This window comes from Oncorhynchus mykiss, chromosome 15 (assembly GCF_057628025.1).
Source record: "Oncorhynchus mykiss isolate SJ-2025 chromosome 15, ASM5762802v1, whole genome shotgun sequence".
Lineage (NCBI taxonomy): Eukaryota > Metazoa > Chordata > Actinopteri > Salmoniformes > Salmonidae > Oncorhynchus > Oncorhynchus mykiss.
In genome coordinates, this window is record NC_143036.1 from 55614388 (window position 1) to 55740663 (window position 126276).

Below are 126276 nucleotides of genomic sequence, written 5' to 3' on the forward strand. Positions count from 1 at the left end.
TTATGGGGAGAATTTAAGTTGGTGGTTAGGTGAACTAATGATAAAGGTTAGGATCATTTATGTGAAAGGTTAGGGGAACTAAAATGACAAAGGTTGGGCAAGTTACGTTGCAGGTTAGGTGAATTGGGTTAAGTTAAGAATAAGGGTTAGGGGAATGATTAGCTAAAATCCTACAGTTGTCTCTGAGTTAACTCGAATGTGCAACCTTTGGAATGCTAGATGGTTGCGGATTACTCTCCCCCATCCTCCTTGAACAACTTCTCTACTTTTATTTCTGTCTCAAGTAACTAGACCATTAGTAGGTATCATACGTCTTGGAGGTGCTAAAAAATGCGTAAGTATGTTTTGTATGGCTCTGAGGCCAGGCTGTTTAGGTAGATGACCAAAGACTCGTAGTACTCATAGTACTCGTAGTACTCTCTTTAGTGTGACCAGCGAGGTCTATGGCAGAGTTTTCCAACCCGGTTCCTGGAGAGCTACCGTCCTGTAGGTTTTCACTTCAAACCTAATCTAGATGGCTTATTCATCACAAAACCATTTGATGTTGGCAATTATTTTAATGAATACTTCATTGGCAAAGTGGGCAAACTTCAGCAAGAAATGCCAACAACGAACAGAGAAACATCATATTCATGCTTCAAATATTGAAAGAAAAGCATTGTAAATTTGAATTTTGTAAAGTTAGTGTGGGAATGGTGGAAAAATTGATATCGATCAATAATGACAAACCTGGCATTGACAACTTAGATGGAAAGCTACTGAGGATGGTAGCTGACTCTATGGCCACACCTATCTGTAATACATTTCATTTGAGTCTAGAGGAAGGTGTTTGTCCTCAGGCCTGGAGGGAAGCCAAGGTCATTCCGCTACCCAAGAGTGGTAGAGCGGCTTTTACTGGTTCTAACAGCAGACCTATCAGCTTGATGCCAGCTCTTAGCAAACAGTTGGAAAAAATTGTGTTTGACCAAATACAATGCTATTTCTCTGTAAACAAATTGACAACAGACTTTCAGCATGCTTATAGAGAAGGACATTCAAAATGTATGGATGGCACTGACACAAATGACTGATGATTGGTTGAAAGAAATTGTGGGAACTGTACTGTTAGATTTCAGTGAAGCCTTTGATATTATTGACCATAACCTGTTGTTGACAAAACTTATGCTTTATGGCTTTTCAACCTCTGCCGTATAATTTATTCAGAGCTATCTATCTAATAGAACTCAGAGGGTTTTCTTCAATGGCAGTCTTTCTAATGTCAAACATGTAGGGTGTGGTGTACCACAGGGCAACTCTCTAGGCCCTCTATTATTTTCTATTTTTACCAATGACCTGCCACTGGCATTAAATAAAGCCTGTGTGTCCATGTATGCTGATGATTCAACCATATACACTACCGTTCAAAAGTTTGGGGTCACTTAGAAATGTCCTTGTTTTGAATGAAAACATACATGAAATTAGTTGCAAAATGAATAGGAAATATAGTCAAGACGTTGACGAGGTTATAAATAATGATTTTTAATTGAAGTAATAATTGTGTCCTTCAAACTTTGCTTTCGTCAAAGAATCCTCCATTTGCAGCAATTACAGCCCTGCAGACATTTGGCATTTTAGTTGTCAATTTATTGAGGTACTCTGAAGAGATTTCACCCCATGCTTCCTGAAACACCTAGTTAGATTGGCTTGATGGGCACTTCTTACGTACCATACGGTCAAGCTGCTCCCACAACAGCTCAATAGGGTTGAGATCCGGTGACTGTGCTCCAATTAAGCTCTGTCCACAGGGTATGGAATGGCATTGCAAAATGGAGTGATAGCCTTCCTTCTTCAAGATCCCTTTTACCCTGTACAAATCTCCCACTTTACCACCACCAAAGCACCCCCAGACCATCACATTACCTCCACCACGCTTGACAGATGGCGACAAGTACTCTTCCGGCATCTTTTCATTTTCTCTGCATCTCACGAATGTTCTTCTTTGTGATCCGAACACCACAAACTTGGATTCGTCTGTCCATAACACTTTTTCTAATCTTCCTCTGCCAGTCTGAGATATGTATTTTTCTTTGCAACTTTGCGTAGAAGGCCATCATTCCAGTATCGCCTCTTCACTGTTGATGTTGAGACTGGTGTTTTGCAGGTACTATTTAATGAAGCTGCCAGTTGATGACTTGTGAGGCATCTGTTTCTCAAACTAGACACTCTAATGTACTTGTCCTCTTGCTCAGTTGTGCACCGGGGCCTCTCACTGCTCTTTCTATTCTGGTTAGAGTCAGTTTGCGCTGTTCTGTGAAGGGAGTACTACACAGCATTGTACGAGATCTTCAGTTTCTTGGCAATTTCTCACATGGAATAGCCTTAATTTCTCAGAACAAGAATAGACTGACAAGTTTCAGAAGAAAGCTCTTTGTTTCTGGCCATTTTGAGCCTGTAATTGAACCCACAAATGCTGATGCTCCAGATATTCAACTAGTCTAAAGAAGGCCAGTTTTTTTGCTTCTTTAATCAGCACAACAGTTTTCAGCTGTGCTAACATAATTGCAAAATTATTTTCTAGTGGTCAATTAGCCTTTTAAAATGATAAACTTGGATTAGCTAACACAACGTGCCATTGGAACACAGGAGGGACGGTTTCTGATAATGGGCCTCTGTACGTCTATGTAGATATTCCAATAAAAATCAGCAGTTTCCAGCTACAATAGTCATTTACAACATTAACAATGTCTACACTGTATTTCTGATCAATTTTATTTTAATGGACAAAAAAATAGCTTTTCTTTCAAAAACAAGGACATTTCTAAGTGACCCCAAACTTTAGAACGGTAGTGTACGTGTCAGCAACCACAGCTAATAAAGTCACTTAAACCTTTAACAAAGAGTTGCAGTCAGTTTTGTTATGGGTGGCCAGTAATAAACTGGTCCTGAACATCTCTAAAACTAAGAGCATTGTATTAGGCACAAATCATTCCCTAAACTCTAGACATCAGCTGAATCTGGTAATGAATTGTGTGGCTGTTGAACAAGTTGAGGAGACTAAATTACTTGGTGTTACCTTAAATTGTACACTGGCATGGTCAAAACATGTAGATTCAATGGTTGTAACGACGGGGAGAGGTCTGGCATTAATAAAGTGATGCTCTGCTTTTTTGACACCATATTCCAAAAAGCTAGTCCTGCAGAGTCAAGTTTTGTCTTCTCTTGATTATTGTCCAGTCATGTGGTCAAGTGCTGCAAAATACCTAGTTAATAAGCTGTATTTGGCCCTGAACAGAGCGGCACATCTTGCTCTTCATTTTGCTCTTCATCAGAGGGATAATATAAATAGTATGTATGCCAGTCTCTCTTGGCTAAGAGTTGAGGAGAGACTGACTGCATCACTTGTTTTTATAAGAAACATTGTTGAAAATTCCAAGTTGTTTGCGTAGTCAACTTACACACAGCTCTGACACACACACTTACCCCAACAGACATGCCACCAGGGGTCTTTTCACAGTCCCCAAATCCAGAACAAATTCAAGAAAGCGTACAGTATTATAGGGAACCATTATTGCACTGAACTGCTTTCCATCTCATATTGCTCAAATGAACAGCAAACCTGGTTTCAAAAAACAGATAAAGCAACACCTCACGGCACAACGCCTCTCCCCTATTTGACCTAGATATTTTGTGTGTATGTATTGATGTGTAGGCTACAGTATGTTTGCCATTTTTAAAATGCATGTAGTTCTGACCTTGAGCTGTTTATTAATGTTATGTCATGTTTCATGTTTTGTGTAGACCCCAGGAGGAGTAGCTGCTGCTTTCACAACAGCTATTGGGGATCCTAATAAAATAACAAATAGAAAATCTAGCTCACATGATTCTAATAATCAGCTGGTGAATCAGGTTAGATAAAATGGGGATTAGAGCAAAATCCTTCAGGAAGTTAGCTTTAGATAAAACAGGGATTAGAGCAAGAGCCTCCAGGAAGTTAGCTTTAGATAAAACAGGGATTAGAGCAAAATCCTCCAGGAAGTTAGCTTTAGATAAAACAGGGATTAGAGCAAAATCCTCCAGGAAGTCAGCTTTGATAAAACAGGGATTAGAGCAAAATCCTCCAGGAAATTAGCTTTAGATAAAACAGGGATTAGAGCAAAAGCCTCCAGGAAGTTAGCTTTAGATAAAACAGGGATTAGAGCAAAATCATCCAGGAAGTTAGCTTTAGATAAAACAGGGATTAGAGCAAAAGCCTCCAGGAAGTTAGCTTTAGATAAAACAGGGATTAGAGCAAAAGCCTCCAGGACGTTAGCTTTAGATAAAACAGGGATTAGAGCAAAAGCCTCCAGGAAGTTAGCTTTAGATAAAACAGGGATTAGAGCAAAATCCTCTAGGAAGTTAGCTTTAGATAAAACAGGGATTAGAGCAAAATCCTCCAGGAAGTTATCTTTAGATAAAACAGGGATTAGAGCAAAAGCCGCCAGGAAGTTAGCTCTCCAGGAATAGGGTTGGAGAGCCCTGGTCTATGGTATGACTAGTGGGTAGGAATACAGTGTCCACTCCACTGTGTCTCGATGAGCGGTAGGCTGGTGTTGACAGGACAGGAATGCTGCTGTTCAGATAACAACAACAGTCTGGCAACGATAGAACTCTCTCAACATAATTCTACATTGGACCATGCTACTCTAGTCTACCCTCTGCTAGCTGTGCCTTCACAACAGCAAAACCCACGTTTGGTTCAGTCAGTTAACTGGGGTGTTCTTCAGTTTAAACATTTCATGATATGATCTGAATACAGCAATTGTTGTTCCACTACTGTAAAGGCCCAAGGCTTGGTTGGAGTGGAGGATAACAGGCACTACACAGTGCATAGGACTATAGTTGTATGCTTGGATGCCGATTGTAACATTGCCACCCAATGGTGTTTTAGGGTTACACAACTATGCTTTGGGAAAATGGCTGAAATCCTAACATGTATTTGGGGAATGTTACGAGATTTGCCTCATAAACTCTCTGTGTTCCAGGAAGAGTTGAGCTGAGGGTTGTACTACAAAGCAGGATCATTGAGTTAGCCAGCTAACTCCTAAATATTCTGAAATAACTTATTTTTTAAATTTCTTAAAAAAAAAAAAAAGCTTGAAATAAGCTTGAAAATTAATAGTTATTTGTGGTTGTTTATCAAAGTTAGCTGGCTAACTCATTGATTCTGGTTTGTTGTACACCCAACAGGTCTCAGTAACCTGCTGCAAACATGCATCCTGTCCTGATCTTGTCAACAGTCACATTTTCAGACATTCTTTCAAAATAATGTGTTTTTATTTATTTTAAGACTCATATTGATGCCATAAGTCAATGCTCCAACTTGTCAAGGATGTTTGAGTGCTGGATAATGATGATTTAACTGGTTTCACTGTCCAGATCTGTCTACACTTGCAAGCCTGACTACCTCCGGAGGTTGTCAGGGAAATCAGATCACAATCAGATCACAATGCGTCTTTTAATCTTCTACACCTGTCTAAAAATGTGGTCACAATCAGAATGTGGACAAGATCAGGACAAAGAATGCATGTTAGCACCAGTCACGGGGCTAGTGACAACACAACTAGCTCCCAGAACTTTGAGGGTATAATATGGATGAGCTGGTCTTATGAGTCAGGTAGGTGTCAGGGTCACTGTAAAAGTCAACAGTCCATTGCAGCAGAGTCATTCAGACCAGACCGTGAGTGTTTAGCCCTACTTAAAAACTGAATGAGCTCTCAGAGTTATTTTTTCGACCTGACCTGCTCTTCCCATGGGGAGATCTTGAAGAGTACATCACACTACATGCACTGTACCATGCTGCACAGCTGTGCTGTCTAATGTATGAAGTCTAGTAGAAGTAGAAGTACTATGATAAGGACAATTGACACTATTCAGAGAACATGAATCAGTGTGAAAAGAATTGTAGTTATTACAAACATTACATCACAAGAACACTTGCCATACTTCATATAAGCATAAGTATATGAGCTGATGCATTATTCACGAGAAAGAGCGTAATGTGATTGATCAGTTATGCACAGAACAGGATCACTTTTTGTTCTTCTAAATATGTTTTCATTGATATAGTCCAGTTATGAGTGTGAGGCTTCCAACCCACCATACTCGTCGTACTCCCTGTAGGTGAGGTAGTGTTTGAGTGTCGGGGGAAACGGGACGGTAGCCATGACCTGTGGGTCATTCAGTCTTCTAGGGGTCATCTGTCTCCTAATGACCAAACGACATTGGTGCTGCAGGGACCGAGGGTTGTCTGGGGATACACACACATGGACGGGCACACACACACACACACACACAAAAAGTCAGATTATTCTGTTCATGATGATGGAAAGTTGATCTGTAAGATATTTCAGTCTTTGCATTCCCACTGTTTTCTGTCCACTACTATTGTTTATTAGCAATGATGCTGCCTTACCCAGAATGTCACAGATGTCTGGCCACTCTTTCTGTTTCTCCAGCACCCGTAGGAGGTTGGGGCAGATACGTGGGTGTCTGACGTAGTCCAGAAGCATCCGTACCACACTCCCCGCCAGGTTGACCACCGCCGACAGGGAGATGATTTCACAGAACTGGAGCAGAGAGCGAACAGGACAGCGAGACTAACATCAGAAGGACACGCAGTGGAACTGGACAAGGTATTAGCTACACTTGCTGTTATCTTCTAATTTAGACCAACACATTCTACATCAGTGTCGGCCAACCCTGGTCATAGAGGACCACAGTGTGTGCAGGCTTTAGTTCCAGCCCAGAACAAAAACACAGAACCTGTCTTCCTCCAGAACCAGGACTTGCCTACTTCCTGTATTCTAAATCAAAGATTGGGGGCCTACTCCTGTTGTACTGGAATAGGCCAGGAATAAGTCTACATGACTTACCGAGGCTCTGTAGTCCTGGTTATAAAATAAAGTTCTTCTATGGTTATGTTGGTAGTCGACCCTGGAGTCGCAGTCCATATCCTGTCCGTTGCCGTGGTTGCACAGGAAGCACTTCTCTATGTCGTAGCCGTTGTTGAGCAGCAGGCGCAGAATCATGTGATCTCTGAGACAGTACTGCAACGCGGTGGGAAACAGTGTGTCACTGATCATTCTGAAGTAGCAGTTGACTTCGGCACCCCTGGACAATAGCAGACGCACCAGCTCATACCTGGGGTGGGATGGGATAGGGTTAGACAGGTGATGTCATAGAAGAGACCAGGAAGTAGGAAATATATGGGAGCTGGGTTGAAGATAAAAGGTTAAGACAACGTCATAATTACAAAAAGGAAGCTTAAAAAAATAAACAAATTCATCGGACCTAGCATGGGAGCCAACAAACTGTTCCAATATATAGAAGTTGGTGATGTCACTGCTGTGTTCCATTCAGTTTCATTTATACAGTGCATCTGAAAAGTATTCAGACTCCTTGACTTTTTCCACATTTTGTTACGTTACAGCCTTATTCTGAAATGTATTAAAATGTCCCCCCCCCCTCATCAACCAACACACAATACCCCATAATGACAAAGCAGAAACACTGTAAAATACTTTATTTACATACTGTAAGTATTCAGACCCTTTGTTATGAGACTCGAAATTGAGCTCAGGTGCAACCTGTTTCCAATGATCATCCTTGAGATGTTTCTACAACTTGATTGGAGTCCACCTGTGGTAAATTCAATTGATTGGACATGATTTGGAGAGGCAAACACCTGTCTATATAAGTCCCACAGTTGACAGTGCATGTCAGAGCAAAAATCAAGCCATGAGGTCGAAGGAAGTGTTCATAGAGCTCTGAGACAGGATTGTGTCAACACACAGAGGAAGTGGTACCAAAATATTTCTGCAGTATTGAAGGTCCCCAAGAACACAGTGGCCTCCATCGTTCTTAAATGGAAGAAGTTTGGAACCACCAAGACTCTTCCTAGAGCTGGCCGCCCAGCCAAACTGAGCAATCGGGGGAGAAGGGCCTTGGAGAGGTGACCATGAACCCAATGGTCACTCTGACTGAGCTCTAGAGTTCCTCTGTGGGGATGGGAGAACCTTCCAGAAGGAAAACCATCTCTGCAGCACTCCACCAATCAGGTCTTTATGGTAGAGTGACCAGACAGAAGCCACTTCTCAGTAAAAGGCACCTGACATCCCGCTTGGAATTTGCAAAAAGGCACTTAAGACTCTCAGACCATGAGAAACAAGATTATCTGGTCTGATGAAACCAAGATGGACCTCTATGGCCTGAATGCCAAGCATCATGTCTGGAGAAAACCTGACACCATCCCTATGGTGAAGCATGGTGGTGGCAGCATCATGCTGCAGGGATGTTTTTCAGCGGAAGGGACTGGGAGACTAGTCACGGTTGGCGGAAATCTGAACAGAGCCAAGTATAGAGAGATACTTGATGAAAACCTGCTCCAGAGCGCTAAGGACCTCAGACTAGGGCAAAGGTTCACCTTCCAAGGGGACAACGACCCTAAACACTCAGCCAAGTCAACGCAGGAGTGGCTTCAGGACATGTCTCTGAATTTCCTTGAGTGGCCCTGCCAGAGCCTGGGCTTGAACCCGATCGAACATCTCTGGAGAGACCTGAAAATAGCTGTACAGCGACACTCCCCATCTAACCTGACAGAGCTTGAGGGGATATGCAGAGAAGAATGGGAGAAACTCCCCAAATACAGGTGTGCCAAGTTTGTAGCGTCATACCCAATAACACTTATGGCTATAATCGCACCAAAGGTGCTTCAACAAAATACTAAGTAAAGGGTCTGAATACTTTTGTAAATTTGACATTTCAGTTTTTTTAATTTTAATACATTTGCAAAAATGTCTAAAAAAAGTGTTTGTGCTTTGTCATTATGGGGTATTGTGTGTAGATTAAGGGGCGGGGGGCAATTTAATCAATTTTAGAATAAGGCTGTAACGTAACAAAATGTGGAAAAAGTCAAGGGATCTGAATATTTTCCGAATACACTGTAGCTATTGCAGAGGTAGTTGGTAAAATACGGACTACTCTCAAGTGAGGAAAACCTTCCCCGACGGAAACATTAAGAATTGCGTTATCCCAAAGCTAACACCTACTGTCGGCTTAGTTCAGTGGTCTAACACGGTCTTGAGTTACCATACAGATACAGTCTCATACCTCCCAGCGCGTACAGCTACAAGGAAGCAGCGTAGCGGGTCCAGGTCAGTTTTTGCCCCGGCGGCTAGCAGCATCTCTGTGCAGGTGATATCACTGTTGGATACGGTGAAGTAGAGTGGACTCCGCCTCATGTCCCCGTAGCTCTCTGGTAACACAGTAATAACAACATGCTCAATTATCCAAAACATCCTAGGAACTCAGTCAGGGTTGAGAGTTAGAATAGTAGAATACACAATATGCCATTTTGAAATGTTGAAATGCCTTGATCTCCATTGGCCCACACAGGAATCAACCTCACAACTCTGAAGTTCCAAGCACCTTCCTCTTGAGCAGGGCTCCCTTATGAAATAGATTATGTGTCCATGTGTTTGCCCAATTGTACTACCTGGGTTGTGTGTGTCCATGGATTGTACCTGAGATGTGTACGTCCAGCTGAGCGTTGACATCGAAACCTTTCTCTATGAGCAGCTCCAGACAGTCAACATGGCCGCCATCTGCTGCAGAGTGGACTGGGCTCTGGCCTGACAGACGGATGGCCCTCTTAGTGGTGATGGGGATGAAGGTCCTCAGAGCACTGGGACAAACACAGCATCATAGATCAGATTGTTGATTATACCAGCACTATTGATTATGTTGTTGAAACAGGATCTAGACTATGACCTGAACAACTGCTTCTAGACCCAGGGATGGATAATTCCTCAGGGGTAACACTTTCCAAGAACTGGATCATCAGATAACTCTCTAGCCGATGTCTTGATCAATTGACTTCCACAAAGACCAGCATGCTTTCCAGTAGTTGTTCTTGGCATCCCTGTTCTAGACTGTTAGTAATATATGCCATTTAGCAGACGCTTTCACACAAAGCAAGTCATTATGTGCATACATTTTACATATGGGATCATCTATGTCCTGGGAATCGAAACACAGTTCTGGCGTTGCAAGCGCCATGCTCTACCAGCTGAGCTACAGAGGACCGCGTAGTAAGAGTCAGCCACTCACAGGATGTGTCCCTCATAGGCGGCTCTGTGTATGGGCAGCTGGCATGCCAGACTGGCTATGTTAGGGTTGGCTCCAGCTTGCAGGAGGAGGTATATGCAGTCCAGGTTCCCTGAGCCGGCTGCATCGTACAGGACACTGTCTCCGTTATACGCCTGGGCGTTCACGTCGCCACCTGGTGGGAAAGAAGGACGATTAACCCTACTGTAGTCCTGTAGACTTGTGTTCAAGCCAAACATTTATGTAAACTGATATGAACAATCAGTTGATATCAACTATTTTTCAGTTCCTTGTAAATTTATTTTTGGCTGTTCTTCGAGAATGTTTATTTGCCTTTTGGTATGACAATACGTTTAAAATGTTTACATTATTCATCAAGGACAATCTAAGGCCTCTGATTGGCTCGTACCGTTCTTTATGAGTATATCCAGGACCTCGGCATGGGCGTACTCTGCTGCGATGCCCAGCGGGGTGACATTGTGCCCATCTACAGCTGTCACCTTGGCCCCATGCCTCAGCAGAAGCACCAGGATGGCACTGCAGCCCACCTGGCAAGATAACACACACACTTTTTAAGGAGAAGGGAATTACAATAAAACATTGTTCTTTATGACATGTTTTGGCATTCCTGGGCCTTGATGATATGGTATACGGCTGAAGAAGAAATATAAACAAGACTACAGGTGTAACTCAAACTCACCTTGGCTGCCTCGTGAATGGCCATCCACTTCTTCAGACACACCTGTTCCACGAAGGCCCCACAATTGATCAGAATGGACACCATGTCATATGATCCCTGTCTCACCGCTAACACACATCAACACAGGACGACACATAACAAAACAGAACTTGCATGCTTGATTGACGACATAGAACAGTGCTTGAATACAGTATTGTGTGTGTGTGTGTGTGTGTGTGTGTGTGTGTGTGTGTGTGTGTGTGTGTGTGTGTGTGTGTGTGTGTGTGTGTGTGTGTGTGTGTGTGTGTGTGTGTGTGTGTGTGTGTGTGTGTGTGTGTGTGTGTGTGTGTGTGTGTGTGTGTGTGTGTATCTATATATATATATATATATGACTGCGTGTACCAAGCAGCAGTGGGGACTCATTCAGGCTGTTGGTTTTGTGTGGAGATGCTCCATGCCGCAGTAGAGTCCTGACATTCTCCAGCAGACCCTCCTGAGCAGCCAGAATCAACGCTGTGTCCCCGCCTGCAGTCACATCATCCACAGTCCCATCACAGGAAGCTGCAGGATCACACACACAAAAGTAATGGGAATTAAACACATGTGTTATAGAAGCAGTACTGTAAGTGGCTACGGGTATTTCAGGTACTAGTTGTGAGGTACTGCTGGTGGTATGTGGGCCTCTCACCCAGCAGGACCTGATCCAAGACCTGTTCCTGGGACTGCACGGCGGCTCTGTGTAGGGGAAGCCACCCTCTGCTGTCCCTCTCTGTGAAAGCCTGCAACCCAGACAGCTCATGCAGGGTATACACATCACCTAGGGAGAGACACCACACAGAACCCTACGTTAGGATTATGGCTAGCGTTATGGCTAGGGTTAGGGTTGAACCCTGATTTGGACATAAAGCTAGGGTTAGGGTTGAACCCTGATGTGGACATAAAGCTAGGGTTAGGGTTGAACCCTGATGTGGACATAAAGCTAGGGTTAGGGTTGAACCCTGATGTGGACATAAAGCTAGGGTTAGGGTTGAACCCTGATGTGGACATAAAGCTAGGGTTAGGGTTGAACCCTGATGTGGACATAAAGCTAGGGTTAGGGTTGAACCCTGATGTGGACATAAAGATAGGGTTAGGGTTGAACCCTGATGTGGACATGAAGCTAGGGTTAGGGTTGAACCCTGATGTGGACATAAATATAGGGTTAGGGTTGAACCCTGATGTGGACATAAAGCTAGGGTTAGGGTTGAACCCTGATGTGGACATAAAGCTAGGGTTAGGGTTAATAGCTTTAGGGCAAGGGTTGGGCTAGGCAGTTTGAAAGGCACGGTCGGTGAGGGGTAGTCCTACCTTGCTCAATGGCAGTCACTATCCTCAGATAGTCACCGCTGGCTGTTGGCATGCTGTTGAGATATGGGTAAACAAAGTCAGGGAGCGGTGACAAACGTACTGCGGGATGTGCGAATAATACATGAACGTAATCCTCTCCATTTTCTGAATACCTGTCTATTGATAAGTCTCGAATACTCTCTCGAATGGCATACTCAATAAGCTCCTCCTCACATCTATCAACGTCCTCCATTCCTACAGAGAAATCAAAAAGAGGAACCAAAAGGTTACCATGACCCTCAATACTATTTTATTGATTTTAACTAGGCAAGTCAGTTAAGAACAAATTCTTATTTCCAATGTCAGCCTACCGGGGAACAGTGGGTTAACTGCCTTGTTCAGAGGTAGAACGACAGAGTTTTACCTTCAGCTCGGGGATTCGATCTAGCAACCTACCCACTAGGCTACCTGCTGCCCCCTCGATCTAGCAACCTTTGGGTTAACTGGCCCAACGCTCTAACCACTAGGCTACCAGTCTCCCCCAAATGACTCATGTCACTGCAGTCTGCATAGATCAACAGACACATCCTAAACTATAGGCATGCAGTCAGGAATGTCATTGCAATGACAAATTGAAAGGTTTTAAAGCACCTTCGTCGCTATCAAATATCTGAATGAACGGGCAACTCCAGTCTTACCTGTAAAATCTCCAGTGAAAGTCCCAGTCTTCGAAGGTTTGTTGGCTGCAAACTAACTTTTATGTTGGTGTTTGCATGAGTAATGGGATATTTTTAGACTTGACATGCCTATAATATCAGCCCCACACACTCTGAGAATGCCTGTCACACTGTCACATGCAGTGTTTCGCTATCACACTAAACACAGTTTATCATAATGAGATTTAATTGACTATAGGAGCCATACAGTATAGACAGGCTGTCCGGCTTACAGCACACAAGTCCTACATTATTTTGATATTGCTAGTATGTGTAGTGTACCCACTTCGAATTATTTTAAATTACCATTTGTAATACTTATTTTTCCAATCTAATCATTGAACATGTATTGTAGGATCCATTAATAAATAACATGTATTTAGGTTACTGAATAAGAGGACTCATGTCTACAGTCGTGGCCAAAAGTTTTGAGAATGACACAAATATTAATTTTCACAAAGTCTGCTCCCTCAGTTTGTATGATGGCAATTTGCATATACTCCAGAATGTTATGAAGAGTGATCAGATGAATTGCAATTAATTGCAAAGTCCCTCTTTGCCATGCAAATGAACTGAATCCCCCAAAAACATTTCCACTGCATTTCAGTCCTGCCACAAAAGGACCAGCTGACATCATGTCAGTGATTCTCTCGTTAACACAGGTGTGAGTGTTGATGAGGACAAGGCTGGAGATCACTCTGTCATGCTGATTGAGTTCGAATAACAGACTGGAAGGAGGGTGGTGCTTGGAATCATTGTTCTTCCTCTGTCAATCATGGTTACCTGCAAGGAAACACGTGCCGTCGTCATTGCTTTGCACAAAAGGGCATCACAGGCAAGAATATTGCTGCCAGTAAGATTGCACCTAAATCAACCATTTATCAGATCATCAAGAATTTCAAGGACAGCGGTTCAATTGTTGTGAAGAATGCTTCAGGGCGCCCAAGAAAGTCCAGCAAGCGCCAGGACCATCTCCTAAAGTTGATTCAGCTGCGGGATTGGGGCACCACCAGTACAGAGCTTGCTCAGGAATGGCAGCAGGCAGGTGTGAGTGCATCTGCACGCACAGTGAGGCGAAGACGTTTGGAGGATGGCCTGGTGTCAAGAAGGGCAGCAAAGAAGCAAATTCTCTCCAGGAAAAACATCAGTGACAGACTGATATTCTGCAAAAGGTACAGGGATTGGACTGCTGAGGACTGGGGTAACGTCATTTTCTCTGATGAATCCCCTTTCCGATTGTTTGGGGCATCTGGAAAAAAGCTTGTCCCAAGAAGACAAGATGAGCGCTACCATCAGTCCTGTGTCATGCCAACAGTAAAGCATCCTGAGACCATTCATGTGTGGGGTTGCTTCTCAGCCAAGGGAGTGGGATCACTCATAATTTTTCCTAAGAACACAGCCATGAATAAAGAATGGTACCAACACATCCTCCGAGAGCAACTCCTCCCAACCATCCAGGAACAGTTTGGTGACGAACAATGCCTTTTCCAGCGTGATGGAGCTCCTTGCCATAAGGCATAAGTGGCTCCGGGAACAAAACATCGATATTTTGGGTCCATGGCCAGGAAGCTCCACAGACCTTAATCCCATTGAGAACTTGTGGTCAATCCTCAAGAGGCGGGTGGACAAACAAAAACTCACAAATTCTAACAAACTTCAAGCATTGATTATGCAAGAATGGGCTGCCATCATGGGATGTGGCCCAGAAGTTAATTGACAACATGTCTGGGCAGATTGCAGAGGTCTTGAAAAAGAAGGGTCAACACTGCAAATATTGACACTTTGCATCAACTTCATGTAATTGTCAATAAAAGCCTTTGACACGTATGAAATACTTGTAATTATACTTCAGTATTCCATACTAACATCTGACAAAAATATCTAAAGACACGGAAGCAGCAATATTTGTGTCATTCTCAAAATGTTTGACCATTACTGTACTTACTACACAATCAGACATGCTGAGCTTTTATTTTGAAAAAACGAGGACGTGTTGACGTCATTTTTATTCGACAGAAGTGACCCAGAATCCGTAGCGCCCATAATCATGGCTGGCGTTCTGAAAAAGGTACGAGTCGAGGTCATATTATGATGATGCTTTTGTGAAAATGTAATGTGCTTTTGTTTATTCAGTTAGATTACTGTCACTTTACAATCGATATGAGCTTTTGTCGCTTCCTATTGACAAGCATGCGTGTCAGATAGCTGCTAGGCTGGCTCGTCTACTAGCTAGCTTGCTCATTTGCTGGAGGGTTCGTGGATATATACTTTGATCTGCTATGTCAGGGTTAGTTACCTAGGCCAAGGGCTTGTCCGTTGTAAATATAGCCAATTTAGATGGCTGACACGATACGAACCCAAATGTACATGACGTTTTATCCATATGTTCTGTAATGTTCCACCTTCCTTCTGAATGCCGTATGGCTATTTTACCCAGGAGATTACTAACGTTAACTATGTAGTCTCGCGTGCCAGCTAGCTATTATGCTCATTGTGTCATATTTCCCCCAGACAACAGGCTTGGTGGGACTGGCCGTGTCCCACAACCCTCATGAGGTGAGTCTCCAGTAATGGCCATAAACCGCAGTAGTGGACCACGCCTACTTTGGTATGATAATGTAACGGTCTGTGCGTGTGTCCCCTCAGCGCCTGAGGATCTTGTACAGTAAGATCCTGGCGTCTCTCCAGGTCATCCCTCAGGACGCAGCCTACAGAAAGTACACAGAACAGTTTGTCAATGACCGTTTTGACCTTATCAAAGCCGTAAGTTTACACTCCAACCATCCTCACATCTAGGGTCAGGTGAAGTTTAACAGAGGAGAACTCGTCCTACCAGCTCCCCCTTGTTGACTTTTATATTTATGATGTCATGTTACGAGACATTGTTTGGAATGGCATCTGTGTTTCAATCCATATAGATCATTTCATTGTCTTTCTTCATTTCAATTGAAAGGAGCCTGATGTGGAGAAACTAGAGAAGAAAATCAACTGTGGTCAGATCGAGGAGGTCATTCACCAGGTACAGAGAGGAGCCTCACACTCTTTTCATTGCATCTTCCTCCTAAAGTTGCTTTCTCTAGCCACGTTTACACCTGGTTTCTACATGCGTCCGTTGGCCTGATCATGTCCAAATTCTGGTTGTGCCCACATAAGTTGACCGGTGTAGACACATTGTGATCTGATTGTGATTATATCTTCCTGACCACCTCCGGAGGTAGTTGAAGACGCATCTTGTGCGGATATCCTTGAAGTGTAAACAAATCCGGATAACAAAAGCGTATAAATTTGGCCAACGTTATGGTTGTCCCGCCCTCTCAAAAAATAGCAAACAGTTGAATTAAGATCATGGTCTTTAGAAACCAAATGCCAACTGGCACTGTGGTCGGATATGCCACAGTCCAATACCGCGTCCAGCTCTGCTTAAAATTGGCATATAGAAAAATATGTTTAAGAGATATTGTCCCGAATGAGAGAAAAACGGTTCTCACATCTAATGCCAGGCCAAAATAAAATATTTGAAAACATCATAGGCTACAGAAAGGCCAAGGACTGTAATAGCAGAATTGAAACGTGTTGGGGATGCATGCAGGGATGGACTATGATGGAGCAGAAGAGAGCAGTGTATAGATAGGCCTAATGTTCCCCCTGTACCTAACCAGGTAGGCAGGTGGTGAATAGTCCATTTCAGTTGCTGTATCAGATATGAACATAATACAGTGATGTTATAATGCAGTCCTTTTCGGATGTTAATAAAGTGCAGAAGATTTCCAAACTGATGCGTCGAGGCGCATAGCTTTCTGTAGCCTAAGCGTGAGCGAGGCTACTGTCCAATAGGCTAGTGTAGGCTTCAATTACGAAGGACTCTTCAGGCTACTTTTAGATTGACTCTGTTCCTTTTATCCATGCATTTTCATAATTTGACCACACGTCTTGCTATAGGTTATCATTTTGAGGTACCGTTAGCGAATTATCAATGATTTGGAGGAAACTGAACCACGGTCATTCTCCCAGCATGTTGCTTTTTTATTCCTTTAATACTGTTTAGGCCTATACTAAAGGTTATTTACAATATGTATGTAAACATCGATGCGTAATGAACAACCCTATCCTGACTTATTTGGATAATGCGTTGTGCCATTCAGAGATGCACTTTGTAGCCTACTCTAACTTACTGTGCAATAATAGTATTTTGTACACACATCCAGATATTCAAATCGTTTGTGTGGTGACGTTTTTAGGGATTGGAGAGATTCTCGAAACAGTAGTCTGTTACGCCCAGTCTTAAATCATTGGATAACAAAAGTAGGCTGTAATGATGAGTATAAAACTATTGACTATAAAAGCGTGCTGTTTTCTGTCATAACGGTAGGTCGAATTAATTTGCCACCAGGGAGGGACCAGGGAATCTGGTCACAATACGAAGTGGGCAGATAAGAATCCCATTTTATTACCGCGTGTAGACACAACAAATCTCGATCGGATGACGACAGCCATGTTAATGGAAGTTGTAACCACGGCTACAAAAACCTCCCACATACTATCTCCCTCCTCTTCCTCATTTATCATATATCTCTTGCCTTATCTGACCCACTCATTTCCTCTTCCCTCCAGGCGGAGTGCGAGTTGGCTCTATCCAGGAAGATGGCAGAGTGGAAACCATGGGAACCACTGATTGAAGAGCCTCCTGTCAACCAATGGAAGTGGCCCGTTTAAAGACTACTTGCTGTATTTGTCTGTTTGTGTCAGTGTAATTACTTCATTCCCAATGAAGCATGTACAAATAAAGCTGTGGAAATATTTTCCCTATCCTTGTAAAACTAATCTTGTACCTTTTTGCCTTGTGGGTACTGAGTGATGACAGTTCCATAAAAACACTCAGCCAAACCAAGGAGAATGAATGGATGTTAAATAGCAAGAGTTTGTGCTCATTTGTTGCAAACGGTTTGCATTAATGAATACACCATGTGTAAACCTTGAACAGATCAAGAAAAACACATTTAATTAATGCAAGGTGTAACCTATCCTAGTGCACCTCACATATTTAAAGATCACTTAAATGTAAGAGTGGACAAAAGTCTGAACTGGCACCCATGTGGGTTGCAACATGCATATAATACCCACCTGTAAGGCTGTTATTTTATACTGGACTTCTTCTGGAGGTCAGGAAGATCAGTCATTTTAATCATCAAAACATGCATATTACCAAGTATAAACAGGGCTCAAGATACAAGCCTTCACCTCAGGCACAACTTGATTAACTTCTTGTTTTATTATAACCACAACCTTAGAGCTTTACATCGACAGGACCTCATATGAACAGTTCTATAGACCAGACAGGGGAAAGAGCTGAATCAGCTATGTGTAATAGAGTAAGGGCTTTATTCAACCCAGATAGCACACTCTGAACCGACATCGTTTACCGTGAATGCAGCCTCCACTAACACGGCAGGAACATTTCCTTTAAATTAAAATTACACTTTGATAGAGCCCTACCATCAATCATTCCTTATAATAAGTATTGTTCACCATGAAGCATTTAATAGTACAAAATTAGGTTAACCATAACTAGCTAGCGTGTATTTCCCATTCACTGTGGCATAGCCATAGAATTAGCAGAACAGACTTTTTCATACAATATTGTGGGTAGTTTTCCGTTTGAATTGCTGCTCATCACATCCATAGAAACGAGCAACACTGAAGTCATTTCAATAATGGAAACTCCTGTTGGGTGGCCCATAAAAAAAGCCAAAGGATTTTCATAGCCATGTCCGTTCTACTAATTCTATAGTCATAACATTCATAATATTGGGATGTGTTCTTCACTGAGCCGTTCTCCATGCCCATGTGAAGTGCAGACAGTTGCATCATGGGAGCTGTAGTTCCCTCAGGTCCTGGAGTCTTGGGCTCCGCTGGTGGCCCTCTGCAGCAGCTGGACCATGATGGGGTAGACAGGGGCGAACTCCTTCCCCTGACGAGCCCTCACACTCTGCATGTAGGCCTCCAGAGCACCCCTTGCACACACAGAAGAAGAAGGAGATAGAATTACTAAAGACACTCTACCCAATAGAACTGATAGGAATTTCATAATTTTACCACAAGAGGGTGCTTACTCACTCTTCTGAGTGATACCAAACAACCCAACAAAGCTGTCTCAAAGGCTGTAAGACTTTTGTCGTTCTCCTGCAGTAACCTAATGAGTGTAAGGCGGTCTCTCTCTGAAGGGTGGTCATCCAGCCACTGGGAGTAGCGAGCGATGGACCACTCTGCTCTCTGTAGAAGAGGAAGAATTAATACAAAGTTAAGATAATGATGGTTGGAAGCAGAATAGATAAGTGTGTATAGGAGTGTGTGTAGGTACACTACATGACCAAAAGTATGTGGACACCTGCTCGTCGAACATCTCATTCCAAAATCATGGGCATTAATATGGAGTTGGTCCCCCTTTTGCTGCTATAACAGCCTCCACTCTTCTGGAAAGGCTTTTCACTAGATGTTGGAACATTTCTGTAGGGACCTGCTTCCATTCAGCCACAAGAGAATTAGTGTGGCCAGGCACTGAAGTTGGGCGATGCAGTCAGCATTCCAATTCATCCCGAAGATGTTCATTGGGGTTGAGGTCAGGGCTCTGTGCAGGCCAGTAAAGTTCTTCAACACCGATCTCGACAAACCATTTCTGTATGGACCTCGTTTTGTGTACAGGGGCATTGCAATGCTGAAACAGCAAAGAGCCTACCCCAAACTGTTGCCATAAATTTGGAAGCACAGAATCGTCTAGAATGTAATTGTATGCTGTAGCGTTGATTTCTCTTCACTGGAGCTAAATGGCCTACCCCGAATCATGAAAAACAGCCCCAGACCATTATTCCTCCTCCGCCAAACTTTCTCCTGGCATCCGCCAAACCCAGATTAGTTTGTCAGACTGCCAGATGGTGAACCGTGATTCATCACTCCAGAGAACGTGTTTCCACTGCTCCAGAATCCAATGGCGGCGAGCTTTACACCACTCCAGCCGGCGCTTGGCATTGCGCATGGTGATCTTAGGCTTGTGTGGTGCTGGTCGGCCATGGAAGCCCATTTCATGAAGCTTCCAACGAACAGGTCTTGTGCCGACCTTTCTTCCAGAGGCAGTTTGGAACTCGGTAGTCAGTGTTGCAACCGAGGACAGAAGATTTTTACGCGCTATGCACTTCATCACTCGGCAGTCCCATTCTGTGAGCTTGTGTGGCCTACCACTTTGCGGCTGAGCCATTGCCACTCCTAGACGTTTCCACTTCACAATAACAGCACTTACAGTTGACCGGGGCAGCTCTAGCAGGGCAGAAATTTGACGAACTGACTTGTGGGAACGGTGGCATCCTATGACGGTGCCACATTGAAAGTCACTGAGCTCTTCAGTAAGGCCATTCTACTGCCAATGTTTGTCTATGGAGATTGTAAGGCTGTGTGCTCGATTTTATACACCGGTCAGCAACAGGTGTGGCTGAAATGGCTGAATCCACTCATTTTAAAGGGGTGTCCACATACTTTTGTATATATAGTGTGTGTCGGTGTGTGTACCTGGTGAGGTGATCTGAGCTCAGATGAAAAGGAAGTGTAGCAGGGTGCTGTATGGAATCAGATCCCCCACGGCTGGACTGCTGGCTATCAGCTCACTGTTCTGGAACAGCGGGTCCCTAACAACACACACACAAAATGTCTTGTCTACATTGAGGTGTCTAGCCGAAATAACATGTTCATTCTGTTACACCATTAGCCTTTACCTATTATCTTTAAACCATTCTCCTAGCGTCGAAGTAGAGACAGAGTCAGACGGCGGGGAGAATTACAGCCCTCTAACCCTCCAATAATGACTAACATCTTCATTAAGATCCACTCTGGAAACGACCGCTGCTGTTGAGGTGTTCCCCATCTCATCAAAGGTGTAACAGGAGTAGGTGTGACATAATAACAGATGTAATAACATACCGGAACGATCTCAGCAGGCGGTAGGGTTTCCCCCAGCTCAGACACTCTCCTACAGAGAGGAGCGACAGGCCAGGTCCATCTAAAAACACAGAGAAGAAATAGCACCGCGAGAACACGAATAGAGAGCTACTGGGTGAACTTCAAGATGCACAGAACACCCAAGAGACTGGCAAACAGCGAGGGAGAGCCGGAGGCAGACACGGAGAGAGACACTGATAACACCCTCACATTCAGCCCTTCTCCTCACCTGAGCGAAGTCAGCCTGCCAGTCTCATCTTGCCTCCCTCCCCTAGGGGGGGGCGCAGCAGGCTGGCGTGGAGGATGAACAGTGTGATGCAGCGCCGGGCGATGCTCTCCGTGTTGTCGTATGTGAAGTCGACACACTGGAAGTGGCGGAAGTCGTCCGCCATCGTGCGGCCCACGAAGCCCTGTAGGTCTCGCATGTACAGGGAGCAGGGCACGTCCGTCTTCCCCGGAGGAGGACATAGACCTGGACACAGAGACATATATAGAACACACACACACCCTATGGTTAGTATAGGTCACAGACTAAGGGCCTGACTCATAACCTTGAACCTCAGGCCATTGACCCACAATGCTTGAGTGACTACACACTAGACCTATGCGTGTTACTGAATGTGTTTGTTTATGCAAATGTGTGTATGTGTGTGCTGCGAGTCGGCTAAGTCCCAGCAGGGCCTTGTCTGTGCAAGATCAGAGAGCGCAGAGCAGGCTAGTTTGTATTCAGAGCGCTGAATGTCAATCTGAGCTCTCGGTCTCTGTATGTATGGCCGTGACAGAATACCCAGCGTGTGCCAGGGGCCGATAACATTTAGCCAGCGGCAGGAGGCTACAGTACTGACGCAGGGACCCTTTGTGTGGCTCTGTCTAACGGGACCCTGCTAGCTGTGTGTGTGTGTGTGTCTGTGTCTGTGTCGTGACTGCAAAGCCCCAAGACTAACGGAGTCTACAGGTCCATTGGGAGCCTCTCTATTGTACAGAGACGAGTCTGGCTAATATGAATGGAGGGAGAATATCTGAATGCAACTGTAGAGGGTCTAAACCAAGGGTTTCTAAACTTTTTTACTCAGGCCCCCCTTCCAGCTTTGGAACCCCCCCCCCCCCATCCCCCCCTTCCAGCTTTGGACCCCCCCCCCCCCCCCCCAGGCCACGTCTATTTCTATTGGCACAAGCACTGTTCACACCCCTCTTGTTAGCAGGGAGAACATTTAGCAGGTTTAAAAGATTATTTCCTGCAATTCTATACATTTTGCCATGTCTAATGTGTACTCGTGATATTTGAGTGTCTCGAACATTACAACAAATTTAAGTCTATGGGCTAAAAAGACTCAGCTGGAAAACGCTATCCGACATGGGCTTGTAACGAGCTCTCTGAGGTATGTAATGACTGACACGACAAGAGGAACTGATGATGCACTAACCAATTTAGACATGTCACCTTGTGCATTCTACTATTACAACTTTCAGGAGTAGGTAGAAAGCCGGACCCCGCCACCCCACCTAGAGGGCGCGCCCCACAGTTTGGGAACCGCTGGTCTAGACCATAGACATCGTATTAAATTCATTGCTAATTCTATAGTCTAGACTGGTTCTACTTGTGTGTACACACACATACAAGTGAGCTGCTGGTCTCACAGCTAGGTTTCACTGGGCTATTGCCTTGCCTGGCATTGTATGGATGCTTGGTGATTCAGACTTGACCTTTTTACAAAATTAAACCCCTCAGTCTTTTTTTAACACGTCAATATCGCCGCGGTTACTAAAATCCTGCAACAGCTACTCTGCTAGAGGGTGTCCCTACGCTTTATATCTGGGAAACGGTCAATGGATCAGAGAGACTGGGATGGTGGCGAGACCAAGAGTTCACTCAGAGGACGGGTGTGTGTGTGTGTGCGCAAGTGTATTTGTTGGGGAGAAAGGGGGCAGGGGTGAGTTCATCCACTTAGCCATATTGTGTTTATCTGACCATGAAAGGCCATTTGGACAGGGGGCTGAAGAGACAACACACACACACACACACACACACACACACACACACACACACACAGGATAATATACAAAAGCAGAGCGGTGTGTGTAGAACAGTAGATAGATAGTCTGAGGATGTGTGTATGAGTGTGTAAATGTCATTATTGTCTTACAACACAAGCTCAGGGGAAAGAGAGAAACACTGTAAATGTAAATTAGCAACAGATGCTGTTTAGAGCCAGGTGGAACACAGACAATCAGATAATAGCTTCACAGATAACTTATTGTCACACATAAAGCTCTGTAGCAGTATGTCACCAAGCCCACCTGTAAACATGACCCTTTATAACAACTTAAACCCCAACCTTACTCCTAGAAACCCCAACCTTACTCCTAGAAACCCCAACCTTACTCCTAGAAACCCCAACCGTACTCCTAGAAACCCCAACCTTACTCCTAGAAACCCCAACCTTACTCCTAGAAACCCCAACCGTACTCCTAGAAACCCCAACCTTACTCCTAGAAACCCCAATCTTACTCCTAGAAACCCCAACCTTACTCCTAGAAACCCCAATCTTACTCCTAGAAACCCCAACCTTACTCCTAGAAACCCCAACCTTACTCCTAGAAACCCCAACCTTACTCCTAGAAACCCCAACCTTACTCCTAGAAACCCCAACCTTACTCCTAGAAACCCCAACCGTACTCCTAGAAACCCCAACCATACTCCTAGAAACCCCAACCGTAGAAAGGGGGCGACTAGCTTGAGGTGTCTTAAAGTGTGTGTGTATACTGACCCAGAGAAGTCTTCCTGATGCATAGTGATGTTGATGAAGTCACTGACCGACAGCAGGAGAGGCTGTACTGCACTGGTCATCAGAGCCTGTGCTCCCTAAATGCACACAAGGCAGTGCATCATTTAATAAGGCGTTCAAAAGGGTTGTGTCATAACTTTGAAACAACTCAGTCAGACAATGACATCTCAAATATCAGTGGACACATGAACTGAACAAACATTACCATAACTGCTTGCATCTGCAGGCCAGGTGTGTTGCTGAAGGACACCGTCTCCACAGGGACACACCTGACTGGCTTAAGTCTGCCATTGCCAAGCAACCCAAACAGACAGGTGGGCTGCTGGTCGTCTTGGCTGAATGTGATTTGCTGATACGCGGACATTTGCAGTGTACTCTAGAAGTGTGTGTGAGACTGGTTGTGTGTTTGGGCATGTGTGTGTGTGTCGGTCGTGGGGTTCGGAGTGGTGCCGCCAGTTTATCGTCCATCTTTAGATCAATCTAAACTCAATAGACCTGACCCAGTGTGTGTGTGTTTGTTTGTGTGTGTTTGTGTGCTAGTCAGCTAAGCCCCTGCCAACAATAGATAACCAGATCTCGGTTCAGATCTCCTCTCTAAAGTTAACAATGTCCCCTCCGTTGTGTGCGTGTGGGATTGGCGGAAAGCAGAGAGAAACAAGCCTCCGACCGTTTTCCCAGTTACCACAAAATAACTTTGTGAGAAAAAGCGAGTGATAGCCAAAGAAGAGTGGACACACTCCACTCAGTGTTTACCCTTTCACCTCCCAGAGGGAGGTGCAGCAGTAATGCCAATAGTTTCCATAACTCAGTTCCAAAAGTGCCCAATCATAATCCACAACCATCTGCACATCAGATAGAATGGAGAAAGAAGATGAAGTTCTTTTTTTGAATTCAAAAGATGTACGGTGTCCACAACGGAAGACGTTTTCACGTCTTTTTAACCTTATTTTCCTTTTTCGATTCCACAATTCTGACTTTTCCCCCTCCTTTTGGGGGACGAAGGGGGGTGAAAGTCGCGTGTACAATATACTCCTTGTACACGCGAAGGGTAGAGATGAGAGGAGGAGGAGTAGAGAGGGGAAAAGAGAAGATCAGTATGGGAGGAGACGAGCGTGTCTTACCTCTAGGGAAGCAGTGAGAGCATGTTCAGCAGCCGGAGGACATGACCCCAATCCCAATATCACCTGAGAACACGCACGCATGCACGCACGCACACACACACACAGGTCAGCTTACAGTGAAACCTGACAAACCATAATAGGCTCTTTCCTCACATATCCCTCCCGTATTCCTCTAAGGGTTATTACAGCATTTATCCTCCCTCCTTCCTCTCCTATCCTCAACGTCCCTCCTTCCATCCCATCCTTCTTTTCTCCCCCTCCCTCCCTCCCTCCCTCTTAAAATAACCAGGCGTTCTTGCTGAAACGGCCTCACTCTGCTTTCAAATTGTACAATTTTGACAATCTCCCAGGCCACTAAATATTTGATGGCAGAGTAATCTATTTTTATGCCACTATTAATCACGCAGGCCTCAGCACTAGGACACATCATACATCTTTAATGGGCCATATTAAGGAATACGTTTCCCCATCTCTCCCTCTATCTCTCTTTCTCTGCCACTCTCTCGCTCTCTCTCTACATCTGACTCCGTCCCTTCCTTCGTCATCCTTCTCGCCTCTCCTCTCCCCCTCTCGCCACCGCTTCTCTGCCTCTCGCGCCGCTTCTCTGCCTCTCGCGCAGCTTCTCTGCCTCTCGCGCAGCTTCTCTGCCTCTCGCGCAGCTTCTCTGCCTCTCGCGCAGCTTCTCTGCCTCTCGCGCAGCTTCTCTGCCTCTCGCGCAGCTTCTCTGCCTCTCGCGCCGCTTCTCTGCCTCTCGCGCCGCTTCTCTGCCTCTCGCGCCGCTTCTCTGCCTCTCGCGCCGCTTCTCTCCCTCTCTCCCTGCTTCTCTCCTCTCTCCCTGCTTCTCTCCTCTCTCCCTGCTTCTCTCCCTATCTCCCTGCTTCTCTCCCTCTCTCCCTGCTTCTCTCCCTCTCCCCTGCTTCTCTCCTTCTCTCCCTGCTTCTCTCCTCTCTCCCTGCTTCTCTCTCTCTCTCCCTGCTTCTCTCCCTCTCCCCCTGCTTCTCTCCTCTCTCCCTGCTTCTCTCATCTCTCCCTGCTTCTCTCCTCTCTCCCTGCTTCTCTCCCCTCTCCCTGCTTCTCTCCTCTCTCCCTGCTTCTCTCCTCTCTCCCTGCTTCTCTCCCTCTCTCCCTGCTTCTCTCCCTGCTTCTCTCCTCTCTCCCTTCTTCTCTCCTCTCTCCCTGCTTCTCTCCCTCTCGCCCTGCTTCTCTCCTCTCCCCCTGCTTCTCTCCCTGCTTCTCTCCCTCTCTTCCTGCTTCTCTCCTCTCTCCCTGCTTCTCTCCTCTCTCCCTGCTTCTCTCTTCTCTCCTCTCTCCGCTTCTCTCCTCTCTCCCTGGTTCTCTCCTCTCCCCCTCTCCTCTCCCCTCTCACAGCATCTCTCTCCCTCTCGCGCCGCTTCTCTCCCTCTCTCCCTGCTTCTCTCCTCTCTCCCTGCTTCTCTCCTCTCTCCCTGCTTCTCTCCTCTCTCCCTGCTTCTCTCCTCTCTCCCTGCTTCTCTCCCTCTCCTTGCTTCTCTCCCTCTCCTTGCTTCTCTCCCTCTCCTTGCTTCTCTCCCTCTCCTTGCTTCTCTCCCTCTCGCGCCCCATCTCTCCCTCTCGCCGCATCCCTACCTCGCGCCCCATCCGTCCCTCTTGCGCCCCATCTCTCCCTCTCGCGCCCCATCTCTCCCTCTCGCGCCCCATCTCTCCCTCTCGCGCCCCATCTCTCCCTCTCGCCTCCATCTCTCCCTCTCGCGCCCCATCTCTCCCTCTCGCACCCCATCTCTCCCTCTCGCACCCCATCTCTCCCTCTCGCACCCCATCTCTCCCTCTCGCACCCCATCTCTCCCTCTCTCGCCGCATCTCTCCCTCTCTCCTTGCATCTCTCCCTCTCGCCCTGCTTCTCTCCGTGCTTCTCTCCCTCTCTCTGTGCTTCTCTCCCTCTCGCCGCATCTCTCCCTCGCTCCTTGCTTCTCTCCCTCTCGCACTGCATCTCTCCCTCTCGCTGCTTCTCTCCCTCCCCATCTCCCCGCTTCTCTCCCACTATTCCCGCTTCCCTCCCACTCTCGCCGCTTCTCCCTCTCCCCATCTCCCCGCTTCTCTCCCACTCTTCCCGCTTCCCTCCCACTCTCGCCGCTTCTCCCTCTCCCCATCTCCCCGCTTCTCTCCCACTCGCCGCTTCTCCCTCTCCCACTCTCCCCGCTTCTCTCCCACTCTCCCGCTTCTCTCCCACTCTCGCCGCTTCTCCCTCTCCCCATCTCCCCGCTTCTCTCCCACTCGCCGCTTCTCCCTCTCCCACTCTCCCCGCTTCTCTCCCACTCTCGCCGCTTCTCCCTCTCCCCTCTCCCTCTCCCCATCTCCCCGCTTCTCTCCCACTCTCGCCGCTTCTCCCTCTCCCACTCTCCCCGCTTCTCTCCCACTCTCGCCGCTTCTCCCTCTCACCCTCTCGCCGCTTCTCCCTCTCCCCATCTCGCTGCTTCTCCCTCTCCCCATCTCGCCGCTTCTCCCTCTCCCCATCTCGCCGCTTCTCCCTCTCCCCCTCTCGCCGCTTTTCCCTCTCCACATCTCGCCGCTTCTCCCTCTCCCCATCTCGCGCTTCTCCCTCTCCCCATCTCGCGCTTCTCCCTCTCCCCCTCTCGCCGCTTTTCCCTCTCCCCATCTCGCCGCTTCTCCCTCTCCCCATCTCGCGCTTCTCCCTCTCCCACTCTCCCCGCTTCTCTCCCACTCTCGCCGCTTCTCCCTCTCACCCTCTCGCCGCTTCTCCCTCTCCCCATCTCGCTGCTTCTCCCTCTCCCCATCTCGCCGCTTCTCCCTCTCCCCATCTCGCCGCTTCTCCCTCTCCCCCTCTCGCCGCTTTTCCCTCTCCACATCTCGCCGCTTCTCCCTCTCCCGATCTCGCGCTTCTCCCTCTCCCCCTCTCGCCGCTTTTCCCTCTCCCCATCTCGCCGCTTCTCCCTCTCCCCATCTCGCGCTTCTCCCTCTCCCCATCTCGCCGCTTCTCCCTCAACCCCTCTCGCCGCTTCTCCCACTCCCCATCTCACCGCTTCTCCCTCTCCCCATCTCGCCGCTTCTCCCTCTCCCCATCTCGCCGCTTCTCCCTCTCCCCATCTCGCCGCTTCTCCCTCTCCCCATCTCGCCGCTTCTCCAACTCCCCATCTCACCGCTTCTCCCTCTCCCCATCTCACCGCTTCTCCCTCTCCCCATCTCACCGCTTCTCCCTCTCCCCCTCTCGCCGCTTCTCTCCCTCTCGCTGCTTCTCTCTCTATCCCCCCCTCTCGCTGCTTTTCTCTCTCTCCCTCTCGCGCCCCATCTCTCCCTCTCGCGCCCCATCTCTCCCTCTCGCGCCCCATCTCTCCCTCTCGCGCCCCATCTCTCCCTCTCGCGCCCCATCTCTCCCTCTCGCGCTCCATCTCTCCCTCTCGCGCCCCATCTCTCCCTCTCTCCTTGCATCTCTCCCTCTCGCCCTGCTTCTCTCCGTGCTTCTCTCCCTCTCGCCGCATCTCTCCCTCTCGAGCTGCATCTCTTCCTCTCGCCCTGCTTCTCTCCGTGCTTCTCTCCCTCTCGCTGCTTCTCTCCCTCCCCCCTCTCGCTGCTTATTTCCCACTCTCGCCGCTTCTCTCCCTCTCTCGCCGCTTCTCCCTCTCCCCATCTCCCCGCTTCTCTCCCACTCTCGCCGCTTCTCCCTCTCCCCATCTCCCCGCTTCTCTCCCACTCTCGCCGCTTCTCCCTCTCCCCATCTCCCCGCTTCTCTCCCACTCGCCGCTTCTCCCTCTCCCACTCTCCCCGCTTTCTCCCACTCTTGCCGCTTCTCCCTCTCCCCATCTCCCCGCTTCTCTCCCACTCTCGCCGCTTCTCCCTCTCCCACTCTCCCCGCTTCTCTCCCACTCTCGCCGCTTCTCCCTCTCCCCCTCTCGCCGCTTCTCCCTCTCCCCCTCTCGCCGCTTCTCCCTCTCTCCCTCTCCCTGCTTCTCTCGCTCTCTCCCTCTCGCTGCTTCTCTCTCTCTCCCTCTCGCTGCTTCTCTCTCCCTCTCGCCGCTTCTCCCTCTCTCCCTCTCCCTGCTTCTCTCTCTCTCCCCCTCTCGCCGCTTCTCCCTCTCTCCCTCTCCCTGCTTCTCTCTCTCTCCCTCTCCTGCTTCTCTCTCTCTCCCCCTCTCGCCGCTTCTCCCTCTCCCCCTCTCGCCGCTTCTCCCTCTCTCCCTCTCCCTGCTTCTCTCTCTCTCTCCCTCTCGCTGCTTCTCTCTCTCTCCCTCTCGCTGCTTCTCTCTCTCTCCCTCTCTCTGCTTCTCCCTCTCTCCCTCTCCCTGCTTCTCTCGCTCTCTCCCTCTCGCTGCTTCTCTCTCTCTCCCTCTCCCTGCTTCTCTCTCTCTCTCCCTCTCGCTGCTTCTCTCTCTCTCCCTCTCGCTGCTTCTCTCTCTCTCCCTCTCTCTGCTTCTCCCTCTCTCCCTCTCCCTGCTTCTCTCGCTCTCTCCCTCTCGCTGCTTCTCTCTCTCTCCCTCTCGCTGCTTCTCTCTCTCTCCCTCTCTCTGCTTCTCTCTCTCTCCCTCTCGCTGCTTCTCTCTCTCTCCCTCTCGCTGCTTCTCTCTCTCCCCCTCTCGCTGTTTCTCAATTTAATTCAAGGGGCTTTATTGACATGGGAAACACATGTTAACATCGCCAAAGCAAGTGAGTAGATAATAACCCAAAGAGAAATAAACAATAAAAATGAACAGTAAACATTACACTCACAGAAGTTCCAAAAGAATAAAGGCATTACAAATGTCATGTTATGTATATACAGTGTTTTAACAATGTACAAATGGTGTAAAGTACAAAAGGGAAAATAAATAAACATAAATATGGGTTGTATTTACAATGGTGTTTGTCTTTACTGGTTGCCCTTTTCTTGTGGCAACAGGTCATAAATCTTGCTGCTGTGATGGAACACCGTGGTATTTCACCCAGTAGATATGGGAGTTTATCAAAATCGGAAGTGTTTTCAAATTCTTTGTGGATCTGTGTAATCTGAGGGAAATGTGTCTCTAATATGGGCATACATTGGGCAGGAGGTTAGGAAGTGCAGCTCAGTTTCCACCTCATTTTGTGGGCAGTGTGCACATAGCCTGTCTTCTCTTGAGAGCCAGGTCTGCCTACGGCGGCCTTTCTCAATAGCAAGGCTATGCTCACTGAGTCTGTACATAGTCAAAGCTTTCCTTAAGTTTGGGTCAGTCATAGTGGTCAGCTATTCTGCCACTGTGTACTCTCTGTTTAGGGCCAAATAGCATTCTAGTTTGCTCTGTTTTTTTGTTAATTCTTTCCAATGTGTCAAGTAATTAATCTTTTTGTTTTCTCATGATTTGGTTGGATCTAATTGTGTAGCTGTCCTGGGGCTCTGTGGGGTGTGTTTGTGTTTATGAACAGAGCCCCAGGACCAGCTTGCTTAGGGGACTTTTCTCCAGGTTCATCTCTCTGTAGGTGATGGCTTTGTTATGGAAGGTTTGGGAATCGCTTCCTTTTAGGTGGTTGTAGAATTTTAAAATGTCTCTTTTCTGGATTTTCCTTCTGACATAGAAGGTCCTTCTTGCCTTGTCTCTCAGATTGTTCACAGCTTTGTGGAAGTTACCTGTGGCGCTGATGTTTAGGCCAAGTTATGTATAGTTTTCTGTGTGCTCTAGGGCAACGGTGTCTAGATGGAATTTGTATTTGTGGTCCTTGCGACAGGACCTTTATTGGAACACCATTATTTTGGTCTTACTGAGATTTACTGTCAGGGCCCCGGTCTGTGCAGAATCTGTGCAGAATCTGTGCAGAAGATCTAGGTGCTGCTGTAGGCCCTCCTTGGTTGGTGACAGAAGCACCAGATCATCAGCAAACAGTAGACATTTGACTTCAGATTCTAGTAGGGTGAGGCCGGGTGCTGCAGACTGTTCTAGTGCCCTCACCAAATCGTTGATATATATATATATATATATATATATATATATATATATATATATATATATATATATATATATATATATATATATATATATATATATATATATATATTGAAGAGGGTGGGGCTTAAGCTGCATCCCTGTCTGGCTGCTCCTCCCCCCTCCCGCTGCTCCTCTCCCCCCCCTACCGCAGATCCTCTCCACCCCTCCCACTGCTCCTCTCCACCCCTCCCACTGCTCCTCTCCCCCCCACCGCAGATCCTCTTCACCCCTCCCAGTGCTCCTCTCCACCCCTCCCACTGCTCCTCTCCCCCCCCTACTGCAGATCCTCTCCACCCTTCCCACTGCTCCTCTCCACCCCTCCCACTGCTCCTCTCTCCCCCTCTCCATGCTCCTCTCCCTCCCTCCCTCTCACTGCTTCTCCCCCTCTTGCTCTCCCTCTCGCTGCATATCTCGCTCTCCCTCTCGCTGCATCTCTCGTAAAATACAATGTTGACGTTGTGAGGGATCAGCCGGATCAAGTGGCCCGACAGCGCGCTCTCCTGGAGGTGGCCCGCAGTACAGCCACTACTGATGAGCTCACCTGAGGCCAATTGACTGTGCTCTCTTTATGTTTGTGCTCTCTTTAGGACCTGACTAAAGGGGCAGAGTGATTATGAGCTGGAGACTATGGCGAATTCCAGCACAATACGATTCCCTGTTATAGGTTCGGCTCAAGCTGTTGGATTCGCGTTTTGTACCACTTTTTTTGTACGGCCCCGGGGAGAGTTGAAACTCCCAAAACAGTTTCCCAATACAGTCATGTCTCTGCGTCTCATTTCGTGCTGTCCCGCCTAGGATTTCGTCAGTGAATAGGTACGGCCTTTCACAATGTGTAAAACATAATACGGACGTGTAAAACACAAGGTGGACGTGAAAAACACAAGGTGGACGTGTAAAACATAATGTAAAACATAATGTAAAACACAAGGTGGATGTGTAAAACAATGTAAAACATAATGTAAAACATAATGTAAAACATAATGCAGACGTGTAAAACATAATGTAAAACATAATGCAGATGTGTAAAACATAATGCAGACGTGTAAAACATAATGTAAAACATAATGCGGACGTGTAAAACATTATGCAGACGTGTAAAACATAATGCGGACGTGTAAAACATAATGCGGACGTGTAAAACATAATGTAAAACATAATGCGGACGTGTAAAACATAATGTAGACGTTTAAAACATAATGCAGACGTGTAAAACATAATGCAGACGTGTAAAACATAATGTAAAACATAATGCAGACGTGTAAAACATAATGTAAAACATAATGCGGACGTGTAAAACATTATGCAGACGTGTAAAACATAATGTAAAACACAATGCAGACGTGTAAAACATAATGTAAAACATAATGCAGACGTGTAAAACATAATGTAAAACATAATGCAGACGTGTAAAACATAATGTAAAACATAATGCAGACGTGTAAAACATAATGTAAAACACAATGCAGACGTGTAAAACATAATGTAAAACATAATGCAGACGTGTAAAACATAATGTAAAACATAATGCAGACGTGTAAAACATAATGTAAAACATAATGCAGACGTGTAAAACATAATGTAAAACATAATGCAGACGTGTAAAACATAATGTAAAACATAATGCGGACGTGTAAAACATTATGCAGACGTGTAAAACATAATGTAAAACATAATGCAGACGTGTAAAACATAATGCAGATGTGTAAAACATAATGTAAAACATAATGCAGACGTGTAAAACATAATGCGGACGTGTAAAACATAATGCGGACGTGTAAAACATTATGCAGACGTGTAAAACATAATGTAAAACATAATGCAGACGTGTAAAACATAATGTAAAACATAATGTAAAACATAATGCAGACGTGTAAAACATAATGTAAAACATAATGCGGACGTGTAAAACATTATGCAGACGTGTAAAACATAATGTAAAACATAATGCAGACGTGTAAAACATAATGCAGACGTGTAAAACATAATGTAAAACATAATGCAGACGTGTAAAACATAATGCGGACGTGTAAAACATAATGTAAAACATAATGCAGACGTGTAAAACATAATGTAAAACATAATGTAGACGTGTAAAACAATGTAAAACATAATGCAGACGTGTAAAACATAATGTAAAACATAATACAGACGTGTAAAACATAATGTAAAACATAATGCAGACGTGTAAAACATTATGCAGAGGTGTAAAACATAATGTAAAACATAATGCAGAGGTGTAAAACATTATGCAGAGGTGTAAAACATAATGTAAAACATAATGCAGACGTGTAAAACATTATGCAGAGGTGTAAAACATAATGCAGACGTGTAAAACATTATGCAGACGTGTAAAACATAATGTAAAACATAATGCAGACGTGTAAAACATAATGTAAAACATAATGCAGACGTGTAAAACATTATGCAGACGTGTAAAACATAATGCGGACGTGTAAAACATAATGCAGACGTGTAAAACATAATGTAGATGTGTAAAACATTATGCAGATGTGTAAAACATAATGTAAAACACAATGCAGACGTGTAAAACATAATGTAAAACATAATGCAGACGTGTAAAACATAATGCAGACGTGTAAAACATAATGTAAAACACAATGCAGACGTGTAAAACATAATGTAAAACACAATGCAGACGTGTAAAACATAATGCAGACGTGTAAAACATAATGCAGACGTGTAAAACATAATGTAGATGTGTAAAACATTATGCAGATGTGTAAAACATAATGCAGACGTGTAAAACATAATGTAAAACATAATGCAGACGTGTAAAACATTATGCAGACGTGTAAAACATAATGTAAAACATAATGCAGACGTGTAAAACATAATGTAAAACACAATGCAGACGTGTAAAACATAATGCAGATGTGTAAAACATAATGCAGACGTGTAAAACATAATGCAGACGTGTAAAACATAATGCAGATGTGTAAAACATAATGCAGACGTGTAAAACATAATGTAAAACATAATGTAGACGTGTAAAACATAATGCAGACGTGTAAAACATAATGCGGACGTGTAAAATATAATGCAGACGTGTAAAACATAATGCAGACTTTTAAAACATAATGTAAAACATAATGCAGACGTGTAAAACATAATGTAAAACATAATGCAGACGTGTAAAACATAATGCAGACGTGTAAAACATAATGCAGACGTGTAAAACATAATGCAGACGTGTAAAACATAATGCAGACGTGTAAAACATAATGTAAAACATAATGCAGACGTGTAAAACATAATGCGGACGTGTAAAACATAACGCAGACGTGTAAAACATAATGCAGACGTGTAAAACATAATGCAGACGTGTAAAACATAATGTAAAACATAATGCAGACGTGTAAAACATAATGTAAAACATAATGCAGACGTGTAAAACATAATGCAGACGTGTAAAACATAATGCAGACGTGTAAAACATAATGCAGACGTGTAAAACATAATGCAGACGTGTAAAACATAATGCAGATGTGTAAAACATAATGTAAAACATAATGCAGACGTGTAAAACATAATGCGGACGTGTAAAACATAACGCAGACGTGTAAAACATAATGCAGACGTGTAAAACATAATGCAGACGTGTAAAACATAATGCAGACGTGTAAAACATAATGCGGACGTGTAAAATATAATGCAGACGTGTAAAACATAATGCAGACTTTTAAAACATAATGTAAAACATAATGCAGACGTGTAAAACATAATGTAAAACATAATGCAGACGTGTAAAACATAATGCAGACGTGTAAAACATAATGCAGACGTGTAAAACATAATGCAGACGTGTAAAACATAATGCAGACGTGTAAAACATAATGCAGATGTGTAAAACATAATGTAAAACATAATGCAGACGTGTAAAACATAATGCGGACGTGTAAAACATAACGCAGACGTGTAAAACATAATGCAGACGTGTAAAACATAATGCAGACGTGTAAAACATAATGCAGACGTGTAAAACATAATGCAGATGTGTAAAACATAATGCAGACGTGTAAAACATAATGTAAAACATAATGTAGACGTGTAAAACATAATGCAGATGAGTAAAACATTATGCAGATGTGTAAAACATAATGCAGACGTGTAAAACATAATGTAAAACATAATGCAGACGTGTAAAACATAATGTAAAACATAATGCAGACGTGTAAAACATAATGCAGACGTGTAAAACATAATGCAGACGTGTAAAACATAATGCAGACGTGTAAAACATAATGCAGACGTGTAAAACATAATGCAGATGTGTAAAACATAATGTAAAACATAATGCAGACGTGTAAAACATAATGCGGACGTGTAAAACATAACGCAGACGTGTAAAACATAATGCAGACGTGTAAAACATAATGCAGACGTGTAAAACATAATGCAGACGTGTAAAACATAATGCGGACGTGTAAAATATAATGCAGACGTGTAAAACATAATGCAGACTTTTAAAACATAATGTAAAACATAATGTAAAACATAATGCAGACGTGTAAAACATAATGTAAAACATAATGCAGACGTGTAAAACATAATGTAAAACATAATGTAGACGTGTAAAACATAATGCAGACGTGTAAAACATTATGCAGATGTGTAAAACATAATGCAGACGTGTAAAACATAATGTAAAACATAATGCAGACGTGTAAAACATAATGTAAAACATAATGCAGACGTGTAAAACATTATGCAGATGTGTAAAACATAATGCAGACGTGTAAAACATAATGTAAAACATAATGCAGACGTGTAAAACATAATGTAAAACATAATGCAGACGTGTAAAACAATGTAAAACATAATGCAGACGTGTAAAACATAATGCAGACGTGTAAAACATAATGTAAAACATAATGCAGACGTGTAAAACATAATGCAGACGTGTAAAACATAATGCAGACGTGTAAAACATAATGCAGATGTGTAAAACATAATGTAAAACATAATGCAGACGTGTAAAACATAATGCGGACGTGTAAAACATAATGCAGACGTGTAAAACATAATGCAGACGTGTAAAACATAATGCAGACGTGTAAAACATAATGCAGACGTGTAAAACATAATGCAGACGTGTAAAACATAATGCAGACTTTTAAAACATAATGCGGACGTGTAAAACATAATGCAGACTTGTAAAACATAATGCAGACGTGTAAAACATAATGCAGACTTTTAAAACATAATGTAAAACATAATGCAGACGTGTAAAACATAATGTAAAACATAATGCAGACGTGTAAAACATAATGCAGACATGTAAAACATAATGTAAAACATAATGCAGACGTGTAAAACATAATGCAGACGTGTAAAACATAATGCAGACGTGTAAAACATAATGCAGACGTGTAAAACATAATGCGGACGTGTAAAACATAATGCGGACGTGTAAAACATAATGCGGACGTGTAAAACATAATGTAAAACATAATGCAGACGTGTAAAACATAATGTAAAACATAATGCAGACGTGTAAAACATAATGCAGACGTGTAAAACATTATGCAGACGTGTAAAACATAATGTAAAACATAATGCAGACGTGTAAAACATTATGCAGACGTGTAAAACATAATGTAAAACATAATGCAGACGTGTAAAACATAATGTAAAACATAATGCAGACGTGTAAAACATTATGCAGATGTGTAAAACATAATGTGGACGTGTAAAACAATGTAAAACATAATGCAGACGTGTAAAACAATGTAAAACACAATGCAGACGTGTAAAACATAATGCAGACGTGTAAAGCATAATGTAGATGTGTAAAACATGCAGATGTGTAAAACATAATGCAGACGTGTAAAACATAATGTAAAACATAATGCAGACGTGTAAAACATAATGCAGACGTGTAAAACATAATGTAAAACACAATGCAGACGTGTAAAACATAATGCAGACGTGTAAAACATAATGCAGACGTGTAAAACATAATGTAAAACATAATGTAGATGTGTAAAACATTATGCGGACGTGTAAAACATAATGCAGACGTGTAAAACATAATGCAGACGTGTAAAACATAATGCAGATGTGTAAAACATAATGCAGACGTGTAAAACATAATGCAGACGTGTAAAACATTATGCAGATGTGTAAAACATAATGCAAAACATAATGCAGACGTGTAAAACATAATGTAAAACATAATGCAGACGTGTAAAACATAATGTAAAACATAATGCAGACGTGTAAAACATAATGTAAAACACAATGCAGACGTGTAAAACATAATGTAAAACATAATGCAGACGTGTAAAACATAATGTAAAACATAATGCAGACGTGTAAAACATAATGTAAAACACAATGCAGACGTGTAAAACATAATGTAAAACATAATGCAGACGTGTAAAACATAATGTAAAACATAATGCAGACGTGTAAAACATAATGTAAAACATAATGCAGACGTGTAAAACATAATGTAAAACATAATGCAGACGTGTAAAACATAATGTAAAACATAATGCGGACGTGTAAAACATTATGCAGACGTGTAAAACATAATGTAAAACATAATGCAGACGTGTAAAACATAATGCAGATGTGTAAAACATAATGTAAAACATAATGCAGACGTGTAAAACATAATGCGGACGTGTAAAACATAATGCGGACGTGTAAAACATTATGCAGACGTGTAAAACATAATGTAAAACATAATGCAGACGTGTAAAACATAATGTAAAACATAATGTAAAACATAATGCAGACGTGTAAAACATAATGTAAAACATAATGCGGACGTGTAAAACATTATGCAGACGTGTAAAACATAATGTAAAACATAATGCAGACGTGTAAAACATAATGCAGACGTGTAAAACATAATGTAAAACATAATGCAGACGTGTAAAACATAATGCGGACGTGTAAAACATAATGTAAAACATAATGCAGACGTGTAAAACATAATGTAAAACATAATGTAGACGTGTAAAACAATGTAAAACATAATGCAGACGTGTAAAACATAATGTAAAACATAATACAGACGTGTAAAACATAATGTAAAACATAATGCAGACGTGTAAAACATTATGCAGAGGTGTAAAACATAATGTAAAACATAATGCAGACGTGTAAAACATTATGCAGATGTGTAAAACATAATGCAGACGTGTAAAACATAATGTAAAACATAATGCAGACGTGTAAAACATAATGTAAAACATAATGCAGACGTGTAAAACATAATGCAGACGTGTAAAACATAATGCAGACGTGTAAAACATAATGCAGACGTGTAAAATATAATGCAGACGTGTAAAACATAATGCAGACTTTTAAAACATAATGTAAAACATAATGTAAAACATAATGCAGACGTGTAAAACATAATGTAAAACATAATGCAGACGTGTAAAACATAATGTAAAACATAATGTAGACGTGTAAAACATAATGCAGACGTGTAAAACATTATGCAGATGTGTAAAACATAATGCAGACGTGTAAAACATAATGTAAAACATAATGTAGACGTGTAAAACATAATGCAGACGTGTAAAACATTATGCAGATGTGTAAAACATAATGCAGACGTGTAAAACATAATGTAAAACATAATGCAGACGTGTAAAACATAATGTAAAACATAATGCAGACGTGTAAAACATTATGCAGATGTGTAAAACATAATGCAGACGTGTAAAACATAATGTAAAACATAATGCAGACGTGTAAAACATAATGTAAAACATAATGCAGACGTGTAAAACAATGTAAAACATAATGCAGACGTGTAAAACATAATGCAGACGTGTAAAACATAATGTAAAACATAATGCAGACGTGTAAAACATAATGCAGACGTGTAAAACATAATGCAGACGTGTAAAACATAATGCAGATGTGTAAAACATAATGTAAAACATAATGCAGACGTGTAAAACATAATGCGGACGTGTAAAACATAATGCAGACGTGTAAAACATAATGCAGACGTGTAAAACATAATGCAGACGTGTAAAACATAATGCAGACGTGTAAAACATAATGCAGACGTGTAAAACATAATGCAGACTTTTAAAACATAATGCGGACGTGTAAAACATAATGCAGACTTGTAAAACATAATGCAGACGTGTAAAACATAATGCAGACTTTTAAAACATAATGTAAAACATAATGCAGACGTGTAAAACATAATGTAAAACATAATGCAGACGTGTAAAACATAATGCAGACATGTAAAACATAATGTAAAACATAATGCAGACGTGTAAAACATAATGCAGACGTGTAAAACATAATGCAGACGTGTAAAACATAATGCAGACGTGTAAAACATAATGCGGACGTGTAAAACATAATGCGGACGTGTAAAACATAATGCGGACGTGTAAAACATAATGTAAAACATAATGCAGACGTGTAAAACATAATGTAAAACATAATGCAGACGTGTAAAACATAATGCAGACGTGTAAAACATTATGCAGACGTGTAAAACATAATGTAAAACATAATGCAGACGTGTAAAACATTATGCAGACGTGTAAAACATAATGTAAAACATAATGCAGACGTGTAAAACATAATGTAAAACATAATGCAGACGTGTAAAACATTATGCAGATGTGTAAAACATAATGCGGACGTGTAAAACAATGTAAAACATAATGCAGACGTGTAAAACAATGTAAAACACAATGCAGACGTGTAAAACATAATGCAGACGTGTAAAGCATAATGTAGATGTGTAAAACATGCAGATGTGTAAAACATAATGCAGACGTGTAAAACATAATGTAAAACATAATGCAGACGTGTAAAACATAATGCAGACGTGTAAAACATAATGTAAAACACAATGCAGACGTGTAAAACATAATGCAGACGTGTAAAACATAATGCAGACGTGTAAAACATAATGTAAAACATAATGTAGATGTGTAAAACATTATGCGGACGTGTAAAACATAATGCAGACGTGTAAAACATAATGCAGACGTGTAAAACATAATGCAGATGTGTAAAACATAATGCAGACGTGTAAAACATAATGCAGACGTGTAAAACATTATGCAGATGTGTAAAACATAATGCAAAACATAATGCAGACGTGTAAAACATAATGTAAAACATAATGCAGACGTGTAAAACATAATGTAAAACATAATGCAGACGTGTAAAACATAATGTAAAACACAATGCAGACGTGTAAAACATAATGTAAAACATAATGCAGACGTGTAAAACATAATGTAAAACATAATGCAGACGTGTAAAACATAATGTAAAACACAATGCAGACGTGTAAAACATAATGTAAAACATAATGCAGACGTGTAAAACATAATGTAAAACATAATGCAGACGTGTAAAACATAATGTAAAACATAATGCAGACGTGTAAAACATAATGTAAAACATAATGCAGACGTGTAAAACATAATGTAAAACATAATGCGGACGTGTAAAACATTATGCAGACGTGTAAAACATAATGTAAAACATAATGCAGACGTGTAAAACATAATGCAGATGTGTAAAACATAATGTAAAACATAATGCAGACGTGTAAAACATAATGCGGACGTGTAAAACATAATGCGGACGTGTAAAACATTATGCAGACGTGTAAAACATAATGTAAAACATAATGCAGACGTGTAAAACATAATGTAAAACATAATGTAAAACATAATGCAGACGTGTAAAACATAATGTAAAACATAATGCGGACGTGTAAAACATTATGCAGACGTGTAAAACATAATGTAAAACATAATGCAGACGTGTAAAACATAATGCAGACGTGTAAAACATAATGTAAAACATAATGCAGACGTGTAAAACATAATGCGGACGTGTAAAACATAATGTAAAACATAATGCAGACGTGTAAAACATAATGTAAAACATAATGTAGACGTGTAAAACAATGTAAAACATAATGCAGACGTGTAAAACATAATGTAAAACATAATACAGACGTGTAAAACATAATGTAAAACATAATGCAGACGTGTAAAACATTATGCAGAGGTGTAAAACATAATGTAAAACATAATGCAGACGTGTAAAACATTATGCAGATGTGTAAAACATAATGCAGACGTGTAAAACATAATGTAAAACATAATGCAGACGTGTAAAACATAATGTAAAACATAATGCAGACGTGTAAAACAATGTAAAACATAATGCAGACGTGTAAAACATAATGCAGACGTGTAAAACATAATGTAAAACATAATGCAGACGTGTAAAACATAATGCAGACGTGTAAAACATAATGCAGACGTGTAAAACATAATGCAGATGTGTAAAACATAATGTAAAACATAATGCAGACGTGTAAAACATAATGCGGACGTGTAAAACATAATGCAGACGTGTAAAACATAATGCAGACGTGTAAAACATAATGCAGACGTGTAAAACATAATGCAGACGTGTAAAACATAATGCAGACGTGTAAAACATAATGCAGACTTTTAAAACATAATGCGGACGTGTAAAACATAATGCAGACTTGTAAAACATAATGCAGACGTGTAAAACATAATGCAGACTTTTAAAACATAATGTAAAACATAATGCAGACGTGTAAAACATAATGTAAAACATAATGCAGACGTGTAAAACATAATGCAGACATGTAAAACATAATGTAAAACATAATGCAGACGTGTAAAACATAATGCAGACGTGTAAAACATAATGCAGACGTGTAAAACATAATGCAGACGTGTAAAACATAATGCGGACGTGTAAAACATAATGCGGACGTGTAAAACATAATGCGGACGTGTAAAACATAATGTAAAACATAATGCAGACGTGTAAAACATAATGTAAAACATAATGCAGACGTGTAAAACATAATGCAGACGTGTAAAACATTATGCAGACGTGTAAAACATAATGTAAAACATAATGCAGACGTGTAAAACATTATGCAGACGTGTAAAACATAATGTAAAACATAATGCAGACGTGTAAAACATAATGTAAAACATAATGCAGACGTGTAAAACATTATGCAGATGTGTAAAACATAATGCGGACGTGTAAAACAATGTAAAACATAATGCAGACGTGTAAAACAATGTAAAACACAATGCAGACGTGTAAAACATAATGCAGACGTGTAAAGCATAATGTAGATGTGTAAAACATGCAGATGTGTAAAACATAATGCAGACGTGTAAAACATAATGTAAAACATAATGCAGACGTGTAAAACATAATGCAGACGTGTAAAACATAATGTAAAACACAATGCAGACGTGTAAAACATAATGCAGACGTGTAAAACATAATGCAGACGTGTAAAACATAATGTAAAACATAATGTAGATGTGTAAAACATTATGCGGACGTGTAAAACATAATGCAGACGTGTAAAACATAATGCAGACGTGTAAAACATAATGCAGATGTGTAAAACATAATGCAGACGTGTAAAACATAATGCAGACGTGTAAAACATTATGCAGATGTGTAAAACATAATGCAAAACATAATGCAGACGTGTAAAACATAATGTAAAACATAATGCAGACGTGTAAAACATAATGTAAAACATAATGCAGACGTGTAAAACATAATGTAAAACACAATGCAGACGTGTAAAACATAATGTAAAACATAATGCAGACGTGTAAAACATAATGTAAAACATAATGCAGACGTGTAAAACATAATGTAAAACACAATGCAGACGTGTAAAACATAATGTAAAACACAATGCAGACGTGTAAAACATAATGTAAAACATAATGCAGACGTGTAAAACATAATGTAAAACATAATGCAGACGTGTAAAACATAATGTAAAACATAATGCAGACGTGTAAAACATAATGTAAAACATAATGCAGACGTGTAAAACATAATGTAAAACATAATGCGGACGTGTAAAACATAATGCAGACGTGTAAAACATAATGCAGATGTGTAAAACATAATGCAGACGTGTAAAACATAATGCAGACGTGTAAAACATTATGCAGACGTGTAAAACATAATGTAAAACATAATGCGGACGTGTAAAACATAATGCAGACGTGTAAAACATTATGCAGATGTGTAAAACATAATGCAGACGTGTAAAACATAATGTAAAACATAATGCAGACGTGTAAAACATAATGTAAAACATAATGTAAAACATAATGCAGATGTGTAAAACATAATGTAAAACATAATGCAGATGTGTAAAACATAATGTAAAACATAATGCAGACGTGTAAAACATAATGTAAAACATAATGTAAAACATAATGCAGACGTGTAAAACATAATGTAAAACATAATGTTAAACATAATGCAGACGTGTAAAACATCATGTAAAACATAATGCAGACGTGTAAAACATAATGTAAAACATAATGTAAAACATAATGCAGATGTGTAAAACATAATGTAAAACATAATGCAGACGTGTAAAACATAATGTAAAACATAATGTAAAACATAATGCAGATGTGTAAAACATAATGTAAAACATAATGTAAAACATAATGCAGATGTGTAAAACATAATGTAAAACATAATGCAGATGTGTAAAACATAATGTAAAACATAATGCAGATGTGTAAAACATAATGTAAAACATAATGTAAAACATAATGCAGATGTGTAAAACATAATGTAAAACATAATGTAAAACATAATGTAAAACATAATGCAGATGTGTAAAACATAATGTAAAACATAATGCAGATGTGTAAAACATAATGTAAAACATAATGTAAAACATAATGCAGATGTGTAAAACATAATGTAAAACATAATGTAAAACATAATGTAAAACATAATGCAGATGTGTAAAACATAATGTAAAACATAATGCAGATGTGTAAAACATAATGTAAAACATAATGTAAAACATAATGCAGATGTGTAAAACATAATGTAAAACATAATGTAAAACATAATGTAAAACATAATGCAGATGTGTAAAACATAATGTAAAACATAATGCAGACGTGTAAATCAAGGCAGACATGTAAAACATAATGTGAACGTGTAAATCAAGGTAGACATGTAAAACATAATGTGAATGTGTAAATCAAGGCAGACATGTAAAACATAATGCAGACGTGTAAATCAAGGCAGACATGTAAAACATAATGTGAACGTGTAAATCAAGGCAGACATGTAAAACATAATGCGAACGTGTAAAACAAGGTAGACGTGTAAAAAGAGCACAGTGCAAGCTAAGCGTAATATGTGTGATGGTGTGTGTGTATACGTGTGTGTGAGCGTATTGGTGTGTTACCTTAGCAACATCTTGGTGTCGTCTGTAGAGGGAGTTGACCACCGCCATGTTCCTCCTCTGGCCTTCTGTGAGAGGCCCCATCACCTGACTGGCATCCCCCTGGGTAGACAGCCGGAGAGAAAAGAGAGAGAAGAATGGAAGGATGGAGGAAGAGAAATAGAGGAAGAGAGAGAGCGGAAGAGCGAGAGAGACAGAGAAAGGGAGAGGAGGGAGAAAGAGAAATAGGTGGAGGGAAGAGAGAGAGAAAAGTCAGGACACCTGTAGTACTCAGCAGACACACAGCATCAGTGAGAGCAAGGGCCCACAGGAGCCAGACGCCAGCTCCCACTGCTATAGCAGAGCGAGGAGGGGCCACACAGAAATGGGGCAGGAACCAGGATCCAGCTGTAGTAGCAGTTTGTGCTGCTGTCTTCAGGCCATGTTCCACAGGCGGATGGGGACACCTCACCACCACTCATCTCAGAGGTGATGACAAGCAGGTCACACACACAATCTAATCCTCATCATACCTACTAGACTTAATCAAATGATTGGAGAGGAGAAAATAGGAGGGAAAAGTCATAGACAAGCTCTGAAAATAACATTGGGAGTGGAATGATCTGGAAGCAATCTGAACCTTCACACCGTAGACATAGTGCTGATTGGATAACAGAAATAACAGAAGACAGAGAGAGCGGAATTGGGGCCATCTCAGGAAGACAGAAAGAGAGGAATTGAGGCCATCTCAGGAAGACAGAGAGAGAGGAATTGAGGCCATCTCAGGAAGACAGAGAGAGAGGAATTGGGGCCATTTCAAGAAGACAGAGAGAGGAATTAGGGCCATCTCAGGAAGACAGAGAGAGAGGAATTGGGGCCATCTCAGGAAGACAGAGAGAGAGGAATTGGGGCTCTCTCAAGAAGACAGAGACAGGAATTAGGGCCATCTCAGGAAGACAGAGACAGGAATTAGGGCCATTTCAAGAAGACAGAGACAGGAATTAGGGCCATCTCAGGAAGACAGAGAGAGAGAAAAAGCGAGAGTTCAGACAACATGTGCAAAGTGGTGCCATAGCAACGGTCTAAAAAGGGCACAGCAACAGTTAACTATTGCCTCAGAGTGTAGTTGTGTGGATGGCAGACACGCACACACTGGCATTCATGACATGCACGTGCCCACACACACACACACAGAAAGGTGTCAGGGTACCAGCCCTGAAGACGCTTCCTGTTCACACCTGAGTATGTCTGCGTTTGTCAAATCAAATCGTATTTGTCACATGCACCGAATACAACAGGTGTAGGTAGACCTTACAGTGAAATGCTTACTGACAAGAGCTTAACCAACAATGCTTTAAGAAGTTAAGAATAAAAAAAGAAATAAGTGTTAAGTAAAAGATAAAAAATAAAAGTAACAAATAATTAAACAGCAGCAGTAAAATAACAAGCAAGGCTATATAGAGGGGGTACCGGTACAGAGTCAATGTGCAGGGGCACCGTTTAGTTGAGGTAACTGAGGCAATATGTATACTACCGGTCAAAAGTTTTAGAACACCTACTCATTCAAGGGTTTTCTTTATTTGTACTAATTTCTACACTGTAGAATAATAGTGAAGACATCAAAACTATGAAATAACACACATATCAAATCATGTAGTAACCAAAAAAGTGTTAAACAAATGGGGCCTATTTGAGATTCTTCAAATAGGCCCCATTTGGCTTGATGACAGCTTGCACACTCTTGGCATTCTCTCAACCAGCTTCACCTGGAATGCTTTTCCAACAGCCTTGAAGGCGTTCCCACATGTGCTGAGCACTTGTTGGCTGCTTTTCTTTCACTCTGGGGTCCGACTCATCCCAAACCATCTCAAGTTGGTTGAGGTCAGGGGATTGTGGAGGCCAGGTCATCTGATGTCGCACTCCATCACTCTCCTTCTTGGTCAAATAGCCCTTACATAGCCTGGAGGTATGTTGGGTCATTGTCCAGTTGAAAAAGAAATGATTGTCCCACTAAGCACAAACCAGATGGGATGGCGTATAGCTGCAGAATGCTGTGGTAGCCATGCTGGTTAAGTGTGCATTGAATTCAAAATAAATCACTGACAGTGTCAACAGCAAAGCACCCCCACACCATAACACCTCCATGCTTTACGATGGGAAACAAACATGCAGAGATCATCCATTGACCCACACCACTTCTCACAAAGACACAGTGATAGGAACAAAAAATCTCAAATTTGGACTTTAGACAAAGGACAGATTTACACACCAGTCTAATGTCCATTGCTCGTGTTTCTTGGCCCAAGCAAGTCACTTATTATTATTGGTGTCCTTTAGTAGTGGTTTCTTTGCAGCAATTCGACCATGAAGACCTGACTCACACAGTCTCCTCTGAACAGTTGATGTTGAGATGTGTCTGTTACTTGAACTCTGTGAAGCATTTATTTGGGCTGCAATTTCTGAGGCTGCTAACTCTAATGAACTTATCCTCTGCAGCAGAGGTAACTCTGGGTCTTCCTTTCCTGTGGCGGTCCTCATGAGAGCCAGTTTCATCATAGCGCTTGATGATTTTTGCGACTGCACTTGAAGAAACTTTTAAAGTTCTTGAAATTTTCCGTATTGACTGACCTTCATGTTTTAAAGTAATGATGGACTGTCGTTTCTCTTTACTTATTTGAGCTGTTCTTGCCATAATATGGACTTGGTCTTTTACCAAATAGGGCCATCTTCTGTATACCACCCCTACTTTGTCACAACACAACTGATTGGCTCAAACACTTTAAGGAAAGAAATTCCACAAATTCACTTTTAACAAGGCAAACCTGTTAATTGAAATGAATTCCAGGCTGACTACTGAAGAATCTCAAATCTCAAATACTGTGCCTTGAAACAGCTTGGAAAATTCCAGAAAATTATATCATGGCTTTAGAAGCTTCTGCTAGGCAAACTGACATAATTTGAGTCAATTGGAGGTGTACCTGTGGATGTATTTCAAGGCCTACTTTTAAACTCAGTGCCTCTTTGCTTGACATTATGGGAAAATCAAAAGAAATCAGACCTCAGATAAACAATTGTAGACCTCCACAAGTCTGGTTCTTCTTTGGGAGCAATTTCCAAATGCCTGAAGGTACCACGTTCATTTGTACAAACAATAGTACGAATGTATAAACACCATGGAACCACACAGCCGTCATACCGCTCAGGAAGGAGACGCATTCCGTCTCCTAGAGATTAACGTACTTTGGTGTGAAAAGTGCAAATCAATCCCAGAACAACAGCAAAGGACCTTGTGAAGATGCCGGATGAAACAGGTACAAAAGTATCTATATCCACAGTAAAATGAGTCCTATATCAACATAACCTGAAAGGCCGCTCAGCAAGGAAGAAGCCACTGCTCCAAAACGCCATAAAAAAGCCAGACAACAGTTTGCAACTGTACATCCAAAAAGCGTACTTTTTGGAGAAATGTCCTCTGGTCTGATGAAACAAAAATATAACTGTTTGTCCATAATGACCATTGTTATGTTTGGAGGAAAAAGGGTGAGGCTTGCAAGCCGAAGAACAGGCAGCATCATGTTGGCAGCATCATGTTGTGGGGGTGCTTTGCTGCAGGAGGGACTGGTGCACTTCACAAACAGATGGCATCATGAGGATGGAAAGTTATGTGGATATATTGAAGCAACATCTCAAGATATCAGTCAGGAAGTTAAAGCTTGGTCGCAAATGGGTCTTCAAATGAATTAATGACCCCAAGGACACTTCCAAAGTTGTGGCAAAATGGCTTAAGGACAACAAAGTCAAAGGTATTGGAGTGGCCATCACAAAGCCCTGACCTCAATTCTATTGAAAATTTGTGGGCAGAACTGAAAAAGCGTGTGCGAGCAAGGAGGCCTACAAACCTGACTCAGTTACACCAGCTCTGTCTGGAGGAATGGGCCAAAATTCACCCAACTTATTGTGGGAAGCTTATGGAAGGCTACCCAAAATGTTTGACCCAAGTTAAACAATTTAAAGGCAATGCTACCAAATAATAATTGGGTGTATATAAACTTCGAACCCACTGGGAATGTGATGAAAAAAATAAAAGCTGAAATAAATCATTCTCTCTACTAATATTCTGACATTTCACATTCTTAAAATAAAGTGGTGATCCTAACTGACCTCTGACAGGGAAGTTTTACTAGGATTAAATGTCAGGAATTGTGAAAAACTGTGTTTAAATGTATTCGGCTAAGGTGTATGTAAACTTCTGACTTCAACTGTATATATATATATCAAGTCAGAAGTTTACATACACCTTAGCCAAATACATTTAAACACAGTTTTTCACAATTCCTGACATTTAATCCTAGTAAAAAGTCAGTGTCAGAGGTCAGTTAGGATCACCACTTTATTTTAAGAATGTGAAATGTAAGAATAATAGTAGAGAGAATTATTTATTTATATATATATATATATATTGCTTGAGCACGATGAGCCAAGTAAAGCCCCCTGGCCAAACCCTCCTCTAACCCAGACGACGCTGGGCCAAACCCTCCCCTAACCCGGACGACGCTGGGCCAAACCCTCCCCTAACCCAGACGACGCTGGGCCAAACCCTCCCCTAACCCGGACGACGCTGGGCCAAACCCTCCCCTAACCCAGACGACGCTGGTCCAAACCCTCCCCTAACCCGGACGACGCTGGGCCAAACCCTCCCCTAACCCAGACGACGCTGGTCCAAACCCTCCCCTTACCCGGACGACGCTGGGCCAAACCCTCCCCTAACCCGGACGACGCTGGGCCAAACCCTCCCCTAACCCGGACGACGCTGGGCCAAACCCTCCCCTAACCCAGATGACGCTGGGCCAAACCCTCCCCTAATCCAGACGACGCTGGGCCAAACCCTCCCCTAACCCAGACGACGCTGGTCCAAACCCTCCTCTAACCCAGACGACGCTGGGCCAAACCCTCCACTAACCCAGACGACGCTGGGCCAAACCCTCCCCTAACCCAGACGACGCTGGTCCAATTGTGCACCGCCCTATGGGACTACCAGTCATGGCCGGTTGTGACACAGCTTGGGATTGAAACTGGGTCTGTAGTGACGCCTCAAGCACTGCCATGCAGTGCCTTAGACCGCTGCACCACTTGGGAGGCCCCTCACAAGGTGTATTTTTATCTGTTTTTTAAATCTAATTCTACTGCTTGCATCAGTTACCTGATGTGGAATAGAGTTCCATGTAGACATGGCTATATGTAGTAATGTGCGCCTCCCATAGTCTGTTCTGGACTTGGGGACTGGGAAGAAACCTCTTGTGGCATGTCTTGTGGGGTATGCATGTGGCGTATGTCTTGTGGGGTACGCATTCAACATGTAAATACCTCTCACAAATACAAGTAATGATCGCTCCTCCACTTTGAGCCAGGAGAAATTGACATGCATATTATTAATGTTAGCTCTCTGTGTACATTCAAGGGCCAGCCGAGCTGCCCTGTTCTGAGCCAATTGCAATTTTATTATGTCACTTTTTGTGGCACCTGACCACACGACTGAAGAGTACGTCAGGTGCCACAAAACTAGGGCCTGTAGGACCTGACCTGTTGATAGTGCTGTTAAGAATGTAGACCTGCGCTTTATTATGGACAGACTTCTCCCAATCTTAGCTACTGTTGTATCAATATGTTTTGACAGTTTACAATTCAGGGTTACTCCAAGCAGTTTAGTCAACTCAACTTGCTTATTTTCCACATTGTAATAAATACAAGATTTTGGTGGGGTTTGAGGGTTTAGTGAATGATTTGTCCCAAATACAAAGCTTTTAGTAAAAATATATTATTCCTTGCCACCCACTCTGCAGCTCTTTGTTAAGTGTTGCAGTCATTTCAGTCGTTGTTGTCGCTGACGTGCATAGTGTTGAGTCATGCGCATACATATAGACACACTGGCTTTACTCAAAGTCGTTAGTAAAGATTGAAAAATCAGCAGCAGACTATGATCGACAATGTCAAAAGCTGCACTGAAGTCTAACAAAACAACCCCCCAAATCTTTTTATCATCAATTTCTCTCAGTCAATCATCAGTCATTTGTGTAAGTGCTGTGCTTGTTGAATGTCCTTCCCTATAAGTGTCCTGAATATCTGTTGTCAATTTGTTTACTGTAAAATAGCATTGTATCTGGTCAAACCCCATTTTTTCCAAAAGTTTACTAAGGGTTGGTAACAGACTGTTTGAGCCAGTAAAGGGGGCTTTATTATTCTTAGGTAGCGGAATGACTTCAGCTTCCCTCCAGGCCTGAGGGCACACACTTTCTAGTATGCTTAAAAAACATGGCAAATAGGTGTGGCAATATCATCCACAATTATCCTCAGTAATTTTCCATCCAAGTTGTCAGACCCCGGTGGCTTGTCATTGTTGATTGACAACAATACTTTTTTCACCTCTTCCACGCTTGTCTTTCATCATTTGGTCAGATATAATTGGATGTGTAGTGTCCGCGTTTGTTGCTGGCATGTCATGCCTAAGTTTGCTAATCTTGCCAATGAAAAAAATCATTAAAGTAGTTGGCAAAATCAATATTTTGTGATGAATGAGCCAACTGATTCAATGAATAATGGAGCTGAGTTGCCCAAAAATGTAATTTAAGGTGCTCCAAAGTTTTTTTACTATCATTCTTTATGTCATTTATCTTTGTTTCATAGTGTAGTTCCTTCTTTTTATTCAGTTTAGTAACATGATTTCTCAATTTGCAATACGTTTGCCAATCGGTTGGGCAGCCAGACATTCTGGTCACTGGTCGCCATAGCAACACCCACCCGAGCACACACTCCAGCAGGTATATTTCGCTGGTCATCCCCAAAGCCAATTCCTTATTTGGCCGCCTTTCCTTCCAGTTCTCTGCTGCCAATGACTGGAACTAATTGCAAAAATCACTGAAGCTGGAGACTCATATCGCCCTCTCTAACTTTAAGCACCAGCTGTCAGAGCAGCTCACAGATCACTGCACCTGTACATAGCCTATCTGTAAATAGCCCACCCAACTACCTCATCCCCATATTGTAATAATTATTTTTTTCTCCTTTGCACCCCAGTATCTCTACTTGCACATCATCTTCTGCACATCTATCACTCCAGTGTTAATGCTAAATTGTAATTATTTCACCACTATGGCCTATTTATTGCCCAGTATATAGATTTTTCTATTGTTATTGACTGTACGTTTGTTTATCCCATGTGTAACTCTGTGTTGTTTGTGTCACACTACTTTGCCTTATCTTGGCCAGGTCGCAGTTGTGAATGAGAACTTGTTCTCAACTGGCCTACCTGGTTGAGAACTAGTTGAGAACTGGTTGAGAACTAAAATAAAACAAATTAAAATAAAATTCCTTTCGCCTCATCCCTCTCAACCACACAATTTTTCAAATCCTCAACAATCAACAGGGATTAAATTTTTTACAGTCATTTTCTTAATGGTTGCATGCTTATTAGTGACTGAAATAAGCAATTTCATAAATGTGTCAAAGTGCAGCGTTTGTTTGCTCCTCATTACACACCAGAGACCAACAAATATTCTGTACATCAATAACATAGGAATCACTACAAAACTTATTGTATGACCTCTTATACAGTCCCAGCCTTAAGAACTTTGGTCTTCCTAGATATGGCTATTATATTGTGATCACTACATCCTATGGATCTGGATACTGCTCTCAAGCTAATTTCTGCAGCATTAGTAAAGATGTGATCAATACATGTTGATGATTTCATTCCTGTGCTGTTTGTAACTACCCTGGTAGGTTGACCTACCCTGGTAGATGCCTGCACTGGTTACAGTTTGAAGCATTTTCCTGAGTGGGCAGCTTGATGAAAGCCAGTCAATATTTGAAATCACACAGAAAATATACCTCTGTTGATATCACATACATTATCAAGCATTTCACACATGTCATCCAGATACCGACTGTTAGCACTTGGTGGTCCATAGCAGCTTCCCACTAGAATGTGCTTTAGGTGAGGCAGATGAACCTGTAGCCATGTTACGTCAACAGTATTTAACATGAGATCCTCTCTAAGCTTTACAGGAATGTGTTTCTGAATATAAACAGCAACACCTCCACCATTAGCATTTTATGTATTTTCTGTAGGTGTTATAACCGTGTATTGCTACCACGGTATCAAAGGAATTATCGAAGTGCGCTTCAGAGATAGTCAAAATATGAATGTCATCTGCTACTAGCAAAGTATTGATTTCAGGAACTTGTTTCTTAAATTACATACGTTAACGTGGGCAATTTTGAGCACTTTTCGTCTGGGATGCTTAATTTATCTTCATTGCTTTAATGGGAAGCTTAGCAGCAGCAGATGTGCTCATGTTATTTATGTTAGTGCAGGGTGAGCTGCTCACAGTGGACTTCCTGCTAGGACACACCACCTCAGTGTTAATAGTATAAATCTGGTTCATAGGCCCATGATTACTGCATACAATAGCTGCAGGATCAGCAGAGGCATTCAGGGCAGTTAGAGGGACATAAATCAGGTTATTTACATTGTGTCTACCAACGCTGGGATAATGTACATTTGCTGAAGCATTATGACAACTCAGTCACAATGGTAGGGATTAACTGAGCTGCGCTTGGGTCACTGATAAGTCATTGTCTCAACCCAGCCTTATAACGCCGTGAAAGGATCATGAAACCCAAATGACTTGGGTGGATCCCATCCTCCTTATAAAATGTGTCTTGTTTTCAAAAAAGGTATAGAAATTGTCAACAAAAGTTACACCCATTCAGCTGCAATAATCACGTAGCCAGAAGAGAAAGAATCCTGCTAAAGTGTTCAATGCCACGATTCAGAGAGGGCACAGGGCCAGATATGATTGTCTAGCAGAGAGTCAATCAGCTCTTTAAAATCCAGTTTCAATCCTTCCGAGCTGCCCTTCATAATGTCATTAAAACCCACATGGACGACGATACAATCGATTTCCATGTCCTGACTTAGTACATTCGGGAGCAGCTTAGTAATGTAATTTACTAGAGCTCCGGGACAGGACATTGTTTTTGCACCAGGTACGCTCAAAGTTCTTACCATAGAGCTGCCCAAAATCACAGCAGGCGAGAAGGACAAGGAAATCAACCCAATTCCACGGGTCACAGGATTTGGAGAACCCTTTATGGATGGCCGAGAGGCAGGATAACCTGAGCCCGTTGCTCCCGGCGCAGGCCTCCGACAGATGGAGAAGCCCCACTCGATCCAGTTTCTGACATAGGCTGGCGACCTGCGTGATCAAGGAAGCCACCTCAAGCCTAAATCCTCGGCAAGCAAACAATTACCGCAATGGAACGCTGAGTTATCCAGTTTGTCCCGAAACAAAGCGCAGTAGATACAGCTCCCACATATGTGAAGAGCTGGACGACGGAGGGCTCCTAGGGTTGCAGGGTTGACTTCTAGTCCACTATATAATCAAGAGTGAGAGCCAGGGTGGAGAGATTGTCTCGACACATTTGTTATTTCTTAATGTTCAGGTTAACTCTACCTTTTGAAGACTACATTAGTAGGCAGGAGGAACCACCCAGACACTGTGTGTTAATGTGTCCCAAATGAAACCCTATTCCCTATTTATTAGTGCACTACTTTTGACCAGAGCCCTATGGGTCACTAACCCAGGCACTAGCCTCCTCAGTAACCCTCCTCATCCGACAAGCCAAGCAGCCCACTTGATGATGACCATCAGGGAAATTCTGAATGAGCACTGACGACAATGGGCTGAGACATTCTCTGACCGGTCTGTACTATTCTACCCCCCTCTATTCTCCTGTTCTCTTCTCCTCATCCCCTCCCATCTCCTCTCCTTGCACCCACTGACACATAGGGCTGCCACTTAGCCACAGAACAGGGTTTGACTGATGGACAATTGGTTGTTGTGGTGACCTACCAGCTGCTCAGACTTGACGCAGAAGAGCTGGACGGTCTTGGCAGCGTTCTTGACCACCGCCAGAGTCAGACTTGTGTCTACCGACGCCACGTTCAGCTCGCTGTGGAGGACGCACACATAATAATATGACATGTAGGACATCGGAAAGATCAGCAAAAGAAAGTGCGATGAACAACAGATGTAAGAAATCATATTTCAGTTCTCGGAGAATGTTGTCTGAGTGGAGAACAGTGTTTGTGTGGGTGTGTACCTGGTGATGGTCTTGATGGTGCTGTCCGGTTCGTCGTGGGAGGGCGGGGGTTACGTCCCCCCATGGGGAACACCAGGTTGACGGGGTCAAACAGACGAGACGGAGACTTGGAGAGGTACGCTGCCTCGTAGGGCAGCAGAGAGTCCTTCAAAGCCTTTTCTGGACTACACACACACACACACACACACACACACACACGTTATTTATCTCATATATGTGTTTACATACAATATACATTGATGGTTAATTATTTTCCTGGTTTAATAAACAAAGTTCTACATTTCGGGAACATGCCTAGAGACCAGATTCTCTGTCTATTTACACGTCTCACACACACTGATCTAGACCCACAGCGAGCGCACAGTGGACTCGTCTGTGCCGCTGGAGCGAGATAAAGACATCAGCAGTGACAGGCACGGCTACCCTCTCTTCCAACTCTCTCTCTCCCTTGCCCTCTCTCTTTTCTCTCACACTGATGAAATGGGGAGGAGGTAGAGAAACCCAAACAAACAGCAGCCTGTAGGGCCGTCAAGGGACAAGGTTGGATATGGGGTTGCGCACACGCGCACGCACACACACGCACTTCTCCAGCAGCGCTCCAAATATTGGTTCATCTGGCCAGTCATTTATGCACCATAATTCACCAGACAGGGCGCCTATTGATTAATGGTGCTCTCTCGTTAACTGAAAGGTCGCTAAATGAGAATAATGACAATGACGACGAGTGATTTTTCGCACACGAGCAAATGTGCATTCAATGTTTGTTCTCCATCTCATCACCCTCTCCTCTGACTTATCCCTCCGTGTCAACCAGCCGATTCATCCATCTCTTCCCACCCGTCACTTCTCCGTCTGGGCTTCTTCACACTACCTCCTTCCATCCTCCTCCCTCACTTTATCCGTCTGTGCAGTTCTCCTTCAGCTTGTTAGTGGACCTTCTGTCCTTTCTTCACACACACCTCTCCCCCCCCCCCCTCCATCCCCCTCTCTCTTCAGTGCCCTACTACAGCAACAGGCACCTTGAGTAACAGAGGTAATTTGGCCCACAGCAGCGCCCGTAATTACAAGGTTAAACACTGAGAGACAACACAAAACACACAGGTTGACAGCTCTACATCAGAGAGCAAACAGAGAGACGGAGAGAGAAAGAGGGTATGGGGGTAGAGAGAGACTGGCAAAGCAAGGAAATTAAAGAGGTAGAGAGTGGGACGGAGTGAGGGACCCAAGAGAGAAAATAGTACTAGAGAGAGGGAGAGAGAGATTTAATGAAGTCAGGGAGATAACCTGGCTCTCATGTACTCTTGGTTAATCAACACTGACTCAGCTTGACTGAGTGCCAGAGGGAAAACCAGCGGGGCCAGGCGCTGGAGCGTAGCCTGAGTACCCAGGGACATGATCTCCTACTGGGAAACAGGGAGCAGCAAGGGCCCCTGGCTTGGCCTGGAGCTCCACACCTTTGGGTTAATGTGTGACTCATATCAGGCTCCAGCAGTTATAGACAGACGCTAGAGTGGACAGGAGCCATTTCCACCTGTCTGGTCACCTAGCCATACCAACGCAATTTAAACAAACACTCAGGTTGTTGCATCTGTCACAAATATAGTTGCTTATTCCAGACACCTAAGTTTACCCAGTAGAGAGGGTCTCGGTCCCAAATGGCACCCTATTCTAAAAATCTTGGTTGACGGAGTGGTCCGTTCTTTTGACCAATCGATTTTTCAACATTTTTAAATGTGTATTTTTCCACATATTGAATAAAATAAAATCCAACGTTATTAGTCACGTGCGCCAAATCCGACAGGTGTACACATTACAGTGAAATGCTGAATCCTACAGGTGTAGACATTACAGTGAAATGCTGAATCCAACAGGTGTAGACATTACAGTGAAATGCTGAATCCTACAGGTGTAGACATTACAGTGAAATGCTGAATCCAACAGGTGTAGTAGACATTACAGTGAAATGCTGAATCCAACAGGTGTAGACATTACAGTGAAATGCTGAATCCAACAGGTGTAGACATTACAGTGAAATGCTGAATCCTACAGGTGTAGACATTACAGTGAAATGCTGAATCCAACAGGTGTAGTAGACATTACAGTGAAATGCTGAATCCAACAGGTGTAGACATTACAGTGAAATGCTGAATCCAACAGGTGTAGACATTATCAGGCCTACCACCGGTGTGTCGTCAGCAAACTTAATGATGGTGTTGGAGTCGTGCTTGGCCACGCAGTCATGGGTGAACAGGGAATACAGGAGGGGACTAAGCACGCACCCTTGAGGGGCCCTCGTTTTGAGGATCAGCATGGCAGATGTTGTTGCCTACCCTTACCACCCGTGGGTGACCCGTCAGGAAGTTCAGGATCCAGTTGCAGAGGGAGGTATTTGGTCCCAGTGCCCTTAGCTTAGTGATGAGTTTGTGGGCACTATGATGTTGAACACTGAGCTGTAGTCAATGAACGGCATTCCCACATAGGTGTAATATAGACACCCTATGTTTGAATAAAATCAACTATACTAAAATCAGGATACTTTGCCTGATACTTTAAGCACTGCAATTAAAAATCAAGACACACAAATTACTAAAGAGGGAACAAGAGATCAATATAGCTTAACGAGAAGAAAAATACCCATTCCTGACCCTCTTCCTCCCGCTGCCAGCTGACGTTCGCAGATTCTGCCATTAGGTTCCTGAAGTTGCCGGTAATAGGCCACACCAGCGGTCGGCAACCTTTTCCATTTGGAGTGCCAAGTCATCGTACCATTTCTACTGATCCGCATGCCAGTTATGATTATCATATGCACATTTTTGTGGGTTATATTTAATTTCTGATAAAGTCTTTGTATCTCAAAGTCAATGTCATGTGGGTCATCAAAATGATATCTAAATGAAAATGATACAAATCCAAAAGTAACTTCTATTGCCAATATGTGTATATAGCCTACATATAAAAACATTGCAGCCTGCAGGTAGAACACATCCTGTTAAAAATAAATATCCTATGAATCACATTGGCTATGCATGGCCTGTCTGCAAGGAACTTGAAACATTGTATCAGCTACTAACTTGGATCCAGCCTGAAGCTCACACTAGCAAACTTGCAACGTTGCATAAAGTATGTGAACTCTTGAGAGACAGACACAGCTGTAGGATATTTGCATAAGAAGTTATAAGGTAGGTATTTTTTATGACATTTCCACCGGATCAAGCGGTGCATGACATTTTTTTTCCCCTTTCATGCGGAGTGTTTATCGAAAGAGAGAGGCTACGTTGAGGAACTGTTGTCATTCTCAATGGATGTAAAAACAGACTTTGTTTACTTGCTTTTTGAGTCGAAGAAAGAGTATCAGTATCAGTATCAGAAAGAGTATCAGATTCACAAATGGGTACATTTATAAGCCTACATTTGCGCGCAGGCCAGGTAGCCTAGTTCTATGCGTAATCTGGTGTCTGTGAGCACTCCAAACAAAAGACAATTAATAACTTGTAAATGGAATGAAATAAACCCAAACGTTTCCTCACAAGTGTAGCCTAGGTTGTGCACTCCTACAATGACAATGGTAAAACTGCAATATGAAGAATATTTTGAATCCATCAACAGAAATAACCGTAACAAAATAAACATTGTAGATTAGAAATGATAGGAATTAGCGGTAAATGTACTCCTGGTGATACTGGTGTGGCATCCCCGCAGCCTCTGAAATGGATTAGTCCACTCAGACAGGCGTCTCGTGTGCCAAACATGCCACTGTTCGACAAAAAAATAAATAATCTCGGCCGACAGCCTATCGACCAGTCGCCTAAATTAGGTCAGCCCTACCCTATTCCCTATTTAGTGCACTACTTTTGACCAGGTCGATGGGAGGGTGAGTCTGGTCTAGCAGGATTCGAGAAAACGCTGATGTTGACGTTCCTTTATCAATCGTTTTCTTCAACTGTCCTTCAATCGTTCTCTGTTTTCTCCACTACAAAGCCCTGTCTCTCCTCAGCGAGGTGCTATATAGCTTTCTCGGGTCAGATAGCTACTGTCCTCCATGTCTGCACTCAAAGACTTCTTATACACTCACACTGGAGGCCTTTGGAAAAGCTTTATCTTTCACCCTTCTTTCACTATTTCTGGCACTCCGCCCACACACACACACACTCCTCCGAGCACTCTAAAATATAGCAGGTTTAATGAACGTTTACTTTCTGCTCCATCCATGCATACTAATCAGTGTGCTGGCTGTGACCGGTTCTGTGGCCTGTTTTAATTGCTAGTGGTCTCCCGTGTTTAAATTCTCCTACAGCTTTAGTACTGATGGAGCAGAATATAAAGAGACTTTACATTCTGAGATGAACCACGCATCACGGAATGTGTGTGGGTGTGTGTGTATGAGAATCTTCATACTGAAATTATTTCTGACAATCACAGCAAGCTGGGTACAATCCCACACGGGTTGGTTGAGGTGAGATAAGGCTCTCTCTATCTCCGTGTGTCTGTGTGTCTGTGTGTCTGTGTGTCTGTCTCTGTCTGTCTGTCTGTCTGTCTGTCTGTCTGTCTGTCTGTCTGTCTGTCTGTCTGTCTGTCTGTCTGTCTGTCTGTCTGTCTGTGTGAGAGAGAGAGACTCATCCCAAACCATTCGATCACTGTGAGTAGGATGTGAAGACGCAGACTGCATACTGTAACAAGTTAGCTGAGAGAGAGAGAGACATGGAGAGAGGGGGATAAAAAAAGAGATAGAGAGAAAGAAGGAGAAAGGGGCGAGAGAGTAGTCTAGTCTCTAATGTTTCGGAAGATTACATACACCTTAGCCAAATATATTTAAACTACAATTAATCCTAGTAAAAAATCCCTGTCTTAGTTCAGTTAGGATCACCTATTTATTTTAAGAATGTGAAATGTAAGAATAATAGTAGAGCATGATTGATTTCAGCTTTTATTTCTTTCATCACATTCCCAGTGGGTCAGAAGAACAATACACTCAATTAGTATTTAGAAGCATTGCCTTTAAATTGTTTAACTTGGGTCAAACGCTTTGGGTAGCCTTCCACAAGCTTCCCACAATAAGTTGGGTGAATTTTGGCCCATTCCTCCTGACAGAGCTTTTGTAACGGAGTCAGGTTTGTAGGCCTCCTTACTCGGACACACTTTTTCAGTTCTGCCAACAAATTTTATATAGGATCGAGGTCAGGGCTTTGTGATGGCCACTCCAATACCTTGACTTTATTATCCTTAAGCCATTTTGCCACAACTTTGGAAGTATGCTTGGGGTCATTGTCCATTTGGAAGACCAATTTGCGACCAAGCTTTAACTTCCTGACTGATATCTTGAGATGTTGCTTCAATATATCTACATCATTTCCATCCTCATGATGCCATCTATTTTGTGAAGTGCACCAGTCGCTTCTGCAGCAAAGCACCCCCTCAACATGATGCTGCCACCACAGTGCTTCATGGTTGGGATGGTGTTCTTCGGCTTGCAAGCCTCCCCCTTTTCCCTCCAAACATAAAGAAGGTCATTATAGCCAAACAGTTCTATTTTTGTTTCATCAGACCAGAGGACATTTCTCCAAAAAGTATGCTCTTTGTCCCCATGTACAGTTGCAAACCGTAGTCTGGCTTTTTTATGGCAGTTGTGGAGCTGTGGCTTCTTCCTTGCTGAGCAGCCTTTCAGGTTATGTCGATATAGGACTTGTTTTACTGTGGATATAGATACTTTTGTACCTGTTTCATCCAGCATCTTCACAAAGTCCTTTGCTGTTGTTCTGGGGTTGATTTGCACTTTTCGCACCAAAGTACGTTCATCTCTAGGAGACAGAACGTGTCTCCTTCCTGAGTGGTATGACGGCTGCATGGTCCCATGGTGTTTATACTTGCATACTATTGTTTGTACAGATGAATGTGGTACCTTCAGATGTTTGGAAATTGCTCCCAAGGATGAACCAGACTTGTGGAGGTCTACAATTGTTGTGGAGGCCTTGAAATACATCCACAGGTACAATTGACTCAAATTATGTCAATTAGCCTAATCAGAGGCTTCTAAAGCCATTACATCATTTTCTGGAATTGTCCAAGCTGTTTAAAGGCACAGTCAACTTAGTGTATGTAAACTTCTGACCAACTGGAATTGTGATACAGTGAATTATAAGTGAAATAATCTGTCTGTAAACAATTGTTGTAAAAATGACTCGTGTCATGCACAACGTAGATGTCCTAACCGACTTGCCAAACCTATAGTTTGTTAACAAGACATTTGTGGAGTGGTTGAAAAACAAGTTTTAATGACTCCAACCTAAGTGTATGTAAACTTCCGACTTCCACTGTATGTTCACTTCCGACTTACTTGTAGTCGTGTTTGGCATGTGTGAAGAGGTCCTGGTTGTCTGTCTCTGTGGTGGGCAGGTCCATGGCGATGTCCAGCCCTGCGCTGCTCGAAATCACCCCCTGGATGCTGGAGCTGTACTGCAGCAGCCGACGCCGCAGGTCGTTATAAAGACAGAGAAGCTTTTAGGGTACTCTCCCTCTAATGCCTGCTTGAGGAAGGATGAGGCTGGATAGAGAAAGAGACGGCGAGAGAGAGAGGGGTGGGGGGGGTGAGAAGGAGGTCACAAAAAGATTGAGAAGGAGGACGAGCAGGAGAGTGGAGCCGTAAAATGTCACCTTCTGTGTTTTAATGACAGCCAAGGTAAACATCTGCTTTGATGCACACGAACAGTCTTTCTGCTCCCGTGAACTAGAAACATCACATTATCCCCGAGTACCAGACTAGAGCATGGATGAAGGGATGAGACTGAAACAGAAAGACTATCCTGATTAAAAGAACAGAAAATAAACGGTGACATTTTCCCGCTCATTATTATGTTAATCCCCTGACTTTGCGAGTGATTAGTTGCTCGTTAAGGGATGATATGCAGATTGTTTTAATGTAGATTGATTTGGTGAATGCATAATATAGCGTTTTATAATGATTCATACAGGTTTGAACTGAAGTACTTTCAGGCTCTAATGAGGTCTGGAGGGAGCAGCGCAGGCAGGAGGAGAAAGGATAATGTGCATAGATAGCATTCATATATACTACTCTAATTCATATTCTCGTATACAGGAGGAGAAAGGATAATGTGCATACAGCATTTGACATTCAGTATATGTATTCTAATTATCATATTTCCATATGCTAATAGAACCATAGGTTATATTTCACCATAAGAGAAAGAATAAAGGGAAAAAAATATTAAAATATTTGGAGGGGTGGGGGCCACTGGCACAGAGACAGAGGGAGGAGGGATAGAGAGAGAGTGAGCCAGGGAGACAAAGACAGAGAGAGAGGGAGGAAAAAGAGATATACTGGGCCTGTGCGGATGAACTCTGTATTGACCAGTGAGAGTGAATGAGGAGCATCATTAACAGGTGATAACACTGAACTGTGTTAGAGCAGGGATCAATAGACACCGATTTGTCCAAGGCAGGCTACTGTGGGCTTTACGAAATGGTAAAGACACACACAATTAGTGCAACGGTGACTGGATCATCGCTCGACTGCTCTCTTTCTTTACCCTGCCAAGGGAGCACTTTGTATAGGTTGTGTTGCACACATTTTCCCTTCGTATCTTTTTCATGACATCTGCTATCAGTCAATGTTCTCGAGTCTCTCACCACCAGGGAATTAGATGCAGAACTCGGCAGGAGAAAAGACAATGGCGTCTATAAGAGTTTTTAGAAACAGTTCCATATGCAGTCAAAAGATCCTATAGATAGGCAGCCCACAGATCGCAGTGTGAAAATAGAGTTAACAGCACCACAGGAGCCAAACACACCTCTCTTTAACTCACCTCTACATCTACTGACATTTATCCCTTCTGCTGAAATGGCACACTTACTGTAAGATAAGGAGGGGGCGGAAACGTTTCTCCGCGGTGTGTGTGGAGGGATGCTGTTGGGTTGTATCTCCACCTTATATAAGGCCGGGCCCATGGCGGGGTATAAATGAAAGGTGTGTGTGCGAGTGTGTATGTGTTTATAGACCCTGTCCTGTCTGAAAGGTGGGTATATATCATCAGAGAGGTGTAATCATACCCCGCAGTGGTTGGGACGGGACAGGGACGAGCGTTTAGGGTTTATAGGAGAAGGGAAGAGTGATGACCCCACCGTCTGTGCTGTACCACTGATACACTCACACAAACGCACGGAAATGCAGGTACAGCATTACTTGCAGGCGACGCTATGCCTGAAAGAGAGAAGATGAAGAGAAATGTATGAGGGAGAGAGAGAGAGAGACAGAGAGAGAGAGAGTAAGCACACACACACACACTGCTATTAGGGTGCATCAGCGTTACTCTGTGAAACAGACATTACTATGTAGCCTCACCAGCCGTTGCTCTCTGCAACTCCACTGAGAGAGTGTGTGTGACATCACTCCAAAACGTGTAGAGGATATCAGGCTGGCCGTCCTGCAATGAGAAGAGAGAAACGGGGCCTCCTGGGTGGCACAGTGGTTAAGGGTGCTGTACTGCAGAGCCAGCTGTGCCACCGGAGACTCTGGGTTCGCGCCCAGGCTCTGTCGCAACCGGCCGCGACCGGGAGGTCCATGGGGCGACGCACAATTGGCCCAGCATCGTCCGGGTTAGGGAGGGCTTGGCCGGTAGGGATATCCTTGACTTGGCGCACCAGCGACTCCTGTGGCGGGCTGACAGGTTTCCTCCGACACATTGGTGCGGCTGGCTTCCAGGTTGGATGAGCGCTGTAGCAGTGCGGCTTGGTTGGGTTGTGTATCGGAGGACCTTCGTCAACCTTCGTCTCTCCCGAGACCGTAGCGATGAGACAGGATAGTAGCTACTAAACAATTTGATGCCACAAAATTGGGGAGAAAAAGGGGTAAAAAATTCAACAACAAAAAAGAGAAGAGAGAGAGAAACAACTGAACAGAGGGGGACACACACACATGGCTGTGATGAGTGCAGTCTGCACCCCACAGGCAGAAGGGCAGTGTGACTGTCATTAACATCATTATCTACCAGTGTGATCCTGGTAGATAATGCCACACGCTGCTATCGCCCCACACATTTATCTCATGGCAAATCAGCTAGAACCCCACCCCCACCCCACACACACACAAGTGCGCGTCCACCAAGCTGTGCCATAACCGTCGCCGTGGACAACAATGACAGCTCATCACCATGGTTACAAGTCATAGCTGGGTGTCTTAGGAGGTTAGTGCACTAATGAGTGTCCACTCCTCTGAAGCATGCAGAGCTAGTACACACATAAGATCAGACAAATTCTGTCTCCTTGCTTGACATCCTGATTACAGATTAATGTGTCTTTCGGCTCCGTTTAATAGATCTGCATTTCCTCATGCTGTTTGTCTGTAGAGCTGAGCTAACCCTACACTCATACTAATGACCTGCTCTGATCTGGTCCTAAGATGACAGGAGGAGTAGTGTGTACAGTGGAACAGGAAATGGTGATGATGGCGGTGATGATCTAATGGTGATGATGATGATTTTGATGATCTTAATGATGATGATGATGATCTTAATGTGATGTTCTTAATGTGATGATGGTGATGATGTTAAAGGTGATGATCTTAATGGTGATGATGATGATTTTAATGGTGATGGTGGTGATGATCTTAATGGTGGTGATGGTGGTGACGGTGTGATCTTAATGATGATGATGCTGGTGGTTATGGTAATGATGACTGTGTTGATGAAGATGGTGATTATCTTAATGGTGATTATGAAGATGGTGATGATCTTAATGGTGATGATGATGGTGATGATCTTAATGGTGATGATGGTGGTGATCTTAATGGTGATGGTGATGATCTTAATGGTGATGATGGTGATGATCTTAATGGTGATGATGATGATGATCTTAATGGTGATGATGATGATGATGATGATGATATTGTGATGTTAATGGTGATGATGATGGCGATGATCTTAATGGTGATGATAATCTTACTGGTGATGATGGTGATCTTAATGGCGATTATCTTAATGGTGAGGATGATGATGGTGATGATCTTAATGGTGATGATGATCTTAATGGTGGCGATGGTGGTGACGATGTGATCTTAATGATGATGGTGATGATCTTAATGGTGATGATGCTGCTGGTTATGGTGATGCTGATAATGACTATGATGATGAAGCTGGTGATGATTGTAATGGTGATAATGAAGATGGTGATGATCTTAATGGTGATGATGAAGATGGTGATGATGACAGTGGTGATGATCTTAATGGTGATGATCTTAATGTTGTTGATTAAGATGGTGATGATGATGGTGATGATCTTAATGGTGATGATCTTAATGGTGATGATGATGATCTTAATGGTCATGCCGATGATCTTAATGGTGATGATGATGATCTTAATGTGATGTTCTTAATGTGATGATGGTGATGATGTTAAAGGTGATGATCTTAATGGGGGTGATGGTGATGATCTTAATGGTGATGATGATGGTTATGATCTTAATGGTGATGATGACGGTGATGAAGACAGTGATGATGATGATCTTAATGGTGATGGTCTTAATGGTGATGATGATGATGATGATCCTAATGGTGATGATCTTAATGTTGATGATGATGATCTTAATGGCGTTGATCTTAATGTTGATGATGGTGATGATCTTAATGGTGATGTTCTCAACGGTGATGATGATGATGATGATGATGGTGATGATCTTAATGGTGATGATGATGATGGTGAGGATCTTAATGATGACGATGGTGATGATATTAATGGTAATGATGATCTTAATGGTGATGATGGTTATGATGATGATCTTAATGGTGGTGATGGTATTGATAATGATGGTGTGATTGTATTGATGATGACGGTGTGATGATTCTAATGGTGGTGATGATAGTGGTGATGATGGTATTGATGTTGATGGTATTGACAATGATATTAATGGTGATGATGACCTTAATGGTGGTGATGGTGGTGACGGTGGGATCTTAATGATGATGGTGATGATCTTAATGATGATGATGGTGATGATCTTAATTGTGATGATGATGCTGCTGGTTATGATGACTGTGTTGATGAAGATGGTGATGATTTTAATGGTGATTATGAAGATGGTGATGATCTTAATGGTGATGATGACAGTGTGATGATCTTAATGGTGATGATCTTAATGGTGATGATCTTCTTGGTGATGGTGATGATGATAACGGTATGATGATCTTAATGGTGATGATGGTGATGTTCTTAATGGTGATGATAATGATGATCTTAATGGCGATGATCTTAATGTGATGATGGTGATGATCTTAATGGTGATTAGCTTAATGTGATGATGGTGATGATCTTAATGGCGATGATCTTAATGGGGATGATGATGGTGATGATCTTACTGGTGGTGATGATGATGATCTTGATAGTGATGATCTTAATGGTGATGACCTTAATGGTGATGCTGATGGTGATGATCTTAATGGCGATGGTGATGATCTTAATGGTGATGATGCTGCTTGTTATGGTGATGCTGATAATGACTGTGATGATGAAGATGGTGATGATCGTAATGGTGAGGATGAAGATGGTGATGATCTTAATGGAGATGAAGATGGTGATGATGACGGTGGCGATGATCTTAATGGTGATGATAATGATCTTAATGTGATGATGATCTTAATGGTGAGTATCTTAATGGTGATGATGATCTTAATGGTGGTGATGGTGATGATCTTAATGGTGATGATGCTGCTGGTTATGATCTTAATGGTGATGATTATGATGAGGATCTTAATGTGATGATGGTGATGATCTTAATGGTGATGATGATCTTAATGGGGATGATGATCTTTATTGTGATGATGATGGTTCTGATCTTAATGGTGATGATCTTAATGGTGATGATGTTGATGGTGATCTTAATAGTGATAATCTTAATGGTGATGATGGCGATGATCTTAATGGTGATGATGATGGTTCTGATCTTAATGGTGATAATGGTGATGATCTTAATGGTGATGATGTTGATGGTGAACTTAATAGTGATAATCTTAATGATGATGATGATGATGGTGATGATCTTAATGGTTATGATGATGATCTTAATGGTGATGATGATGGTGATGATCTTAATGGAGGTGATGGTATTGATGTTGATGGTATTGATGATGATGATGATGATGATGATGATATTAATGGTGATGATGACAGCTGTGTGAGATGTGCTTCATTTCTAGGTAAACTGCCCCAGAGCCTAAAGACTGGATGATTTCCGCTCACCTTACAGAAACTAAAGTAAACTAGGCCTACTCTGCTTCATGTTCTACATAGTGTACTGTCCTGTGGCCTAACACAAAAAGGACACACACACACAGTCGATCAATGCTAACCTGATAACGTTAAACCAACACAAAATAGACCACACTATGTCCATGTCCTCCTTCTGAACATACGCAAACAGGCATGGACACGCACCACACACACACACACACACACGCACGCACCACACACAGACAGAACTAGACCTTAATTGGAGCAAGCTGATAATAGGTCCACTGCTCTCCTGAATAGAAAAGGCCAATTATAGGACTGTGGACTTTTATAGAGAATGAAGAGAGATGGAGAGACAGATGAAGAGAGCATGACAACGGAGGGAAAGAGAGGGGGACAGAAACAGAGCGAAAGCGAGAGAAAGAGAGGGAGGGAGGGAGCAAATGAAAAGGTCCATGCTCCTCTAGGAAAGAAAATTGGCACAGCTGAATCTCTTTCAGCTTGTATTAGAGAACTTAAGTCCCTGCATGCTGTTCTGCTTAACAGCCCAGCATTCTGCTGATGCCAGCAGAGTCAATAAAGCCTGGGTAGGTCTGGTCCAGGACAGGCCCAGGTAATGGACCGATCAGTATGGAGAGAGGGGAATGGAAGAGGGAGAGGGAAGGGATGGGAAAGAGGTTGGCAGGGGAAGGCAAAAGAGAAGAGAAAGATATTGCCAAGAGCAGAGGGATAGATGTTGTGGAAGGGTGTGCTGATGACAGTCCAGGGGCAAGGACACACAGGCCTTTTACGAGGACTGGGCGTCTCACCTTCATGATCTCATTGATGAAGCAGACGTGAGTGACAGGGTCTCTCATCTTCGTCAAGAACTTCTGGAGGTGTTGCACCTAAACACAGAGAGATTACAGGTTAACTCAGTACTCCCTGACTAGGTACATTACTCTACTTCAGCAGGTAAAAGTGCACCTTTGCTTGGGTAAAGTATCTGTAAAGGTAAAAGCATACCTGTCCGCAAGCGGGCACTGATCTGGTCCATGAGTTTCTCTAGGTTGGTCCAGAGAGCAGCTCGGAACGCTGCCGTGTTGCCTGGGGCTCTGCCGGGCGCACCTGACACACACAAACACAACTACACGGGTTAAAAAGTTACACAAGACACGAGTACCTAAACTGAAACACAACTTTCCTCAACCCCTAACTCTCACTCACCCACCACCTACCTCTGTTGTCAGCGGACTGGGTGAGTCCCTTGATATCCAAGGCGGTGGTGACGTTTGTCCTGTATGGTGGTCCGGTAGCCCTCTACCACCAACACTGATGGTCTCCCTCAGACTGCCCAGATTACGTAACACCTGGAGGGACGTGCCCACCTGGGTCGGGTTCTACATGGGGACAGAGAGGAGACCGTCTCAGTCAGTCAACCCCAACACTGTCTAGTCTGAGACAGTCAGCCTCAGAGCACAGTGGAGTCCAATCAACCAACTAAATACACTTCAGACAGTTCTAGTAACCGGACAGACACACAGAATGGAGTGTACCTCACACTCTAGAATAGCACAGAGTGAAACACACGTACAGACTGACACACACACACCTCGAAGCTCAGACGATTGACGTCACTATACGCAAGGGAGGGGCTGGTCCCCAAAAATGTGTCATTTTCAACAATTCTCCTTAGCTAACGGAAAAAAGATCAGGATACGCAAGTACTCTGACATTTTTGGGTGTGTGTCCGAGTGTGAATATGTGTGTGGGTGTGTGTGTGAGTAATTACTAACAGGGTTTGATAGCAGCTCTTATTAAGGAACCGGCACTCAGGACTAATCAGAGCTTTGTTCACTATCATCCAGAAACCGCTCACACCTTCCCTCCCCCCTCTCTCCAAACCCCCCCCCGTCTCTCCTTCCCCGCTCTCCTCGCTGTTGCACACGTGAAACTGAGATTGAGGTCAGACCCCAATCTTCTAGCTCCCTCCCTCTCCACCTCATTTCTCCGGCCTAACGAGTTCTTGGAAACACAGTTACAACTCTCTCCATTCCTAACTCAAGGCCATTTAGGAAACTGCCCCTAAAGTCAGCTCCAGCTGGGTCATAATCAGGAAGCCAGCGCCAGAGCTCACGGCCCAGTGAAGTGTCAGCTGGTGGATGTGATACTGTCAAGACCCTGTCATGGAGCCTCGACCCCAGCCGCCTGGAAGACGTGACACTATAAGTCTCGTGTCTGCAGTCCATGGATCAGTCAAATGAGGTGACACAGGTGTTGACTTAACCATGATGCTCTCATGTCCAAAGCCATGATGCAGTACTTTTAACGCCAGAGTTTGCTGTGGATAAAAAGGACGCGTCCGTGTATGACGCACACAGAAAAACACACACTGCCGAGGGGCGAGTTTTGATCAGTTCTTTGCATGCTTGAGCGTGCAGCATCCTTCCGGGTCAGGTGGGTGTGTATGTATGTATGTCATGCACTACATGACCAAAAGTATGTGGACACCTGCTCGTCAAACATCTCATTCCAAAATCATGGGCAATAATATGGAGTTGGTCCCCCCTTTGCTGCTATAACAGCCTCCATCCACTCTTCTGCAAAGGCTTTCCACTAGATGTTGGAACATTTCTGTAGGGACCTGCTTCCATTCAGCCACAAGAGCATTAGTGAGGCCAGGCACTGAAGTTGGGCATTAGGCCTGGCTTGCAGTGGGCGTTCCAATTCATTCCAAAGATGTTTGATGGGGTTGAGGTCAGGGCTCTCTGCAGGCCAGTCAAGTTGTCCCACACCGATCGACAAACCATTTCTGTATGGACCTCGCTTTGTGCACAGGGAACAGGAAAGGCCCTTCCCCAAAATGTTGCCAAAGTTGGAAGCACAGAGTTGTCTAGAACGTCATTGTATGCGGTTGTGTAAAGATTTCCATTCACTGGTACTAAGTGGCCTAGCCCGAACCATGAAAAACAGCCCCAGACCATTATTCCTCCTCCACCAAACTTTACAGTTTGCATTATGCATAGAGGCAGGTCGCGTTCTCCTGGCATCCACCAAACTCAGAATTGTCCGCCAGACTGCCAGGTGGTGAAGAGTGATTCATAACTCCAGAAAACGCATTTCCACTGCTCCAGAGTCCAATGTCGGCGAGCTTTACACCACTCCATGGCTGCTCGGCCATGGAAACCCATTTCATGAAGCTCACAACAAACAGTTCTTGTGCTGACGTTGCTTCCAGAGGCAGTTTGGAACTCAGTAGTGAGTGTTTCAACCAAGGATATATGATTTTTACACGCTGCGCGCTTCAGCACTCAATGGTCCCGGTCTGTGAGCTGGTGTAGCTTACCACTTCGTGGCTGAGCCGTTGTTGCTCCTAGACTTTTCCAGCTCTAGCAGGGCCGAAATTTCACAAACTGACTGTTGGAAAGGTGTCGTCCTATGACGGTGCCACGTGAAAGTCAGATTTTACACACCTGTCAGCAACGGGTGTGGCTGAAATAGCTGAATCCACTCATTTGAAAGCATGTCCACATACTTTTGAACCACAGCTGTGTCTTTGTGAGCTGCAGAGTGGGTGAACGGATGATCTCCGTATGTGTGGTTCCCACCGTGAAGTATGTGATGGTGTGCAGGTGTTCTAAAACTTTTGACCGGTAGTGTATATACAGTACCGGTTAAAAGTTTGGACACACCTACTCATTCAAGAGTTTTTCTTCATTTGTACAATTTTCTTCATTGTAGAATAATAGTGACGACATCAAAACAATTAAATAACCCATGGAATCATGTAGTAACCAAAACAGTGTTCAACAAATCAAAATATATTTTACATTTGAGATTTTGACAAATAGCCACCGTTGCCTTGATGACAGCTTTGCACACGCTTGGAATTCTCTCAACCAACTTCAACTGGAATGCTTTTTCAACAGTCTTTAAGTTAGTGTGTATGTACACACACACACACATATACACTACCGTTCAAAAGTCCTTGTTTTCCATGAAAACACACATGGAATGAGTTGCAAAATGAATAGGAAATATAGTCAAGATGTTGACAAGGTGATAAATCATTATTTTTAATTGAAATAATAATTGTGTCCCTCAAACTTTGCTTCCGTCAAAGAATCCTCCATTTGCAGCAATTACAGCCCTGCAAACCTTTGGCATTCAAGTTGTTTGTTGAGGTAATCTGAAGAGATTTCCCCCCATGCTTCCTGAAGCACCTCCCACAAGTTGGGTTGGCTCGATGGGCACTTCTTACGTACCATACGGTCAAGCTGCTCCCACAACAGCTCAATAGGGTTGAGATCCGGTGACAGTGCTGGCCACCATTATAAACAGAATATCAGCTGACTGCTTCTTCCCTAAATAGTTCTTGCATAGTTTGGAGCTGTGCTTTGGGTCATTGCCCTGTTGTAGGAGGAAACTGGCTCCAATTAAGCGCCGTCCATAGGGTATGGCATGGTGTTGCAAAATGGAGTGATAGCAAGATCCCTTTTACCCTGTACAAATCTCCCACTTTACCAGCACCCCCAGACCATCACATTGCCTCCACCATGCTTGACAGATGGCGTCAAGCACTCCTCCAGCATCTTTTCATTTTTTCTGCATTTCACAAATGTTCTTCTTTTTGATCTGAAGACCTCAAACTTAGATTGGCTGTCCATAACACTTTTTCCTTTCTTCATCTGTCTGTGTTCTTTGGCCCATCTTCATTTTTTCGTTTTGTTGGCCAGTCTGAGATATGGCTTTTTCTTTGCAACTTTGCCTAGAAGGCCAGCATCCCGGAGTCGCCTCTTCACTGTGGACGCTGAGACTGGTGTTTGCGGGTCTTATTTATTGAAGCTGCCAGTTGAGGACTTGTGAGGCATCTGTTTCTCAAACTAGACACTCTAATGTACTTGTCCTCTTGCTCAGTTGTGTACTGAGGCCTACCACTCCTCTTTCTATTCTGGTTAGAGCCAGTTTGAGCTGTTCTGTGAAGGGAGTAGTACACCACGCTGTACGAGCTCTTCAGTTTCTAGGCAATTTATCGCATGGAATAGCCTTCATTTCTCAGAACAAGAATAGACTGACGAGTTTCAGAAGAAAGTCTTTGTTTCTGGCCATTTTGAGCCTGTAATAAAACCCACAAATGCTGATGCTGCAGATACTCAACTAGTCTAAAGAAGGCCAGTTTTATTGCTTCTTTAATCAGAACAACATTTTTCAGCTGTGCTAACATATTTGCAAAAGGGTTTTCTAATGATCAATTAGCCTTTTAAAATTATAAACTTGGATTAGCTACGCAACGTGCCAATGGAACACAGGAGTGATGGTTGCTGATAATGGGCCTCTGTACACCTATGTAGATATTCCATAAAAAAATCAGCTGTTTCCAGCTACAATAGTCATTTACAACATTAACAATGTCAACACTGTATTTCAATTTGATGTTATTTTATTAGACATAAAATGTGCTTTTCTTTAAAAAACAAGGACATTTCTAACTGATCCCAAACTTTAGAACGGTAGTGTATATATGCACACACACACACTTGTCCCCAGTGTAGAAGGTACCGAGGGGGATCTTTCTCTTTCGGCAAAACAAAATCAGGTTAATTGGTTTGTCTTGATTGGGCACGCACGCACGCACACACAGAGTAGTGAGACCTTCTCTGTCGGTGGGGAGGTGAGAGGAGCCGTCTAAAAACACCCCCACTCAGTCTTAACGAGCATGTGCTGCATGTGGCAGCATACACAGGCTAAGTCCCAAATGGCATCTTATTTCCTACATGGGCCCTGGTCAAAAGTAGTGCTCTATGTAGGGAGCCAATTGGGACACAGCCATACAGTACAGGGGAAGAAACCACCCTTCACAGACCATTACTGTATTGTTGTCGTCAGGCAGGCAGCTGCAACACTAGGCCAAGACTATGACCCATACACCCTGTATCCTTATGGACACCCTGTCAGATAACCTCATTAAACCAGGAAGGGAATGTAATATGCACAATGCTGTGTAACACAAACACCTGTCTAGGCTCTTGGCTTCCTTCACTGCTAGGCCTATACTTTGACATGAAAGTGATGCAATGACTGTGAGGCTGCTGTCATGGTTGCTGGACTTCTAATTTCAAGAGACATCCCGGTTAAATCAAATATTCTGATGTTCATTCTGACCACATGAGTGTAGCCAAGGGCATTTAAATTCACTCAGTGTTACATATTCAGCCGGCAGTGCCTGCCTCTTTACAGATGGGCTGGGTCCGCAGTACTAAAATATGCCTGCTGCTAGTACAAGGTTTGGTGTGAACTGGATCCCACACACTCATTGAAGACTTCCAAAAAAGGTACATCATCACACAGAAAACAACCATTTCTCATTAGAAGTGAGGAGGATAGCAGGCCTGGCCATATGTGCAGGCATATTCACATTCACAGCAGGGAGAAAGGCTTATTTGGGTGATTCCAGGATTAGAAGTGTTTCTCTAGAGGAAGGTGGGCAACCATGGAGAAGAGGCTTCGCATGCTGCGTCTCTTTTTCGTTTCGGAGAGAGGCATGTTTTCATGTTTGCGGTTTTGTTCTCTCTAAAACATTACGGGCATGTTTAAATGTTTGTTTTTTGGTGTGCACGCATGTGTGTGTGAGTGTGTGTGTGTGTGTGATGGTGGGCTGGGGGGTCTCTTCCTGATAGGAAGTGTAATGTTTGACTGGTATTTGAGTGAAAGCAGCTTACAGGAGCAGTAATGTGAGCAACAGAGGGCCTAGCCATCAACAGTATTAATCCTTGCAACCAGACACATACGTTCACACACACAATTCATTATACAGAATACATACCAATGACCATGACTGACTCAAACTCAGAAACATTCCTCTTTCATGTACCTCTGCTAGAATGAATAATTGAATAAGTCATCTCTAGTGATCTCTTTCATTTTCCAGAGGATTTGAGGTCAGTGGTTTAAGGCACTTCTGGGAGTAGTTACAGTGTCTTCCGTGACAACCCTCTGCTTTCTACTTCATTGGTTCCGTCCTACAGACAGACCTGTTGGCCTGAACCACTACTCACTGTCCATATGCCCTGTTAGCTTTTACCAGAGAGTGGACATTTACTCACCTCACCAACTCACTTGAAGGGTATGAAAAGAAATTGGTCAAACAAAGCAAATCGCTGAGAAGAGGATGGGTGAGATGGTTTACACACATGCTGGTGGGTTATGTACCCTCTGACGTTTGCTTTCCTGTAAGTGTGTGTGTGTGTGTGTGTGTGTGTGTGTGTGTGTGTGTGTGTCTCTCTCTCTCTCTCACGGTTTCATGACAAATGTCCAATCTGCTTTGAGGTAACAATATCAAACAACACAAGTACAAGCCTTTGACATATAAAGGGAACACTTGATTAAATGAGGGATACAAAGTATATTGAAAAGCAGGTGCTTCCAAACAGGTGTGGTTCCTGAGTTAATTAAGCGATTTAGCATCCCATCATGTTTCGGGTCATCTATAAAAATGCTGGGCCTACCATAGCTGTGTCCCCATAGAATGACAATGCCTTCATCCACAGGGCACAAGTGGTCACTGAATGGTTTGATGAGCATTAAAACAATGTAAACCACTTGCCATGGCTGTCTCAGTTACCAGATCTCGAGCCAATTTAACACAGCATTTTCCATCACCAAAACACCAAATTATGGAATTTCTCATGGAAGAATGGTGTTGCATCCTTCCAATAGAGGTCCAGACACTTGTAGAATCTATGCCAAGGTGCACTGAAGCTGTTCTGGTTTGTGGTGGTCCAACACCCTATTAAGACACGATGTTGGTGTTTCCTTTATTTTGGCAGTTACCTGTATGTTGGTGGGTTAGGTACGCTCTGATGTTTTCCTTCCTGTAGCTGTGTGTGTGTGTGTGTGTGTGTGTGGTGTGTGTGTTCTGGGAGTAGTTCCAGCTACAGCAGCTTCCAGGTAACATCACCTGCCAGAGAGACTGAGGCAGAGTCACACATATGACAACCCTCTGCTTTCCACTTCATTGGTTCCTTCCTACAGACACCTGTTGGCCTGAACCATTACCCACTAACCATAGCTTTTACCACGGAGTGGACATTTACACACGCATGCACACGCACACACACACGCCGTGTATTTGTCAAACAAGCCAATCGCTGATAAGAGGATGGATGAGACTGTTCACACACGTTGGTGGGTTATGTACATTCTGATGTTTGCGTTCCTGTAAGTTTGTGTCTGTGTGTGTGTGTCTGTTTGATGACAACAGGTCCAATCTACTTCGAGGTAACAATATCAAACAACACAATAACAAGCCTGTGACCTAACTTGACTCTACAGCTGTCGGATTTCCTCACAAAGTAGTATTTCTAAGTTGCTGAGCGGGACATTTGTTTTAACTAAGGTTAACGAGGGGGTTAAATGCACTAAATCATTCAGGAGGAAAGGAGATAATAAAAAGGGCATGAAAGTAGAGCTTCTAAAAGAGAGATGAAGAAAATAGAGGGCTGTTAGGCAGCAGAGCCAGAATTAAGGGAGAAATACATTCTGACTTCTGCCGCGTAACCAAGGCAACCCCACAACAAACATCAGGGAGGCCTATTCAAGTCTTTTAGGGCTGGTTGTGTACATTGAACAGACAGACCCAAAACGACCAGGAGAAAGAACACACTTTTTAGGAGAGGAGGATGGGAAGGAGACAGACGGTGGGGAAACGACAGAGGAATGGAAAAGGTGACAAACAGTCGCATGTAGAGCGGCGTCACACGTGAGTCAATGAGAGAGGACACGTTGGAGAAGTGTAAGAAACAAAAATCACTTGGCAAGCAACCCATTTAGTGTCTATTTGGACATCACAGTACGGACTCAAAACTGCACTCAGAAGACTTTACAGTGGGGCAAAAAAGTATTTAGTCAGCCACCAATTGTGCAAGTTCTCCCACTTAAAAAGATGAGAGAGGCCTGTAATTTTCATCATAGGTACACATCATAGGATCTGCATGGAGGAATGGGCCAAAATACCAGCAACAGTGTGTGAAAACCTTGTGAAGACTTACAGAAAACGTTTGACCTCTCTCATTGCCAACAAAGGATATATAACAAAGTATTGAGATAAACTTTTGTTATTGACCAAATACTTATTTTCCACCATAATTTGCACATAAATTCATTAAAAATCCTACAATGTGATTTTCTGGATTTTTTTCTTCTCATTTTGTCTGTCATAGTTGAAGTGTACCTATGATGACAATTACAGGCCTCTCTCATCTTTTTAAGTGGGAGAACTTGCACTATTGGTGGCTGACTAAATACTTTTTTGCCCCACTGTAGGTAATTGGCTCATTTCTTCAAGGTTGGGAGAGATGTAATATCGTCAAATATGGATATAAAATGAGGACTTCATCAATGTGCATGAAGCGCACGCACGCACGCACACACACACACACACACACACACACACACACACACACAGAGAGAGAAATAAAGAGACTAATGAATCTTTGGGGAGACGATAGCTCAGTACTGTCATATTTATGGCAGCTTAAACTTCCTGTTGTTGTTAGATGACAAACCTCTTTCCCTCTGCTAATGTCTTGAGCATGAGGTAACTTGTGTTTCCCCCAACATCACTGGCAATTAGTTTCCCTTGATTTGACATTCAAACTAAAAAAGGTCAACATTTGAATAGATGCTGAAATGCTATTCAATATTCAAGATGTGTAACAATAGCAAATGATGCCCATTAATTATCATACATTTACCACCAACCAGTCTTTCTGCTCGATGAACCAGAACTCAAAATAACAGGAAGTGGTCCTGTGCTGCTCAGTTGGAAGAGCATGGTGCTTGCAATGCCAAGATCGTGAGTCGATTCCCACTGTGGCCACCCATGTGAAAATGAACGCACGTACGACTAAGTTGCTTTGGATAAAACCACCTGCTATATCGCATATATCATATACAGTATTATAGAAGGAAGAAGTGTCCGACTCGGTGCATCTTCCACAAAACAAGTGTAAAGTGGTTTTTCTTGTGGATCAGTATACATCTCCGTAGAGACAATCACCAGGTAAGCACAATGGCTTGTTCTGCTCTCTTTCCACCCAGAGCTCTAACTAGAACACATTTTAACTCGTGGGCCTAGTAATGTAAAACAGAGAGTGAAAGTGTTTTTTCCAGCACAGAACACTTGTCTCCCCTCTGGTACACAGAAGGAGCAGCTTCCACATCCTGACAAATTGGTCCTCACAGAACACTTGTCTCCCCTCTGGTACACAGAAGGAGCAGCTTCCACATCCTGACAAATTGGTCCTCACAGAACACTTGTCTCCCCTCTGGTACACAGAAGGAGCAGCTTCCACATCCTGACAAATTGGTCCTCACAGAACACTTGTCTCCCCTCTGGTACACAGAAGGAGCAGCTTCCACATCCTGACAAATTGGTCCTCACAGAACACTTGTCTCCCCTCTGGTACACAGAAGGAGCAGCTTCCACATCCTGACAAATTGGTCCTCACAGAACACTGAGCAACATCAAAGCAAATTACACTGAGGAAACAATATCGCTTTGTTTCAGACAACTTGGCCCGCTGCCAGATATAGCCTGTAGCTGACAGAGTGTGTGTGTGTGTGTGTGTGTGGTTGCGTACAAGCATTTGAGCATGTGTGCGTTCTGCCGCGTGTGCGTGTTCTGTCGTATGTGCATGCGTGTTATGTACACGCGAAGACGGTGAGCTAAAGAGCTCATTCCGGGATGATCTCTCCTCATTTACTGACAGGCCACACTAGGAGCTTTGAACAGCTCTGCTCTGTCTCGGTCTGTATGAGGAACAATCCCAAAGTCTCAACAATTAAATCATGAAGGGACTGTAGCATGTCGGTAGGAGGACGGACTCCCCAACTTTCTGAGAACTAGCGAAGAGACCACAGTATGGTAGTAAAATACCTTGGCAAAATGTTCCATAAAAAAAAAAGACAGTACCCAATCAGTCCTTCTGGGGCAATAGTTATAAACACATACACCACCACACTGTCTCTACTTTATGGTGTCTCAAAGGTCAGCTCACAATAATGATAACGAAACCGTCATTACCATGCCATAAATAACCAGTCAAAGGAAGTGTTGTAAGGTTTATGCCGGTCCACACACGATTATCGTCACTCCCGATTTCAATGTTGTCGTTTCAGTCAGTGACCTTTTTTGAAAGACAAGGCCATACTTTTGACCAGAACTTTCCCTCGTGTGGTCTTTGTGCCTTCAAGGAATACAAGTCGGCCTAATACAGATGTGTGAGCGCATTCTCTCGAGTCCTGTCTCTACTTAACCAATCAGCTGGGTGTAGCACCCAATCAGATTGAGGATGTTTTTTAGTTTTTTTAGTTAGTGTTCCAAACGGGACACTATGTATTTTTTTTTAATCTAAACATGCAAACACCATCAGATGGACTGAAAAGCAAGCAGTGCATGGGAATGACATTCACTCTCATGGGATGAGAGATCAAAAATGAATGCCCCATTATTACCACACAGAGGCATATGTCACTGTGCTTCTATGGCTACACGCACGCACGCACGCACGCACGCACGCACGCACGCACGCACAATGCTACTGCCTACTTTGTTTGTTCATTTAGCAAACAAGACAGCTCATAATCCAATGCCGTTGTCACAGTCAGCACACCTATATTTTTGCTCTAATTAGCTTTAAAAATAAAAGCATCTCTCTCAGCATCATGGAAATGTTGAATAGCATCAGATTAGCTATACAACTGGTCATTTTGCTCTCTGCCCCATGACAAAATGTTTAGAGTTGCAGGTAATTAGCTTTAAAAAGAACATTTTCTCTCCGGCCTCATGGCAAAATGTGTAGATTATCATGAGATTAGCTATACAACTGCAAAATGTTTCTCTTTGCCCTATGGCAAAATGTGTAGTTAATTACCCACATTGTGAAGTTAATTACCCACATTTCTGCAGACCCACCCACCAATGAATTTCTGGCTACGGTACTGCAGTGTAGGCTAATGATTTCCTAGAAAACGTCACTGAAGGGTAATTTAGCTGTTTAAGGGAGATGTTAAAGCATACAGTATATGCATGGTGACAAGACTTTCAGCCAAGTGTCTGACGATCCCTTGTCAACTGGTGAAGGATAGCGAAGACAAAGTTAAGCAAAGGTTATAGGTGTGTGTGTGTGTGTGTGTGTGTGTGTGTGTGTGTGTGTGTGTGTGTGTGTGTGTGTGTGTGTCTGTGTCTGTGTCTGTGTGTGCGAAAGCCACGCCTCAAATGATCCCCTATTTCCAATACAGTGCTCCACTTCTTATACAGTGAATACAGTCATTTGCTATTTGCACACAGTCTTCTGTATGACACAAACGGGAATATATCCTGGTTGTGATTGCAGGACGGGGTGTTAGGTAAGTGTTCTGTTGATCTAGCTGCAGGCCAATCAGAGCAGTGGGGTGCTGCCATTAAGAGAGGAGAACATAGAAACCCAGCTGGGATTGCACCATCACATAACAGTTCTCCTGTTCATCTCTCTATCCATCCAGAGATGACAGAGGGGAAAGGTGAGAGAGAGATATGGTTGCAAAAGAAGGAGAGGATCATGGAGAGGGAGGGAGGCAGAGAAGGAACAAGAGAGCGTGTGTGAAGAGAAAATAAAAAGGAGAAAGACACAGAGTAGTGACAGCTGCTGTCACTACAGACAGCATGCGCTGTAGAATAGCACCTTTTCACACATTCTGTCTGTTCCTGTCACCTTTTCTATCCCTCCCTCCCTGCCTTGCTCTCTCACTCTCTCTCTGCATGTCTTCATGTCTCCTGTGGTTCTCATGACACATGCAGACACAGGCGGTCAGATAGACTCACACAGACACACACTCACGCCCAGGCTGAGGGGCCATCTGCTCCCGAGTCACCTCTGATCACGTCTATCCCACTCTCCATCCTTTAATTCTCCGCCTATTCCCCTCTCATCGTCCCTCCGTCCTCCTCCTGTGTCTCCAGATCCTCTCATCTGCTCTCTCTCAGAGTTCAGGTCAGTAAGAGACAGGTCTAGGAATGATGCTGGTAATGGCTGCCTGACATTTCAGGACTGTAATTCTAGACCATTAACAGGCTCTGGGTTTGGATAGAAGCTCATGAAATGTCAATTTCTTGATTGTGCTAATGAACTCCAATGAGGATAAAACTGTGTCTACAGGTACAATGGGAGAGGGCTGCAAGCACATTTCTTCCTGTTGTGCTGACAGTGTACTTGTTTATGCCTTTTAATACAGAGGTTTCATACCAGTTCCCAGTGTAACCACAGCAGAAAGACAGAATTAAGGTGCAACCAGCGTGAAACTAGCTTTCATCTTCTCGGTTTCTGGTGATTATATAACAGCTATAAATAAGTTGAGTACTGCGCTGAGCCACAGGCAACAAAATAGACACATAATAATATGAGGGAGAGAATTGGGGGAGGGGGGGGGGGGGGGTGACTGAACATAAACGCTTCTTCCAACCTATTTCCCCCCCCCATTCTTTACCCACGGCAACAGAAGCAGAATAGCACCTTTTTTGTTGTTGTATTTTCTGAGTGAGCTAAGTGAGAGAAACAAGTTGACACTGATTTCCTTCAGGTTTAGCTGGAGGGATACACAGTCAACGGCCATTTGTAGCATCAGACAACGACACTTCAGTAACATCACAATGGATTTAGATTAGGGCTATTCAACTGGGCCTCCAGGACCACAGCTCTGCTGTTTTTCAACTGGCCCCTGATTCAGCCCTGGGGACACCAGGTGAGTGGGCCTCTCTGGGCAATCAATGATAATACATCTATGGGGATTGAACGATAGTGCATCTATATAATAGCATCTAGTATGATTAGGCTCTGATCTAGACAACACACTATTAAAAGCGTAGGTAGGTAATCGTGTGTGTGTGTGTGTGTGTGTGTGTGGGGGGGAGTTATACACTGCTCAAAAAAATAAAGGGAACACTAAAATAACATCCTAGATCTGAATGAATGAAATATTCTTATGAAATACTTTTTTCTTTACATAGTTGAATGTGCTGACAACAAAATCACACAAAAATTATCAATGGAAATCAAATGTATCAACCCATGGAGGTCTGGATTTGGAGTCACACTCAAAACTAAAGTGGAAAACCACACTACAGGCTGATCCAACTTTGATGTAATGTCCTTAAAACAAGTCAAAATGAGGCTCAGTAGTGTGTGTGGCCTCCACGTGCCTGTATGACCTCCCTACAACGCCTGGGCATGCTCCTGATGAGGTGGCGGATGGTCTCCTGAGGGATCTCCGACCTGGACTAAAGCATCCACCAACTCCTGGACAGTCTGTGGTGCAACGTGGCGTTGGTGGATGGAGCGAGACATGATGTCCCAGATGTGCTCAATTGGATTCAGGTCTGGGGAACGGGCTGGCCAGTCCATAGCATCAATGCCTTCCTCTTGCAGGAACTGCTGACACACTCCAGCCACATGAGGTCTAGCATTGTCTTGCATTAGGAGGAACCCAGGGCCAACCGCACCAGCATATGGTCTCACAAAGGGGTCTGAGAATCTCATCTCGGTACCTAATGGCAGTCAGGCTACCTCTGGCGAGCACATGGAGGGCTGTGCGGCCCCCCAAAGAAATGCCACCCCACACCATGACTTACCCAACGCCAAACTGGTCATGCTGGAGGATGTTGCAGGCAGCAGAACGTTCTCCACGGCGTCTCCAGACTCTGTCACGTCTGTCACATGTGCTCAGTGTGAACCTGCTTTCATCTGTGAAGAGCACAGGGCGCCAGTGGCGAATTTGCCAATCTTGGTGTTCTCTGGCAAATGCCAAACGTCCTGCACAGTGTTGGGCTGTAAGCACAACCCCCACCTGTGGACGTCGGGCCCTCATACCACCCTCATGGAGTCTGTTTCTGACCGTTTGAGCAGACACATGCACATTTGTGGCCTGCTGGAGGTCATTTTGCAGGGCTCTGGCAGTGCTCCTCCTGCTCCTCCTTGCACAAAGGCGGAGGTAGAGGTCCTGCTGCTGGGTTGTTGCCCTCCTACAGCCTCCTCCACGTCTCCTGATGTACTGGCCTGTCTCCTGGTAGTGCCTCCATGCTCTGGACACTACGCTGACAGACACAGCAAACCTTCTTGCCACAGCTCGCATTGATGTGCCATCCTGGATGAACTGCACTACCTGAGCCACTTGTGTGGATTGTAGACTCCGCCTCATGCTACCACTAGAGTGAAAGCACCGCCAGCATTCAAAAGTGACCAAAACATCAGCCAGGAAGCATAGGAACTGAGAAGTGGTCTGTGGTCACCACCTGCAGAACCACTCCTTTATTGGGGGTGTCTTGCTAATTGCCTATAATTTCCACCTGTTGTCTATTCCATTTGCACAACAGCATGTGAAATGTATTGTAAATCAGTGTTGCTTCCTAAGTGGACAGTTTGATTTCACAGAAGTGTGATTGACTTGGAATTGCATGGTGTTTTTTTGAGCAGTGTATTTCAAAAGGAATTGAACTCTGGGTCTGTATTTCCCTGTTCCTCAAATGAGACTCAGCGTGGTGGTGTTCGTGCCAGGAGTCATGGCGCGCGCGCACACACACACACACACACACACACACACACACATATACACACACACACACACACACACACACACACACACACAAAACTAATGAAGGGGAATTACAACCTACACAGATGCATGTTAACATGGTAAAAATGTATGACCTGGACGGTGCACATTGGTAGTCTTGGGCAGATTCACTCTAATGAAGGAGAGGTGGTCCCTTACAGAGACCTGAGATACCGTGCATAGCCTCAACCTATACACAGACACACATCTTTAACACGGTGGGCCGAACAGAACTTGGCCCATTACAGACTACGGAGAACAGACACAGGCCCAGATTGTCCTGTTATGTTCTCACCTGGGCTTTACAGGCACAGTTCTTTATTATGGTCAAAATCATTCCATTCTGGTCCCCGGGTGAGACTGAGCAGACTGCCTATAAGCATCCCCCCTAATCTCTTCTCTCCTGACCTCCTCTCACCCCCCGAGTCTCTGAAACAGGACACCGTTCCCCTGAGAATACAGCTTTCTGGGTCACGGACAGGATTTACACACTCTGCGTGTGCGTGTGTGTGTGTGTGTGTGTGTGTGTGTGTGTGTGTGTGTGTGTGGGTGTGTGTGTTTGAGAAAGAGGAGGTAGCGAGACACTACAGTTCAGAGAAACAGAGGAGTTTGTAATGAATAAGAAACTCACTTCAGACTAAAGATGAGGAGATTAAGCATTTAAAACGCTCTCTACCTCCATCTCTCCCACACTGCCGCCGTCTTTCTCCCTGCCCGTCTCTCTCTCCCATTCTTGTCTGAGCTGCAGTTTTGAGAAGCCTGTCTGTCTGCCTGTCTGTCTGCTGTACTGCATAAGTGAATATCTCAGAGGGAGAGAGAGGCCTGCTGCCTGTCTGATAGCAATCTGACCCTGACACGTTCACCTTGAATTCCCCTCTCAAAACAACCCTCCACCCTCCTCTGTCAGCTACCCTACCCGCTTCTCTGGTGAATAACAAGTAGAGCACTTTACTCCATTCTCAACATCAAACCATAATAATGCTTGATGAATTAAACAAATTACCATGTGCGGGGAGAATGTAACAGTAAAAAGAAAACAAAACTGGAAGCAGAGTTTGACTGTTTCAAGGGCACCCACGCACTGCCCTCCGGATGGACGGACGGACAGACAGACAGGTTCCTAACTTCCTACTCCTTCAGAATAATACCTCTGTAGAACTATATCAGTCACCGACACACAGGTACAGGTACTCAAGCAGTTGGAGGTGGCTGTTCTCCATTGCTGCCAGCATCGGTCTACTGTGATCGCTATATAGTGCACTACTGTTGACCATATATAGGGAATAGGGTGACATTTGGAACGTAGCCTTAGTTTTCTATCTGAGCTGCTTTGATAAGAACCAGGGACTGCGCAATATAGCGTGCCACAGTGATGCTCTGACCATGCAGACACACATCTATGTGCCTCACTCTCAAATTGCCAAGCCAGGCCTGAAATTGCAGGAGGAGTCGATATAAATATTAGATGATTTATTAAGCAGTAGAAACAAAAAGACAAACAAAGTCCTTGAGGGTTTGACTATTCTCATTTTCATCTCTAGTATAGGAGGAAGGAAGGAACAAGAGAATAGTGTTTTTATGGGTAGGACGAAACAAAAGAGGGCAATAATTGGAGGACTATAAATAAATGTCTCATAAAATGTTTACACACACAGGTGAGAGGCCACAAGGAATCATGATAGGACTAGAAAAGTTTCCCTGGATTTCAGAGCATCCGGCAATAGGAGTCAGTTTGTTTAGCCTTGCAGCACGATCACATTCCAGGTCACGATGTAAAAACATTTTTACGTAATAAATCATTTTGAAAGTAACCCTCCAAAAAGTAACCTTTTTCATTTCTATATGCACTAGAAAGCTAAGTGTTTGTTTCTTGGGCTTCAGGAATGTGACTGAAAAAAAGTGCCCCAGGTCTTGAAAAATAAAACAATTCAACTGATTGAAAGTATAAGGGGGATATCGATTAACAAACCCTGTGGTCAAGGCTAGGAGGGAGCCAGAGGAATGAGTGGAACTTACTCAGGTGTTCAAAAGCTCTTATCAGACCGAGAGCCTAATTGTTCTTATGTAGTTATTTTTTGGAGTTTCAGTTTAGAACACTATCTATTTGCAGAAGTGACAGTTACCGGGATGATAAAAACAGCTTGGTTGCTGTAGCAACGTCAGGGAAACTGTGCAGAAGGGAGGGGTGCATCAAATACAGCAGTTCTGTAGCATCTTTAATTGAGCCTCTCATTCTCCTTCATTTCCGGCTACAACACGTTATGGAAAGAGATTAACTGTATAGGAAGCTCTGGGGACAGGTCGTCAGGATACTTGACAACCAATAAATTGCCAGATGCAAACAGATGATCCTATTTAGCGGACAACAGTTCTTGAGGGCTTGAACAGAAAGGGAAAGGGGTTGTACAACTGAATGCCTTCAACTGAAACGTGTCTTCCACATTTAACCCAACCCCTCTGAATCAAAGAGGTGCGGGTGCTGCCTTAATTGACATCCACGTCTTCGGCGCCCGGGGAACAGTGGGTTAACTGCCTTGCTCAGAGGCAGAACAACAGATTTTCACCTTGTCAGCTCGGAGATTCAATCCAGCAACCTTCTGGTTAGTGGCCCCAAGCTCTAACCACTAAAAAGAGGTTAGTGATCTTTGTTCATACTGGTGAACCGGTGTTTGAGTTGTGTGGTTGCAATATCAACAGTCCCTGATCTCTGGTGTATCTTTGCATGCATCAAAATGAGTTTCAATTGTGTGAAGCTAATTTAAATTAGGCCAAATTAAAAATATATTTAGACCAAATTTTATTTGGATTTAGGCCTAAATTATTTTACCTTGAATATTGCAGCACATTTGTGTATACTAGCCAGACAAAACCCGCTGAGTTCAACAATAGTGGCAGAATGTATCCTCAAGCCTACTACTTTCTTCCTCATTGTTAGGCTGATGCGTAATTTTCATAAAATGTTTATAAATTGCACATACATTGCAGATAGTACACAGCATAATGAAACAATCTCTTGTGAGTTGGTGTTTTGAGGGTGCACTGACTATTATTGGCATTGATGCAGAGAAACTGTGATACGCCAGTGTTCCAGGTATGATAGAAATACAGGGCTGAGGCCAATCGAGGTCGGACCAGGCGAGGACAGTGTTATTTTAGCTGCCGAGCGGTGCTGTGAGGGTCAGTATCAGATTTGTATTACATTCAGAGCCTTGACCGACTGCAGGGCGTGTTTCCCCGATAGCCGTACAGGGGGGGTGGACCCTGGCCTCCAACTCAAGGCCTGTCTAATATAATGTGAGTTTCCTGCCAATCATTTTTTATTAATAGTTCTGTGGCCAACCTGCTCGCTGGGGTATGGGTTGACAAATTACACTTAACCTTGGAGAACTCCTAACATTTCCAGTAATACATTTTTAATAGAAGGTTAATATTGATTCAACTCTATTGAAAAAGCATTCTCTCCAGTATCCGTTCGGTGAATCTAAAAGTAGATTTTAAATCTGAAACTGTACACTGACCAACAGAATGAGAGAGACAGAGAGAGAGAGAAAATAACAGAATTCTTTAACCAGGGGCGGAGCCTTCGCCAGGGTTGCAATCTGAGCCCTGCACTCTTCAGTATTTACATCAACGAATTGTCCACTATTCTAGAAAATCCTCAGCCCCTGGTGTTAGTCTCCACAATTCAGAGGTTAAATGCCTGCTCTTTGCAGATGACCTATGCCTGCTGTCACCCACAGCACATGGCCTACAGCAGAGCCTGGACCTGCTAGACCAGTACTGCCAGACCTGGGGCCCTGGCAGTAAAACCCCAAAAGACTAAAATAATGATTTTCCAGAGAAGATCCAAATCTCAGGGAATTAAACCAAAGTTTTCAATTGGTGCATTGGAGTACTGCACACACTACAATTATTTAGGTTTAAAAATAAGTTCAACTGGACACCTTAATGATGCAGTGAATGAACTGAGAGAGAAAGCACGCAGGGCATTCTACGCCATTAAAAAACTCATTCAAATTGAAAAACCTATTAAAATTGTGTCATTGAACCAATTGCCCTGAACCAATTGCACTTCATGGCAGTGCAAGACAAGATTTCACCAAATGGGACAAACACCCCCATTGAAACCTTGCATGAAGAGTTATGTAAGATTCTCTTACATGTCCAGAGGAAAACTACAAACAATGCATGCAGGGCAGAATTAGGCCAATATGCACTAATAATAAAACTCAAAAAAGAGCAATTAAGTTTTGGAAACATCTCAAATACAGTGACCCCCTCTCATATCATTTACCAAGCCCTGCAATGACAAGAGCTGAGCCAAAAAATAATCTAAAATAAATAAAAGAGTCCCATTATCCAGCTGTTCATGGGGCTGAGTTCACAAACCTGTTCTACTAACACACTGAAGGATCAGGACCAGAACAACCAATCAATCAGAATAAACCAAATTACAACACAGACCAAGCAAAACGATATTGCAGTGATATCTGGCCCAAAATGCAGTGCTATCTGGCCCTAGCTCGACAGTACACCGTGGCTAACTATTTGACCATGGTTACTGATCAAAACCTTAGAAAAACCTTGACAAAGTACAGGCTCAGTGAGCACAGCCTTTCCTCTACAGGGAGTCAGGTTTTCTTGTGTCTACCCTTCTCAATGGCAAGGCTGTGCTCACTGAGCCTGTACTTTGTCAAGGTTTTTCTAAGGTGTGAAACCACTACACCACAGCAGAACCTGAGAGAGCTGCATTTCCTGACAAAATGTCAAAAATACATTTTGAACCCTTATTGAAGGTTTCAAAGACCTCTCTGATGGGGGAGGATGCAGAGAGCTGTGGGTTGGCAGCGCATTACATTGCTGCCTGCCATAAGATGAGGGACAGTGTCTGACAGACCAACCAACCTGCACATGTCCTCTATATTGCTATTGTTAAATAGTTATTTTGACCCTTGGTGATTGTTGTTACTGTTGTCCCGTTCACAATATTGATTATTATTATTTTAATACTGTAAATATCCGAAGTAAGCTTTGGCAAAATGTACATTGTTACGTCATGCCAATAAAGCAAATGTAATTAATTGAATTGAAATTGAGAGAGAGAGAGCGAGAGAGGTGGGGGAGTAAAGCAAAACAGAGGGGGAAGAGAGAAAGAGATCGAGAGAGAGAAAGTTTGAGGGGGAAGAGATAGGGGGGAGGTATAGAGAGCAGGAAGAGTGGTAGAGAGAAAAAGAGGGGGAAGAGAGGCAGAGGGGGTAGAGTGAGAGATAGAGAGACGGGGTAGAGAAGTAGAGGTAGAGAGTGGGGGTAGAGAAGTTAGAGGGCGAGAGGGGGAAGAGAGGCAGAGGGGGTAGAGTGAAAGATAGAGAGAGGGGGTAGAGAAGTAGAGGTAGAGAGAGGGGTAGAGTGAGAGATAGAGAGGGGGTAGAGAAGTAGAGGTAGAGAGAGGGGGGGATTGAGAGAGAGAGAGAGAGAGAGAGAGAGAGAGAGAGAGAGAGAGAGAGAGAGAGAGAGATATGGAGGGGAAGAGAGAGAGAGAGAGAGAGAGAGGGAGATGGGGGGAGAGAGAGAGAGAGGTAGAGGTAGATCAGTGATGACCATCTGGTCCTCACAGTGAGTGTGCTACAGGCCAAGGCATCTCAGTGGGAGTCGTCACTGGAACTCAGCGTCAGCTGGGCCACACCGGGTCATATATTACCCAACGGAAACCCATCTTGAGCCTGCTTGTTTAAGGCTACAGTGAATTCTCGTTTTGGCCAAATGGCAAAAAATATGTGAAAACTATTTAGCATTTTCTTTGTAGACTAATCCGGACACTTAAAAGAAATCGCACTGTGCCCTCAGACGAACAATCAAACAAGCAAAGCGTCAATACAGTATTAGGATTGAATCCTACTACATCGGCACTGACGCTCGCCGGAAGTGGCAGGGCTTGAAAACGATTACGGACAACAAAGGGAGCAGGCGCAAGCTGCCCAGTGAAGCAAGCCTACCAGACGAGCTAAATGGCTTTTATGCTCGCTTTGAGGCAAGCAACACTGAAGCATGCACGAGAGCACCAGCTGTTCTAGATGATGGTGTGATAACGCTCTTGGTAGCCGATGTGAACAAAACCTTTAAACAAGTCAACATTCAAAGTCGCTGGGCCAGACGGATTACCAGGACATGTACTCAAAGCATGCGCGGACCAACTGTCAAGTGTCTTCACTGACATTTTCAACCTTTCCCTGACCGCATGTAATACCTACATGTTTCAAGCAGACCACCATAGTACCTGTGCCCAAGGAAGCAAAGATAACCTGCCTAAATGATTACCGCCCCGTGGCACTCACGTTGGTAGCCATGAAGTGCATTAAAAGGGTGGTCATGGCTCACATCAACAGCATCCTCCCGGGAACCCTGGACCCACTCCAATTCGCATACCGCCCCAACAGATCCACAGATGAAGCAATCCTCAATCGCACTCCACACTGCCCTTTCTCACCTGGACAAAAGGAACATGTGAGAATGCTGTTCATTGACTACAGATCAGCGTTCAACACCATAGTGCCCTCAAAGCTCATCACTAAGCTAAGGACTCAGGGACTAAACACCTCCCTCTGCAACTGGATCTTGGACGTCCTGACGGGCCGCCCCCAGGTGGTAAGAGTAGGCAACAACACGTCCGCCACGCTGATCCTTAACACTGGGGCCCCTCAGAGGTGTGTACTTAGTCCCCTCCTTTATTCCCTGTTCACTCACGACTGCGTGGCCAAACACGACTCCAACACCATCATTAAGTTTGCTGACGACACAACAGTGGGGGAAGAGCCAGACTGATCACCGACAATGATGAGACAGGGTATAGGGAGGAGGTCAGAGAACTGGCAGTATGGTGCCAGGACAACAACATCTCCCTCAATATGAGCAAGACAAAGGAGCTGATCGTGGACAACAGTAAAAGACGTGCTAAACAGGCACTCATTAACATCGATTGCCTGTAGTGGCGCGGGTTGAGAAATTCAAATTCCTTGGTGTCCACATCACCAACGAACTATCATGGTACAAACATACAAAGACAGTTGTGAAGAGGGCTTGACAAAACCTTTTCCCCCTCAGGAGACTGAAAAGATTTGGCATGGGTCCTCAGATCCTCAAATGGTTCTACAGCTGCACCATCGAGAGCACCCTGACTGGTTGTATCATCGCCTGGTATGGCAACTGCTCGGTAAGGCGCTACAGAGGGTAGTGCGTACAGCCCAGTACATCATTGGGGCCAAGCTTCCTGCCATCCAGGACCTACATAATAGGCGGTGTCAGAGGAAAGCCCATAAAATTGTCAGAGACTCCAGTCACCCAAGTCATAGACTGCTCTCTCTGCTACCGCACGGCAAGCGATACCGGAGCGCCAAGTCTAGAACCAAAAGGCTCCTCAACAGCTTCTACCCCCAAGCCATAAGACTGCTGAACAATTAATAAAATCGCCACCGGACAATTTACATTGAACCCCCTCCCTTTTTGTACACTGCAGCTACTCTCTGTTTATTATCTATGTAGTCACTTCACCCCCACTACATGTACAGATTACCTCAACTAACCTGTACCCCCGCACACTGACTCGGTACTAGTGCCCCCTGTATACAACCTCGTTACTTTTATTCTTACTTTTTATTTTAATCTACTTGGTAAATATTGTCTTAACTTTTCTTGAACTGCACTGTTGGTTAAGGGCTTGTAAGTAAGCATTTCACGATAAAGGCTACACTTGTTGTATTCGGCGCATGTGACAAATACAATTTGATTTGACTGTGTGTGTCCCCTACCTGTGTCTCCATGCCCTGCTCCAGTAGTCTCCTGGCCTGGTTCTCCACCTCCAGTCTGGCTCTGCTGATCAGACAGATCCACCCCCTGCTCCAGTAGTCTCCTGGCCTGGTTCTCCACCTCCAGTCTGGCTCTGCTGATCAGACAGATCCACCCCCTGGGACAGGTAGTCTGCAGAGAGAGACAGGAGAACAGGGTGTTAGAAGGTGTGTGTGTGTGTGTGTGTGTGTGTGTGCGCGCGCGCATGCATATGTACACCTTCAGACATTTGCCTGAGATCTATAAAAACACCCTCTGACATTTGACAATATGACATTCAGCGTGATTTATTGTTCATTTCGATAGAAAACCACAGCCTCCTACAATACAGTCTTCTACAGTATTGATTTGAGAAGAGAGGAAGCGAGAGGAGAGTGAAAGTCAAGGGGAAAACACGACAGGAAGAAGCACACAGCTGTTTACATCGAAAACAGGTGGAACTGCAGTCAATAGGAAAAGTAGCAGTACATGAGGACTTTTAAACATGCGTGTGTATATTAGTGTGTGTGTGTGTGTGTGTCAGCCAGATGTTCTATGCAGATGAGTTGATCCAATTAATCCCTCGGTAACATTCATTAAGACTCATTAAGACCCACACAAACACCTTCAGTCCCTTCTACAACCCATTGTGTTAAAAAACAATATACAGTTGTATCTTTCAAAACCCCGTTACAAAAGTTCATGTGAACCAGCGACAAAGGTGGGGAAAGCTTAAGCTACCATTTCAGTCCAAAAGGAAAGAGCAGGCAGGCAGATATAAAAGCTATTTCGGTTGTTATTAATTGTCTGTTTGTCTAGACTCCCTGCTCTGCGCTGAGCGCTGTGCTCCCCAGTGTGAGAAGTCAGTTAGCAGACTGGCTAGGGAGAAGAGATTGGACAGCAGAATATCTAATCCAAAGACAATCCACTCACAGACACAACTAACATACAAATCCATAGTATGCCGGGCCCTGTGTGTGTGTGTGTGTGTATGTGTTTCAGGCAAGAAGTGTGCGTGGGGCAGCCCCCAGGGCCAGCCTTGGGCATAAGCGTCATAGGCGGTCGACCACCCCCCAAAAAAAACGTATATATTATTACATTTTGGGGGGGGGCTAAAAGTGAAAAGTGATAGTCGATTGATCAATAACCTAAAAATACTTTTAGCAACAACAAAACATTTTACAATCTGTAGAAACTACGAGAGTAGAAAGATTGCAAACTTTTGTGAAACATCACAGCACTGTTGGAAAATACATGGCAAATATGAATCCAATATGGATGGTGTTAAGAGGTAGATGGGAGGGGTTGAATGGAGCTGAAGGGTGGGACCAATAACAACAAGATAACTCATGTATAATTTACTGAGTCCGTAAAATGTATACACGTTAAGAACTTTAGTGAAACAGCACAAATAAAGATATATGGCAAATAGATACATAACTGAATGGACATCAGAAATAGATGGGAGAGGTTGAGGGTAGAAGAAGGACAGGAGTAAAAACAAACTAAATATAGATTGCGTCCTTAAAATGTATATAGTATGTATACGCTGGAAGTAGAAGCCTAAGTGTTGTTGTCCATTAGTTTACTCCAATTAGGGGAGGGGTGGTAGGGTTATGAGAAAATAATAAAGGAACACATATTTTAAAACGATATATGTGTATTTATATGTATGCATATTTATGTACAGTACCAGTCAAAGGTTTGGACACACCTACCCATTCAACGTTTTTTCCAATGTACAATGTAGAATAATAGTGAAGACATCAAACGATGAAATAACACATATGGAATGTAGTACCAAAAGTGTATTTTATATATTTGAGATTCTATAAAGTAGCCACCCTTTGCCTTGACGACAGCGTTGCACACTCTTGGCATTCTCTCAACCAGCTTCATGAGGTAGTCACCTGGAATGCATTTCAATTAACAGGTTTGCTTTGTTAAAAAGTTATTTTGTGTAATTTCTTTCCTTCTTAATGTGTTTGAGCCAATCAGTTGTGTTGAGACAAGGTAGGGGTGGTATACAGAAGATAGCCCTATTTGGTAAAAGATAGCCCATATTATGGCAAGAATAGCTCCAATAAGCAAAGAGAAATGACAGTCCATCATTACTTTAAGACATGAAGGTCAGTCAATCTGGGAAATGTCAAGAACTTTGAACGTTTCTTCAAGTGCATTCGCAAAAACCATCAAGTGCTATGATGAAACTGGCTCTGATGAGGACCGCCACAGGGAAGGGGGGGGGGGCACCTTCCAGGCAAAAAAAATTTGTACCCCAAATAAATGGTGGCTTAGGGCCCACAAAAGGCTATGGCCCAGGTAGGCTAAGGGATTTCTAATTTGTTGTTGAGGTTAGAAAATGCTGTATTTCAAGCCTTTCCAGCTTGGCCACTGGCCAGGTAGTGACGTCTAGCAAGGTCCTCAGTGGGCTCTTTGGCATTGACATGGCACTGCGGGCACCATGATGTGCATGTTGTTGGCTTCTTGTGGTGCTTCTACACTAGGAACTGGGTCTGTGGTGTGCCATTGCTCTGGGCAGCTGTTACCTCACAGGCAGTGGAGGCTACTGGTTCTACATCAATCAGCCTGCCTCATCGTCGGCCATATTTATCAGCACTGAGCAGACACTTCTCAACACAGCCTGGGAAACGGAGGCAATACACTGAAAATAACTCCAACTGTCACCCTGGAAACACAATTTAGCCATTACAATGGGAGAAAGGGACTCCTGATAAGAAACATTAGCTGTGATTCAATATGGCCGACTGGAAGCTCACTAGGAGGGGAGAGGATGCTGAAACAATTTCACAAAAACCTGCAATTCACTTCACAGCTGATAAGAAGGAGGCGACAAATAGAGAGAGAGAGATTGTTCTTGTCCTGAGAACCTCCACTTTTAAATTAGAAGGGAGGAATGAGAAAGAGAGAGCGAGAGAGTGAGGAGACAATTTCTTGGGATAGCTTATTTAGCACAAATTGGAAGGCTATCTAAATTCACTTCTGCTATATATGCATCAGCTCTCTGGCTCCATCAATATGTGAACCTCTTAAAAAAAGGTCTTCACAAGAACACAATGCAGCAGGAGCAACGATGATTCCTCGTTTCACTTTCAAAGGGAAAGGAGGAAGCCTGCAAGTAACATCAATAGCGATGACAGAGAGAGCGTGAAATGACATTGGATTGTCCACATTTCCAGAGAAAATGCAACCATCCAGGACACCACAGCGTGACAGCGAGCGTGTAGGCTACTACTACAGTACTACAGGTGTGAAAGCCATTTAGAGAGAGAGAGTCAATGTTACCATAAAGCATCCAGTAAATGTCAGTGTGGATGGCTGGCAAAGACAAATCACAGCCCACGGTTTTAAGTGCATAGATAACGCTGAAGAGAATAGCTCTAACACTGGCGCAGTCAGAGTCATTATTGTGACAGTGTCACACTCACTCAGATAAAAAAAAATGTTTCCTTATGTTGACCAGAGAAAGGGTTAAAACTAGTGCACTGTTTAACGATGAGAGGCAAATTATCATTGTTGTCTCTGCCCGCCTGTGATTGGACAGACTGTAGCAACTGTACCATGAGTTCTCATTGGTTCCATACACAGAGCTTCCCTTCTATTGTCTCACTGTCAGATGGACGAGAGGATAGAGAATGTGTTTGTTAGTCAAAGGGCCGGGAACGCCAAAAAAATCCACACACAAGGGGACACAAGGATTAGGGAAAAGAAAGGGCAGATAGAGACTAGACAGGGACTGGGTACAGTTGGAGTCAGCCTCTCTCCTAATGGCTATTTTTTAACCCAGGTTTCTGAGAACCAGTTTCAGAGTGGAGGGCTAAAATAGCTCTGTAGTCATTATATCTGGACACCAGGGACACAGGGACGACACAGAACCCGTTTCCACACTTGTTTGTGTGTAACTGCTAACATAAACCTCAGTGTGAATTTGCTGCCAAAGCAGAGGTGTGAAATAGACAAAGAGGAATAGGATAGAGATGTTTAGATGTTTCTTTGCCCAGCAGAGCACGTATGTGTGTTTGTGTGTGTACATGTGACCTCCGCACTGCTTGAAGGTCACCCCCAGTGTTTCTTGGCACTCAGTCCTTTCCCATGGCTTCCCAACACCGCTCAGACAGCAACACATAAACACATGCTCCCTCCACAGCAACAGGAAGTGTGTGTGTGAGGGGTGGCTTGGACACCCTCCCAGTGGGACAGTGAACAACAGGAAGAGACAGGAGGCTCCAGCTCCAGGGTCTAAAGAGGGGCCTAAGTGCATTAGATCTCACCAGCCAGATTATCACACTATCTCCATGTTTTATTAAGAGGGAAATACACTATTTTGTTTCACATGTCTTTCAGTGAAGAGATTTCAACTGTGTTCAGCTTGGCCAAATATATGCACGTGCGGATACACAGCCAGCCAGCTGCAGTGGGTTGCACTCAGCCTTCTACCGGATGAACCCTGAACTCAGATGACCACACGCAGAACACACTAAAATATCAGCTCTCTCAGTATGGGGCCATGAGTGAGGGGGAGAAGAGAGGGATGAAACGAAGGAGAGAAAAGACACTCAGAGGTCAAAGGGACATGAGGTACTGTGATTAACACAGAGTGACATAATATAAGAACACTCTGCAATCCTGTCCGTCATCAGTAAACAGGCAGACTGGGTGAGGTCATCAAAGAGGGTCAGTCAATGAGGTCATCACAGGGGTAATCCGTGTTGTTGCCAGTGATGTGACCTCAGTGAGGTTTAATGATTCAGAATGGAGTAATGCTGGGGTGTGTGTGTACGCGTTTGTGTGTCTGTCAAAAAAGGGTTTAGATTTTCCCACTTTGGTCGACTTTTTTAACGTTCTTGATTTTTCGTTCATTTTAGGCTCATGTTAAGCTGGCAGTTATGGTGCACAGGTGGGGTTTTTTTTATATCGATGCTTCATTAGGGAATTTAAGGTCATAAGTCTCAATGTAAACGGACTGGGAAGTGCCATCAAGAGAAGGTAATAGCAAAGATGAAACGGGAGAGAGTTGACATACTATTCTGTCAGGAAACGCACTTATCCACACCTGAACATGAGAAACTCAAGAAAATGGGATATAGGAATATTTTTTTTTACTTCTTACAAAATGGATAGAAGGGGAGTTGCAATCTTGATCCCAAATTCAGTTTATTTTGAGTTCATATCAGAAATAAAAGACAAGGAGGGTAGATGTATAGCTAATAATAGCTAATTAAATGTAAACTGGATAACAAGGAAGTTACAGTATTTAATGTATACCCGCCCCCCAGGGAGTGACATGGTCTTCTACAGAAAGGTGTTTGATTTAATTGCCACAGAAACCTCTGGCACGCTTATCTGAGGGGAATTTAACATGATTTTAAACTCAAAAAAATCGCACAGCACAAATCAAAATAGGAAAATTAGCCATAGTTGCTAAAAAGTGAGATAGGATATGACAGGATTCAGGACTGCTTGATGTATGGCGTGACATCCACATGACAGATAGGGAATATACTATTTACTCAGCCATACATTTTCATGTACAATGCAGATGGACACAGGCCTAAGGATTGTAGGATCGGGCCAGAGCGACTTATCAGGTCATAGTTTACCTTACTCTACACCTTGATAGCAAACCAATAAATACTACATGGAGGCTTAATACAAGCATGCTGAATGATCCAGCATTCATGGAATCAATAAAGACAGAATTGAACATCTATCTGGAGAATAACGATAACGGGGATGTATCTCCTGCTACATTGTGGGATGCAGCTACGGCGGTTATTAGAGGGAAGATCATCACCACATCATCTCTCAAGAAAAAGATTAAAGCACAGAATCTGCCGAAATTACAGGAAACATTAAGAAACTTGGAACGATTTAGTCATTGCAAAGACCCTCTTATATTACGAGAGATTCAAAAGGTAAAACAGGAAATTGACCAGATGTATAGTGAAGAAGTAGAGAAAAAGCTCAGGCTCCTGAAGCAATGATATTATGAAGCAGGCTCAAAAGGCAGCAGAATGACTAGCAGAGAGACTCAGGAAACAACAAGCACAGAAAACCATTTTCAAAATAAAAGAGCCCAAAACAAAGAAGATTACATGCAAATTGGATGAGATACAGAATGCATTTGAATCCTATTACACAAATCTGTACAAGCAACCAGAGAAGGCAGATGCACAGACAATAGAGCATTTTTTTGAACTCCCTTGATCTCCCCTCGATTGGCACAGAGCAAAATGATAGACTTACTTCAGAAATAACTACTGAGGAAAATAACAATGCAATATCTCATCTAAAAGCAAAGAAATCTCCAGGCACTGATGGCTTCCCTTCAGAATGGTTCAAAGCCTTCAATGAACAACTAACACCTCTACTTCAGGCCTGTTTTAACTGGACTCTGCGGGGGGGGGGTCTACCACCATCGTGGAGAGAAGCTATCATATCTGTAATCCCAAAGGAGTGTAAAGATAAGAAGGAATGCAGTTCCTATAGACCTATTGCAATTCTTAACACGGATTATAAACTATATGCATCAATAACAGCCAAATGAAGTGCTATACAAGTGCTACATTAATCAGTCTAGATGCAGAAAAGGCATTTGATTCAGTGGGTTGGGATTATCTATTCCAAGGTATAGAAAGATTTGGTTTCAACAAGAAGTGATACAGTGCATCAAAACACTGTATTCATGTCCGACCGCTAGAATAAAGATAAATGGACATTTGTCACGAACGATAAAATTAGAGCGAGGGGCAAGACAAGGCTGTAATCTTTCACCCACGCTCTTCTTGTACATCGAGCCATTAGCACAGGCAATAAGACAGGACATCTTTAGAGGGAATAACAATAAGAGGCAGTGGACATAAGATATGCATGTATGCTGATGGCCTTCTGTTACTCCTTAAATACCCAGGCTCAAGTGTACCTAGATTGATGGATGTTTTACAAACATTTGGAAAATATTCAGGATATGTGCTTAACGTACACAAGACCCAAGCCCTAGTATATAATTATACCCCACAGGAAGAGCTGAAGAGTAGGTAGAACTTCCACTGGACCTCTTCATCCATCAAATATCTGGGAGTAAACCTACCAAAAGATACACCCAAACTTTATGACATGAATTACGATCACATCAACAAGACAATATATGATGACCTGGACAGGTGGAATTCACTTCCTGCGGATCTAAGTCGTAGAATTGAAACAATCAAAATGAACGTCCTGCCGAGGTTACTGTATTTGTTCCAGTCACTGCCTGTAGAAATCCCGCCTAAACAGTTTAGTGGGATAAACGGATATCAAGGTCTATCTGGAACAGTAAGAGACCAAGAATTAGATATGCAACATTACAATTACCAAAAAACTGTGGAGGTGTGGCCTTACCAAACCTAAAATATTATTTTGTGTCAGCCCAATGAGACCTCTGGTGTGTTGGTGCAATCCAGAATACGAATCCAAGACTACTTTGACAGAGATACCATACAGTCAGTTTTGGGAAATAAGGACATGGTCATAGAAATATAGAATAGACAGAATCAGTGGATTAATTTCTCTTTTAAGACATGGTTGGGGATAGTTAAGCAAAATCACTTAGACAGAGTAGTCAAACTACTGAGTTGGCTCGCATACGACCCCAGCTTCATCCCTGCAACTCAGGACAGCAGATTTAAACAGTGGACGCAGAAAGGCATCACATAATTCAGCACAATTATAAGGAATGGGGACCTAGAAAACTTCCAGGATCTAAGTAAAAAACATGGATAAAAAAGCTTGGATAAACAAGATTTGTACAGATACCTACAAGTTCGACACTATTTCTTAAGGGAGATAACAGTGATTGACCCTCGAACACCTCAAAATGTATCCAATTATTCACTAATGCATACAACTTGGGGAGCAACAAAAAAAAATTCAAATCTTCTTCTTGGTGACAGGGGGCAGTATTTTCACATCCGGATGAAATGCATGCCCAAATTCAACTGCCTGCTACTCATCCCCAGAAGATAAGATATGCATGTTATTAGTAGATTTGGATATAAAACACTCTGACGTTTCTAAAACTATTTGAATCATGTCTGTGAGTATAACAGAACTTGTGTAGCAGGCGAAACCCCGAGGAAAAGCCATTCAGATTTCTTTGTTTTTGAGGTCACTCTCTTTTCAATGAGTTTTCATTGGGAATCCAGATTTCTAAGGGACCTTCTTGCAGTTCCTACCGCTTCCACTGGATGTCACCAGTCTTTAGAAATTGGTTGAGGTTTTACCTTTGTGTAATGAAGAAGTAGCCCTGTTCAAAATGAGGGTCACTTCAAGTGTACTGTTAGATAGAGGCGCGTGACCAGAAAGGTAGCGTCAATTTGATCGATTATTTACTTTAAAAAATACCTAAAGTTGTATTACAAAAGTAGTTTGAAATGTTTTGGCATTACAGTTACAGGTAACTTTTGAGATATTTTGTAGTAACGTTGCGCAACTTGGAACCTGTGTTTTTCTGGATCAAACGCGCCAAATAAATTGACATTTTGGATATATATCGATGGAATTAATCGAACAAAAGGACCATTTGTGATATTTATGGGACATATTGGAGTGCCAACAGAAGAAGCTTGTCAAAGGTAAGGCATGATTTATATTTTCATTTCTGCGTTTTGTGTCGTGCCTGCAGGGTTGAAATATGTTTTCTCTCTTTGTTTACTATGGTGCTATCCTCAGATAATAGCATCGTTTGCTTTCACCGAAAAGCCTTTTTGAAATGTGGCATGTTGGCTGGATTCACAACACGTGTGGCTTTAATTTGCTATCTTACGTGTGTGATTTCATGAAAGTTAGATTTTTATAGTAATTTATTTGAATTTGGCGCTCTGCATTTTCTCTGGCTTTTGGCCAGGTGGGACGCTAGCTTCCCACATATCCCAGAGAGGTTACTAACCTCTCTAGGATAGGGGACGCAAGCGTCCCACTTGGCCAAAAAGGCTTTTCGGCGAAAGCATAAGAAGCTATTATCTGATGATAGCACAACAGTAAACAAAGAGAGTAGCATATTTCAACCCTGCAGTCGCTACACAAAAAACAGAAATAAAATATAAATCATGCCTTACCTTTGACAAGCTTCTTTTGTTGGCACTCCAATATGTCCCATAAACATCATAATTGGTCCTTTTGAAAGGCGGCCAAATGAGGAATTGGCTTTGGGGATGACCAGTGAAATATACCTGCTGGAGCGCGTGCTATGGGTGGGTGCTGCTAAGGTGACCAGTGAGCTAAGGCAGGGCTTTACCTAGCAAAGACTTATAGATGACCTGGAGCCAGTGGGTTTGGCAACGAGTATGAAGTGAGGGCCAGCCAACGAGAGCATACAGGTCGCAGTGATAGACTGCATCCAATTTGCTGAGTAGAGTGTTGAAGGCTATTTTGTAAATGACATTGCTGAAGTCAAGGATCGGTAGGATAGTCAGTGATGCTAGACGGGCAGGCGGATGCGGGCAGCGGTCGGTTGAAGAGCATGCATTTAGTTTTACTTGCATTTAAGAGCAGTTGGAGGCCATGGAATGAGTGTTGTATGGCGTTGAAGCTATTCTGGAGGTTTGCTAACACAATATCCAAAGAAGGGCCAGAACTTTACAGAATGATGTCGTCTGTGTAGAGGTGGATCAGAGAATCACCAGTAGCAAGAGAGACAATAATTGATGTATAAAGAGAAAAGATTCGGCCCAATAATTGAACCCTTGGCACCCCCATAGAGACTGCCAGAGGTACGGACAACAGGCCCTCCAATTTGACACACTGATCTCTATCTGAGAAGTAGTTGGTGAACCAGGCGAGGCAGTCATTTGAGAAACCAAGGCTGTTGAGTCTACCGATAAGAATGCGGTGATTGACAGAACACTCATTTAACATCTGTTTTTATAGCTTCCTCCATTTGTTCGTTTGCATGCTGTTCTGTTAGGTCAAATGCAGTCAACGGATTGTACAACGCAAGAACAATGCTGCTTTTCACTTTGTTTCTTAATATAAATCATTTGATTTCTATGATTCCAACAGATGACCAAGTGTTTTGATCTATATCGCAAGTGAAATGGCCAACGCAATATTTGGCAAAAAAAAATGTGCAATTAGATTTTCTGCACATATCGTGCAACCTAGAGTATGTGTGTTTGCAATGTTTGCAGTCTTCTTGGGTAGGATGCTACAAGCTTGGCACACTGCAATTGGGGAGTTTCTCCCATTCTTCTCTGCACATCCTCTCAAGCTCTGTCAGGATGGATGGGGAGCGTTCCTGCACAGCTATTTTCAGGTCTCTCCAAAGATGTTAGACCGGGTTCAAGTCCGGGCTCTGGCTGGTCCACTCAAGGACATTCAGAGACATGTCCCAAAGCCACTCCTGTGTTGTCTTGGCTGCGTGCTTAGTGTGGTTTTCCTGTTGAAAGGTGAACCTTCGCCCCAGTCTGAGGTCCTGAGCACTCTGGAGCAGGTTTTCATCAAGAATATCTCTGTACTTTGCTTCGTTCAAAACATCCCCGCAGCATGATGCTGCCACCACCATGCTTCACCGTAGGGATGATGCCAGGTTTCCTCCAGATGTGACATGGGCTGTTATTGTGACCGTATTAAACGCCACACCAGTAGTCACGAATCATGATGGCAGTCAAATTCCACGTGGCCGTTTAGTCACGGTAATTAGGCTTCTCCACGCTGTGATCCTGCTGATGGTCATTAGTAGTCCACAAAACTTGTGGCATGGAGCATTGTCCTGCTGGACAAACCAATCCTCAGGGTCGGGGAACATTGTCAGAGCAGAAGGAAGCAAGTTTTCTTCCAGGACAACCTTGTACGTTGCTTAATTCATGCATCCTTCACAAAGACAAATCTGCCTGATGTGAGACCTGGAGAGGCCTACAAGCCACAGTGTCACGCACCCACTGTGAAATTTGGTGGAGGATCGGTGATGATCTTGGGGGTGCTTCAGCAAGGCTGGAATCATTTTTTTCCAGCAGGACAATGCTCCATGCCACACAGCCAGGTCAATCAAGGTGTGGATGGAGGACCACCAGATCAAGACCCTGTCATGGCCAGCCCAATCTCCAGACCTGAACCCCATTGAAAACCTCTGGAATGTGATCAAGAGGAAGATGGATGGTCACAAGCCATGAAACAAAGCTGAGCTGCTTGAATTTTTACACTCAGGAGTGGCATAAAGACCCCCAACATCAATGTGGAAGACTGGTGGAGAGCATGCCAAGACGCATTTGATTTCTGAACTCTTCCTAAGTTAAAACATTAGTATTGTGTGGTTTAAAAATGAATATGAACTTATTTTCTTTGCATTATTCGAGGTCTGACAACACTGCATCTTTTTTGTTATTTTGACCAGTTGTCATTTACTGCAAATAAATGTTCTAAATGACTAAATACTTTTAATTAGGGTGAAATGTTGTCAGTAGTTTATAAATAAAACAAAAATGTAAATTATACCCAAAAACATACCTATAAATAGTACAACCATAGAAACGGATCATTTTGCAATGGTCTCTTAAATTTTTTCCAGAGCTGTATATTCCCTACAGGCTGCATCCAATCTAACCTGGTCATGTTGCCAGATATTCTTCATAAATTAGCCAACTCCATTGTCATTCACGGTGTCATTTGGCATTCAAATCAACAAAAGAGTTAGATAAAACAGTCGGATCTGGCAACCAGGCTAGTGTGACTAATGGATTGAGGGTAATTATGTCTGTCCTATCAGACAGGTGTATAACAACCGATGATTGGCCAAAAGTCCCCTAGGGTTCAAGTACCATTACAATCGCCACAGTTGCCGAGCCCGGTCTTCTAGAGAGTGCAAACACACAGACTGGCATGGTGACAAAGAGAGGGAGAAAGACACAAAGAGTAAGAGAGAGGGGGAGGGGGGAGAAAGAAAGCGACAGAGATAATTTTGAAAAAAAAAAATAAATACACCTTTGGCACAATTCCGAGATGTCTTCCTTCAATCTAGTGACACCGGCACCAGCGGAAAACACCCTCTGAAGAAAACAGTATGTGCTCTGAAGCCTCGGAGTTGAGACAGAGACAGCTCCTCTTTAATTTTTCCATTTCCTGCCAAAATATGACATCATTATCCTCTGCCTGACATTGACATCCCAATTTCAGTACTGAAACCGGGCCAATCTGTGGAATGTGAATCCTAATGACTGTGTTCCAGAGCTTACGTGGAGAAAATAGCCATTACTGAACAACACAGGCTTGATAGGTGTCATGTCTGTCTGTGGAGCTAGTGCCACTTAGGCTACAGACACACAAGAGCAGTGGGCCTACAGACCTCCCAAAACTGGCCCACGACTGAATATTTTTTGGGTAAAAAAATATATACTGTAAAATCATCAAGATTTCAACAAAAAACTATTTTAATATAGGAAACTTAAAATTATTCCCACAAATAAAAAAAAGAGACGTGATCGTGTCTCAATGCAATCAAGTAATTCATTTGTTATTTTCAAATACAATTTCTTGGGCTTAGTTATTTTCAATTGTCAGTGTACATTATAATTGCAGTGTACATGATAATATAATTATTTTATTATAATTATTATAATAATAATGTTCCGGCCCCCGACCATCCGCTCCGACAAAAATCGCCCCCAGGCTAAATCTACTTGCCTACCCCTACACTAGACACTATACTACACTGAACTAAAGACTGCTCAAAGCTAACGAAAGGATGAAATGAGGGACCTGTTACATGAGACCAATCAGAGGAAAGAGGAGATGTAGAGAGGGGAAGAGAGAATAGGGAAAGAGAGGGGGTTGATAGAGAGAGAGAAGAGAGAGCGTGAGAGAGAGAGGGAAAATGTTGAGCGCGAAAGGATGATACAGAGAGAAATAGAAAGTGTGAGAGACACGCTGCCAGAGAAGGGAGTGAGGGTGGGCGAGGTGAGTAGGAAGGGCTATTAGTTCTCCGAGACGGAGCAAATGAGAGTGGGAGAAGGAGAGGAGAGCGCAGAACAGCCAGAGAGCAGAACAGTGATCTCTCTACTCCAGCCTGGATCCTTACACACCCTGAGGACTTAACTACACCATCTTACCTGTCACGCACAGCCAGAAACCGCCTCAGCGGCTTCAGGTCCTTTTCTTTCGCTCTCTCGTCCTCCTTCACTCTACCTGGGAGGGAGTGTTCCACCCGGCTATCTATGCTGACAGTGCTGTGGGGTAGAGGACGGAGACACACACACGCGACTACCTCAGAGAACAAGGTAAACATCTATCACTGCACTGATTTCTCCATTCTCTGTTACAATAGCCCGCTTGATAATGAATGTCAGTCTGTACACTGAAGCAAATAAATGCATTTCAGATGCGTTCAAAAACATACTCAAAATGACAACAGTAATGACTTCTTGCCAAAAGCACTCATTTTCTACCTCTGCTGAACCGTGAGGAACGGTTGTCAAAACACAAAACGCCACCATAATGTACAGTACGTGCACACTATCAGCAGAGTTCAAAAGAACAAGCCTGCAAACTTCTCACTCGTATTGTACCAACAGACAAAGAACCACCAGCCGTGTGCACTCACTGCATGTACAGAACCATAGCGCTCTAGCACAGTCTCTGCCTGTCTGTTACGCCAGCCTACAGTCACACAGTAGAGACATAACTCGACCAACACAGCACACAGTCTCATCCAAAGGGATTATATTTCTGCTCCTTCTCCTGCCTGCCCACTTACTCCACACTCTGATAATGTTAAGCATCACTTATGAGCGCGGTGTCTCTGAAGCCTTGCTCTTAGCGTGGAGCGGAGCACGGGGGCTTTTGTGCAAACACACCGTTCTCATAACAGCCTGAGCCTTCCATTCATCTCACACACACACACACACACACACACACACACACACACACACACACACACACCTTCTCAGAGTGCACTGTGAGCTGTCATGCGTGCAAGTGAATAACTGAAATCCAGTGGCTTAACCTCTGTGTGCAGTGCCACTGCGTGAAATTACAGAAACAAAACCATATGCTCTGTGATATACGGATCATACGCTGTCATATGCTCTGTGTCATACAGATCATACGCTGTCATATGCTCTGTGTCATACGGATCATACGCTGTCATATGCTCTGTGACATACAGATCATACGCTGTCATATGCTCTGTGACATACGGATCATACGCTGTCATATGCTCTGTGTCATACAGATCATACGCTGTCATATGCTCTGTGTCATACGGATCATACGCTGTCATATGCTCTGTGACATACAGATCATACGCTGTCATATGCTCTGTGACATACGGATCATACGCTGTCATATGCTCTGTGTCATACGGATCATACGCCGTCATATGCTCTGAGTCATACAGATCATACGCTGTCATATGCTCTGTGTCATACGGATCATACGCTGTCATATGCTCTGTGACATACGGATCGTACGCTGTCATATGCTCTGTGTCATACGGATCATACACTGTCATATGCTCTGTGTCATACGGATCATACGCTGTCATATGCTCTGTGACATACGGATCATACACTGTCATATGCTCTGTGTCATACGGATCATACGCTGTCATATGCTCTGTGTCATACGGATCATACGCTGTCATATGCTCTGTGTCATACGGATCATACGCAGTTACATGCTTTGTGTCATATGGATCATATGCTGTCACATGCTCTGTGTCATATGGATCATACGCAGTTACATGCTTTGTGTTATACGGATCATACACAGTTACATGCTCCGTGTCATACACTGTCATATGCTCTGTGTCATACGGATCACACACTGTCATATGCTCTGTGTCATATGGATCATACACTGTCATATGCTCTGTGTCATACGGATCATACACTGTCATATGCTCTGTGTCATACGGATCATACACTGTCATATGCTCTGTGACATACGAGCTTGTCTCTTCTCCCAGTAGCACTGCTAGTCTCTGGCCCTCTTAAGCTTATGTTCACACACAGACAGACACAGCAAAAGATGGAGAGAGAAAGAGATGAAGAGAGAAAGAAAGAGAGAGAGCGAGATGACAGAGGGAGGGAGCCTGCACAAAGGACCAGTTCAAAGGCTGAGGGCTCATTTGTCAAACAAACGCATGACAGGCCTTGAATAGCCAAAGGTATAATAAGTAAGACATCCACTAGTAATCAAACAAGAGTCAGATCACCTTTCTCTGTGTCTCTCCATCTCTCTCCATCCCCTTTTCTAGGGGGGGGGGGGGGGGATTAATTCAATACAAACCCGATTAGAGGTTATTAACAAAACACACAATGACAACAGACAGGCAGATCTATCACTGGGTTGATTTAACGTACTGATACAGCTCAGACTGTCTGGACAATGATCATTTGGGGCTGAAATATCATGACACACTTTCTTCTCATTCATTATCCTCCTTTCATTTACGTCTCTTCCTCTCTCCATCTTTTTGTTCTCCAGGACGACGATTGAGGGAGGAAAAATAAACGGAAGGATGATGTCATCCCCTGATTTGTCCCACTCTCCTACTCTGTGACAGAAAGAGAGAGAGAGAGCGCGCACCAAATGCCACATAGCTGATGGCCCAGTGTTGTAATATAGTCTCCTCTCTCTCTCCAAAGCAGCTAATGACCTTCCTCCCAGCCTGGTCTGACTTTGAATAAGGTGCCACAGCACGGAGGTGATCCTGCCTCACCCCAGTGGAATTACAAAGTGTGAGGAGACGGAAACGCCATTGACCTTTACTCTCCTCTCTGGAAGGTGATGGAGGGGTGTTTCTGAAGGGTGTCGGAGGGAATACGTACAGAAGGAAGAGGGGAGGACAGTTGAGTATCAGCCAGGCACTGCTCTGCCTCTGTTAAGATCCGAGGAGGACTACAGGTCAAATAACAAAAGCTTGCCAAGCAGCTGCCTAAAAGAAACCATTCATTTAGTAAAACCACGTGGCTGGATGCTACGATGCACATCCTCTCCCTGCCCACCGCGGACGACGAGTGCGTGTGTTCCTGCGTTTAATGAATCCTCGGCGCTTTCCCCAAACCGGAATACAGTGTTTTTTTTATTGGATGTACGAGAGTATAGGGCCGTCCTCTGTGATCCATCACTGTTGTATAAAGCCTCTGGGTAAAGTAAATGGAGAAATGTTTTGAAGGTGGACTGGTCTTTCTCTCGTGGTGGAGCTGAGTTTGTATCCGTGGAAATAGAAAAGGAAGGATCCAAAGAAAGGCAGTTTCAGTTGGCCCCGACTGCACTCATCTGCATCATAACACTCCCATTATTTAGACAAAAGGCTGCACCATCAGGAATAAAAGTGCGCCAAGTGGAGATTTACTGCATTGGTATTACTACTACTATAAAAGCATTGCTACTACAGAACTATGGTTGGTTCTTGTGATTTCCTGTCGGGGCCTCAGCAAGTCGGCTCCGGCTGGTTCATGGACTCTTGAAGGGGAGACGGCACACGAGGGAGAGGTGAGTACAGTGTGTCTGCAATATAAATGCCTATTGAGCCACAAAAGGACTGTCTGGTTTCTGGATAGTTTCTCTGGACATGACCAGCCTCTGGGCAGATCACACGGGAAACTGCGTTATATCTAGACATGAAAGCAAAGCAAGGACGTTTCATGAAGCGAAATACCTAAAGAACATGGACACATTGATCAAAAGTAACCACAAACACAACTCTAAGCCTAGCGTAACAACAAAACACTGACACGACTGACTAAAGTGAAGCACTATTAGTTTGAGTCAGCTAACAACGTAACACTAGATAAAAGGTGTCAGCAATGAAGGGATAAAGGGAGTGTACTCATTTTCACTCTTTCCACAAAGCGAAAATCTTATTATCACACACGGCAGAACACCATTTTTTTTAAAGTACAGCGGAAAACTGTGGAAATTGGCTTTTTGATTTTTAATTGCCACCTTTTGAAAGATTCCATCAAGATGACATCACAAAATCAGTTTGAGATTGAAACTTCCACACTTGAAAAGGTTCACACATTGGCCACATTTCACACTAAATGGAATCTCAGTGAGGTAAAAATACACTCAGACAAAGTCACAAAGACAGCCAGACAGATAGATAGACAGATCAGCTAGATGAGATTTAAAAGGAATAGAAATAGCCTCTTCTACACTGTTGTATGCTCCCATATAACCTAGTTCATCAGGAAATGACAATGAGACACATAAGACATAGATGAGAGGCAGTCAGTAGTCATGCATACGATACACTTCTGTGGTGAAACACAACACCTTTCTCTCCCACTATACATAAGTTAATGCAATCAGTCTCTGGCCTGATCTTTCTCTCCTCCTCTCTCTGTGTGTCACCATGTCTCTCTAGGATAATGCATACCCCTCCTGTGCTGATCTCAGAAGCCACCATGAGCAACGTGACTGTCCTCGACACCTCGGAACCCTCTGACCTTGATATGACCCAGTCTGCTGCCCCCTACCCCGTCAGCTTCCAGGTACATGCTTACATGTATACCACTTCGACTTTAATTAAGAGGGTAAATGTAGTTCAACGTCAGTTATCGTGAAAGCAGATAGCACGATTAAAGCATATCGCAATGAAAGCCGATATCACGATTAAAGCATATCGCAATGAAAGCAGATAACCAATTTCATACTGATATCTCGACACAAGCAATTATTACAATACTATTATTGTGATACTATGATTATCGTAAAACAAAATGCTATTACCCTCCGGATTTCCAGGTGTCGCTGACAGGGTTCCTGCTGCTAGAGATCGTGCTGGGCCTAAGCAGCAACCTGACAGTGCTGGTCCTTTACTGCATGAAGCAGAACCTCATCACCTCCGTGTCCAACATCGTCACCATGAATCTGCACGTCCTAGACGTACTAGTGAGTGACAGTCTTTGATGTTTCCATTAGGCGCAGACCTCGGATCAGTTAATACATTGAAAATACAAACTTTAACCATTGGGAGGGAAAACACAAAACTGACCTTAAATCAATGTTTAGGGACAATTCCAGTGAGTGTCTAGAATGAGATGATTGCAGTGCAATTATTCTGTGACAAATCTCAAGATTCTTCAGGAAGCAGGCCACTATCTGCTGTAGAAGGAGACAAATTTAACTAATGATAATCTTAATCCTTATTTATCTCTCTGGTTCCAGGTTTGTGTGTCTTGCATCCCTCTGACTGCCGTGGTAATACTCCTCCCCCTAGAGGCTGATACGGCGCTGGTCTGCTGCTTCCACGAGGCCTGTGTCTCCTTCGCTAGCGTAGCCACTGCCTCGAACGTGCTAGCCATCACCGTCGACCGCTACGACATCTCAGTGCGTCCAGCCAACCGCATGCTAACCATGGGCCGTGCCGTGGCTCTGCTGGGCTTGATTTGGGCTATGTCCTTCTTCAGTTTCCTGGTCCCCTTCATGGAGGTGGGCTTCTTCAGCGATTTTGGCTCGGAGTCTGTCAACCAGACTGCAGTCGCCTCTGTGGTCCATACTAACGAGTACTACACAGAGCTGGGGCTGTATTACCACCTCCTGGCTCAGATCCCCATCTTTTTCTTCACGGCCGTAGTCATGCTGGTGACCTACTACAAGATACTCCAGGCCCTGAACATCCGCATCGGGACCCGCTTCCAACACAACCAGCCCAAGAAGAAGCTCCGCAAGAAGAAGACCATCTCCTTGACCACTGCAACGCAGGTGGAATCTACAGATGCGTCCCAGGGCAGCGGGGCGGTCAGAGGGGGCGGAAACCCACCTGCTGTCCTGTCCATGCGGACCTCCGTCTCCGTCCTCATGGCTCTGCGCAGGGCTGTTAAACGCCACCGGGAACGGCGGGAGAGGCAGAAACGCGTCTTCAGGATGTCCCTACTCATCATCTCCACCTTCCTGCTCTGCTGGACGCCCATCACAGTCCTCAACACGGTCATCCTCAGCGCAGGGCCCTCAGACTTCACGGTCAAGTTGCGGTTGGGTTTCCTGGTCATGGCCTACGGGACGACCATCTTTCACCCACTGCTCTACGCCTTCACCAGGCAAAAGTTCCAGAAGGTGTTGAAGAGCAAGATGAAGAAGAGGGTGGTGTCTGTGGTGGAGGCTGAGCCCATGCCCAACAACGTGGTCATTCACAACTCCTGGATCGACCCCAAGAGGAACAACAAGAAAGTCACCTTCGAGGAGACTGAGGTCAGGCAGAAGTGTCTATCTTCCCAGGACCTGGAACAAAACAACATCGTCTGTCAACCATGATAAGAGCGTTGGACTAGTAACTGGAAGTTGCAAGTTCAAATCCCCGAGCTGACAAGGTACAAATCTGTCGTTCTGCCCCTGAACAGGCAGTTAACCCACTGTTCCTAGGCCGTCATTGAAAATAAGAATTTGTTCTTAACTGACATGCCTAGTTAAATAAAATGAAAAAAAAACAATGAAAAAAAAAGGAGATCGTGAAGATCGGCTTGGAGGCACTTGTTAGGCCGACAGAGGTCAACAGAGGTGGCAGAGTGGGATAATGGGATGTCCATCTTCAGAGAAAGTGGACTTAAGACAATTTCTGAGAAGCCATTGAATATCTGCATGGCTCGAGGGAGTTGGTAGACATGCGTCTGAGCCAAGGTCAAGATAGAACAGCTTCTGTTCAGAAGATGTAGAATAAGACAATGTGGATTATGAGGACGTGAAATAAGAATGAAATGGAATAAGCAACGGACACTCATACAAGGTGACAAAACATTATCAGGAACCAACTCATTTAAAAAAGGGGAAACCACTAATGTAAATGAAAGTGTTTTACCTGTATAGTTACCCTAAAGGGGATCATGTGTTACTATTTATTGTAAGAGGTTGATGTGGCGTCAAGGACAATTTAAACTAAATACCGTACTGCATGGTGTTGTTATAAAACGTGACATAATTATTGTGTATAGTCATGTACAGTGTATAGAATAAATATATGTTTACAACACATAAAAGGAAAGATTCACCCATTTTGAATATTATATGAAATTTGTGCATCTCTGAGCTATGAGCAAAATGCATCATACCAGCTGTGTTTCTGCCTGCTTGAATGGCTAATAGCTCAGAGAAACAGGAAAACATGAAAAGACCCCTGGACTCGATAGAACCCAGCTCAGAGATAGACAAATATGATAGAACATTTAAAATGGGTGACTCTTTCCGTTAAGCCCTAAGTATTTGTCGTTTTATAATAAATAACGTGAAAAATGTTTAGAGGGGACTCTACTGGGTATTCTGGTTAAATGGTCTTCTGTCACATATACTGCACTTTATTACGCTTTCGTAAACTTGTCGACTTAGGCACTGAGGACATCTAGCCAGTGTAAAGCCACAAATACTTACATGTGAAATTCCACTTCCCATTTCCTGTCCTCTGAGAGTATCTTTCCATGTGCCTGTTATATGTGTGATTTAGTGTAAGATGGGGGGATAGAAAGAGGCCAGCAGCACTTTGCAACCTCAGCGAGAGTCTGCAATCTGAAAACTAATCACAGCATTACTAAGACGTGACCTTGTGATTTCAACACATAATCAGCGCCTGTAGCCTAACCATCCTGAGGTGACTCCAGCTGCTCTACCGGCCATAACACAGCTGTTATGTTGCTTCTCTTATTATCTAGCCATCTAGCCACAGGTCGGGGTGAAGAGAACAACATGGCTGCCATAACTGGAGCCTGCTTCTTTTCATAATCACACTGATGCCAACTGGCAAATCAATCTGTATTTTCTGGTTGGAGTTGGAGGACAGTGAGTGAGTGAGTGAGTGAGTGAGTGAGTGAGGGAGGACTCGGACCTACTGCGGGCCATAGCGCTTAGCAAGGATGGGGCAAGTGGGGGGGGGGGGGGGGTGATTGTGAAGGGGTCTGGTCACGGGCTATGAGGTACTGATACAAAACACTCGCCACACCACTTGCCTTTGCCGAGCTCCTCTTTCTCCCACGCTTGATGCCTTGTGATTACCAAGGCTAGGACTGCTAGCTAGATAATAACGGGTGGCTGTGGCAGGCGACGCATCACAATCACTCTCCCTTCCTGCCACCATCGTGACACGGCAAGGTCATGGTGGTTTTCCCTCTTCTGCGTCGGAGAGATGCTGTCACCGTCACACACACACAATACCTATGCACTATACCTAGCAATCTATTCAGCTGAAAGAGGGCATATAGAAGCTAGGGAGAAAGTTAAACACTTGGCTCTATTATACCATTGAATGACTCATATTGCCTCATATACTGTAATGCATTCACGGCTAAACACATTCTGCCATTCAATGTCCTTGCAATGTTTGTATTGGGCAAGTGTGTGTAAAAATGAACATCCCTCTCATATCTCTCGGCCAATGAGATAACAGGATACATTTCCTTTGAGAAATATTTTTTTGATGAGGGGATGTTGACAACTTGTGGGGTGTGGTCATGTGCCACATCAGTCGAGGCACCATGTGAGGTCAGGAAGAGGACCGGGGTGCAAAAATAAACTGTGTGGAACAGTTTGGAGGAGCGTCATACAGCCACTCTGTAGAGATCATAGAGTGGCTGTATGCTTTGGGTATGGAATGCAGCCAGGCTTTCCTTTTTCGAACCCTCATCGAACGGCCCCCTGAGTCTCCTAAAAATCACTCTGTCTCCATGTGCATTTTAAGAGATAATAATAAGCTGGGGTACTTGGTTGGCTGTTTGCCAGCAAGCAGCACTAAAGGCAGGTTGGCAAAGTTGATTGAAGAGCCATCTAACTGTTCATTACAGGTTGGCTCGCTCCTCAGGCGCCATTACTAAATGAAGGCAAGAACCACTTGTCTATATGAAGTAGATGAGTAACGCATAGACAAACCAACACTGTACCACAATCTTCACAACTTGACTGATTTTCTATGCCTACATAGAGGATGTGCACACCGCACAGGTTCACAAAGGTTAGATTCCAGGCTACATTTCATTGGTCGGAAACATCAAGCCTTTTCTTTATATAGGCCTCGGCTATCGGTCTACATGAGTAGAGTGCCGAGGAGGATACATTGAACCGCTATCCTCTCTGAAGTAGCAGAGTAATCTCGCCTGTCTAAGCGTTCAGTCTCACAGAACTCTGAGTCACCAGACCGGAGAGGAGCAGAATTCGATTCTAGAATGAGATGAAGAAAGATGAGCTGAGACAGAGATGTCAAAACCCCCAACATTCTTCAGGAAATACAGACCTATCAGCATTACCAGCTGCGGAGCCGAATGGAACTTAAGTGATAAGATTGGAAGAATTTGTTTAACTTCTCATGAATACTTTCGAGGGTGTTTGGTGACATCATCTTAATCATTTACGTCATCTCGGGTGCTACCTGGGAAAGTACTCGGAGTAGGCCTATTTGATTGAAATATCCACCTCTGGTACTTGGACCACAACATTTCCCACCTTCTTAGCTCACTTACTGCACACCAGGCCACCGCTCTCTCTTTCCATCTCTCACTCTCTCTATACAGTATCTCTCTCTCCTCTGTTCCCTCTCCCTCTCACCCAACACTCAGCCCAGGGTCGCACATGGCTGATAAGAGGAGGGCTTTTGATTCCTGAGGCCATGCGTGTTCTAGTGTTCTGGAGTGTTCTGTGTGCCAGGGTTGTTATGTAAAAGGTTGTTGTGCATTTGTCGTGTATGACCAAAAAGGGTCTAGCTCATTTGAGGAGAGTTGTGGTGTGGTGCTGGGCCTCTCAATGGCTTAGCCAACTGCCACTCACACTTTGCAAATAAATTGAACACAATGAATTGCCTTTCCATCCCCATTCTTTCTTCAATCTTCCCTCTCTTCTCTCTTATCCATCCTTCCTTCCCCCCCTCTCCCATGGGAGTAGCCGCTGTCTGACTGACATTCAGGACCATTGTGTCATTATAGCTGGTCTCTAGGGCTGGCTGCTGTGACTGACGGTTACCACAGTGACTGACACTTCATCTGCTCTGACTGACACACAGGGGCTGTGGTCCAAAAGCGGAGGAAAACAATAAAGCCCAGATATGAGAGGAAGACGACATTGACACGGTTGGATTCAAATAAGTCAAAGATATTGAGTCAAATGAGACAATGCAATACCACCGGGTTATTGCTCGATAATAAAGTCCCATGCAGTCTCATTGAAAATAAAATGAACAAAAATATAAACGCAACATGTAAAGTGTTGGTCCCATGTTTCATGAGCTAAAAAAAAAGATCCCAGAAATGTTAAACACGCACAAAAAAGCTTCTTTCTCAAATTGTGTGCACACATTCGTTTACATCCTTGTTAGTGAGCATTTCTCCTTTGCCAAGATAATCAATCCAACTGACGATGAGGCATTTCAAGAAGCTGACTAAACAGCATGATCTCTCCACACGTGCACCTTGTGCTGGGACAATAAAAGGCCATTCTAAAATGTGCAGTTTTGTCACACAACACAATGTGACAGATGTCTCATTCATTCATGCTGACTGCAGGAATGTCCACCAGAGCTGTTGCCAGATAATTTAATGTTAATGTCTCTACCATAAACCGCCTACGACTTCTCTTTAGATTATTTGGCAGTACGTCCAACCGACCTCACAACAGCAGATCACGTGTAGTTGCGTGGGCCAGCAGTTTGCTGATGTCAACGTAGTGAGAACAGAGTGCCCCATGGTGACGGTGGGGTTATAGTATGTGCAGGCATAAGCTACGGACAACAAACACAATTGCATTTTATGGATGGCAATTTGAATGCACAGAGATACCGTGACAAAAACCTTGAGGTCCATTCATCCACCGCCATCACCTAATGCTTCAGCATGATAATGCACGGCGGCATGTCAAAGGATCTGTACACAATTCCTGGAAGCTGAACATGTCCCAGTTCTTCCATGGCCTGCATACTCACCAGACATCTCACCCAATGAGCAGATTTGGGATGCTCTGGATCGACGTGTACGACAGAGTGTTCCAGTTCCTGACAATATTCCGCAACGTCGCACAGCCATTGAAGGGGATTTGGACAACATTCCTCAGGCCACAAACACCAGCCTGATCTCGTTCCTTATATGAACTGTAACTCAGTAAACTATTTGAAATTGTTGCATGTTGCGTATATAGTTTGTTTTCCATTATAAGTAGCAGATTCACGTAGCAGATATTGAACACTGTAGTAAGTTTGATCCAAGCCAAAGCCAAAGCCAATCCTACAATAGATGGCTACGCTACACAGTCCAACATCAATGCAAATAAAGGGAATAGCAGCTTCTGATTCCGTCCTCAACAACAGCAGGCTGCTCTCTCTCTCTCTCTGTATGTGTGTGTGTGTGTCCCCTCCACCCCGCCACTGCATCCACTTCAATCACTTTATTACATTCACCCCCCCCCCCCCCCCCCAGTCACCTCCATCCCGGCATCCATCCCTGCATCCATCCCTTGTTTACTCACTCTTGTTCTTTCTCCACCACCACCCATCCCCCATCTGACCTCCTCTCCCTCTTCGTCTCCTCCTATTCACGCTCTCCCTCCGTCTCTACTACCTGCCCAGTGCTACAGGCTGACAGAAGAAAGCACTCCAAATCACATTAGGCTGTGCTGTGCTGTACTGTGTGATTGTATTAGGCCGGCAGCAGTATCAGGCCTGTAACTCAGGCCGATTATGATGTCCTGGCAGTAGAAGAAAGGGGGCTGAGAGTGGACTGAAGACCGATCGGCCGGGGCGGAAAATGACTGGCTGGAGATTGATTTCTGGCTCCGTTGAAAAGCTTGCTAAAAACAAAACAGGGAAAGGGAGGTGTCTTGAGTCAAGAAAGAGGGAGAGGAGGAGGAGAGACAGCATGATGCCAACAAGAGAACAGTGACTCAACCGGCTTCCGGCTCCCATTCAGGCAGCAGTCTGTGTCGAGGTGGCCAGTCATTGTGCTTTGCCAGTCTCATTGTACAGTAGATCATTGGCTAGTTCAACAGGTAGGCCTAAAAGTAGCCTACCGCCACCTCTCACCCTTAAAAACAATTGTATAGTTGTAACCAGATTGGACAGGATTGGTCCTGAAACCCTCCACAATAACAATATCTGGTATTGACGGAGCTGGGAAACCCCACATGAAGTGAACTCAACACTGAACACACTCAAATCAGTTCTACGGGACGAGAAGTTACTGAGTCAACAACCAAACAAATCTTATTTAGTGTGATAGAGAGGACTGTGAGACATATGTGGGGAAGTGTCTGCGTGTGTTAAAGCAATATCTTCCTCTGAGCCCCTGGTGTCAGTGGTTCTCTCGTGTGTCCAAGCGTGTGTGTGTGCGTTTGTGTGTTAGGGCCGGCACAATTACCGATGGTTATGGATGAAGACCGTCATGACAACCGTAAAAATAAATACAAATCATTTGGAACGAACAGCTGACTGAAGACAGGACAACGTGCATTCGTAACACAAAACTTTGTTGCTCCTTGCTGAAAAAAGCAAGGTGTTGTAGCAAACGAGGCAGCACCCCTGACAATGCAGCAGCAGCACGCATAGAAATAGAATGAATAGAACGGGCTTGGAACTTCTAACCCTGGCGACTTGACTGGTAAACTCATGGGTACACTCGCAATGGTAGCCTGGTATTGTGATGCAATCATTTCCATGGTAACGTAGCATGCTAATGCAAATGATGTTAACTGGTTCATACAATGGAATGTATATTTTGTAATGTCAGTTGAGTTGAATCAACAAATCACAGCACATATTGATAGGTACGCTCTTGCTTTTGCTTCCTGCTTCGCTCCTAAGTGTACACTCGCAATGTTGTGGTATTTTTGCTGCTACCGATTAGCAGACACTCTTATCCAGAGTGAGTACATACGTTTTCACACTTTTCCACACATTTTTGGTCCCCCGTTGTAATCAAACTCACAATCTTGGCGTTTCAAGTGACATTCTCTATCAACTGAGCCACATGGGATCATGTGGGCCGCCAATCCATCTATTCTGACATCATTGATTTCAATGGGGACGCCTGTTCTATTCATTCATTCTGGCAGCACATGCAGTCAGGAGCGGAGGAGAGGCGAAAATGGGCAAAATATATTATTATTTCTTTGCTATTTAAACAGTTATTACAGAGAGAGGGGTCATTTGGCTGGCCAATTACCGTCATCCAAAATTCCATGACCGTCACAGCCCTAGTGTGTGTGTGTGTGTGTGTGTGTGTGTGTGTGTGTACTAGCTCTTATAAAAGCCACATGCATGGAGAAACAGGAGTAGAACTAATAAATATGTACAATGTGATTTCTGAAAGGGACATTGATTTTCTCTACCACCTCTCTTTCCCTGCATTGGTTCAATGCAATTAGACGCTTTCTGAGAAATTCACTGGAATCCCTGTCAAGGTACTGCAGTATAATGAAGACTACTGTTCATGTTAAATGTCCCTCCAACCACAGCATATAAACACATTTGCATAGTGCTTTGCTCTGCACTTGGCAGACAGAGTACTAGATTCAGTGTTGAGTCACCAGCACAGAGTGTAGAAAACCGGGACAGAACGCATCATTGTTCTGTTAGCCTACTTGGCTTGTGTCTGGTACAATCAGTGATAACGGAATATGCGTTCCAAATGACACCCTATTCCCTATTTAGTGCACTAGATTTGACCAGGGCCCATAGGGCTCTCACTGGGTTCCAATAGGGACCTGGTCAAAGGTAGCGCACTACATAGGGAATAGGGTGCCATTTGGGAGACGTACAGAGATAATCACACTGTGCAACTTTAATAAACAAGATCTTATTTTGTGGTTAATTTCATACCAAAATCAATAGCAATCTATATAGAGACTATACCATGGTGATCCTACCATACACAATCCTTTATCCATACACTGAATGGTAAATTGTATCCCTGAATGACTTTATAGCTAACTAGCTAAATGTAAAATATTGAGCACAAGCACATCAACCCCAAGCTCTCGAAAACCCTTCTTCTCCGTATGTAGGGTTTTCAGCCATTACATTCGTCTACATTTGGCTCCGTGTAAACTACAATTCCGACAACGAGAATTAACGTTTAGGAAACTTCAACCATCGCTTTCGCAACGGTTTTCGAAAGATATGCTAATATGCCCCTTATCTTTCATGTCAGCGAGAAAGAATCTTTCAAATGAAAAAAAGATACTTCCTGAAGCAGGTTTGCACAGATCCATACACTGTGGCCCTCCAGTTGACAAACTACACTTCCTCCCCAGTTAGCTTTCACACAGGTGTTCAGAGCATGCTAGACAGACCGCCACCTGTTCTAATTAGCTGTCTTCCGTGAACAAGCGCTGTAACATGGAGATATGGCCGTGTGGAAACACTAACCCTAAACCCTATGAAAAAAAGGTGTGTATTAATTTGCCTTTTGTTTTTTGAAAATTACTTCTTGTTGATATGAAACATGCGTTCCTTGTGTTTCCAAAACAGTACCACAAGTGATGTACACTGCTAAAAAAAATAAAGGGAACACTTAAACAACACAATGTAACTCCAAGTCAATCACACTTCTGTGAAATCAAACAGTCCACTTAGGAAGCAACACTGATTGACAATACATTTCACATGCTGTTGTGCAAATGGAATAGACAACAGGTGGAAATTATAGGCAATTAGCAAGACACCCCCAATAAAGGAGTGGTTCTGCAGGTGGTGACCACAAACCACGTCTCAGTTCCTATGCTTCCTGGCTGATGTTTTGGTCACTTTTGAATGCTGGCGGTGCTTTCACTCTAGTGGTAGCATGAGACGGAGTCTACAACCCACACAAGTGGCTCAGGTAGTGCAGCTCATCCAGGATGGCACATCAATGCGAGCTGTGGCAAGAAGGTTTGCTGTGTCTGTCAGCGTAGTTTCCAGAGCATGGATGCGCTACCAGGAGACAGGCCAGTACATCAAGAGAACTGGAGGAGGCCGTAGGAGGGCAACAACCCAGCAGCAGGACCGCTACCTCCGCCTTTGTGCAAGGAGGAGCAGGAGGAGCACTGCCAGAGCCCTGCAAAATTACCTCCAGCAGGCCACAAATGTGCATGTGTCTGCTCAAACGGTCAGAAACAGACTCCATGAGGGTGGTATGAGGGCCCGACGTCCACAGGTGGGGGTTGGGCTTACAGCCCAACACCGTGCAGGACGTTTGGCATTTGCCAGAGAACACCAAGATTGGCAAATTCGCCACTGGCGCCCTGTGCTCTTCACAGATGAAAGCAGGTTCACACTGAGCACATGTGACAGAGTCTGGAGACGCCGTGGAGAACGTTCTGCAGCCTGCAACATCCTCCAGCATGACCAGTTTGGCGGTGGGTCAGTCATGGTGTGGGGTGGCATTTCTTTGGGGGGCCGCACAGCCCTCCATGTGCTCGCCAGAGGTAGCCTGACTGCAATTAGGTACCGAGATGAGATCCTCAGACCCCTTGTGAGACCATATGCTGGTGCGGTTGGCACTGGGTTCCTCATAATGCAAGACAATGCTAGACCTCATATGGCTGGAGTGTATCAGCAGTTCCTGCAAGAGGAAGGCATTGATGCTATGGACTGGCCCGCCCGTTCCCCAGACCTGAATCCAATTGAGCACATCTGGGACATTGTCTCGCTCCATCCACCAACGCCACGTTGCGCACAGACTGTCCATGGGTTGATAAATTTGATTTCCATTGATAATTTTTGTGTGACTTTGTTGTCAGCACATTCAACTATGTAAAGAAAAAAGTATTTAATAAGAATATTTCATTCATTCAGATCTAGGATGTTATTTTAGTGTTCCCTTTATTTTTTTGAACAGTGTATATTGAATGTTTAGAGTAAGCATTGGGGCTCTTAACAAAACTCTTCCGGTCAGAAGTTACTATCGTCAATAGACGCTAAAGTAGTTAGCGTCCATGAATTGGGTAATGACGGCTTACACCGGCCAAACCCGGACGACGCTGGGCCAATTGTGCGCCACCCTATGGGACTCCCAATCACGGCCGGGTTGTGATACAGCCTAGATTCGAGGGTGTCAAGAGTGTCTGTAGTGACGCCTCAAGCACTGAGATGCAGTGCCTTAGACCTCTGCGCCACTCGGGAGTCAAAGTTGGCTCGGGAGCTCTTTCAGTTGGCTGTGTGAGTAAGATTTGTTTTAGGTGGTCGCATTGGTGCGAGCTGGTCACTCAAAAATGGTCACTCAAAAATGGTCACTCAAAAACACCCTATTTTTTTAGGATGCTAAAACCAGGATTTGGTCAAACAGTAAAGTGCATTATCCTCATGATTCCTGTAAAGAAAGTGTCTGCCTGCCCCTGTGACTGTTTCGCTGGGGCCTGCTGTGGTGTCCAGCGAGACTCTCTCCCCTTTCCAGGGGAAAAAGACTCCAGGAGAAGAAAAAACGTTTCCGATTGTATAACATTTTAAAATCCATTTGCGGAGAAAACACAGCTATCTTGTTGTCACAGATAAAGAGAGAAGGGTAATATATTTACAGAATATAGCCTGGCCTATAGGTCAGGTATTAATCAAGCCCTGTGCATTGCTTAGCCAACACTGCACTCCAAAAACACCTTAAAGTAAATACCAGGACATCCGCACTGTGGGATATCATCTTGTTCCTGTGCAGCAGAAATGAATAATGAGTTCGGGATCTACTTCCTGCAGTAAAGTTATTTATCAAACTATTAGTAGTTAAAAAAGTGCTGTTTCTTTATACAATCAAGGAAAATTGGATTTCTTTGAACATGGGGTCTGTCTGTCTGTCTGTCAATCATAGGTTTGATTGAAGCCAAATCCAGCCTGAGTAACCGTACATACTTGGGAGCCTTACATGGCTCCCGAGTGGCGCAGCGGTCTAAGGCACAGCATCTCAGTGCAAGAGGCATCACTGCAGTCCCTGGTTCGAATCCAGGCTGCATCACATCTGTCCGTGATTGGGAGTCCCACAGGGCGGCGCACAATTGCGTCCGGGGTAGGCCGTCATTGTAAATAAGAATTTGTTCTTAACCGACTTGCCTAGTTAAATAAAGGTTAAATAAAATGTACAAAAAATAAAAAACAGTGACCTTCAAGTGACTACCCCAATCAGTGAAGAGTACGTCAGCATTTACCAACCTAGTGTGTTCTAAGTAGAGGCTATAGTGAGACATAAGCAGTGTCCCAGTGTCAAATCAGAATGTTCTTAAAAGAACACGGAGGCACTCTTCATATAAAAAGGCACTCTTCATATAATTAAAATGCCTTTATTATCAACAGCACGTTCAATATAACAAAATCTTGCCCCAAAAAAGTAATTATATGAAGAGCACTCCGTGTTTCTTTGATTACCTTTCACCAAAGAGCACCTTCAACCTACAGTACAAACATTCTTCTACAAGTCACTCACCCAGCTCTTTGAGGCTCCGAGTAGCTTTGGTGATCTCAGCACCACCTACACCTTCTACAGTAGGCATAAATGAGTGGAGTTTCACTTTAGTGTCAATAGTATTAGAGTGAATGAGCAGGGTCACTCACCCAGTTTGCTGAGGCTGATCTCATCACCATCTACACCAGGGGGAAGACAACCCTGTCCCTGGAGTGCCACAGGTACTGCAGGATTTTTGTTCCAACTACACCTGATCAACTAAGCGAATTGATCAGTTCAATGATTGCCTAAATTCAACACACCTGGCATTCCAGGTCGGTTAAATCAAAAACACTCCAGGACTAGCGATGCCTATCCCTGATCTACACTCTCTTTACAGTAGGCCCAAATGCGGTGAGTTAACCATGTCAGTATTACAGTACCCAGTTCGTTAAGGCTTGGAGCAGCCCTGTCAGTAGTACAGTGCAGTGTATCAGAGGTGAACAGGCAACGGTCACTCACCCAGTTCGTTGAGGCTCTGGGCAGCCTTGGTAATGTCCCTGCTTCCCCCCTGGAGCTGGCCCTGCAGATGCTTGGACAGGTACAGGTTTCTGATGATCCTTTGCAGCAGGTCACACGCCACCTGGGAAAAATAGGAAAAAATCTAACCAAACAAAATAGAACCCCATCTGAACCAGTCTTTCTGAATATTTTTGACAAGATGTGAGTGAACGTCAAATCTAATCCTGATCCTCTTTTTTGTCATAATTGATTGAAGATCACTCATTGGAAATGATCTCTAATCAAATCACTGTTGACATTTCCAAGTATTTATTTTCCTATTGTAGCCTATAAATAAACAATGACGCCAACCATGGGCATAGTAATAGTGGTAATAATAACCATGTGTCTAGCAGCATTGTGGAGCTGTGTCTGGGGCTGAAGGACACAGAGAGGTCAGCAGTGTGTTTGGGCTAAGTAAACGATGCAGCTGAGACCTCGAGGTCTGTCCCCTGAGCCTCTGTGAATGTCTGAATGCTTTATCTGTGCGTGGCCGAGAAGCTGCCATTTTGTGAGCGAACACTAGACTAAAATATAAACAAAGCACTCTCCTATTCCCCCTGGATTTATAGTCTGATCATTACCGGTCTCCTTCAGACCCAGACAGACAGAAACACACACACACACAGATAGAAACATACACAGACAGACAGACAGAATACAAACACATACCCTAAAATCAAATCAAATTGTGTTGGTCACATACACATGGTTAGCAGATGTTAATGCGAGTGTAGCGAAATGCTTGTGCTTCTAGTTCCGACCATGCGGTAATATCTAACAAGTAATCTAACAATTTCACAACAACTACCTTTTACACACAAGTGTAAAGGAATGAATAATGTATATGTACATATAAATATATGGATGAGCAATGGCCAAAAGGCATAGGCAAGATGCAGTAGATGGTATAGAGTACAGTATATACAGTCGTGGCCAAAAGTTTTGAAAATGACAGAAATATTCATTTCCACAAAGTTTGCTGCTTCAGTGTCTTTAGATAATTTTGTCAGTTTGTTTGTCCACCCGTCTCTTGAGGATTGACCACAAGTTCTCAATGGGATTAAGGTCTGGTGAGCTTCCTGGCCATGGACCCAAAATATCAATGTTTTGTTCCCCGAGCCACTTAGTTATCACTTTTGCCTTATGGCAAGGTGCTCCATCATGCTAGAAAAGGCATTGTTCGTCACCAAACTGTTCCTGGATGGTTGGAAGAAGTTGCTCTCGGAGGATGTGTTGGTACCATTCTTTATTCATGGCTGTGTTCTTAGGCAAAATTGTGAGTAAGTCCACTCCCTTGGCTGAGAAATAACCCCACACATGAATAGTCTCAGGATGCTTTACTGTTGGCATGACACAGGACTGATGGTAGTGCTCAACTTGTCTTCTCCGTACAAGCTTTTTTTCCAGATGCCCAAAACAATCGGAAAGGGGATTCATCAGAGAAAATGATGTTACCCCAGTCCTCAGCAGTCCAATCTCTGTACCTTTTACAGAATATCAGCCTGTCCCTGTTATTCATGGAGAGAAGTGGCTTCTTTGCTGCCCTTCTTGACACCAGGCTATCCTCCAAAAGTCTTCACCTCACTGTACGTGCAGATGCACTCACACCTGCCTGCTGCCATTCCTGAGCAAGCTATGTACTGGTACTGTACTGGTGGTGTCCCGATCCCGCAGCTGAATCAACTTGCGCTTGCTGGACTTTCTTGGGCGCCCTGATGCCTTCTTCACAACAATTGAACAGCTCTCCTTGAAGTTCTTGATGATCCGATAAATGGTTGATTTAGGTGCAATCTTACTGGCAGCAATATCCTTGCCTGTGAAGCCCTTTTTGTGCAAAGCAATGATGACGTCACGTGTTTCCTTGCAGGTAACCATGATTGACAGAGGAAGAACAATGATTCCAAGCACCACCCTCCTTTTGAAGCGTCTGTTTTTCAAACTCAATCAGCATGACAGAGTGATCTCCAGCCTTGTCCTCGTCAACACTCACACCTGTGTTAACGAGAGAATCACTGACATGATGTCAGCTGGTCCTTTTGTGGCAGGGCTGAAATGCAGTGGAAATGTTTTTTGGGGATTCAGTTATTTTGCATGGTAAAGAGGGCCTTTGCAAATAATTGCAATTCATCTGATCACTCTTCATAACATTTTATTTGATTTTACCTTTATTTAACTGGGCAAGTCAGTTAAGAACAAATTTTTAATTTCAATGACGGCCTAGGAACAGTGGGTTAACTGCCTGTTCAGGGGCAGAACGGCAGATTTGTACTTTGTCAGCTCAGGGATATGAACTTGCAACCTTTCGGTTACTAGTCCAACGCTCTAAACACTAGGCTACCCTGCCGCCCCAATTCTGGAGTATATGCAAATTGCCATCATACAAACTGGAGGCAGCAGACTGTGAAAATTAATATTTGTGTTGTCGTGTCTTTGGCTATGCCGGATTAAGTGATATGACATGCTGTTCTATAAAATCCTTTCTCTGTAATTAATATTACCTGATTGAGCTAATCATGTAACTGTAATTAACTAGAAAGTCGGGGCACCACTTAAGAATATTTATAGATCTGTTATCTTCCGAATAAACTCTTAAAGACCTAGTAATATTTTACATCAATAGCAGTCAATATTAATCGTCACCTTATTTCAGTCTCATCTGAAAGTTGTACATTCTTGGTTATCTTCACGAACACTGGCTAACAAGTTCAATCAGCAATACAAAATTGGGTTTAATTATTTATTTACTAAATACCTAACTAATCACACAGAATTACATATAGACAGAATGAATCATACATTGATTACAAATTATGTCATGAAGGAAAACGTCCCTAGCGGACAGAACAGATATGACAGTTGTTTACACAAAGAACGGGGGTTGGGTTTGAGTGAAAGAGCGGGAAGACTGAAGAACAAAGGGAGAAGCGATGTCTCTATCAATGTTAGTTAAGTGGCTAAAACCATGGACATGACAGCCCCTGGGAGTTAAAAGTGGAAAAAGAGGGGTCCCACAGCACCACGGTCGGTCGGTCTATCGAAAATAATATAAAACTTTGCAACTATTCTATTCAGAAATCACAAACCAGGCCCGTGTTCATCCTAAGACCTTACCAGCCTGGCATGCCTGCCTGCTACTAGTATCTTCTCTGCAGGATGCATGTCTGTGGTGCAGAACAATGATAACACTCCACACACACACACACACACACGATGACAAAGCTGAGAGAGGGAGCATCAGTAGACAGACAGAGCTAACACAGAGCCAGAGCCATGGGAGAAGAAGGAGCCAGTTAGAATCACAGTAACCTTTTGGACTGAAGCCAAATTCCATCCATTTTTAAAAACTCCACAGACGACGGAGCTGCAGTGTGTAGGCAGTGTGCATGTGTGGACAGAGCCTGTAAACCTAGAGTCTATTTCGCTCTATCTAGATGTGGCTACCCAGACTCAGACAGGACAGGCTCAGTTTGCTCACAAGAAGAAGTCTTATTTTAACAGGGTTAGAAATTCAACCTTTTAAAACATCCGATTGCTTTTTATTGATTTCTTCTAAACAGGGGGGCACTGATAGCGTGGTGAATTAAAAACCACAACGGTGATGTCATGGGTTAAGATTGCAGACGCTATCTGAGAACAGGATCAAAGTAATGCTGTTTGAAAGGTTGAGATAATATTGTTTGTAAACCTATATGTATTATTTAGTGGAGGACTTACCAAGAAAAAGAGATGCATTTTACATAACAGATGCTCAGCCTCCAAAAGCAGTTTGTCACGCCCTGACCTTAGAGATCCTTTTAATGTCTCTATTTTGGTTTGGTCAGGGCGTGAGTTGGGGTGGGTATTCTATGTTTTCTATTTCTGTGTGTTTGGCCGGGTGTAGTTCTCAATCAGAGGCAGCTGTCTATCGTTGTCTCTGATTGAGAACCATACTTAGGGAGCCTTTTCCCACCTGTGTCTTGTGGGTAGTTATTTTCTGTTTAGTGTTTTCTGCACCTTACAGGACTGTTTTGGTTTCGTTTGGTCACGTTGTTGTTTTAGTGTTCAGTCTTGGTCCACACCTTCTTCCACAGACGATCATTACAGAACTACCCACCACAAACGGACCAAGCAGCGTGGTAACAGGGAGCAGAGGGTTCAGGACTACTGGACTTGGGAGGAGATATTGGAAGGACAGGGACCCTGGAGACAGGCTGGGGAATATCGCCGCCCTAAAGAATAACTGGAGGCAGCTAAAGCTGAGCGGCAGCGATATGAGGCAAGGCAGCACAGCAGGCACGAGAGGCAGCCCCAAACATTTTTTTGGGGGGGCACACGGGGAGATTGGCGGAGTCAGGCAATAGACCTGAGCCAACTCCCCGTGCTTACCGGAAGCAGCGTGGTACTGGTCAGGCACCGTGTTATGCGGTGAAGTGCACGGTGTCTCCAGTGCGCGCTCATAGCCCGGAGCGCTACATGCCAGCCCCTCGCAAGTGCCATGCGAGAGTGGACATCTAGCCAGGGCGAAATTTGCCAGCTCAGCGCGTTTGGTCTCCGGTGCGCTGTTTTGGCCCAGGGTATTCTGCGCCGGCTCTGCGTACTGTGTCTCCGGGACGCTGGGAGGGCTCAGTTTGCCCTAAGCCTGCTCTCCGACCGTGCCGAGCGAAAGTGAGCATTGAACCTAAGGGAGAGGTGCGAGTGGTAAGCACCAGATCTCCAGTGCTCCCCCACAGCCCGGTTCGACCTGTGCCTGCACTCTGGAGGGGCCAGGCTAAAGTGGGCATTCAGCCTGGAAGAGTGGTGCCAAGGCTGCGCACCAGAGCTCCCCCACAGCCCGGTTCATCCGGTGCCTCCTCCACGCACCAGGCCTCCTGTAGGTCTCCCAAGCCTGGTAGGCCCCGTGGCAGCCCCACGCACAAGGCTGTCCGGAGCTGCCAGAGTCGCCCTCCTGTCCGGAGCTGCCAGAGTCGCCCTCCTGTCCGGAGCTGCCAGAGTCGCCCTCCTGTCCGGAGCTGCCAGAGTCGCCCTCCTGTCCGGAGCTGCCAGAGTCGCCCTCCTGTCCGGAGCTGCCAGAGTCGCCCTCCTGTCCGGAGCTGCCAGAGTCGCCCTCCTGTCCGGAGCTGCCAGAGTCGCCCTCCTGTCCGGAGCTGCCAGAGTCGCCCTCCTGTCCGGAGCTGCCAGAGTCGCCCTCCTGTCCGGAGCTGCCAGAGTCGCCCTCCTGTCCGGAGCTGCCAGAGTCGCCCTCCTGTCCGGAGCTGCCAGAGTCGCCCTCCTGTCCGGGGCCCGCTGCGAGGGTCCCCCGTCCGGGGTCGGCGGCGAGGGTCCCCGCTCCAGAGGCGCCACCTAAGTGGGCCAAGCCTAAGGTGGAGCGGGGTTCACGTCCTGCACCAGAGCCGCCACCGCGGACAGATGCCCACCCAGACCCTCCCCTTTGGAGGGGGGTACTGTCACGCCCTGACCTTAGATCCTTTTTATGTCTCTATTTTGGTTTGGTCAGGGCGTGAGTTGGGGTGGGCATTCTATGTTTTCTATTTCTGTGTGTTTGGCTCGGTGTGGTTCTCAATCAGAGGCAACTGTCTATCGTTGTCTCTGATTGAGAACCATATTTAGGGAGCCTTTTCCCACCTGTGTCTTGTGGGTAGTTATTTTCTGTTTAGTGCTTTCTGCATCTTACAG

General features: G+C 43.8%; 3 protein-coding genes and 1 pseudogene across 5 annotated transcripts; 2 read left to right on the forward strand and 2 right to left on the reverse strand.

The window, feature by feature from the left end:
- Positions 1–537: 537 nt before the first annotated feature.
- Positions 538–12984, reverse strand: LOC149978109 (ankyrin repeat and SOCS box protein 15-like). Of its 2 annotated transcripts, XM_090200397.1 has the most exons (13): positions 12826–12984; positions 12301–12382; positions 12149–12201; positions 11490–11618; positions 11204–11362; positions 10823–10929; positions 10532–10670; positions 10126–10297; positions 9540–9700; positions 9127–9271; positions 6891–7158; positions 6431–6584; positions 538–6265 (listed from the first exon to the last, which is right to left on the reverse strand). In XM_090200397.1, the coding sequence occupies exons 2-13, from the start codon at positions 12378–12380 to the stop codon at positions 6090–6092; spliced, it is 1743 nt and encodes a 580-aa protein (XP_090056523.1). In that variant the 5' UTR covers positions 12381–12382; positions 12826–12984; the 3' UTR covers positions 538–6089. The 2 variants fall into 2 exon arrangements, with proteins under 2 accessions (XP_090056523.1, XP_090056522.1); XM_090200396.1 differs by having other exon boundaries at positions 12149–12382; positions 12826–12922.
- A 1847-nt stretch (positions 12985–14831) lies between these two features.
- On the forward strand, positions 14832–17664 carry LOC110490280 (NADH dehydrogenase [ubiquinone] 1 alpha subcomplex subunit 5). Its single transcript, XM_021563579.3, has 5 exons — positions 14832–14911; positions 15355–15399; positions 15490–15606; positions 15797–15862; positions 17455–17664. Exons 1-5 carry the CDS (start codon positions 14891–14893, stop codon positions 17554–17556), a joined length of 351 nt encoding a protein of 116 aa, XP_021419254.2. The 5' UTR covers positions 14832–14890; the 3' UTR covers positions 17557–17664.
- Positions 17665–18100: 436 nt separating this feature from the next.
- Positions 18101–104681, reverse strand: LOC118938894 (conserved oligomeric Golgi complex subunit 5-like; annotated as a pseudogene). The gene is made up of 20 exons (XR_016486423.1): positions 103825–104681; positions 102862–102978; positions 96793–96865; positions 96554–96605; positions 89743–89876; positions 67534–67695; positions 67322–67423; positions 67126–67203; positions 62439–62520; positions 60417–60623; positions 54086–54249; positions 53837–53935; positions 43949–44060; positions 24734–24796; positions 23587–23689; positions 21056–21289; positions 20809–20887; positions 20401–20516; positions 18958–19113; positions 18101–18854 (listed from the first exon to the last, which is right to left on the reverse strand). The product of XR_016486423.1 is annotated as a conserved oligomeric Golgi complex subunit 5-like (transcript).
- On the forward strand, positions 102425–109988 carry LOC110490279 (G protein-coupled receptor 22). Its single transcript, XM_021563578.3, has 5 exons — positions 102425–103029; positions 105239–106249; positions 107127–107253; positions 107507–107653; positions 107930–109988. Exons 3-5 carry the CDS (start codon positions 107131–107133, stop codon positions 109013–109015), a joined length of 1356 nt encoding a protein of 451 aa, XP_021419253.2. The 5' UTR covers positions 102425–103029; positions 105239–106249; positions 107127–107130; the 3' UTR covers positions 109016–109988.
- The last annotated feature ends 16288 nt before the right edge of the window (positions 109989–126276 follow it).

Excerpts from the sequence above, each read along its gene's own strand:
- LOC149978109 (XM_090200396.1), bottom strand. The coding sequence starts at position 12,380 with ATGGAGGACGTTGATAGATGTGAGGAGGAGCTTATTGAGTATGCCATT. Across the intron at positions 11,363-11,489 it reads CTTGGATCAGGTCCTGCTGG|CTTCCTGTGATGGGACTGTG; the intron begins GTGAGAGGCCCA and ends GTGATCCTGCAG. Across the intron at positions 6,266-6,430 it reads AGACATCTGTGACATTCTGG|ACAACCCTCGGTCCCTGCAG; the intron begins GTAAGGCAGCAT and ends GTGTATCCCCAG.
- LOC110490280 (XM_021563579.3), top strand. The coding sequence starts at position 14,891 with ATGGCTGGCGTTCTGAAAAAG. Across the intron at positions 15,607-15,796 it reads GTTTTGACCTTATCAAAGCC|GAGCCTGATGTGGAGAAACT; the intron begins GTAAGTTTACAC and ends TTCAATTGAAAG. Across the intron at positions 15,863-17,454 it reads TCGAGGAGGTCATTCACCAG|GCGGAGTGCGAGTTGGCTCT; the intron begins GTACAGAGAGGA and ends TCTTCCCTCCAG.
- LOC110490279 (XM_021563578.3), top strand. The coding sequence starts at position 107,131 with ATGCATACCCCTCCTGTGCTGATCTCAGAAGCCACCATGAGCAACGTG. Across the intron at positions 107,254-107,506 it reads CCTACCCCGTCAGCTTCCAG|GTGTCGCTGACAGGGTTCCT; the intron begins GTACATGCTTAC and ends CCGGATTTCCAG. Across the intron at positions 107,654-107,929 it reads TGCACGTCCTAGACGTACTA|GTTTGTGTGTCTTGCATCCC; the intron begins GTGAGTGACAGT and ends CTCTGGTTCCAG.